This window comes from Dreissena polymorpha, chromosome 1 (assembly GCF_020536995.1).
Source record: "Dreissena polymorpha isolate Duluth1 chromosome 1, UMN_Dpol_1.0, whole genome shotgun sequence".
NCBI lineage: Eukaryota > Metazoa > Mollusca > Bivalvia > Myida > Dreissenidae > Dreissena > Dreissena polymorpha.
The window spans coordinates 88,917,001-89,061,179 of NC_068355.1; the positions used below are offsets into that span (position 1 = coordinate 88,917,001).

Below are 144,179 nucleotides of genomic sequence, written 5' to 3' on the forward strand. Positions count from 1 at the left end.
AGCTCAAACGCTTTCACTTTCCCTAGCTTTATTCATTTTAATGGGGGTTTAAATAACCATCATCGCAATACACTTTAACATTAAGAAGATATATTTCAATGTAAATACTATTTAACTATTCAGTGATTGGATGTAAATCAGATCATCAGTAGTGTTACTGTCTGAGGTACGATGAAGGCCGCGATTAAAATAAAAAATAAGCACAAACATACGTTGCTCTATAACACAATCGATGTACTATTTCTCAAACATTAAAATGTGTTCTGTTTTTTCTACATTCATTTAACGTTAATAGAAATGATATTATTAAGACGATGTTGGTTTTTATCTCATTTAAATGCAATATATACATTCAATAGCTTGAATTGATAAACGGAATTTGTATGTGTGCTTTTTAAACATTAGGTTTTGATATCGGTATGTAACAAACATTTCTAAAAACGAACTAAATACTGATGTCCCTGAATGCTTGAAACGAATTATTTATGCCAAAATCGATCGGAGTTGTATATTGCTTTAAGATCGCTTGGATTTTAACAACGTTGTTTCCTCTCATGTCTTTAATTATGCAAAGATTCTCTCGAGAATACCATCGGCTCTAGATAATTAAACGTGTAACCAGTTGTGTTAAGAACCGAATGTTCTGAATACTAATGTGGCCGCATCGAGATCGCGCTACCATTAAAAAGCGGTATATGTATACAAACACATATATTATAATTTATTACATTCACACTGGAACGATTTGATAATGTATCTTATAAATATAAGTGGAACTTTTTCGAATGTCGTTATCTTTATTTTTGTGTAATACAATTACATGCATAAATTCATTCGTACATACATTCGTGATGGGTCGTAAGGAGTAAATGTGTAGTTCAGATAGGTACTATAAGGTACGTGTAGAAAAAAAAGCTAAATTATCCCATTGGTTATGGGGCACAGATTTTAAATGTTACGAAACATGTAGTTTTAATGACAAAGATAAAGAATTAATTTCTCTTAAATACATATTAGGTTGTTCATATTTGAGATTCATATACACATATATACACAAAGCAGATAACACCAAGTAAACCATACATGGCATGTTATTTCAGTAAATGCTGCATGCAAGGTCATGAATATAATTATAAATATAGCTATGATATACAACAGTGGTAAGACTAAGTATTGACATTTTTGCAAGAAAATTTGTCTATTGTCAATCAAATTGTTTTGCAGATTTGCTTAAAAAATGAAGAATTCTGCCGGCGATTCATTTTTATTTTATAATAACATTAATTATGTTCAAATGCAGGATTTACTTGTCATATTTGCACTAATAAATATATAATCTGTAGAACTGTAAGTTGTTTTACAGAATAATCGTGTATTCCATTAAAACAATAAAATTCGTTTTCTACAATACGGAAAAGCAATTAATGTAAAATATATTGTCTACAATAGCATTAGTTATATTTCAATCCCATGTAGATATGCACATACTCGTTGATAGAATAGATCGTTGAAGCGATATAATTAATCCACTGATGCGCAATGCATGCACTATACTACAGCCGTATATATAATAGATATACCTGTGCCATCAACACGATCTTTCTTTACCAAGGTTATAATTAAATACAAGTTTTAAGGTACTGTAATAGATATTATTTCTTCTATCTCTATCTAAGTGTGCATTTGTAAGAAAAGACCTGGCTTTTGTGACACAAACATTCAGGAAGAATGAATTTGTAGGACAGATGGGTAGTTGTAATTCCAGAATTTTAAAAACAAATGAACTAACCGAAATTTAACAGGTATATTAATGATGGTCAATGTGTAATCTCATCTTAACAAAACAATATATGTTAGTGAATTGATCACTTTCATTTGTACGAATTGTATAGCCTTTTACCGTTTAAACAAGGTCAAATATCGAAATGAAATGAACATTTTTATTTAATACTGTTTCCATTTGGATTTTAATCTTCGTCCTCATTTTAAATGCTAAATACGTGAATATGCAATTGATTCTGGGAATATACGCATCCAAAATACTTTTAACCGCCATACAGGATTCAAATCATTCCATTATGTCAGCAAAACAAGTTATATCTTTTATGGAATAATACGCTTTGTATAGTGATTTCTTTTAATTGATGTATTTTGTATGCTTAAAAAGGTGGGGTTTTGTATAATTTATACAACGGAACATATGTACATAGAGTAAAAAACTAACTTCTGCTTTTTTGCATGTAGAAATGTCAAAGGATTGTTACAGTTATATAGTGATGAGGCTAGCTTATTCTTTCGCTCAACTGTAGATTTTTTTTTAATATTTCAAAAACTTTTTTAAACGATTCATTCTTCGAATTATAACAATATGGTTGCAACAGCTTGTGCCTTTATATAAACATGTAAACCAACCGATGTTATTTTACAATGTGTTATGATAAAATTAATGAATCACAAATATTGTTTTGATCGAACTGGATACTTTTTAATCGATAACCGTTCATATGTTTTTATCCAATCTTTCACTGATCACATAAAGCAATGTATAAAAGATTATTCGAAACGTTTTATATCAGATTAATAACAGCAAATCTATAAAAGTATGTTAAATATTGTATTCTACAAATAAAATATTGATTACCGAATCATTGTCTAAAATCATAATTTATATTTATTAAATTGCCATGGTGTACATTCATACATTTCACAAGTTATTTCTATATGCTTTAATTCTTATCAAGTACAATAAAAAGAATAGTTTGTGATATAATCTTGACTTAAAATCATTACAGATTTTTACCCTTCTGTTCAGACCCTTTATTTCTTTTATTTGGGGTACGATTTTCCTAATGCAAAGTTAATAAAAATTAAATAAAATAATTGATTTTTATTTTGAATGAAATAACGCAATGCATACGTAGAGTCTGAAATTTGCGTGAAATCGGTGCACACGAAGAATGTTGACTTGGGAGTTGTACATATACAACAACAAAAAAACTTAATTGGCATATATCGTAGTACAGTAAGTTTTTTAAAGCTAGAATGTATACTAAATGTAATTAAACGACTCCAAACTCAAATTTTTTCTTTCTTTTCTGTATACTGTAGAGTGATGCGTTGTCGTTTCATAAAGATGCAAACTCGTGTTTCTCCCCATCAATAAAATGATGTTAGCAGATTTGTAAATACGTATTCGTTATTTTCCAATATTGTCAGACGAATATTGCTTAAGAAAATTATATTTAGGAGTCAATATATTTAATTTTGTTTAAGAAAAATATGCGAAAATTATTTGAATACAATAATAAAGTTGTTCACTGTACATTTTTTATTATATTTTAATTACATTAAATTATTAATTAATTACATGTCGTATTGATCGAAACACAAAAGCTTCAACAATAAACAAAGCATGTAAATGAAATACATATTTACCTTTATGATTCACCGGTAAAAGAACAGGTACATCTACTCCACTGAAACCTGCACGAGTTTTAGGAGTCCAAGAATAGCGCACCAGATATTGGCATCGGAATGCGAGCTCGATAACAACTTGTTCTAGGGTTGGTTTCATTGCTTACCAAATATCTTCCCGCTTGCAAAACGGCAGAAAAATACCAATACATGATGTTTTGTTCACTTTGTGATAACTTCGCGAAGAAAATAGCCGTATTGAAAAACATATGCCGTAAAATAATACCAAGTGTTTTGTAGAAACAAAGTTTAGGTCTAATCGGTAATGTTGTTGCTGTTTTTATTTCAGCTAAGACTCAAACTGTTAAATATATGGTTTACAAAAAAACACCAACTTTGAAACTGGTTTTAAAGCCAATAATGATACAATTATTTTACTCGTTTATGGATCATGATTGGAAGGAACTGTTCTTAGTCTTTTAAATTATAATGATTATTCTTGGTTAATTTTGTTGATAGCATCTGCTAACTGGATACTTTTGTAAAATGACCAGAGTGCCATTAGGTTACCATAACTATAACTTGACTCCGAAATGGAAATACATTTATTCCATCCGTTATTCCTTTTTTGCTCCTGTGCGTTTGTCCGTTTTATTGGAAAAAAACACTAACCCAATACGTACAATTCGAAATTCGCATACCGCAGACAAGCCGATTGGGCTCATTATCTGTAACTGTCTGCTTTAACAAAAAAAAACTCGCTTAAAACCCTTCATTTGAACACCAAATTGTCTATAATTTTGTCTTAAGAATCATAATGTCAACTTATTATGATGGATAGCACCGCCAACTTTAATAGGACTTATGGAGACGAAGTGCAATTCCAACTAGTATTTTATTTTCCTTTAGTGTATTCATGTGTAGATGATATTAATTGCTCCTGACAAATCACGATATAGGCAGCGTGCTAGTATATAATTGTACAATATTATTTCCGCTCATATGATAACGAGCTATGGAATTCAATGTCTTTCTGAAGGGTGAGGCGTCAAGTTCTCTGGCATGGTACCAACAAGTAAATAGGCGACTGTCGAATACACAATAAATAATCATTCTCTACCAAATGTTCAATATCATTGCTACCACTGTTGCGTGACTGTGTTGTTATCTGTTTTTTTATTTAATCGTATATCTATAAACGAAGTAATGTTATTGAACCTTGGTTAATGGGACATAGCTGTGAACCGGAACCATTTTTTAGAACTTAGCCGAGATAACATCATCATCATCATCATCATCATCATCATCATCATCATCATCATCATTGTAAAATCAGCCATAATCGTCAGCATGACATTTCGTGGATTAAAAATACCACTTTTTTGCGGACACTTACATTTTTGGATTTCTGATTTTGAAAAAATAATTTGGTTCTGACAACTACAAAGTGTTTATGCTTTAAATTGTGGATCTGTGTAACCACAAATTCAACGAATATTTATTGCCTTCAAATACTAATAATTGTACAGAAATAACTTGTCTAGAAGTTCTTTCAAAAATGAGCACACATTGATGAAGTATTATTCAAAACAAATTGATAGAATCAAGTAGTCATAAGCGATGATTTTCTCAACAAAAGCGAATTGGAAATGACTCGTTAAATATTTATGTACGTAACAGGAATACTATGAACACAGTAACGCAATCAACAACTAGTTTAGAATCATTTATTCTTTGATTGTAACCGAATAATGGTATTATTTTATTACAGTTTGAAGTATATTTATGTAAATATGATTGCTGAAAAGGATCTGAAATAATGTACCTCATATTCTGTAATGCACAATGTAATTATTAAGCATCAAAATATAAATAAAATATACACTAAATATACATCATGTTATACATTTGTTTGAAATTGGTTTAGAGACAAAGTCTGACAACAGAAGAAACTAAACTATAAATTGCATTGGATAGACAACGTTTAACATATTGGGCACTGCTAAATGGACTAGCATTTTGCATGACAGGATTGCGGGAATGGATGGCATTTTGAAAGTGAGTTTAATGTGTGTTGATCAATTTATTTGCGCATTGATTATTAAAAAATGACGTTCTTTGAGAAACGGTCATATGTGCCCCCAAAGCGCGAACATACGGTATTCCACAGCGCGGACATATGTACTCCCTATGCGCGAACATATGGGCTCCAGCTGAACGAACATATGTGCTCCCACTGCGCGAACATATGGGCTCCCACTGCACAAACATATGTGCTCCCACTACGCGAACATATGAGCTCCCACTGCGCGAACATATGTGATCCCTATGCGCGAACATATGGGCTCCCAATGAACGAACATATGGGCTCCCACTACACGAACATATGTGCTCCCTATGCACGAACATATGGGCTCACACAGCAAGAACATATGTGCTCCCACTGCACGAACATATGTTCTCCCTATGCGCGAACATATGGGCTCCCACTGCACGAACATATTTCTCCCTATGCGCGAACATATAGGCTCCCACTTAGAGGTCCAGATAAGATGCGTATTTGCGTAAAATACGCATGAAAAAACAGAAAATACGCATGGCTTAAAATTTTGTTGAGTAAAAAAACTCCTGGCTAAATTCGGATTACGCATCGTATGCAATTTCAATGCGTATTAGCCGTTTATACATGAAAATAAGTTCATGTAATCATGACTGGTTCCCGTCATTGTGTCCACACCAGTAAAAACGTAGTGAAATCACCTTCTATGTACAGAATGTGGTTCCCGACCTGATTTACTCCTCAGTCAGAACGGTATCATTTCATTTTGGCCCACGATAAAGGCTGATGTTGACACACCGGACTCTCCGCTGCATTGTGGAGAATCGATATACGCTAATGGTGAAAACATTTGACATCACATTCGAAAAAAAAAAAACCGAATCGCCCAACTTCAAGCATGTAAGTTTTGCTATCAGTTCATCTCTTGTGTGGCCTTTTTTTCCTTCAATATAAAGAAGTGAAACTCCAGCTGCTGGAGCAGTATTGAATTTTCATTAAAAACAATTAGTTGGTCCTTTATTTAAGGCAAGTGACCAATTGCCCAAACAGTACAAAACATCACAATACAGCACAATACAAACCAACATAAACACAAAATATGAATAAAGCTGGGGTCACCGCCTTGGAACGGTCAATGCAAAGCATTGGGGGTTTAAACCTGGTTATAGAGCGCTCAACCTCACACTTAGGCCAGCAATATTCATAATACATTTAAGTGTAAATAAAATTTAACGTCATAGCATTGTAACTCAAATTAAACAATAATAAAAGGGAATTAAAACGCATTCAATTTAATTACTATTTAATTACTCAATTGCATTGAAGATACAAGAGTAACAGAATTACAACTTTTTGACGAACGATCAAATAAAACTATTAATAATTGTCAACTACATTCCTTCTTTATAGAAAAGATTTGAGAATATAGAATCATGGAGTTAATATCTCAGATAATCATCGCGCGAATACAGGAAGAAGCAGCAATAATGGGTGTAAAAATTCCATATAACATAGCTTGGTTGTTTATGTGACTGCTAAAAAAATAAAAATAATTAGATCAAACAAGAAACGCCTATCAGAGAGAAAATATAAATAAAATGGAACGTTATAAAGCACTGTTTAAATGGCAGCCGAAATAAACATATATAATAAACAAGTTTTACTGATACCAACCGCTTACCATTCAGATAACGTGACTAAGCACGTGTTTAAACTGTTACATATATTAAAATCCGATTTGCAATCAATGAATCCACTAGAATCATTATGTAATGAGAAAACTTGATGCTTGCTTGTTTTTCATATGACCGTCACGATCTGTGCCGCCCTGACCGGCAGTCCCTGTCCCGAAAGCGCTTTTCTTTTTGTGACATGTTCCGCAGCGTCTGCATGTGTTTGTGTTTTAATTTTAATGTCATGTAAATAAAACAAAAATTAATGGCGAGCCAGTTATAAATGGTCGATCTCTATTAAGTCGACATCGTCATTAGTAACACCAGAAAAAATTGTACGTCCTATTATTGACAGTTTATTAAATAAAACAAAAGTTATTGCTTTATTGTGTACACAACTGCTTGTAATAGCAAGTTAACACTACATGTACAATTTATTATTAATTCTGGTCCTTTGAACATAAATACTCCTTAAAATTATCGGATTTTGATTTTTACTCATCAATTAAAAAATTCATGAGTGAAATATCCCTCGGCTGAAAAAATTATCTGGAGCTCTGCTCCCACTGCACGAATATATGGGCTCCCACTGCACGAACATATGTTCTCCCTATGAGCGAACATATGGGCTCCAACTGCACGATCATATGTGCTCCCACTGCACGAACATATGTTCTCCCTATGTGCGAAATTATGGGCTCCAACTGCACGAACATATGTTCTCCCTATGCGCGAACATATGGGCTCCAACTGCACGAACATATGGGCTCCCACTGCACGAACATATGTTCTCCCTATGCGCGAACATATGGGCTCCCACTGCACGACCATATGTGCTCCCACTCCGCGAACATATGAGCTCCCACTGTGCAAACATAACCAAACACTTGTAAAAGTTCATACCGATAGAATTTAAATGGGACTTGTCCACAGTTTTTCCAAATGACTATTAAAAATGACGTTTGTTCAAAAAAAGAATGTAAGTATTTTATTATACCACAACCTGACAAAGAAAACAATTAAAGTGACCGGTTCATTTATGGATAATCAATATTCGAAATCGGTAAAGTTATCAAGCGTGCGAAATGCTTTTTCTGGATAATTTGAAAAAAAGTCTTCTTTGCATGTGTTATTCATCGAGAGCTGTATATGAACTATGAATTTTGTATTTTTACAAATTAAATAAACAGTCAGTGTATCGCAAATAATATGTACAAATAAACTTTAGTACTTCTTTATCCTGAATGACATACAAATATTGGTGTAGGAAACAAAGTCGGAATGTAAATACTTCACTGACTAAAATGACAGGAAGTCGTGCAGTACATGTATATTTTAATTGGCACAGTGATGTGACTTAAAGGGGCCTTTTCACAGATTTTGGCATATTTTGAAGTTTGTAATTACATGCTTTATATTGATAAATGTAAACATTGGATCTAAGAAGCTCCAGTAAAATATCAAGAATAACATTTTTAAAAAGAAAAAAAAAGTTTACCTCAGCAGGGCTCGAACCAGTGACCCTGGAGTCCTGGAGTAAAAACCGATTAGACCGCTGGCCATCCTGCCAAGTATGTCTGACAAACGTATTTTATACTTTATATTATACTTTATATAAGCAATCTTCGTAGTTTCACAAAATTAAACGACAACCACAGAACTGTTCAAATTATTCAATCGTTTCGCATTGCAACGCTTTATAATTTTCAGGTTTTTAAATCGCCAAAAGATGCATATAATGGATATATTAGAGCATGGTAAATATTCAGTTTTACTGTTTCGTCACAAATATCATAACTAAAACGAAAATTTGCGAATCTGAAACAACTTTTTTCAATTTTGTCAATTTGACAAAACGTGAAAAGGCCCCTTTAAATGGCGTAATTTAAGTGTGACCGGTTTCTGAGCCCAATACAGAGGTGAATGGACCGGGATGGGATAACAACTTCTCTACAACAGGCAAAGTGTCAATGTCGAGACAGTTTATTTCTAAACGGATTTTTAACAATAAGTAACTTTTATAACAATAGATTGTGAAGTTCATTTGTTCCGTTTATTGCTATCTGGAACAGATCCCATAATGTATGCTCCAGTTTATTTTCAGCTTTGAATGTTAACCAGCAGGCCCAGATTGGTATGCGTAAAATTGCACATACTGTAAACTGAGCAACTCTAGTCTGAAAGGGAAGCGGACAACGAGCGAGGCATGGTATTGTATTGCGCGTGGGGAAGTTAGAGTGTTAGGGTAGGGGTTAGGGTTAGGGGTCGGGTTTGGGTTAGGGTTAGTCTTAACCCTAACCCAACCCTTAACCATAACCCTAACCTAACCATAACCCAGTGTTATCTCCCTATATACCAGGCCACGCTCGTTGTCGTTGTCCCCTTCCCAGTCTGAAACGCTTCTGACAGCTGCGACTGGGGGTGGGGGTTAATCACGTGATAGTCAAGATGGCGACGTTCTTGTCGATGCACGCTTTTTCGCCGCTTCATACCTTTTATTACTTGTATTATTTTTAAATGCCGCTCACTTTCCAGCCATAACAGCGAGAAAGTTATAAGAGTTTATTTCGTATTAATATTCGCTCTATATCTCGACCTAACTCGCCGCGGAATGTCTTAGTGGGATGACCTAATCACAGCTCCACTAAGAAAATTCGCGGGGAGTAAAGTCGAGATATTAGGCAAATTGTAACACGCAATACACGCTAATAACCTTGTTTTGATATGGCTCTCAGCCTAGATGTGAGAGGATTATACTTGGGAATGCAGGGGCTACCGTTTTAAGTTAACAGTTGTTGTAGTCTAGCCGGTGTAATTTATACAACTCAAGGCGTATGTGGCTACATCTTTATTCAGTAATGTCTAAGCTACAAGTGTGCAACAAACTGTATAGCATATTCATATGTAAAGACAACACTTACGGATTAAGTTAAGTATAGTTAAGTATGATACCGTGATGTCCCTTTAACTATTCATTGGATTATGGAACAATAGTTAACCGCTGCGAGGAGTTTGATAGGTATAAGTCGATACAAAGGTGTAGTTCTCTATCTTTACGTTGTGTGATGTCACCAGCGCTTCGGACATGTTCAAATACTTTCATACCATGATCATGACACGAGAGAATTCATGAGACCCTGATATTTTGCCACAGTCGTAAGTTGTGTAAGCTTGCTTCAAAGTAATGCTGTTGGGGATGGGAACACTTGTTTGTCTGAAAAGCTTCTTGTATAATGTAAGGAGCAATTTATATTTATTAAGTAATCAGTAGTATTCTGGTATTGAGAAGTCGCAGAAGTCTTAGCCATGACTATAGTTTCTATGATTGTTACAAGCAGGAAACTCATTCAACCAATCTTATTTGTCCCCGAGAGTTTATGCAATTACTTGATTTGTTGAGAACAAGCTATCCAATCTACTAATTCTTTTGAAGAATGATTGAATCTCCTCGTTTACTGATCGCCAATATTACCATAATACTTGTAAAACTCTATTAGCATAAATTACTCCACTGAACAGGGTCCTGAATTAATGCCCAATTCCTTCTTGCGCATGTTTCGCAAGTATCATGACAATGTTAATGTAAGTGTATGTCATATCTTTGAATCAATTTAGCTCAATTTCTCTACGGAAACTAGTGTCTTCTTCATTAATTTTCCATATGAATGTCCAATTGTCTAGTAAGACTGCATTTATACGTGAATGCATATATTTGGTGCGATTAAAAGCGTGTTAACGGAAACACTGACTTCAATATATTTTGCTATGATATGTGTAATAGAATGGAAACGGTTTTACAAGAATACCAATTTTAATAATTCTGAATGTGGCCATATTAAATCAAAACAAAATTGGTTAAGGAAAAAGTTTTTTTCCGCTGAGTCTCATTACTTTGTTTGCATACATGCAACAGGTCCTTTATGTTGGCTATTTAATAAAAAATAATAATAATATTGTTAAAAATATAATAACATGAAAATAATATTCACGAATACATGTAGTATAACTTGACCATTGGACATGTATATGGACAATTAATATTTTCAAATACATCGACGATATTTATCTGGTAGTTTACATTACGCATAACGGCAACTTTCTGAGATGTATTTAGATTATCTCTAAAGTGTACTATATGGTAAAAGGTTTTAACCGATACTCGTTTTTCCATCATTTCATCGGGCATCAAAGTTATATAAGGTTTTTCTGATGGTATTTAAACCACTGAGTAATGATCATGAAATTAAATCGTCGATTGTCACTTATTGCTGTTTGCGATGCATTACAATGCTATGAGGTAAATGTTTATTTATACGTGCATTTTGTGTAAATTGATTTGCTTAAAGCAAAATTCTGTGCTCGGTTTCTTTGATAATTTTAAACCATCAAACCATATTTCCATGTGTAATTTTTGTTTCAGAATTATAGAGTTTATGCTGTTTAGGCTATTTGTACAAGAATAGCTGATGCTAACAAGAATGTATATCATGCTAATTTTAAGTAAAGATTATCCCTATATTTTAATGACAATTTTTGTTGGTGCTGACATCCTTACTGTCAGTCTTTTCCACATCTGTATGCATTTTCACTTATGTGTGTTTTACTCTTGTTCTTGCACAAAGTATTCACTATCTATAGTTTTTTTAATATGTTCAAGATTAATCCTAATCGAATGTGTGAATTTCGAAATGTCTGGACCTGCGTTATATGAGGTCCATGGTAGAAAGGTGTATTGTCCCGATCGAATTTCGAAATTACTGGGCCTGCATTAGGTGGGGGCATGGCGGAAAGGTGCGGGTAACAATTGGGGACCATAATGCGCTTGTACTTATAGCGGCGGACCACATTCTGAGCAGTACTGTTATTCTCCTCTTACGAGCCTGACAATGCTTTATCAAAACGGTTAACACTGGAAAGAAAAGTGCATTGCTATTTTAAATCAGTTAATTTACTTCTTACTTACCAGCTCTTTTAAGAAGAAAACTTTGATAGCTATTAAAAAGATCGGAATACATGGCATGTCCTGTGATCTTTATGGGGACGTTTCGTTTCCATGGGGTCAAACTATCCCCAATCAACTTACGTAAAACCAAGAGTATTTGAAAATTGCGACACACATTTTCTACTCCTGAGGCTAACTTAACTTAAATTAGATGTGACAAAACGCCGAGTAATACAGAATAGTGTACATATATGGAACGCATTTTAGTCCTAAGAATTTCATGTAAGAATATTTTACTTAAAAACCCTAATGTAACCTTATTACCCAGCAAACATTTTAAATCGGTCCGATATCGGCCCGATATTTATTTCAATATCGGCCCGACATCGGTAATTACATCGGCCCGACAACGGGAGTGCAACACGGCGCAATGTTGGCCCGACATCGGTATGTATATCGGCCCGACATCGGTAATTACATCGGCCCGAGATCGGGAGTGCAACACGGCTCGATGTTGGCCCGACATTGGTATGTATATCGGCCCGAGATCGGGAGTGCAACACGGCTCGATGTTGGCCCGACATTGGTATGTATATCGGCGATACCTTCTTGAGCCAGCATGGTGCCGACATACTTTTAACCATTCCTCAGTCCCTGTCTAGCCTCAATTGTTTTTAATTGTTGTTGGTAGTGTTAAGGGCCTAAAACAGTTTCTTAAATAAATGAAAGAACATTTTCTTCAGACAACATTTTATTTTTACATTCTTTTCAACCAAACTGGAACACAGTATTTGCTAATTATACGACTGTCTTGAAACTGAAAATATTAAACTGATTTATTACTAATTCCAACATTTTTATTCTAATGGTGTAAAATTAATTAATATATACATTGACTAACAACAAATGTAAAAGAGATTATTTAAACAGACTCTATAATTCTACAGGTACAGAAACTGAAAAAGTAACACATTGAAACAAAATTTTAAATGACCAAATGACTTGAGTTTTGTATTTTGGTAATAGAATATTCGGCAAATGAAAATAAAATAGAGAATTATGAAGAAAACCAACGTATCCAACACGCATATTGTATACATGGAAAATTACCAAACATGCATGTATAAATGGTTCATATCACCCATATTATCAAAACTGGTCTATATACCCTGGCAATTAATAAAATAACCCTTTCTTTAAACTGGATAGCGTACGATACCCATAAAATACTAACAATTCTGACTAGTTAGCAAAATACAACATAGTAGTCATACGATACACAAAAAATAGTAACAAGTAAGACTAGTCAGCAAAATACAACATAGTAGTCATAAGATACACACAAAATAGTAACAAATAAGACTAGTCAGCAAAATACAACAGTAGTCATACCATACACATAAAATAGTAACAAGTAAGACTAGTCAGCAAAGTACAACATAGTAGTCATACGATACACAAAACATAGTAACAAATAAGACTAGTCAGCAAAATACAACATAGTAGTCATACGATACACAATCAATAGTAACAAGTAAGACTAGTCAGCAAAATACAACAATGTAGTCATATGATACACAAAAAATAGTAACAAGACTAGTCAGCAAAATACAACATAGCAGTAATGCGATACACAAAAAATTGTAACAAGTAAATTCAGCAAATTGCTATCCAGCAAAAAAAACACAACATAGTAATGGCACAAAATGTAAATGTACAAGTGACTAGAAATCTCGCTTTAAGGTAATGGGCCATGTTCTCAATGGCATAACACATTTTTTTCCCCTAAATCTAGTCAAGCAATTCCTCATTGTTGAATAGTCTTAAATGGTTAATACTAGCTGTGAAATGTGGAATAAGACTTGTAGTTAATCAGTTGTACTTTTTCTGAACTGCAGGTAAATATATATATTGACACAACATTTCCCAATTTCATGGAATGGGGTCACATTCCCAAAATACTGAAAAAAAAAGCCATTAAGTCAGACCATTCCTTTAAAGAGAACTAATAATGCTATGCAGTATAAAGCAGCCAGTATTTGTTAATGAATACATTGCAGTAGGACAGAGCAATAGATTGCTGAATGATATATAATTGGGTAGTTTACTGGGACTTATTTACATAAAAATTATGGTTATAAATACCTTAAACTAACATATATTAAAATTATTTGTTGTTTTCGCCAGGAAATGATCACTTGAAAATAAAAATAATTGAGTTCTGTCACTTATCAAATTCAAAATGAATTGAGGGAATTGGTTTTTATAATTGAGTATTTTCAGAAATAAACACCTTGTATGTCCCCTGAACTTAGACATAAATTATGGGCATTTCTAGAAAGTTTTGAATAAAACATATTACGAGAAAATTGTCTTACATATTAATACAAACTACATGAAACTTGTTTTCTTCAAAAATGACAAATGAAAACAATTAGAACAAGAATATATTGAAAAGTTACGTTTACCTAAGTAACACACAGAGTTACAGCTATTTAGGTAATAAAGGCAAAAAAAAACAAAAAAAAATATACACTGCTTCCATCATTATGCATATTAGAAGAAAAGTTGTGTAAAATCATTAATTTCAAGTTCAAAGAGACCTTTACATCATAACAAATTGCAGCAGGAGACTAAATTAAAAGTTCAAACACAGACGAGTTAAAATTCATTGGGACGGTTCATCACTTTTTTTGGCTGTCCTCTTTTTTCTTCCACCGTCACGGTCAGAGGCTGTTCTAAACCATTCCCTGCACTCATGTTCAACTTCTTCAGCTGTGCATTTCAAGGACCGCATGACAGCTTCTGAAAATGGTAATGACATATTGGCTCATATTATTCTATATCCATTATATGTTCAAACAGGGTTGCAAGAATTAACGATACTGGGCAGTTTATAAACCAATATTATTTGTTAACCTTTTTTAAATTACAATATGAAGACTACTTTTGAAAAAGGAAAACAGCCAGATGTAATTCTGTATGTATATATATATTCACACATATGGCCAGTTACGGGGTCTCTGATTAAGAAATAGGTCATGGGGTTCCCACTTTAAATACATGTATCTCCATACCCTTTTTTACCCGATATAAACACGAATTAAGGCGTATAGGGGTACCTTATATAGTATTATATATACATACGTCATTTATTTCACGTCTCATACTAGGAAATATATAGCGACATTAATTGCGAGGTACATGAAATTTCAATTTCAGAAGTGATTGTGGTTTTCGATATAAGACCTTATTGTGACATTTGATTGCATTACCTCCCCTACACCCCCCTCATAGTAATTAAAGGTGCCTAGAACGCGGGGTTGTATACAGACCCCATTTTTTATATTGACCCCTTAAGTATAGTCTGAAAACTACCGAGACCGTGTAACTGGCACTATGACAATGTATTAGTTCTGTGACCTTATCTTTTTACACATACTATGACAACTTACTCTGCACAGCATCAGCCAATGGAAGTTTTCCAAATACTGCCTTTTTCTTCCTCCCATGCCAGCTGTACTGGTTGGCCACCTCATTTGACATGCAATGCTTCAGAATGCGCCGGCACACATCAGCGCGGTTTCGGCCACCCAATACAGACAAATGGCTTACTGCGCCGGCACACATCAGCGCGGTTTCGGCCACCCAATACAGACAAATGGCTTACCTGAAAAGAAACACAAAGCATCTGTACACAGCTCTCAGTTCATTAATTTATGTTGTATACTAAAAGAACAATAAGTAATTACCTAAGAAATAGCTGCCAAATGGCCTGTTGCATTGGGTGTATTGGAACATGATTCCTCAGCATTGTAAACATGATTTAAGTGTATAGACATTTTTTTTACCTGTCTGTATGAGTGCCAGTATGTTTTATCCCTTGATTTTGACATTGCTAATATAATACACGGAGTGTTCTCAGTTTCACCAAAATTTATTAGAAAGAATTTTATGGAACAACTTATAGCTGACTAGCTATTCATTCATGAAATTAAACAAACATTGAACAGTCGCGAAAACATGTGACATTTGATGACAGATAGCAATTTCAGAAAAACAGCACTCTAAAAATGGTCTGATCTTGTGAATAAACAAATAAAATTGTTTCAGAACAAAAATAAATAAAAAAGCCCAGGACAGAATAGTTCTACCTTGATAATTTCGAAATTGAGTCAATGCAGCTTTGTCGCGCGCCTATTTGTATGATCATACAGGACTGAATATATTTTAAAGTCAAATATTTCAAACGCATATTTACATAAAAAGTAATATGACAAATATATTTATTAAATGAAAGGTATTTTATAACATTATGTGATATAAATTTAGTTAACATACTTTATTTTGTTTACTTCCAAAGCCTGGGCAGATTCACTGCTCAAGAGCCAAGGGAAGCAACCTGTGTATTTCCTTTTAACAACGGTTACTCTTCCTGGACATGATAATATTGATTTTTTATCAAGTATCTTACACGGATTTTAAAAGAGACATAATAATTAAATTTAATAACAAGAAATTAAAAAGAAAATAATCAAAGTTACCTTTTCTCTTGAGTGTTAATTATGATATCGGGCCTATGTTGGGCCGATATCATACTTTGAACTGTTGAGTTATAAGTATTTTTATAACAACGGGCCGACATCGGGCCGACATTGTCCTATAAATATAAATTGTATAATATGCGACCTATCTTTCACGGTTTTTAAAAAAGACATAGACAATTAAATTTAACGCAACAAGAAATTAAAAAGAAAATAATATAAGTTACCTTTTCTCTTGAGTGTTAATTATGATATCGGGCCTATGTTGGGCCGATATCATACTTTTAACTGTGGAGTTATAAGTATTTTGATAACAACGGGCCGACATCGGGCCGACATTGTCCTATAAATATAAATTGAATAATATGCGACCTAATCAAACGTTATTAAACCAGATGGATTCACTAAAATGGAAAATTGCAAAAAGTTATCATCTCTTAACAAAATATTTTTTGTTTAACATAAATGTCGGTCCGATGTCGGCCCAACATCGGCAAACCTCTGCCGATATTCCATCATTTAGCCGATATCGGGCCGATATGGGCATGTTTGCTGGGTATATAGTTTTATGTTTGTATTTTTGACAATATAATGGAAATCATAACGTATCAATAACATAAAAAATATGCTCGAAATGTAGATAATTTTGCAATTCAGTCAGGATCGAACAATACCAGTCATTTTTTGCAAATAAATAGTTAGATTGCACACAAAATAAATATGTGAAACCTTATTGAAAACATATAACAATCAATTAACCCATTGCTGAATCTACAGCTGTATGTTACTTTTAATAATGTGTGTTTATTACTATGAACTATTTTTTATTCTTACAATTATTTGTGAAAAACATAAATAATTAATTATCTAGCTCCAGCTGACGAAACTCTTTCAAAATGTTTAGTAGACTGTCTCTGAAAAAGCATCTATGATTATGTTTAATGTAAGATTTTAAGGACAACAACTATCCTTTAATGTGTAAAACTTCACATTACTAAAAATACTATTCAAACTATATAAAATGTGTCGACAAGTATTTTAAATCCTATACAATTTCTAAAGTCTTAGATAAAAAAAGTACTAAGAAAGGTTAGGAATAATACACGATGGAGGATTTAAAATTTGTTTATATGCAAGTCCGTATTATTTTGTACGAAATGGAAGTTCTTATTTTTGGTTTTCAACCCCTAATGTCAAAAAAATAAAAATACAACTTTACAAATGAAATAGAATGGTTTATATTTTTAATAAACTATAATCACGTGTTATTATGTAATGGCGACCTAGATTTGATAAAACTATGCTCCGAACCAGTCACACGTCTGAATTGATACTATCTCTTGTACGTCGGTTACATTACATTACATTATATGAGAGCATGGAACAACAACTCTGCTTGGAGATTTGAGTTGATACTGTACATTTACCGATACAGCGTGTGACCGGTTAACGGTTTACAGTCAAAACGGCCCCAATTCAAAACGTCCCCTAGTCAAAACGACCCAAAAGTTGGTCAAAACGTCCCCATAAATAATCAAAACGGCCCCACTTTTGTCAAAACGACCTTAAGTCAGATTTTAAGTTGGTCAAAACGGCCCTACTCGAAAATCAGATTGGGTAGAGAAGAAAAAAAAAGGATATATTGAATGTAATTCTGTTATTTTCTCTATCTTAGAATGACATTGATGTATTGTTTTGTCAAATAAATTCGTTATTTCGTTAGTTAAATATGTAATTACAGCTTTAAAGGATTTAGTTTATATTACACACACACATACAAACATTAAATTCAAACATTGATTGCGTCGTGTTCTAGTATAATTCTTAATCTTTTAACTATCTTACAAATTACTGATTGCGTTGGTACTTACCGGTAATTGAAAATGCGCAAGTTAATTATGGTATATATGTGTCTTGGAGAAATTAGATTAATTGTAGTTATATTATAATTATATCACAGTTGTATCACAATCAAAAGGTATTTGATTACTTTTGATCACATTCGAAGTCGTTGTTGAAGTTAACTTTAAAGGAATGAAAGGAGCTTAAAGTGATATTATGGGCATCTAACAGTATATAGGTGTCTATCGCAACCGTTGTTTATTTTTTGTGTTTTCACTTCATATACACTTATATTTGTTAATGCAGCATCAACATACTAAAACAATCTCCCGGAAAGAGACAAATAATCCATTTGAATATCAACCGTACTTTCGTTATGACAACTGACGACAGAAATGATTCGATGTACGATGTGAGTCTAATGTAGTTTTCATGCAGATTCGTTCATACGATACAAAGGCAAAATTTTGTTTTACGGATCATTTCGGCTTATAGGACTGGGTGAGTCATGTATAATATCGAAAGTAATATATATTTTTTATAAACAACTGGTAGCAAGATGAGTTGTAGATAATTGGTCAGTTACGGTGTTACCACATTTTAACTAATTCTTTTAACCTGTTAATTCTTTTCTACGACATTCAGATTACAGATTTTAAATTGTAATAATGTCCAGAAATATCTGTATTAAACGTATTCTTGATGCGGCAATATGTATCTTGTCTTCACGAATTATTAATTTCACTGTATTGGAAAAGTAGCACCGGATACGGACTCAGCGAGACAACATCATATAGATTTAACTATCTTATTGTTTTATTTCGACGGAATTTAAGGTCTCCGTTGTGAGTTTTTGGACGTTTTCCAAAAAGGGTGCTTCATGAAAAGCATATTGATTATTTTTATTTTATTTTTTTTTACAAAATTTACAAACACTTTTAATCAAAACTATAAACTTTGTAGAAGCATCTCTACTTGATCTTCCAGTACCGAGGGACCATGTTGAGGATGTGGCAGATACCTTCACGCTGATTACTGGTGGCTCACAGAATGGTAAAGACCTCCTCGTGGACACCCATGGATATTCATATGTTGTAAAGTTATATGCCCGTAAAAAATTGATACAACTTATTTCCCGTTGATACAAAAATTTGGTAATTAACTAATTTATAACATTTATTGACTTTTGTTATAAAATGATCATTAGTTTATAATTTATATATTTATTATGAATTTATTTAGTAATTAGCAATAATGTATTTTAATTATCTGACTATACGGTTGTCAATTTTAACGTCTCTTTCACACTTGTGTCGGTACATTTCACGGGTAAAATATCTGTATGTAAGAGGTGTGAAAGGTGCTATATACCACGTACTTTAATTAATTGTCATTTATTATTCAATTAAAGTTAATTGGTATATTAATTAGTAAAACGTGTTAGTTTAATGTTTTGCACGTGTTAAAGGTGTTGTATAGTGCGCACCTTAATTAATTGGATAGCACGATTCAAATAAAGTTAATATATCTGGTATTTTACCAGTTAAACTTTTATTCTAATTATTACTTACTGCGATGTTTCTGACATACAGGAACGAAGGAATGCGACATCCAGATGGTGCTGTTCAGTGAGGAACAAGTCCCAAGTGTGTGGTGCCATGGTTATGGAAAAAAGAAGGAACTTACAACCCTTCAGCTCTTTGGTTTTCTTTATTGTAAATTATTATGTTTTACAACTATTGGAAACTAATTGATAAAAAGAGAATTAACTCATTCTGATAAACATCGAAATTACTCATATTCGTACCCATACATGTATTTCTTGTTAAGTATTATGTTTGATTATGTAACATGTATATCGTCAAAAAAAAAATATTGAACAAAGTTCTTTGTTTCACATTGGGCCCGTTTTGACCATCATTAAAACTGACTTTGGGGACGTTTTGACCAAAGCGGGGCCGTTTTGACTAGTTTTGACTAGGGTCGTTTTGACTTGGGGCCGTTTTGACTAGCTCCCGGCTAGACTCGGCACTCTTTAAAACGGAGGTTTTCGAAATGGCGAATGCATGGCTCGAGGTTTCTCAAGTGGAATCAGAAAATCGAAGAGAACTTGTATTAAATGGTCAGGAAATATCAAATCGACTCGAGGAAAGGGGTATCGATGAACGAATTTTTGAATTAACATTACTAAACTATCTTGAAATTTCAAGCACAAAACTGTCAATCGTCCCAGATGGAATTGGCAAACTTTCATCATTGACGAAGTTAGTGTTGTGCAATAACGCACTAGAAGAGCTCACGCCCGAAGTTGGAAAATTGACAAGTCTCAAGCTGCTTAATGTTTCCAACAACAAGCTGAAGTCCGTTCCTGTTGAGATTCAAAATCTTAATGAGCTGGACACGCTGAACTTAAGTATCAATCAACTGCAGGATATCCCCAACCTTTCTTCCCTTACTAACCTACATGTTATCAATATATCAAACAACCAGATAGAAAGTCTTCCAGATGGAATATTTGACTCCAGCCTGGTCCATCTGAGTCAGATCATTGCAAGTGATAACAATATATCATGTGTTGATTCAACTGTTGATGCCCTTCCACATCTAAATTTGCTTGATTTAACAAACAATAAACTCACTGAAGTTCCATCAACACTTAGCTTATGTCCCAAGCTCAAAGAATTAAAACTGATTGGCAATAAGTTCACAGATAGGCGCTTTGGTAAAATGGTACAAGAGTCTAAAACAAAGTCTGTTATAGAATACCTGCATAATATATGGAAAAAGGAAAGTAAAACATCTGATGGAAATAGCAAAGACAAGAAGAAACGTAAAAAGGGCAAGAAAACAGCAGTTGAGACAGAAGTCGTCAGAAATCAGTTGTCTGTTCTGCGCATTACCTCGGATTCAAATGTAGTCACAGTTACACCAGCAGTTCTTTCTGTTAGGCAGTACATCATATGCTGTATAGTGCGTCACCTTGATTTGAGCAGCAAATTCAAAAGTTTCATAACTTTGCAGGTATTATTGTTATTATTTATAATGAACAAAGTAGTGCATTGATTTGACTAATTTTAAGTTATCGACCAGGCCTCTTCTATGGATCTGCTAAAATGACCAATTCTCAAAGCATAATAGTTAAATATTCCCAATTTGAAAAACCTCCCAAATTGAAAAAAATATATATATAATTGTTTTCTTATAGTTTAAATTACTATAAAAAGTTGAATTAAATTAGTTTTTCAAAATCCTGAAATTGCATTTATGAAACACATTCCGATTAAAAGACACACCAAGGGAATTTTTAATATTCCACCATGCTTAAGCTATATATATCAGACACATCAAGTATTCATATGAACGTATACTTGCTGGAATAGCATTTTGTAATTATAAATATATTTGTTTGACTCACTTAAGTTAATTTATAATTGCATACTTGATGGAAAATTTTGTAAATTCTTAAATTTTAAGGATTTCTGTTTGAAATTACCATTCAAGATAGCAGATCAAGGTATTCAATATATTTTATAAGGAAAATATAGAACATTCAGGGCCCTCAATCTATCAGATCTGCCGCCGAATTTAGGTGGCATTCCCCCACCTGAAAAGTATATTTTTTTCCCTCAGAACTGATTTTTTCCCCCTCAGAAAATGAGAAAACAAAACAAAATCGCTGATTTATAGTTGAAAATTGACTCCAGTATATCACGCCTTTTTCACGGTTACAATTTTGTAGCATAATCCCAAAATAACTTGTTTTAAATTGAGAATTTGCTGAGATAAAATCAGTCAACCGCGATATATTGAAGTTGCAGTGTTTGAATACAAGTTTAAGACAAACTTTGCACGCAACTGGACACAGCGCTAGCTTGTTTTAGGAACAAAAAGGACATAATGTTGGACTTTTAAATAAGATAACTGTTAAATAGATTGAGTTAAAGTCCACCTTTCTGTCCTATAGACAGTCACATATATAGAAATATATGTTTATAACAGCTAAACACAGTTGCTGTTTCTCGTTATAGATATTCCCCCATTTACAAACAATTCCCCCTCCTAAGGGCTGCGGACCCCTTCCCCCAAAGTAGTGTGAGGGCGCTGACATTACTTTCCTATTTAATATAAAGCCAAAAGGTGCTAAAAGTATTCAAATATTTACATCAGTTTAATCTAAGTTACAGCAATTTAAGGGAACTACACTTTAAAAAGTTTTGCCAGATTAGCATTTGCAGTCCCGCACATGCTGTCAGGGATGATGCTTTCCGCTTTAATAGTTTTTTTCATTTTAAGCATGCCTTTTCTTACCCAACATCCAACTGTTTAGGCGGAAAGAGTTTTCCCTGAATAGCCTGTGCGGACTAAGACTTGAATTGGTTAATGGGGGACCGTTATCCAAGAATGTGACTTAAGGATAGAAAACACACAGTCACAATATTCTTATTATTTACACTCCTAAATAGAAGGAATTCAAAGTGTATGCAATTTAAAGTTTGAAAAAATAAATTTGCCTGTAACAAGGACATAACAAATCAGCCAAGCTGTCCTTCATTTTTTAACTATTTACAATTACTTTCAGACTAAACTACATGACACAATTTGCGAGAACCGTCAAGCTGGAACAGTGGCTACACATGACTTGAATAGTGTTCGGTTTCCCTTGACTTATGATGCACAATTTCCACAGCTACTTCAGGTATGTTATATCATAAACATGATGTCATTTTCTGTGATAATGTAATGAACCATTAATTAAAATTTCTTGATAAATGTTACAACGTTTTGTGTTTGACAGAATTGCTTAGAATGACAAGTTCGATCTACAAGTGCTTTAAGCTTACCGTAACAAAAGATAGTTGAATTACAGTTTTTTATACTGCAACTTAATATATTGCAGTCCAATGTATGCATAATCGCAATATATACCGGTACTGCTTTTGCTACAGCTCCCTAAAATCCGACGAGCATGATCACGAAATGACATGTTTTGATCAGAGAATTCTCTAACTTAAGCAAAAACCGCTTCTAGCTAGTATTAAAACCATGTATTTGGCTTCTTTAATACTATGGCATACAGTGAAATGTGAAAACAGTAGATGAGTGAAAACTTTGTTTGCACACAGCTGTTGTTTTTTTATGCCCCCGGATCGAATGATCGTGGGTACATGTATATTGTTTTTGGCCTGTATATCTGTGTGTCTGTCACTAAACTTTAACCGTGGTCATTACTTAAGCAATATTAAAGATAGCAACTTGATATTTGGCATGCATGCGTATCTCATGGAGCTGCCCATTTTGAGTGGTGAAAGGTCAAGGTCATCCTTCAAGGTCAAAGTTCAAATATATGGCTTCAGAGCGGCGCAAACGGGGGCATTGTGTTTCTGACAAATACATCTCTTGTTTACACTTAAGAAATCACCAATTAGTTTAACACCCTAAGTTATAGTAGCATTTAACTGGTATATACATCTTAAAATTTTGCTACTGGTCATCTTTGTACATGAAAAACATGGCAAATAACTTGCATAACTGTCACACGCAAACGTAAACAGTTCTGAATTACTGAGAAGACCAAGATAATAGACAAGATAAATGCTTTTCAGTCCCGAACATAATTTAACAAGCTAATGTGGAACAACACTTTCTGCCTGACCTGGATTTTCATTAAGGAGAGTCTACCTTTAAACGAACAAATTCATAAACGCTGGAAGTGTCATCCCCAATAAGACTTTACACAGTTGAGCCCAGTTAAGCCAGAACGAAGCTTCCATACTCTATCTCAGCTTCTGTGAACTGATATTTATGAATGCTTCACATAAACTGCCCATTATATTTCTGAATGCCCCACTGATAGATTTTATGATATTTATGAAGGCTCCACAGATAAAGCCAATAATATTTCTGAAAGCACTACAGTGCCAGTTGTGCATGTAATGCCAACTATATTTCTGAATTCTCCTCTGATAGCACAACTGGTATTTCTGAGTGCCTTACAGATAGTGCCAATGATATTTCTTAATTCTCCACAGATAGTGCCACTGTTCCAACAGAAAGAGGTCAGTGGAGAAAAATTGTTTGAAGATCTGCGATTGAAAGCTGAAGAATTGAGAAAAGAAAAGAAGAGAAACACATATTCTGGAATACACAAGTAAGTTAAACAAAATAATGTTTAGCTTAAAATTATTGTGGAAATCCGGCTTATGTTATCTACCTATTTTGGATGTGTTGCCTTCCCATTATAAAAGTAAGAGTCTCTTATGTTGAAATTTTTTAATAACAAGAGTCTCTTATGTTGACATTTTGACAATAGTTTGTTTACAATCTCTTTTTTCTCAAAACTGAGAATTTGGAGTTGGTGTGCACAAGTGATGTGGCACAAGTAATCTCAAATGAGATTTCATACACAAGGTGCAAAGGTGCTGGGTAAGGGTTATTCATGACTGAGTGTGTGGGCAAGTTCTCTAATTCAATGTCTCAACTGCAGCATATAAAGCAGATGCCTTGTATTTCAGATACTTGAAGTTGATTGAAGGAAAGACTCAGTACCCATGCGTTGTGGACAGAGATGGCAAGGTGATTTCATTCCCTCCCATCACCAACAGTGACAAAACCAAGGTACACTGACAGAAGCATGAAGCTGCCATTTCTCATTTCTGTATAAATTAATATATAGTTCAATATCTCTTTAACTTTTAATAATTTTTCTCCCACTGTCTGTTTCCATTGCTCCTTAAAGGAGCCTTTTCCAAAGAATTTGGCATGTTTTGAAGTTTGTCATTAAATGCTTTATATTGATAAATGTAAACATTGAATATAAAAAGCTCCATTAAACAATGAAGAATAAAATTAAAGAAAGAAAAAAAGGTAAAACTCAGCAGGGCTCGAACCACTGACCCCTGAAGTCCTGGAGTAAAATTGGAATTTTTGTATCAAAAAATAATTTTATGAATAATATACTTGCTTGACATACATTTTGGATACTTTCGGTTTATTTTCTACAACTCGCCCTCATTTTCTTTGGGTTAATTAAAATCAACCCAAATTCAGAAACCAGTCTACCGGAAGTCAGTAAACGGTGTTCATATAGAAATACTATCCTTCGTCAGTTCTTTTCGGCGATCAAGCGCCTTTCAGAACGGAGGGAATTGTGGTATGTCAAGCAAGTATATTATTCATAAAATTATTTTTTGATACAAAAATTCCAATTTCATTTCATCACTATACTTGCTTGACATACATTTTGGATATCTAAAGATTCCAACGCAATTTGAATGAAGGGTGGGATAAATATGAACTTAATAAGTTCTTACCACTGATTCCAGAAGTATCTTCAGGTCTTCATCGCCTTCCTCATTGTGCCTTCAGTTTAATTAAATTCATAACAACTATATGACTTCAAAATATAGTCCCTCAACATTTTCTGTTCGTTCCTAGAACATATTCTTATAGTAATGTGCAAAAACAATTCATATCCATAAATAGTTCTTTTCCCAACATGAACTCGCTCATATGTAAATCTCGAACTTTCTATTCAAGAAAATTAACATTTACACTCTTTAAATAGAAACGCGTAAAAGCGGACTCTTTTGTGCAATCGGCTGCTTTTATGATACTTTTCATAAAAAGTCCTTTGTACAATGCCCATGATGGGGCTACTGCTCTAGTTGAGTGTCCTTGACTCTGAACATCCATATTCTTACGTTTATAATGCAAATTTAATAGCCTTTACAATCCATCTGGAAATAGTTTGCGACGATACAGGTTTATGAGGTTTCACATAGGAAACAAATAATTTTAACTCTTCTGAATTATTTATGTGTCTAAATTGTTCAGTTCTTCTCAAATATATTGTGAGTGCACGCTTTGGGTCCAACAACTTTGATTCTGGAAATGCAGGAATAAAAATATTTGGACTAATATGACCAATTCGATCCTGCTTACTTAAACCCTTTCTTACAAAAGTTACACCCTTTTTTGTACACTAACATTTTCTTCTCCAAGTGTAAGAGACTGAAGAACACCACAGTGTCTAAAGGTGGTAATTGCTATTAGAAACACAGTCTTCCACATCACAAACTTCAGCGGTGCCTTGTTCATAGGTTCAAAGGGACACTCTTTTAAGACCTGAAAAACAATAAGTAAATTCCATTCAGGTACAATTTTATTTACTGGTGGTCTACTGTTAAAAACCCCTTTGAGCAGTCTAATAATAAATGGATGTTGACCCACTGGTATTTTATCTACAGGTGGTAAAGCAGAGGAAAGCATAGACCTATAGCCTGCAATAGTCCTGTATTGTAGACCTGAATGAAACAAATCTGTTAAAAACTGAGCTGTTTCATTCAAAGATATCTAAAAGGTATCAATTTCCCTTTCTGCACACCAGCTACAGAACTTCCTGAATTTAGCTGAGTAGTCTCTTTTAGTCCCTGACCTCCATGATTGTAACAATAATTTTCTTGTTTCTGAAGAAAACCCTTTTGTTGCAAACTGTTTGTTGATAATAGCCATGCAGTCAGGCTGAGATTTTTTACATTGGGATAAAGAATCCCTTCCTGTGATAATAGATTGTCCTGAACAGGAAGTGCTATTGGTTCTGCTATGAGAAGTTCCAGTAACTGAGAAAACCAAAACCTTCTTGGCCAATGTGGTGCGATTAGAATGATCTGACACTGACATTGTTTCATGTCTCTTGGTATCAGAGGAATTGGTGGAAAAGCGTATGCAAAGATTTGGTCCCATGTGACTGATGTGTCTGTTGCATACGCTTGTGGATGGTATGACCAACTGCAAAATAGTGATGTCTTTTTGTTTTGATTTGTCGCAAAGAGATCTATCAGAGGTTGTCCCTAAATTTTGAATATCCTCTCTGCTATCGCTGTATTCAATATCCACTCTGTTGGATAAAATATACTGCGACTCAATCGATCGGCTAGGTGACTGTTCTTTCCTGCAATGTGTACTGCCTTCAATTGTATATTGTTGGCAATTGCTAAGTTCCACAAATCCCATGACTGAGAACATAACTGAATTGACTTTGTTCCCCCCTGACGATTTATGTATTGTACTACAGTCTGACTGTCTGATCGAATCAAAACATACTGTTGTTTCAACTGGTGTAAAAAATGTTTGACCGTCTGAATTACTGACTGCATCTCCAAACAATTTATGTGCCACAGCCTCTGATCTTTTGTCCACTTGCCTTGAGCAATCTGATCGTTCAAATGTCCTCCCCATCCCTTCTGTGAAGCATCTGTTACAATTGTGACCTGTGTGCTAATAGGGATAAAGGATTTGCCTGCTAAAATTTTGGCTTCTGATGACCACCAGTTCATGTGACATGACACATTGTGATATAACGGAATCTGTTTGTCTAAACTGTCTTCTGAAGCTTTCCAATGCTTGAGAACATGCATTTGAATTGGTCTCATGAAATGTCGTGAATTCGGAACCAGTTGTAAACATGATGCAATCAAACCCAACAGATGTAAATAATCCTGAGCCATACTGTTCTGTGTTTTTAACTTCAGGATTGCTTGTTTGATAGCCATAACCCTGTTTTGTGTGGGATATACTAAACCCTTGTCGAGATGGAGAACAGACCCTATGTATTCTAGACATTGACTTGGGACAAGACTGAATTTTGACAGATTGACCATGAATCCTAGCTCTATTAATGTGGTCAGAATAAATGTTCGATCCACAATTAGCCCCTGAAACGTCTGATTGAGAGCTATCCAATCGTCTAGATATGTGGCAAGTCTTATTGACTGTTGTCTCAAATACGCAGCTATTACTTGAACTACTTTTGTAAAAACTCTTGGGGCTGATGTCACACCGAAGCAAAGAGCTTGAACTGATAAGCCTGGCCCTGAACACTGAACCTCAGATAACGGCGATGCTTCGGATGTATTGGAATGTGAAAATAAGCATCTCTTAGGTCTATTGAAATACCAAAGTCTCCTTTCTTTACAAGATTGAGTACTGTTGATAATGTGTCCATCTTGAAATGAACCTTCCGGAGATACTTGTTCAGAGGTTTTAAATTGATTGCTGGTCGATACCCCCCTGTTTTCTTTTTTACTAGAAACAGTGTACTGTAAAAACTGTTTAATTTTTGACTGGCAGGAACAGTCATAATCACATCTTTTTTTAATAAAATGTCTATCTCGTCTTGAAAACTTGAATTTTTTGCTGAGATCTTTGTCTCTTTTACACCTTGAAATTTTGGTTTCTCTAAAAACTCTAGTTTGTAGCCAGTTGAATTATTGACAGAACCCATTTGTCTTGAGTTACAAGTTTCCACTTTGTTAGAAAGTGTTTTAAGCGACAGGTATCTCCAGATTGTACAACATTATTCTTACCGAGTCACTTTCGAGCACTGAACCCATTGCCTTGCCCAGCTGGAACTGGTGTCTTTTTGAATGGTTCTCTGGCAGGTCCTCCTGTTCTAGGTCTGCCTTCAAATGGTCTTTGTTGAGTACCTGTTCTTCTTTCAGAACGAAAAGAACCTGCTAGAAATGCATCATATGTAGTATATCTGTCGAACCTAGTTCCTTCTGATCTAAATTTCTTTGAACTAGGTCATCCTTAAAAAATTGTTTGTTTGGCATAACCCGACCCAGGTAAATTTGGGTGGGTCGGTAGGAAGGGATTTTTTGTATGTATGTCAAGCAAGTATAGTGATGAAATGAAATGTGTCCCACTTAGACCACTCGGCCATCCTTCCAGATACACTGACAGGTGTATTCAATTCTTCATATAACCAATTCTCATAGTTTCACAAAATAAAACGACAACAACAGAACTCTCCAAATTATTAATTCATTTCGCGTTGCAAAGCTTTATAATTTTCGGGTTTTTAAATCGTCAAAAGATGCATATATTGGCTATTTTAGAGCATGGTAAATCTTCAGTATTACTGTTTCCTCACAAATATCATAACTGAATCTGAAACAGCTTTTTTCAATGTTTCCAAAAGAGGTGGTGATTTAGACATGTTTATAAATCCCAACCTGAGGACAGCTATTAGTCAAAGGTAATTGCAAAAGTGAAGGTTGTTATCAGGTGACCACTTTTTGGACGGTTTGTCAGTTGGTAGTATTGCTTTAACCCCACCCAGTGGTATGCAAACAGTGCAATGTAAACAATGACTCATTTACAGATAACTTTGTAAAATAACACAAATTATTTAAAGTGAATATGAATTTGAAAACGAAAATATTGTTGTTTACTCATGAGTTTGTATTACTTTAGTGGAAATGTATTTTTAAATTATCATCATCAGGTGTCATTGATGTCACGTCCGAAAAAGTATTTATTGGTCATTGCTTTTAAAAATCAAAAGAATGACATAACACTATCAAACCGTCACAATTTACAGGCTAAACTGGCATATGAGGAGAAATAATTTTATAAAATGTTTAATCCTGGAGGGACATAGCATAGTAAATTCAATAAGTAAATGTTAACATGTGGTTGATTTATGAAAGGTCTAACATAGTGTGAACAGCATGATTCAAAGAAAGAAATTAAGGGTATTTTTGAGTTTGGAAAAACTATTTACACATAAACATACATAATTGGGTTTTATTGATGTATTAAACACAGATTTATTAATATATTACAAAGTTTACCTTGCCTAAATGCCGTAAGTTTGTAACAAAAGTTTCACTTTGTGTTTTGTCACAATCGATGATTGCTTATCCTTTAATTGCCTGTTAATAACAATACTTGCTAGCTAATTGTTATTATTGTCACAGGCACATGCATTGACATTATGACCGCCTTTGAGACAACAACAGCTATTATTTGATCACATGAAGAGTTTTATTCGGATATTTTTATTCAACCTTGACCACATGATCAGAATTGTGAAAACAACTTATATATTTAACCAGGTTTTCTGAAGGAAAAAACTGGTTATTAGATTGGCGAATGCGGGCGGGCTGGCTGGCTGGCTGGCGGGCTGGCGGAACAAGCTTGTCCGGGCCATAACTTTGTCGCTCATTGTGAGATTTTAAAATCATTTGGCACATTTGTTAACCATCATTAGACGGTGTGTCGCGCGAAATAATTACGTCAATATCTCCAAGGTCAAGGTCACACTTTGAGTTCAAAGGTAAAAAATAGCCATAAATGAGCTTGTCTGGGCTATAACTATGTCATTCATTATGAGATTTTAAAATCATTTGGCACATTTTTTCACCATCATGGGACGGTGTGTCGCACGAAAGAATCATGTCAATATCTCCAATGTCAAGGTCGCCACGACTAAAAATAGATTTATTTTAAAACAAACTTACAAAGGGGGTTAATTTTGTTTGTTCATTTCAAAAGTTCAGTTTGAGTTGTCTCCCTTTATCAGATTTTTTTTTCACAATGAAAACCTGGTTTTGTGACAATTTTGTCCCTTGTTTATAACTTGTTCTATTATGCATTTAATAAATTGATTAAAGTCTTACAAGTGTACACATTGTGTTAATATTGATAATTAATTATTTCTTGTCTATGGGTCAAAAGCATTATGTTTTGATAATCTCGCATCAGCAATCTTAAACTCCATACAATTTTAGCACTAGCCATTTGTTTAATAAGGCACATGTCTGCTTGCGCAATAACCATTGGTTTTATATGGCACATGTCCGCCTGAGCATGTCAACACTGGGAAACAATTGGTTAAATTTGTCACTTGTCTGAGTTAAGGTTACATTGTTGCTTTGTTCAGATCTCGAAGACAACAACTGACATCCTGGTAGAGGTCACCTCCACTACCAGCCTGGACACCTGCAAGAAGATCCTGGAGGAGCTGCTGTACCGCATGCTGGACCTGGGACTGGGCAGGCCTGGGGGAGGGGTCGCCGCCGCCAGCAGTGGGTCTGATTCTGACTCTGCAGGGGCTGGAGAAGGTACACCAGCTGGGGCTGATACAGGAGGGCGTGAGTGTCTGGTGGTGGAGCAGGTGAAGATTATGGACAGCAATGGTGACTTGAAAGTGCTGTACCCGTCTAGGACTGACCTCAACTCAGACCTCATTGAGGTCATCAGGAACTATGAATGATTGCAGTAGTTGATGGTGAGGGAAATATTTTGATAGCTTCTTCAGGTTATTAATAAAATATTTGTATTTAGATTCTGTTATCAATAGTATCCTGTCAAACAGTGTAAAATATCCTTTTATTTATAACTCAAACTTACTAAAATGATAATGAGAAATCTAAAAAAACATTTGGACTTCTTGCAAGCAAGTATTATATTCTATAATGAGTACAGGTTGTTGTTTTGTTACTGTTAAAAAACATATATTAATTAATATTCATGAATATTAAATTCCATAATTCTATTTTCTTGTATGAGATTTCCTATTTATGATTACATGCAATTAAAGTGACATTAGACGCATCTAACAGTATATGCTATGTTTATAGGTGTCTTATCGCAACTGTTGTTTATTTGTGACATTTTCAATTCATATACATTTATATTTGTTAATGCAGCATCAACATACTAAAACAATTATATTCCGGAAAGAGAAAAATAATGCATTTGAATATCAACCGTAGTTTCGTTTGACAACTGACGACAAAAATTATTTGTTTTCCTGCATTAATATCTATTCATACGACACACAAACACTAACTCTGATCCTAATAAAAAGACAGTTCCGCTCAGCTTAGAGGACTGGGACAGTCATGTAAATATCGAATATAATATATAATTTTTATAAACAACTGGTAGGAAGATCAGTTGCAGATAATTGGTCAGTTACCACATTTAAACCAAACCTTTTGACCTGTAAATTCTTTTCAGCTCGATTCAACAGTGGACAAGGGACAAAATTGTCACAAAACCAGGTTTTCAATAAAAAAAAGTCTGATAAAGGGAGACAACTGCAACTCAAAATGTGCATTGCTACTGATTGTTCATCACAATTACCCCCCTTGTTTCAAAATCTATCTGTTTTTCGACCTCGTGACCTAGTTTCTGACCCGGCATGACCCATATTCGAACTTGACCTAGATATTGTCTAGATACAACTTCTGACCAAGTTTCGTAAAGATCGGATGAAAACTATTTGAATTAGAGAGCGGACAACATGCTCTATGTTTAAAACGCACTAAGTGACCCCGTGACATAGTTTTTAACCCGACATGACCCATATTCGAACTTGACCTAGATATTGTCTAGATACAACTTCTGACCAAGTTTCGTAAAGATCGGATGAAAACTATTTGAATTAGAGAGTGGACAAGCTTGTTTTGCCAGCCAGCCCGCCCGCATTCGCAAATCTAATAACCAGTTTTTTCCTTCGAAAAACCTGGTTAAAAATGCCCATAATTTCACTTAAATTGGATATCTTTTTTTTTCAGGTCTAAACCTGGTACATGCAATTTCAACAAGAAATGTGTTTGTCAGGAACACTATGTCCCATTCTGCGCCGCTTTGACTTTTTTTTTTTTTTTTTTGACCTTTGACCTTGAAGGATGACATTGAGATTGACCTTCCACCACTCAAAATGTGCAGCTCCCTGAGATACACATGCATGCCAAATATGAAGTTGCTATCTTCAATATTGCAAAAGTTATGGCAAATGTTAAAGTTTGACCAAACCAAAAGACCAATGTACAGACCAACAGACAGGGCAAAAACAATATGTCCCCCACTATAGTGGTGGGGGACATAAAAAGAAGCTATTGAACTGTAAATTAATACAGGGTCTTTTTTAGCCAATCACTCTGTTTTGATCCCAGGTAAACATGCACAAATGAACTCGTATTACTTTCTCAGGTTGCAAAATAATGTAACATGCATTTAAACATATGTTTTGCTTAATACATGTATAGTTGAGCCTCTCTATGAAAAATGGTTTAATGCTTGTGCATAGCGACCTCAGTATGAGCCTGTGCAGTCTGAACAGGCTAGGCAGGGACAGCATTTTCTGCTTTAATGGTATTGTTTGATTAAAGAAGTCTCTTTAGCGAAAATCCAGTTTAGGCTTATCTTGGAAAATACTGTTAAGCACATGCATAAAGCCCCATTTTCCACAAGACAAGGCGCATTTTTTTGACGTTAATTATGATGCTTAAAAAGGATTTCATATTAAGGGAAAACATGTTACTCTAAATGCAACATGGTCCCCTACTATTAGTGTAATAAATTAATTATGACATTAAAACAACTATTAAACCAAGTGAATGTAAATAAAGATTTATGTCAACATTATTTTCTCAATCTCAAACCATTATATGAATAAGAACGAAGAATTTTAAACAAATTAAATACATGTATCTTATAATTCATAATAACCAAGTTTATGCCGATTTACCCATCTTAACTCGCATGTTTTGACAAAACACAAATTGTGTTTTTGTTGGTATGAACAAATGTGCAGAGAAAATTCACAGTGGACATAAATTTTTATTCGACTTTTATATATGAAATATATATAGTGGAGCTATCATACGCACCCCGGCGTCGGCGTTCCCGTTAGCGGGCAAATGTTAAAGTTTGCGTACTTCCCCAAATATTTCCTATGTCCTTTGACATATTGCTTTAATATTTTGCATACTTCTATACCAACATGACCCCAATCTTTAAACAAGAGCAGACAACTGTATCAAGCATTTTGACAGAATTATTGTTGGAATATGCGTATTGATAAATCTATGTTAAAGTTTGCGTACCACCTCAAATATTTTCTATGTCCTTTGACATATTGCTTTCATATTTTGCATACTTCTTTACCAACATGATCCCAATTTATAAACAAAAGCAGACACCAGTACTGTATCAAGCATTTTGACAGAATTATGGCCCCTTTTATACTTAGATAATTTAACATTTTGCTTAAATTGCCATAACTTCTTTATTAATGATCACATTTGATTCACACTTTGACAAAACAACACTTATCTGACATACCACAATGCACTCCACCCAAACCATCCCCCTTGCCCCACTCCAGAATCACCCCCCCCCCCCCCCCAAAAAAGAAAAAAAAAATTCTTATTTTTGAAAGATCATCTATTAAATGACCACCCACCCACATTATACCCCCCTCCCCCCTCTCCATGATGGCTTACGTTATACCGTCATCAAGCACTCAAATAGTAGAGCGCGCTGTTCTCTGACAGCTCTTGTTTATTAATCAACTGGTTTTTTGTTGTGGAGATAATATGAAGATACTTTATTACTTATGCTATGTTCTTGTACATTCGTGCCCCTTAACTATGTATTTCGCGCATGCGCATACAATGACAAGTATTTTTAGCATTGTATAACTTTTATATCCTCAATAAAATACTATTTCAGTATCATACTTTGTTATTAAAAAATAATTATTTTTTGTGTTTATCTTTGATTCTGTCCAAGGTTGAAAACTCCTGTAGACAAATTTATTTCCATCCATATATTTTATTTTGACTAGAAATTCATTCCCATTGTAACTATGGAGTTTAATGTTTTGTTTCAACAAGTCTACTTTGCTTAAGATATCAATTAATCATTTACTGGCATACATGTAAGTATGCGCAGTTAATACTGGTTAACCTGCTATTCAAGAAACAGTTTGAGTTAAATGATAGTTGTGATGTGATTGAAATACTATTGCTTAACCCTTTGCATGCTGGGAAATTTGTCGTCTGCTAAAATGTTGTCTGCAGAATTTTTAAAATTAGCATTTTCTTCGATTTTTTTCAAAGAATACTATCATAATAGCAAACAGTTTGGATCCAGATGAGACGCAACGTTCTGTGGCGTCTCATCTGGATCCAAACTGTTTGCAAAGGCCTTTAAAATAAGGTTCCCGCACTGAAAGGGTTAAAATCCAATTTAAAAAATTTGGCCATTCATGGTGTATTCCCTTTGATTGTGATTAAGGGCTGCTAATTTCCATTATCTCTGACAGCATGGGTGTTCTCTTTGTTTGTTCAAGTACAGAAGTGTCTAAGAATTGATAACTTTCAAGCATGTCAAACTGATGTTGTTATCATTATGCATATTGATGTGCTCCCCAAAATTTTCTCTTGTCTGACAACATGGTTTATTTAAAGTGGCAACCCAATAAATAATGAAATAACTGTGTATTGACTTGTGATACGAATAAATGCAAATATTCGCATGCAATATTCAATTCAAAAGCATGTGAGCAATTTAGTGAGGGATAAAATGTCTCTGCATTTATAGAACAAGAGGCCCATGGGGGCCTGAATCACTCAACTGCTATAAACACTGTGCAAGTTTGGAAAGAATAAGATGGAAACTGTGTACTTAATCGCGCAAACAAGGAGAATTTTCTCAACTTCAAGGGGAGATTATTGTATATTTATTTCTCCGATACTGCTCATATTCAATAGGGTTCAAGTCCTCATTGATATAAAGATACTGTGCATATTTGGAAATAATTGGATGAAAACTGTGGAATTAAGTGCGTAAACAAGCGGGATTTCAAAATTTTCTCATATTCAAGGGGAAGTCATTCTGGACTTATTGCTTCGATACTGCTCTTTTTAAAAAAGGGTTTGAGTCCTCATTGATACAAAGACACTGTGCAAGTTTGCCAAGAATTGGATGAAAATTAGGGACTTTATCACACACAAAAAACTGAATTTTCATTTCTTTCTCAAATTCAAGGCTAGATAATTCTGGACTTATAACTATGATATTGCTCATTTTCAATAGGGTTTGACTCATCATTCAGATTAAGACACTGTGCAAGTTGGGAAATGATTGGATGAAAACTGTGGACTTTATTGCGTAAACAAGCCTTATTTCACAATTTTCTCAAATTCAAGGGGAGATAATTCTGGACTTTTTACTCTGATGTAACCGATTTTCAATAGGGTTCGAGTCCTCATTAATATAAAGACACTGAACAAGTTTAAAAAGAATCGGATGAAAACTGTTGATAAATCGATTGGATGAAAAATGTGGACTTTATTGCGTAAAAAAGCCTTATTTCACAATTTTCTCAAATTCAAGGGGAGATAATTCTGGAATTTTTACTCTGATGTTACCCATTTTCACTAGGGTTCGAGTCATTAATATAAAGACACTGAACAAGTTTGAAAACAATCGGATGAAAACTGTGGACTTTATCGCGTAAACAAGAAAAAGTCTAATGCACGCACTGACGGACGACCAGGGATCATATTTTTGTCGGTCCTAGACCGATTGAGGTCATGAAAGACCGATTGAAAATCACCAACAGTCGGTCTGATTCTGTTTGCTAAAATTCCCATGTCACGAAATCGATTACACAGTGCACACCCTAATTACATTCTCATCTCGATTAGGTATGATAAACCATTCGCTGCAGTCTCTAAACCGGTCAGGACCAGATTATTGCATGTCAGCCGACTAGTATCAGAATATGGCTCCAAGCAGCGAAGATTCGCGCGGCTGTGTATAAGTCACGCATGAATAACCCCGTGTCAATATTAATCGATAATTTCACTGTCTTATACCTAGCACAATCGGTCCGTAAGGTGTGCTCGTCCAGGATAAAATCGTTGACAGTTACTTCGGAGATACAAACCTCGATGTTATCCTCGTGGAAATTTTGCATTTCATGCATGATACACTAAACTGTCATATAAACAAAGAAGAAAATCGGATATTCTGCAATAATTGTGGGCGGACCTTATACACTGAAAGCACGCGCTCAGTAATTAAACAAACATGCATGATACAGTAAACTGTCATATAAACCAAGAAAAAAATCGGATATTCTGCAATAATTGTGGGCAGACCTTATACACTAAAAGCACGCACTGTAATTAAACAAAATATGCAGATACATTTTCCACCAGCGTAATAATTCGGCAAAAAATAAATAAAAGTCGCGGATCTGATCGACAGAACAGCCGAAAGTTATTTTTATGGGCCGAACTTCAAATAAAATAGTACACAAGAAAAATAATATACATTGTATAAATCTTCAGTAAAAATCGTGTTAGAATCGAAATAATTCGTGTTCTTTATTGTTTGTTGTTGAATAACCCACGACCGAAAGTTTAGATGCTTGGTTTCTAATCATTTAATCCCTACGCATCTTAACTATCGGCCGTGGGTTATTCGACTACAAACTATAACGTACATGAATTATATCTTAACTATTTGGTTTTGTTATTGTCAGTAACAAACCTATGCACAGACATTTGATTGGTTCAATGCATGTTTGTAAGCTATTATCGAGTTGACAACAATTTAAAACATCAGTATAGATTTACACAGACTAATAAAATTGACAACAATGAAAAACAGTCAGATAAAACAGCACACGAAACAACCAATGTCAATGAAATAGCAAATGATAAAACAAAATGAGAAAACTCGTATGTTCCGTTTAAAAATAATGCCTAAGGCAATTTAACTTGTACATTTATTATACCATCTTCATGAATAGCAAAATCAATGGTATATATTTTAACGTAATTTGTCATGATTTCGGATATAAATTTTCGAACACTTTTTCCCCATTTAAATCCGGACCGATTGATGTTGCGGGAAAATATGATCCCTGCGGACAACGTAGACCACGCCATGACATAAGCTCTTCAGGCCTTCGGCCAGTAGAGCTAAAAACAACATAGATTTCATTGATAGACTGGCTAACATCAAAATGTGATATGCAAACACTTGGGCATAAATTGTTATATAACATGCATGGAATAGTTTTTTGAGAACCTATTAATATTTTGTATCACACATGTTTGGCATTAGTTTTACTTTAAATGCACTTGAGCACCTCCGGAAACGCGATATGCTGTGAGAAGTTGGATATGCTAGGAGAAGTTGCCGATAGGTTTCGATGAATGTCGGTAGGTTAAGTAAATCCAGTTCTATAATTGTTAAAAGGCATTTTTGAATTAAAATATATTTTGGTATATGCAAAGGAGGTATTACCATGTATTTTAGAAAAATCCTGGTTATTATTATTCAGGATTTATTGAAATATCGCTATTTAAAGTCGAGGATGCTGGGATTTGTCCTATATTTAGCACTTTATTTACAAATTTCTTTAAAGGTATGCCAGTGAAAAAGTTTTTGCACAGACAAATATATTAACCAATGTCCCCAAGTAACATATCCGCCAGGGTAAATTCTTAATAAAATTTGTATTGGTGGAGAAATTCGACTTAACATTCAATCGGATGAAAACTGTTGGGAAATGATTGGATGAAAAATGTGGACTTTATTGCGTAAACAAGCCTTATTTCACAATTTTCTCAATTTCAAGGCGAGATAATTCTGGACTTTTTTCTCTGATGTAACCCATTTTCAATAAGGTTCGAGTCCTCATTAATATAAAGACACTGAACAAGTTTGAAAAGAATCGGATGAAAACTCTGGACTTTATCGCGTAAACAAGAAAAAGTCTAACGCACGCACACACTGACGGACGACGGAAACCACGTCATGACATAAGCTCTTCAGGCCTTTGGCCAGTAGAGCTAAAAACAACATAGCTTTCATTGCTAGACTGGCTAACATCAAAATGTGATATGCAAACACTTGGGCATAAATTGTTATATAACATGCATGGAATAGTTTTTTGAGAACCTATTAATATTTTGTATCACACATGTTTGGCATTAGTTTTACTTTAAATGCACTTGAGCACCTCCGGAAACGCCATATGCTGTGAGAAGTTGGATATGCTAGGAGAAGTTGCTGATAGATTTCGATGAATTTCGGTAGGTTAAGTAAATCCATTTCTATAATTGTTTAAAGGCATTTTTGAATTAAAATATATTTTGGTGTATGCAAAGGAGGTATTACCATGTATGTTAGAATAATCCTGGTTATTATTATTCAGAATTTATTGAAATATGGCTATTTAAAGTCGACGATGCTGGGATTTGTCCTATATTAAGCACTTTATTTACAAATTTCTTTAAAGGTATGCCAGTGAAAAAAAATTGCACAGACAATTATATTAACCAATGTCCCCAAGTATCATATCCGCCAGGGTAAATTCTAAATAAAATTTGTATTGGTGGAGAAATTCGACTTTACATTCAACATGTTGATGAAAAAATAATCTGACCCGGTGCAGTGCCAAAGATGTCAAGATATGACAGGAGTGCAGTTCATTTATATACTTAAAAGCTCGCTATATACCTCCTTTGCATATACCTGGATTTACTAACGGTGAGTCTTACCCTACCGAAATTCAGCAAAATATATTGAAACTTTTTTCAAGCACGTCCAACTTTTCACATCATAACGGATTTCCAGGGGTGAGGATCGTAAGTTAACAATTAATATTGTCAGGCAAGCTTAGTGTTCATAAATGTAGGTTTTATACTTTAATGACCTGATATAATTAATAAGAATTCACTCCAGTAGTAAAACTATTTAATGTAATAAAATGTAGCCTCACGACACAATGAAAACATAATGTAGCACACATAAAAATCTGAACACAACTTTAAACAAATCAAAATGGATTTAGGAGCATACATGTATATTTGTCAAAGGGAGAATTATATTTATTATAGGAACACATTCACATCTTTAGTATCAATACACATTTTAAATGCAGAACACAGTGACTTAGAAATTGTACAGGTTATTCAAGACATCGAACACTATTAAGTCTCGTAAATAGTAATGTTAATATTATAACTTAATATATAAAAGCATGCATGTTTGATAAATGAATGCATCAATATCATGTCATATTACCAGAAGTAAATTTTAGGTATGTAAAACAGAACATACTCAAAAGAGTATTGTTCATAATTCTATGAGACGACGCAAATTCACAATTGTCAATTTTGTTTACACCGGACTGCACTAGCTAATGTGCAACACAAGTATCGTTGAAAACGATGGATGCTCCCCTTGTTTGACCTTGAGAAAATCTATTATTAGCCTCGGTGACCTTGACCCCAGTGACCTCGAACCTCATCAAAAGGTAGAGGTCCATGCAAGGTACCTACATGCCAAATATGTAAAATATCGGTTGAAATATTGAAGGCGCTATGAGAAACTAATATAAGTGTGATGGAAAATCTATTATTAGCCTGGGTGAGCTTAACCCCAGTGACCTTATCAAAAGGTAGAGGTCCATGCAAGGAACCTACATACCAAATATGTAAGAGATCGGTAAGATATTGAAGGCGCTATGAGAAACTGTACAAAAAAGTGACGGAAGGAAGGAAGTACTGAAGGACAATATGGCAACTATATGCTCCCCAAAATATGCATTCAGGCCTTGTTTACCCATATCAAGGCTCAGTGACATTTTGCACATCACACCCAGGACATAATATACCCTATATCACACCCAGGACATAATATACCCTATATCACACCCAGGACATAATATACCCTATATAACACCCAGGACATAATATACCCTATATCTGGGTTCACTAAGCTTCAAATGCTGCCTTTCTAAACACAACACTCAGAATAATAACACTTATTGGCAACTTCCTGAGAAATGTTGCCCCAGTATTATGCTTATACATTAAGTATTATGCTTATACATTAAATGAGGTCAATTACTTAAAACAGACATGCAACACATATACTGTAAATTCATTTTTATTCGTGGGCCATTGATTTTTAATTATTTGTGGTTTAGCTGATCCACAGAGTCAACAAAAACACATGGGGAAAATCACAAATGCAAATTCCCATTTGTTTTTAAATTCTGAAATCAACAAATGTTCAGTCCACGAGTCTTTTTAAAACCACTAAATTCATCCCAAAGAATCTAACCGATGTTACAGTATATCAATGATTATCCATAATGTCAGTTGAGATATCACTGCAGCCCTCGGTTGAGCACAGATCCTTGGCCTTGCTGGGTGAGTTTGGCAGGTCATCCTTCACAGAGAGGTTCCACATAGAAAACTTTGGGTCGTCTGTGACCTCTGAAACGATGTCCAGAAAGTCGGGCAGCGCTATCTCATCAGACGACTTGGTTGTGTATGTCTCCAGCAAGATAAGACCCTGACATCTGCACAGCAAGATCAGGAATGTGTTAGGTACAGACAATTTATGCTTCATGGAGCTAAAACAAATTTCTTCTTCTCTTGTGTAATTTTTAAATGTTATTAATAAATATCAAGTATTCAATAATAATGTGGTCCGTATTGACTTTGAACAAAGGGATTAAAAGCCACAGAGTATAATATATAAATAAGAAAACTTACTTGCACATCCATGTTTCTTTTAAAAAGAATTAAATTATTTAGCTCCATTAATTACTCAAATCAAAATACAATGAACATGAACAATAATATATATATATTTTACTCCTCAATTTTAAATGAACTATTTCTTATTAATTTTTGAGTAGCAAATAAATATTTTAATCAGACAGTGAAAGCTTGTTTTTTGTTTTATATTGCTGTTAACCCCACAACAAAGTACAAATAGGAAATCAGCATTTACTAAGGCATTCATGCAAGGATGTAAAACATGAGGCCACATGTAGACATCCAAGCGAAAGTACTGGTTCCAGGATGCAGGATCATGTGACTTTGTTGGGATCCCAATTAAACGTTAATGGATGTAAACACAACAGTCAGTGGTGCTTTTTTTTTCAAATAACTTTTTAATGCAATTTTTCTAAGACTTTAAACCAGTGCATAAAAGACAGATTTGTATGCTGCTTATGGCAATCTACAATACATCGGAATTTACTTTATTTAATAAGCCTGTGTTCTTGTTAAAAAATTAGATCAATACTACACTGTTATGCTTCACGCAACATGAAATTTTGTCACCAATTTCTTCTTTAAGAAATTGGCAAAAACTGCAAGAATATCCGTCTTTTATGCATTTAAGATTTATGCAAATGTATTTCAATAACTTATCTAAGACTTACTTGTCTGATTGTAGCTCCATATAGACATCCATCTGATAGTACTGCTTCTATGTAAGACTTACTTGTCTGATTGTGGCTCCATATAGACATCCATCTGATATAGAACTGGTTCTATGTAAGACTTACTTGACTGATTGTGGCTCCATATAGACATCCATCTGATAGTACTGGTTCTGTCTAAGACTTACTTGTCTGATTGTGGCTCCATATAGACATCCATCTGATAGTACTGGTTCTGCCAGAGAAAGCACCGTCGCTGCTTTGTGACACTTTCATGCTGCTCATCACGCTGGTTCAACAAAAGCTGTAAACATTGATGAAATGATAATGTTATTATTTTTAACAACTAACAGGAGATGTGTTTGTCAGAAACACAATGCCCCCTATTGCGCCACTTTGAAATAATAATAAAAAAATACCTTTGACATTTGACCATGAAGGATGGCCTTGACCTTGAACTTCCACCACTCAAAATGTGCAGCTTCATGAGAAAACCACTTCGAAAAAAAAAAAAAAAAATTTTTTTTGACATTTGACCTTGAAGGATGACCTTGACTTTGAACTACTACCACTCAAAATGTGCAGCTTCATGAGAATGACGCTTTGATTTTTTAATATTTTTTATTACCTTTGACCTTGAAGGATGACCTTGACCTTCAACTTCCACCACTCAAAATGTGCAGCTTCATGAGATACACATGCATGCCAAATATCAAGCTGCTATCTTCAATATTAAAAAGTTATGGCCAATGTTAAAGTTTTCGGACGGACAGACGCCATATATTTGACATTTGACCTTGAAGGATGACCTTGACCTTCACCTTTCACCACTAAAAATGTTCAGCTCCATGAGATACACATGCATGCCAAATATCAAGTTGCTATCTTCAATAGTGAAAAAGTTATGGCCAATGTTAAAGTTTTTGGACGGACGGACAGACGCCATTTATTACACATTTGACCTTGAAGGATGACCTTCACGTTTCACCACTCAAAATGTGCAGCTTCATGAGATGCACATGCATGCCAAATATCAAGTTGCTATCTTCAATATTGAAAAAGTTATGGCCAATGTTTAAGTTTTCGGACGGACAGACACCATATTTTTGACCTTGAAGGATGACCTTGACCTTCACCGTTCACCACTCAAAATGTTCAGCTCCATGAGATACACATGCATGCCAAATATCAAGTTGCTATCTTCAATAGTGAAAAAGTTTTGGCCAATGTTAAAGTTTTTTTCGGACGGACAGACAGACTGACTGACATACTGACGGACAGTTCAACTGCTATATGCCACCCTACCAGGGGCATAAAAATATATACAATGTTGTTGTTTATAATTAGGTATAGTATCAACATTTCCATTTCTATTCTCAATATTTCTGTGAATGTTTAAACAATTGTAATTTGTAGCACAAATTTTAATAGCGCCGACCACATGATTTTTAAACTAAGCTAAATGGTTATGTTCTATATGCAAATACCTTTAAAAATGCTTTCTATATCTACATAATTTGCATCTCTGAATATCATCATCATGTGACTTAGGTAATAGACCATCTTAGACTAACTGTATCAGTACATATCTACCATTTAAGTCAAGAAACCTAGATTATTATAATGACAATAGTTTTGCTAGGAATCAAGAGGCAAATACACACCTAACTAAAGGGAAGATAACTTAATGCTAGACTTAAAGGGCAGACCAATGCATGCCTAACTAAAGGGGTAGAAAACTACATAGTAAACTTAAAGCAAAGACAACTAAATGCCAGACTAACAGGGCAGACAACTACATTCCAAGCTAAAAGGGCAGAATGCTACTAGCCAAATTTGAAGAGCAACAACTAATAGCCTTACTTAAAGGGCAGACATCTACAGGACAAACTTCAGTATTTGAGTATTGGAGTATTTTGAAGGCACCCAACCATACTCCAGGGTACTTCTGAGTATATTATCCGTACCGCAGGTAAATTTTTTTAAATAATTTGGGTACTTATGAGTAAAACCTGAGCGGACAAGGACCAATCGAGCATTACTTACCGTATAATCCTTGCTGTTGATGGCCATACGCAACTCGACGCTTTGTTTGTTGATCTCTGGTCGCCGTATTGTGTGGGTGTATGTCCAAGTACCTACATGTAGAACAAGATGCCCATGCCATCATACACTCCACAAGTCAACAGTAGTCAACCCATTTTATTTAAAATCAATCACAAACTATAAGCCCATCTAGAGCAAGTCACCATACTGACCAATATGTTGAGACACTGCATGCCATAAAGTTAACCAATGTGTAAAAATAATCATCAAAGTTGAAAAAGGCATAACTTAAGCAATAATTTTAGTAGGATGATACAATTGCACATGCACAATTTATGTCCCAACATACAATGTACAACTTCATACCATGAGAAACAAAGCGGAACTTCATATAATAATTCATTTACATGTGTTAATTTGTTAATGTTTTTACCACTTTTTACATGGTATCTGTTTACAGTAGTTGTTCGTTTCCTGCTTGGAATACCCATAAGTCCAAATGGTAAGTATGTTCAACTTGAAATTAACACTGTAGACAGTTTTGAAACAGGAAAGATGAATTTGTTGTGTCCCAAACTTTTATTTTAAGCATACCTCACCACCATGAAAGTGAAATGAATAAAAACAAGATGTGTTCGTGAAACACTAGGTTCCCCCCCATATTTGACCTTGGACCTTGAAGAATGACCTAGACCTTTCACCACTCAAAATGTGCAGCTTCATGAGATACACATGCATGCCAAATATCAAGTTGCTATCTTCAATATTGCAAAAGTTATGGCCAATGTTAAAGTTAAACGCAAACAAACCAACAGACAGGGCTAAAACAATATGTCCCCTAGTATAGACTGGGGGACATAACAAGAGCACTGCATAACGGGTGTCACGCTCGGCTGCGGATGCAGTTTTGAATAAATGAAAGCTTGTCAGAATAATTTTTTTTAGAGGTCACAGTGACCTTGACCTTTGACCTAGTGACCCAAAAATGGGTGTGGCATGTAGAACTCATCAAGGTGCAGCCAAATATGAAGTTTCAAAGTTGTAGGTTGAAGAACTTTGATTTGAGACCCAATGTTCAAAACCTTAACAAAATGTTAAGGTTTTAGCACGACGCGGACGTTGGACGACACGACGAGCTGGCTATGACAATACCTCGGGTTTTCTCCGAAAACAGCCAAGAAAACAGCTTAAAATTAGTATAGTAAAAAGTGGCAATTTAAATAAATAAAATACTGTAAATGATGCCTAAATACAATAACAATAATAGTAGCTTGCTTGCCTAAAAAAATAAGTATGACATGGGAATTAGTAAAATCAATAGCTTCAGAGAAATAAATTTTGTTTATGGATGGGTGCAAATCCCTTGAAGTATGGTAAAATCTTGACAAAGTAAGATATATTTAATCAAAATGTGTATTATTTTACCTCAGTAAGGTCCTAGCGACCTTGAGTTTTACATGTGAAACAAAGCCAGATAAAGAAGAACAATTGTATAAAGCTATCACCGAACTCCTTGATTCTAAGTGAAGTAATGGCTAAATTATGAATAAGTCGTTAAATTTGTAATCTTTGACCTCAATGTGTGACCTTAACTTTACCTCTAGGGTTATTGGGTCTTGCATGTGTCTCAACCCTATATATTTTAGAACCATGATGTATGGAAGAAGCCTAGCAAAGTAAAGCATATTTAATCAAAATGTGTAATATTTGACCTCAATGTTTGACCTTGAACTTGATCCTTGAGACTAACATGTGACACACAACAAGACAAAGGAGAACAATAATAGAATACTATTTCAGAAACCTGTGATGCTACATGTAAGTGAAGAAATTGATTCATTATTAAAACTTCATAAATGTGTGATCTTTGACCTTAACAAAGGACCTCGACCTTGCCTCTAGGGTTATAAGTCTTGCATGTGACTTGATTCAGGACAACTGTGGTTTCATTGCTGTAGCTAAATGTTATTGGAGAATTAGATAAAAACAGAATAAAAAACATATACAACAAGACTATTGTCAAGCAATATAAGTCCCCTACCGGCTCCACCATTGTCAGAAATTCCAGATTTTTTTTATATATTTGTTTCCATAGCAACCAACATTTTTTATTTAGGAACAAAATGAAATGACATGCATAATGTCCATATTGCCATCTATCCATGTTTCAAGTTTAATGAAAAAATATTATGAACTTTAAAAGTTATCGCAGGATCCAGAAAATCACCATTTTCAGCAGTATGTCTAGTCTATTTGTTGCCATAGCAACCAGAATTTTTTACGTCGGAACGAAATGAAATGACGTGCATAATGTCCATATTGCCATCTATCCATGTTTCAAGTTTCATGACAAAATATTAAGAACTTTAATATCGCAGGATCCAGAAAAACCACCATTTTCAGCAGTATTTCTAGTCTATTTGTTGCCATAGCAACCATAATTTGTGACGTAGGAACGAAATGAAATGACGTGCATAATGTCCATATTGCCATCTATCCGTGTTCCAAGTTTCATGAAAAATATTAAGAACTTTTAAAGTTATCGCAGGATCCAGAAAAGTGTGACGGACGGACGGAGACAAAACCATAGGTCCCCTCCGGTGAAACCAATAGGGGACTAAAAACATACCATATAAAAAGGGTATTTTAAGTTCAAAAGGACCGTAACACCTTTATTGAAAATGGTTTGCAACAGAATTTTATGTGCATCAACTTCATATCATCTTTTCCACAAATGCACATATACCAAGTTTCAATGAACTGGGCCAAAATAGTTTCGAGATAGGGCACCAGACAGACGAACAACCCCAAAACAATACCCCTCTTCCTATGGCAGGTATAAACTAGACATCATCTAGATACAACATCTGACCAAGTTTGGAAAAGATCGGATAAACAACTTGAATTAGAGAGCTTTATACTTAACTTAATACGGACCGACGACCGGCCGACAAGCTCACTCCTATACACCCTCTAAACTTCGTTTGTGGGGTATAATTAGTGTTAAAGGGACTGTCAACCACGACGACGAAGAAAAGAAAAGTTCTAAAATAGCGTATTTTTTTACAATTATTAGTTTATATTGATTAAAATATCACGACTGGTATATTACATTACTTGAAAAAAGTTGTTAAGTTTTCATATTTTCAGTATATTCGGTAATAAATTTTACTGGGTATGTCTACCAGGTAACTACCAGTTAACTATAAATAACCCCAGTAGATTGATCATCATCGTCACGTGGTAAACCCAGGAATGCAAATTGTGAATGCGTAGTGAACTGTATATATTTTATATACATGTATAAAATGATAAATCTACTTGCGTTATTTATAGTGTGTATATCGTTATGTCACATATTTTCGCGATGAACTTTTCAATTTCACATCACGAAATTTTATTACCGAATATACTGACAATATGAACTTTTTTCAAGTAATGTAATAAACCAGTCGTAAAATTTTAATCAATGCAAACTAATAATTGCAAAAAAATACGGTATTTTAGAACTTTTTTTTTTTGTGATTCGTGGTTGACAGTCCCTTTAAGCTATAAATAATGCCTAAAAAGGCTACAAAACATCTTTAGGAAAAATGGATGAAATCTATTGAGCCTAGAAAGTTTCTGCTCTAAAAAATAAAGTGGTCAAAAGATATAAGCAAACTTAAATACTATCTTTAATATAGGGGTATAAGTGATTGTGTGTGGGCACAGTGGATCTCCCTTACCTCCCTGCCCTCTCTTACGAAGCCTTGCCTGCATCTTTCGGCTTGGCGTCACAAGGTAATCATGGATAACTGTGAAATCTTGGAATGCAGGGAACTTCTGAAATCAGACACGAAAGGGAAACAATTAAACATCCATTTGGGTCTTGATAAAGGGGTTTAATGCATGTTCGTAAAGTATCCTCCCAGATTAGCCTGTGCAGTCTGCACAGGCTAATCAGGGCCACACATTCCGCCTTAAATAGATTTTTACTACGAAAAAACTTTCTTATAACAGAAAATATCATAAAAGTGTATAGTGTTGTCCCTGATAAGCCAGTGCAGACTGCAGTTGAGGAAAATTAACCTTTCAAGTTATTTTAACATTTGGCAGACAATGTGGCTTCTTAAGTATTCAACAGGTTTCCATTCAACCACATAAGGAAAACTGACAAATCTCAAATCTGTGTTGTTCAATGCACTGAAATCATTGTGAACTAGGTCAAAATATCATCAGAACAAAATGTTTGGAGCAAGTTTTGTAATGATAGACAAAAAATTTACTTCTTGAGTGTTTAAACGATTACACAACAACCATATAAGGAAAACTGCCCTGCCTCTCCAACAAACTGAAACCTATCTAACTTGAAATCATTAGAAAAAATATTTGTATTCTGGTTGGCCGATAAAAAGGCTACTACTCAATGTTTGTTTTTTACCACGATGACCCAGTTCTGAACTGGTATGGATACTTTCAAGACAAGTTTTTAGACCAAGTTTCATTGAAACTGGGAAATTAATCTTGAAAAGGTAAATGTTGATACACAACAGACTAAAACAACGGAATTAAGGCAATACCAAAATCTTAACATAATCAGATTGATCTCAGGCAAACTTTAAAAGATGTTTCAAACATGAGGTTAGATATATGTTGATGCAAGGTCACTCACGGATTCCTCTGGCATGCTGCGTACAAGGAACTTGCGTTTCCTTGTGTTGGAGTGCAGACGGTCCCCGGTGTCAATGCCAAGCCGCTTGCATACAACCTGCCAGGTAATAAATGACATACAATTTGCAAACAGGCAACATGGCAAGTGGGTTTGAATCAGGGATGGCAATACCATTTGAAAGTTCCATTGAATGAGGATTACTCTGAGATAACTGGTCTTAATGTATGTGCATAAAGTGTCCTCCAACATTAGGCTCTGCAGTCCTCCCTGGCTAATCAGGGATCACACTGTCCGCTTAATGGAATTTTTTATTTAAAGGAAGTCACTTTGAAACAAAAATCCAGTTAAGGCTGAAAGAGTCATCCCTGATAACACTGCAGACTGCACATTTGTGACCAAGATTTCAGCTTGAACCAGGTATTACTCAAGAAGGACATGAAAACCAAGTTTCATCAAGATTTTGACAACACTGTTGCCACTAGTGGCTACAATAGTTTTCTAAGAATGGACCTGCTGGCCTTGTATTTGCAGGCATGTGACCCAACTTTGTACCGTACAGACTGCACATGCTAATCACCAAAAGACTTTAAAAGCCCAGTTTTCCAACTAAGAACAAGGCTTTGACTTTGACTGCATTTGAAAACAACCAGTGTAACCCAACTTACGTTGATAAGTCGGATGATTTTCTCCTCAAAGTCTGTGCTGTTGTCAATTACATCATAGTATGGGTGCCCTACCCAGGCCTGTAATCAGTAATGAATGGGCTAACAACATGGGCCAACAAAATGGGCTAGCAACATGGGCCAACAAAATGGGATAACAACATGGGCAAACAAAATGGGATAACACAAATCTCAGCAACAAGGGACATAATTGTCACAAAACCAGGTTCTCAATTTGAACAAAAAAACACTTCAAAATGTGCATAGTTACGGATTGTTCCTAGTTACCCCCCTTGTGTCAAATTTAATCTATTTTTAGTCGTGGCGACCTTTATTTCGACCGAATCATAAACTCCCGACAATATATGCCAGGGCACTTGGTGACAATCATTTTGTGAAAGTTTTTTTATTTTTTATTTTTGTTAACCACATTTACATGTATATAGCGCCCTTTTCATACTCGAGATGTGCGTTCAAAGGCGCTTTACAGTTTTTTACCTGATCACTGGGTCATAAGTCGTCCGTTAACATCTTGGCGCAGTATGCAGCCACGGCACATTGGCTTATTTCCCTCACAAGTACCCATTAATACACCTAGGTGGAGAGGAGCAGTTGTGGGATAAATTTCTTGCTCAAGGAAATTCCAGCGGTCAGGGCGGGATTCGAACCCGGGACCTCTCGATCCCTAAGCCAGTGTCCTACCTTTAGACCACTGCTCCCACAAGTTGCATTGAAATCCGTTGAGAATTGAAGGAGTTGCGTAAGGAAGAATTGTTTCGCCCGCCCATCCGCCCGCCAACATTCACCAATCTAATAACCAGTTTTTTCCTTCGGAAAACTTGATTAACCAATTTTTTCCTTCGAAAAATCTTGTTCAAAATTATAACTTTACTCAGAAAAAATACATAAATGTGCTTTATGTATTGCATTTTGTCAATAGTTTACAAGACTATTGCAGTTGATTTTATGCTCTGTTAAGTTAACTACAAGGTTCTACAATTGGCAGATGCCATCATGACTTTCCTCCGTTGAAATATCTTGCATAACTATGAAATCTTGAAAACTGTCTACAAGACAGACAAATGCAAAATATAATTGTGTTTAGTAGTCATATCACCTCAAAGTGTTAAGAAATGAATGTTCAATGTGTTAAGAATACATACATGAAAACAGTAGCAGGTGTACCATCTACCTGTGCGGTAATTTTGTCAAGTGTTTTTGCAAAGTCGATGTCTTCATGCCGGGTCTTGTGCCCAGCACATGTGTAGAACTCCTCAGCCCCAAGCGCAGCGGACACCATGTGTATCACCTGGTTATACCGGTTGTCACGGATATCCACCTCGTTCCAATTGTTTTCTCTACGCATCTTCTCCCAGTCCCCAGGGTCTAAATCTGCATAAGACAAGAAGATATTTGTACAGCTCTCTCTAGGTCAGCATTTTGTTTCATTTTCGATATCACGCTTTCCATCTAGACTGGTTTTTTGTTTAGAAGAGACTCCATTTAAGCCAAAACTTCAATCAAAGCGCAAAGTACATGTATCTTCCCTGATTAGCCTGTGTGGACTGCACAGGCTAATTTTGCATGACACTATATGAGCATGCCAAATTTGCCTGTTTTACCAAATGAGGCTCATATATTTGAGATATTGAACAAATCAAGATTCAAGGTGAATTAGGCATACATGTATTATTGTGACATTATCTCGTATCATAGTTTATTCCTGTCTAGTACATCATATTTCCATACATGTTTCTAAAAAATAAGAAAAACAAAAGGTAATGACATGCAAATAAGGTTATAGGAAAGGTTAAAGTATTCAATGCAGAACCCAGACCTTATCCATACTACATGTAGATGAGTACCGGGGTATTATTCAATATACAATACAGAACTTAACATGTCCCTAACTAGGAGAGTTGTATTCAATACAGAACTTTACATGTCCCTAACTAGGGGAGTAGCATTCAATACAGAACTTTAGGGGAGTAGTATTCAATACAGAACTTTACATGTCCCTAACTAGGGGAGTAGTATTCAATACAGAACTTTACATGTCCCTAACTAGGGGATGTCCCTAACTAGGGGAGTAGTATTCAATACAGAACTTTACATGTCCCTAACTAGGGGAGTAGTATTCAATACAGAACTTTTTATGTCCCTAACAAGTTCAGTGGAATTCAATACAGAACTCAGAACCAACCCTAACCAAGAATTATTATACCTACAACAGAGAGCATATAAAAGTTACAATGGACTTACAGGTGCAATATATGTTGACCAGTACAAAGCAAAAATGAAAATGTTAAAACAAATCAGAGTTATTATTTAAATTGCATAATATAATCACTTCAGGAAATAAATGGAGAAATATTATATGAAAACTAGGTTAGCCTGTGCAGATTACATAGCCTAGTTAGGGACTGCCTATAATTGATTTTGGCTAAATATAGACCTCCTTTCAACAAAAAATACATCAAAAGCAGAAAGAGTCATCACAGACTAGCCTCAGCGGACAGCACAAGGTTAATCTGGGACTATTCTTTACACACATTGCATTTAGCCCAATTCTTGCAAAAAGAGCCATATGTTGTGTCTTGTTCTGATAAAACTGAGCATAATACATGTGCGTAAAGTGTCGTCCCAGATTAGCCTGTGCAGTCCGCACAGGCTAATCAGGGACGACACTTTCCGCCTAAACTTGATTTTCCGTAAGGAGGGACTTCCTTGAAACTCAAAATACCATTAAAGCGTTAAGTGTTGTCCCTGATTAGCCTGTGCGCACTGCACAGGCTTATCTGGTATGACACTTAACGCACATTCATTATGCCCAGTTTTCTCAGAACACGACTCTATTGATGATTGCTACTTACACGCTGAGCCATCCATAATGCCTCTGTCACAGATTACCAGACAGTTCTTCTGACACGAATGTGCAAGGTCAAAGTACGTGTTCTCAATTTGCATCATGCTCTTGATCAGGTTCTCTTGGAACTTGTAAGCTGTAAGAAGATAATTGATTAGAGATGCCTTCTGGAAAAACAGGGCTTAATGTATATTAAATGTTGTACCAGAATAGGCTCTGCAGTGTGCACAGGCTTATCTTAGACAACACTCTCCTCTTTTATGGAAGTTTTCATTTGAAGAAAGTCTCTTCTAAACAAAAATCCAGCCTAACAGGAAAGTGTTATTTCTCATTTGCCTGTGAGGACTGCACAGGCTGATCCAGCCTAACAGGAAAGTGTTATTTCTCATTTGCCTGTGAGGACTGCACAGGCTGATCTGGGAGGATACTTTACACATGCATTAAACCCCTTATTTCCAAAGACTGAACTCAGGTAGATTAGACTAATGTCAACCTAAACACTTTTTGTTACAAATGTTTTCTTTTATTCCTATTTTCGTATGCCAGTATTGTTTTGACAGTTACTTTTAAGTGTAATGAAATCTTTAAATAAAGCCTAAATCAAACTGTAATCTTATATAATCAAATTATGTTAGCATTGTTTAGGTCCTAGAAGAGGAGGGCCACATTACTTACAGCTCATGACAAGCTAAAGTTTTTAATTAAAAACAGCAAACAAGTCTATGATATTTACATTACATGTATATTTATTCACTCAACTTAAAATGTAACTTCATACATTGTCACCAATATGGCTTTAGACAACATGCGTCCAATCAATTGTTATCATTAATCAGTGGCATTTTTAAGTTGTTTTTTTTCAGGAGATATTTTTGATAACCTTTAACAGGGACCAATTCAAACAAATACTTGTTTGTATAGGCCCATGCAGTAAATTTGCAATCTTGATTTTCCAATTTAAGACGACAACGCCATCTTGGAAAACAAATTGCATACTCTTCAATATGGAAAGATACTTAGAATGTATATATTTATCTATGTGCTATGACAGAAGCACTATATTTGATTCAAGGTATGGAAAGTACATGTAGATCTAAAATGTAAGTTTGATCGGTACTATGAAAACTTGAAGAAATTTTATGTTTGTATATTTTATATCCAATTTTGTTCACATTATTGATGATTTGTCTCACACATTTTGTGTGCAACTTGAACAATTTGTTTTAAACAATTGTGAAAATAAGACAATTTTGCAGCCTCATCAGAATATAGATTTAATTAATATTACTGTAATGTACCAGGCTTTTTCCGCCCTATGCCACGGGTTCGAAATTCGGCCCCATTCCCAATGCAAATCTGGTTGTTTTTTTCCCAAGTGAAAAAAAAAATTCCCAATTCCAAAAATATATGAGTTAACCTGATCCAGTGTAGAAAATAGAAAGTATTGCATAATTAATAATTTGTTGCCTTGAATTTGTTTTAAAAAACTGTAAAATATGTTAATGATTATTTAAGACTTTCCTTATTTTCCTCAAAATCCGGCCCTTCGCGCGATTTTTTCACCTAAAAAAAGGTCAGGCCTTTTCTTCAAATATAGATTAAAAAACCTGCACTTATTACACATGTTCATAATATTTTGTAAAATTTTATTAATAAGTTATCAAAATAGTCGTTATTTACCAGTTAACGGCGTCTTTGAAATATAAGAAACACTTTTTTACATGTGATAATTTTTCCCAATTGAGCCAATTTTGCGATTATTTTTTTTCCCAAAATGGGGGTTTTCACGACGCAATATTCCCAAAATTCCAGTGTGGCGTTTTCCCAAAATGGAGCGGAAAAAGCCTGTGTACATGTATGAAGAATGTTTTGTTCTGAGTACCAACTTTGTATGTGTACACATCACAAAGAGCACAGTGGTGATCCAAAAGATTGGTAAAATGTTAAGCTAAACCTAGCTATACCATCCACTCCTAATGTCAGCTATCTCTAACAAAACACTCTTCAGTATGAAGTTACCACAACAATTGAATGTCAAACACCACAAACACAGCCCCTTAAAGCAACTGTTCGGGGAAATCCACTTATATAACAAAAGCAACTTTTTACTATTCCATAATTCAAAAAAAAAATCTTTTTGATATGAAAATTTACAATTGGAACAAATAAATTCACAAATATTGCCATTTAATGATCAATTCTGTGATACAAGTTATCAAAGAACAACAGTTACAGATGAAGGCTCTGTTGTTGAATGTGAATGCAAATCTTGTTACCGGGGTACCGGTAATACACATATTGGCATAAATTCACTCTGTGCCAATTGTGTTAAAATGTTTATATTGCACAACCAGGGATACTGATAGAAACTTACTTTTGACAGTTGGTGGCCAAGCTGAGCAACTATCTTTAGAGTTTAGTACTTTGGTTGGCTGGGAGAAGGATAAAACACAGAATCAAGTACATGTACACCTCATTATGTAATACTGAATTTTAAGAAAAGAAAATCAGACAACTATATAAAATTGCTGGCATGACTCAAGACCTATAGCCCTTAAATGATTCAAAATCTTTATTTTAAAATAAGCAAACCGGTCTTGCAAACCACTTATTTTTATTTGTGAAAAACTGTGTTTTTAATCATGTACAAATCTTACAATTCTGACAAAAAAACATGCTTTTTTCACAAATGACCAGAATAGGGAATATTGACAATTATTGATGAAAAAATCCTTGACAGTTAAAAAAAAGTTGTGAATAGGGAATTATTTTTTTTACCATTGGGAAAAATGGTCTCATTGGGAATGGTGTCGTTTTATGGTACCAACTTTATACAAAGGAAAAACGCTGTAAAATAGCATTTTTCTTTCTAAAAAAGACAATTCTCCTGAAACGAAAAAAAATCGATAAAAGCAGATATTGTTGTAACTAAAATGGACTGCACAGGCTAATCTGGGATGACATTAAACACACATACATTCAGCCCAGCTTTGCTATAACAAGGATTTAACAAATGAATAGAGAACACATGCAACCTTGTCTTATTTACCTTCATCTTTTGACAACTCTGTAAACTTTACACCCCCACTGAAAATAAACACAAAAGTTGCAATTGAACTAGGTTTTCATCAAAAACAGAGTTACAAACATACATGTAGTTACTCATCTGCAGATATCATGCAAGACTTGAATAAAGTCTATACTTGCAATCCATCTTTTAACTTAACCATAAAATCGTGTAATGACAGCAATAAATTGTATACATTGTTACAATACATTTTGAAACAAGATGTGTTTGTGAAACACAATGTCCCCCTATATGACGTTTGACCTGAAGGATGACATAGAGCTTCACCACTCAAAATGTGCAGCTCCATGAGATACACATGCATTTCAAATATAAAATTGCTAGCTTCAATATTGCAGAAGTGACATTACATGAGCAATTTTGACCCATATATTTGACCTTGACCTTTCACCACTCAAAATGTGCAGCTCCATGAGATACACATGCATGCCAAATATCAAGTTGCTATCTTCAATATTGCAAAAGTATTCATAAAATAAGCGACTTGGGCCACATATATTTGACCTCTGACCTTGAAGGATGACCTTGACCTTGACCTCTCACCACGCAAAATGTGCAGCTCCATGAGATACACATGCATGCCAAATATCAAGTTGCTATCTTCAATATTGCAAAAGTATTCATAAAATAAGCGATTTGGGCCACATATAATTGACCTCTGACCTTGAAGGATGACCTTGACCTTGACCTTTCACACTCAAAATGTGCAGCTCCATGAGATACACATGCATGCCAAATATCAAGTTGCTATCTTCAATATTGCAAAAGTATTCATAAAATGAGCGATTTTGGCCACATATATTTGACCTCTGACCTTGAAGGATGACCTTGACCTTGACCTTTCACCACTCAAAATGTGCAGCTCCATGAGATACACATGCATGCCAAATATCAAGTTGCTATATTCAATATAGCAAAAGTTATTGCAAAATGTTAAAGTTGGCGCAAACAGACCAACCAACCAACAGACCAACCAACAGACAGGGCAAAAACAGTATGTCCCCCACTACTATAGTGGGGGACATAAAAAGTAGAACAACAAAGCCATCAGGATCAACCATTAGGCCAAAAAAAATTATTAAAATGATTTTCGGATTTTTTTTCTAAAAGTGTCGGGTAGGAGGACAGGAAAAAAAAAAAGATGGGTTACCAAATATGCACTCATTTAAAAAATGTTATGGTATGAAGTTCTTTTTACTAAGCAACCACAGTGATTTTTTTCAAACATGTTGATGAGCAAAATGATCATAATCAGACTGTAGGCCTTGATGTGCAGTTTTTAAATTAGTTTGAATTTTAAAAATATCTTAACTAGTTCAAAAGTTTAATACTGACAAAATTGAAAAAAAAATGTTTCAGATATGCAAATTTTTGTTGTAGTTATGAATATGATATTTTTGAGGTAACAGTAATACTGAACATTTACCATCCTCAAAAATACCTATACATTATATGCATCTTTTGATGATTTAAAAACCTGAAAATTATAAAGTGTTGCAATGCAAAACCATTTAAAACTTTGGAGAAATTTGTTGTTGTCGTTATATTTTGTGATACTACGAAATTTGCTTATATATAGTATAAAATTCATCACTCATTGGATGAGCACGGATGGCCGAGTGGTCAAAGCGATAGATTTTTACTCCAGGGGCAGTGGTTCGAGCCCAGTTGAGGGTTACTTTTTTTTCTTTCTTTATTTTATTCTTCTTTTTTACAAGAGCTTTTTAGATCCAATGTTCACATTTATCATTATAAAGCATTAAATGATTTGTTCTTATCAGGTATTGTTCTTTTACAAGAAATGCTGCAACATTCTCAAAGCAAATTTCATGATGATTAGGCAAAAAAGGGGACTTCTTTATTCTTAACTAGGTTTCACAATACAGTGTCTGAATTGGGGAAATTTGAGGCAGTTTGATTTAAATTGGGAAATAAGTATTGTTGTTGTTTTGCTAAAAAATGCTGCAAAATTGAGAATAAATGTGTTTTCAGATTTATATTTACTAAGGTTGAACTTATATAGTTGGATGGGAGATGAACAAAATGTTATTAAAGATCTAAAAAAAAAATAATTGGGAAACCTGCAATTGGGAATGTGTAGGTCACATTTGGGAAAAATTAATACATGTACATGTATTCTTTTTACCATTGAAAATGAGGTCGAATACTGGATCAGATTATGAATGAAAAAAAACTGCAATTCATACATACACAAACAAGACCTGTGTACCTGAAACACAATGCCTGCTGCCGCGCTTTGCAATCCCAAGCAGCTATTTTAGAGAAAAATGTTAAGTTGCTCCATAACTCCATAACTTTGCAAAAAAATCAATAGGGCCACAATTAAAATATTGTTGGTTTGCCCTTTACCGACCCTAAATTTTACAGGTGGGTAGGTAGGTAGGAAAATTATTTTATTTTATTTGAGAAATTATATTTTTAATACACTAATAGTCTATGAATATTTAAAACACTTTTATTAAAGCACTGTTGCAGTGTACGAAGCCCTATGTAGCTTAACATTATCTTGTTTGCTGTTTCTTGCATATATTAATATCAAATGCATGCTTGTGTGTTATTTATTACATCAAATATTTGTTCATTATATGATTTTAATTGCTCAAATGCATTTGTAATTATTTAACAGCCAGACAGCTTTTATTTTTAACTTAAACCTTTCCCTTAAATTGGGCTTAATTAGCATGCAACAAGCATTGAAGGAGTGTAGAAAGACAGCCCAAAGCCTTAAATGGAAAAATTCAGACGTGGCGAAAGACCATCACATTTTACAGGCCAGACTTGCCTACCAGGAGAAACAATTCACAGGCCTGTTGAAGTTTTTACAGGCCTCAATTTTAAGTGTTTGACCGGTTAGTGCATAGTCTCAGCATGGAAAAGAAAATTCATAAAAGTGCAAACTGAACATTATTATAAAGCATTATTTCTTCTTGAATGCTCTGAGCTTTTATGAGTACATACGTACAGCTCAGAGGGTCAATAGCTGGGAGTTGTATTATTGCAACTAACATAAGCATGAAAACTTGATTTGGGGAAATAAATTCTGGATCTGGATAGGTACGTTGCAGGACCTTTCGGTGTAGGCGCAACGGGGGAGAGGGTGGTTAGTCCCACTGTAGGACAGTGGGTGTTAGTTTCAGTTTGTGGATATACTAACGCTTTAAACATATATACTTGAGTGTTGTCGATGTATTTAGCTAAGAGACATTAATAAATTAAATAAGTTTACCTTTACATATCCATTTCACTAACATGCCATTACAGTAAACTGTTCAGTGTGGCAAACATAATAAAGCAGAATATGCACATGAATCTGATTAAACACAGATCCACTTGCATAAATCATGTTTGTCTTTTATTTTGCATTTTCGACAAAAAAAATCCTGTAACTGTTAGATGTATTTTTCTTTGCGAGTAGACTGCATTCCAATTTTCAAACACTTCATCACTTGTTCTGTGACATTCAGTTCATACATTTGCAAAAAAAAGAGAGTTTTATTTGTATCTAAAACCTATGCTCAATCGTAGAATGACACGCTCTTTTCATTAATCGATACTTATTATATGATGTCCGTCGTAAATTCGATAGTTATTTGTTCTCGCTGAGCATCGTTATTTCTTTTAATTGTCGGCCATCTTGGATCACGTTAACAACATGTGTACAACGAACGTAAACTCGTATATGTCCGACTACTTTCGCGAACCAATGGTTAAGTATGATGTCGTTCGGCTATTTTCACGGAACACCGCTGATCGCGATGCTGGTTATAGACGCTTGCATTACTGTCTATTCTGGGGCGTTTGAAATTCCAACCATCGGAGCGACCTAGATCGGTCAGGGGCGATAATAATAGACAGGGATATAAATACGCGCATGAATAAATATTGCTTTCGGCTCTTTTGTCATCGTCGAAAAAAACGAAAATAAAAAAAATAAGTTTTCAGAAATCGCAATAAAATTTTTTGGGTCGGGGGGTAAAAAGTGGGTCGGTCGGTAAAGGGCAAACAAACTCAATTTTAATTTAGGCCTAGTCCGGAACAAAACTCACACTTCATCTGTAGGTCATGTAGCTAGACACACATACCAAAAATCAGCTCCATATCTGACAGAACTGCGAAAACAAATCCCGATAACAGTTATTTAGAGAAAATTTCTAAGCACAAGGCCCATTACTTCACCAAAGATCAATGGACTGAAAGACCGACAAACCGACTAAACAGCAATCACAATGACCCCTTACAAACCTCATTTGCGGAGGTAATATATAATAAAATATAATAAGAAATTCTGACAGTTAAAATCCAATATTCTACTCAACTAAATAAATATGAAGACCAACATGTTTTTCTCTTCAACAATAAACCGTGATTGAATAAAAAAATGTACAACCATTTACATTTGTCTGCATAAATTTGTGTTCTTTTCAAAACAAGACTTTTTCATTGATAAATAAATATGTGGATTTCTGATTTTGGAAAACAAGGAATTTGTATCAGTAATTGTCCAATGTGTTTGTGTTGAAATAATTTGTATCAGCCATTGCCCAATGTGTTTCAGTCATTATCGTCCAATGTGTTTGTGTTGAAATAATTTATATCAGTCATTATTGTCAAATTTGTTTGTGTTGAAATAATTTGTATCAGTCATTGTCCAATGTGTTTCAGTCATTATTGTCCAATGTGTTTGTGTTAAAATAATTTGTATCTGTCATTATTGTCAAATGTGTTTGTGTTGAAATAGTTTGTATCAGTAATTGTCCAATGTGTTTGTGTTGAAATCATTTGTATCCGTCATTATCGTCCAATGTGTTTGTGTTGATTAATTTATCAGGTAAGCCCACAAAATCAACGCAAACAAGTGTCATACTAATATTAATGATTTGTGTAGCATAACAACACTAATTTTGGACAGAGATGTAAGGCCAAGCTTGCCGACCTCATGAGGACCAGTGCTGTCTCCTGTGCCCTGTACACCTTCCAACCAAGCGTCTCAAAGAATGTGCACAGCCTTGTCTGACCCGTCGTCTTGCCTCCACATGGCCCTGCAGAACATCAATGACCATCAATGAAAATCAATACTTCAGATGTGTGTCCAAATAGTTGATATTATTATGTCATCAAAGTCCTTAAAGAAAATATTTCAATTAAATTTCAAAATTGATTATTCTTTTATCTTAGAGAAAACATTTTCAAAACTGCTATTCTTGATTTTAACTAAAATATTTTCAAGGAAATATGCATGTTGCCAATGACCATGTTTTTGTGGACTTGCAACTTTTGTGTTTTAGACAGTTTGTGCTTTAGACAGGTAAACATTTATAAGTTTGTGTGTTCCCAAGCCGCTTCGCAGAGGTCATAAAATTGTGCACCTTTGAACAATAGACAGCGCATTGCAACTATCAGCATTGACCCTTTGGGTTATAAAGCTGAGAGTTAAATTATTGCAATTACATTAAGCGGTTGCCTAACATTTAACCCCAACGATAAGACTATTGATTAAATTATTTGGAATATGTCAGATAATATTTCTTATTTCCAAGGACTTGCAATAATCCAACTCTCAGCTGTATTGGCCCTCCGGATCGCTGCACGTATGAACTCCTAAAAGCTTAAAGCATTCAATAACATCTACCCCAAGGACTAGCTGAAATAATTCGCGTTCAGAATAAATCCAAGAGTCTGCCAAAGCAAAAATCATCAAAAGACTCTATGGCGGCAATTTATATTGACTATCCCAAGGACATGGTCATCATCTTTTACTAGTTTTAGTTGTATAAACAAAGACTCACCTCCTGTTAGTACGACCTTGTAAACTTTGTTTTTATTGTCACCGATGTCCTGCGACATTCTAAATTTTCGTTTTACAGCCGCAGTACGAAATGTCACGGTAACAGTACAACGTGGTTTACACAACACATGGCGAAGCTGCAACCATGCCAAATTCATTAATTTGACCTTATTTCTAACACTCTCTACAAAAACTCTTCGCGTCGGTAACCTCCCCTGCAATGTAGATTTCATTTAAAACGGCCCACAGATAGGCCTAAACGGTCACTCTCCTGTAAGGTTTCAATTTAAATGATAATATAGAACGAAAACCCTAATGGGAGCCTGATAAACGGTATCAAAACTCGTTAAAATCGTCATAAGTCGTTAAACGGCCAAAAAAAGGTCAAAAGGGCCATACAATTTTCGGATATTGAATGAATGGTTACACTTGGTTAAAAGCCTTGCAAACAGTACGGCTCCCATGTCTCTGATCGTGCCATTCTTTAGAACTGAATGCCTTAGACTTTCCTTCTTCCCCTCTGCTATACGTTTGTGGACCTAGCACATTGTCACTGTTTACAGATTGGAGGTCTACCAAGGGGCTTACAGAAATACTAAACACACTGAACAATCAACATGTGAAAATAGCCAACATTGACCAGTCGCTATGTGCGAAAAAATCCCTTAGTGGGACCCGTACATTTTCGAAAGAAGTTGGACGTTAAAACGATCACACATATGGATTAAACGGCCACAAATATGGTTCTAACAGCAACACATACAGTTTGGTTAAACTTTCACCACTGGTAAAATGGCCGACAAAAGTAGTCTTTACAGAGGGATTTAATGATTTAGAGGGACTTTAATTATGTTTACATGTTTGTTTTTTTTAAATATGGAATTCTGTAGGTTGTCTTAACTTGACAGATTTAAAGAGTTTTTATAACAAAAGAATCAGTGAGCTCACGTATTACACCATTAATAAAATAAGTGATTTTATATGAATAACATCATAAAAAATTAGTGAGCTGAAGTATAATAGCATTAAAGAAAAAAAAGTGAGCTGAAGTATAATAGCATTAAAAAACTAGTGAGCTGAAGTATAATAGCATTAAAGAAAAAAACTAATGAGCTGAAGTATAATAGCATTAAAGAAAAAAACTAGTGAGCTGAAGTATAATAGCATTAAAAAATTTAGTGAGCTGAAGTATAATAGCATTAACAAATTTAGTGAGCTGAAGTATAATAGCTTTAACAAATTTAGTGAGCTTAAGTATAATAGCATTAACATAATGAGTTAGTTCAAATATAATAAAACATAATATTGCATTCAATTATAACAGGATTAAAAATATTCATAATCTTAAGTAGATCTAAAAAGTTTGGGACTCGATCTGGGATCGCTCGGGTAAAAAGTTGGGTTATTTAATTATTTCACAGTTGTTAGTGTTTTATAATTTCCTTAGTTTCAACGAAGATAGTTCTCAAACTCCTGCACACGAAATTTGTATTGAAAGTCGCTGTCAGTTTTAAATATTATTTGTTCATTGTTACAAGTTTTGTGTTTGCCTTTTTTTGTGTAAAATATTCTTTTATTGTTGGAATCTTAAAATAAACTAACTGCTGAACAAATTAAGCTCTTTTATTTAATTTAAATGAACTTAAGATGTATTTAAACAATCTAAAAGTAATATCTACAAATAAGGCCTCAATTATACACACTTGCGGCCATCGATCAATTTGTCACAAAAGAAGAAAGAACCAATGATCGAATTATAACGTCTTTGATAACTTCTGTGTTATCATTTATTCAGACAAAAATAAAATAACATGACATCACAATTATTTAAAATAAATACATGAGCTTTAAAATTTAGCGGTTATAATTTAGACCGTGCACTTGATATGTCAGCATTTGTATTAACGTTGGTACACTAGTGTCTACACCGTTTTAGTATATCATTAATGTCGAGCGCGTGCTCAATAAAACATAAAATATGATAGCAAACGTAATGCTTTATACGAAATATACCGGTAACACACTTTGATCCTAGCACACAGATACTTTTCAATGTTGTAAATGATATCATGGGACAGAACCCTTTAGTTCAATGTAGTTAATCAATGCGACAGTACAGTGCCAACTCTTATCGTGTAAATGCTCGTTGAAATCATCACCGTTACAGTGTAATATAGAACCGAAAGTCGTGGTAAATGGTGGGGCTCCCACCTATATAGCAACAAAAAACACGTAAAGCGTACTGCTGTCATTTTTTAACATCGACCGGAATTGTTAGGTCAAAATATGTGTTTCAATAGAGATTCCCTCTACTCATAGGCGGGTACAACACACGGGCGCGCAGCGACGCAGCCGACAGGAATCTGGATATCCCGCTCACAGCTGTCCTCATCGCCGACGCAATCATGAATCCTCACATGCTGCAGCGTGTATACTTCCTCGCACTGAATAATGGAATTCGGTATTTGTACCGTACTTGACTCACACTTAACGATTCTCAACCTGCTAGGAACGTACGTTCTGTCAACCACTGTTTCGTATTTCCATGGACACAAGGCACGCGTTCGCAAACCTCTGCATTCACTGCTACGCTTCGTCCGACCCTTGGCATCAACATGCAGATGTGTTCCTCTGTTAACATCGTAAAGTCCAGTTGATAGCTCGAAGCGATCGTGAAACATTGAGGATAGCACACGTGATGAGTTGATTCTCGTTGTGTTTTTATTGTTGCGTTCTTGTGTTGCCCACTCTGTACTACCATGTGGAAAACCGGAAACCACGCAAGCCAGAAGCACTGCGGACAGCAGTGTATTCGTTCGATAACACTGAAACAATACAATAAATAATACTTATCAGAACAAGTAACAGATAAATAGTAAATGCACAGTTCATAAAGTCGTTAAATAAAAATATGATCATAATACGTTTAATAATTAAAATAAACAGGCCGTTACGTTGCATACATTTTTTATCAACAACGCTACAATATATATATATATAGTATTGTTTGTTAATGCGTATCACGGTAAATACACATTCATGACAGGAATGAAACAACAACACATTATAACTTATTGTGCATTATTTTTGTTTTCATAGTACATGCGTCTAAATCTATTTAAGTTTAATGTTATACAGATATGCAGGTTATTATAGGATGAATATCCCCTTTAAAATTTCATATAATTAATAAACTACCATTTTCAAAGCAATTCTTGTTGAAGTATGATTATGGTGACAAGGTTTGATCTTTATATAGGTATACTATGGTAAAGTTAAACGTGACAGACCAATGATTTTAAAATACCAATTGCATAGGTTCGATATTAAACAACATCCGTTTTGTGTCAACATGTCTGCCTCTAAAACACGGAATTCCCCGTAAACTAGATTTGTTCTAAATATGATGACATGTGGTGTTGTAATAATAGTGTCGTACTATTTTAATGCGGTATTGCAAGATAATGTTAACTGATAATGTATGCAAATTTAATCGCTCTCTGAGTTTTTGCAAGTCCTTTTCCGAATACACTGTGCATCAAGCTGTGCAAATGTTGACCTTTAGATCCGCTTCACATCAGTCGTTTTGTTGAATTATGACGGATTGTTGAATAAATGCTATCTCAGAGTATTTCAGGTCAAGTGTAAAGATAGTCTGAAGAGCAAGACCTGATAGCCAACGCTGTGTCCGACACTTTTGATTCGTTGAGACAGCTCCACAACCACGGTCAACTTCCCTTTTAATCTCTGTCAGCAGCTCAAATGTCCCGGACCAATGAATGAAACAATAGTTAGTATTTTTGCATCGACACACAGTGCTCTTCATTATTGTTAAAAACGACGCATTCGTTCGTGGAATAATCGTGGAAGTGAATAGTTTACCTTAAGAGCAAAGAGCAAGTTCGTTGAATGGTCATTCTGATATCAAATATTTACATTTAATCACATTAGACTGTCAATAATCGATTATCAGAATACGCGATCAAGAAGTATTGAAGGACTTCCGTTTAGTTCACTTATTTGATGGATATTGAAATTGGCATTCTCTCTACGTCAGAAGATGACACATGTATTGAGATGATAAGCAGATATTTTTATTGTCACACCGTCCTGTTTGGGCAACGCTGAAGTTGCAAAAGTAAAACATAGACCACTACTCGAATTAAGCCGTTTTCTTATGTTTTAGTTAATTTTAATCAAGCATTTTCAGTTATATTAAAATCGAAGTTTATGTGTCAATGATAGGTTTTCTTAACGAATAAAAATATTATCCTCTTAGTCTTTAAGCATTCAACTTTTATGTTGGCGTAATTTGATTATAGAGTTTCCAAATACGATTACAGATTTAAACGCATTCGTTTTGTATAAAGGTTATCAAAACAACTAGTTAAATATTTATAGCATAAGTGAAAAAATGACTTTGATATTTAATCTGGCATCAGCCATAAAAGAAATGTTGAATCGGTTATACATATTCAAAAAAGCGAAATGATTTTCTTTAATATTCGTTTCCAAAAATAAGCTTCGAAATAAGTTTCTATAATAGCGTTGCTGCTTTTTATGACAAAGTCATGCATTACTTTGTGAACGTGAATAACCAATATTAGGGTTTCTTATTTATGGGCTCCATAATCTAATTATTCGGCCAATATATATTATTTTATTCTAAAACAATCAATTTAATATAAATTTTCATGCCTTTGTCTATTTAATGCCATCCTTGTTTGGTTTTGCTACGAACAATACATATTTAGGGTTTTGCTATTTCAAAAAATTCAGACAAACTTAAATGAGATTTTATGTTATTTTGCTTGCAATTTAAGATAATAAATATCTTAAGTTGATGTAGTCGTATATGATACGACATGTCGCATATTCGAACCACTTTACAACCTTCAAGATGAAGGTCATAGCTAAACATTAAATGTGAATATACATCGATATATTTTAAGTGTCATTTCAAGCATCGTTTAACATCTGAGTTCACGCGGTATATGAGGATTTTAATCACGATGAAAATATATTTGATTAAATCAATGAGACAGCATTGTAATGTTTTTATTCAATATATTTAATTGTAAAACATTATTGTTTTTCACAAATAATACTGCACACATTATTGCAATTGTCTTTGTTGTGATTTTTCTGGTGATGTTATTGTTGCATAACTTTTGTTACTAACATGATTTTCACATTTTTTAAATAAAGCTACACATAGCTTTGTTACTGTGTTTTTGCTCTATGGTTCAGAAACATAAATACGTACCATATTTATCTTACATACCCAGTGGTCATTTATAAAGTAGATGCAGAGAACCCATACATTCAGTTTAGAAGATGGGTTGTTAAGATGAATATAGCTTTAAGACGTTGTAGAGTTTAGCTTTCATAAGTATACTTTTAAATATAAAACATCAAACTTGTGTTGTTATAAAATCATTTGTCTCTATACATTTGTATTACAATTAAATCTCTACACATGGATCAAGAAACGGTATTACATGGTATCAAAATAAAATTGATTATGGAAAATTATTACTATTGTGATATTTAATGCTGGACATTTATAATCATGGAGCTTGCTGGCATTTCAACTATATTTTTGGTGACTGGTGAGAAAGGCAGAGACACACTTGTAACTTGGCAAAGTGAGTAAATAAGACATTTAGAAATGTTGAAATTTTTCACAGTTGTCCTCTCATATACAATCAAAAACCAAATCAATATTGAGCTTTTTAGAGTTTGATTGTCAAATAGGACAGAACGAAGGTTTATGAATCCATCAGCTTGTTACTAGGCTTCGTTTAATTGGATCAGAGATTTAATTGTCTTTGGTATGAATTTTTCGACGATCAGGGACAAAATGCTAAACAAACGTACACCGCTTTCACTAGAAAAAACCTTGCAAATAGCTTAGTCGAACGAGCACATTCAAGAGCACTTAAAGTCGATATAATTTAAGACATCAAATGACGTCGCGTCATTCTCGAAACCAGGGCGTAAGAAGAAGTACATAGGGAGGCTATTAGCGCTACCGCATAGTGACCGTGGCATTACGCATCATAGCCGCAAACCATGCAACACCCGCGGATTTTCAAACGCACACTTTGGGAAAACATAACTGCTCACACTCTTACAAACTACGCAAGCGTACCATTTGTTACACCCTTATCGGGCAATTAAATTGGACACAATTGCCTATTACCCTACGCCGTTCAGTACAGGGTTTGGACGATCAAGGTACTTACGTTTACCATTTGGTCTGAGTTACATTTAATGCATTTTTTTTATTTCCGTTGACGAGATATTTGGGGCTCTTAAATGGGTATTATTTTTTGTTGACGATATTCGATTTGGAAAAATGCAAAGATTGAGCATTATAGTAATCTAATTGCTGTGCTTGAAAACGGGGTACGTTTCTATCATGATAAACGTCTGATTGACGTGAAAGAAGTGCCATTGTTCGGTCATGTCAGTACAGACAATGACTTTGAAGATCAGAACAATTACGCCTTTGATGTATCAAAAATCCAAGACAGAACTAGAAACAATTCTCCTCGGTGGGAATAACCTTCCCAAATGTAAAACTCGTTGTCTACAATGCGAGCATATTACATTGTATTTGCTTTATTAAAAAAAACGGATTGGGGTTTCGATCAGCTACACAATGACGCTTTTAGTATCAAAATGAAATACGAAGCAACGCAGAAGTCAGGTACGTTGACAATAAGAAACAGGCTACACTTGAATGCGATTTAGGAACAGAGGGTGTTGATGCAACCACTTTTGTAAGACGGCAAACCTAAGACCTCCGCAAGCTAGACAATAACCCCTATACAGAGCTTATATGCAAGCATTGAATGTACGATATTGGAATGGGCAACAGTGTTAAGCCGAAAAAGGTTTAATCAGAATGTAGATTGGCACGCGGTAATAGTTCACTCGTAAGCAAATTGTAGCCATCATGAAAAACGCTGTCTTCAGTACCACCACGTTTGCTGAGAATGTTACACATGATAAACATACGCCAATTGGGTCAAATGTAGGCTTGGAAACAAATCCCCATCAGCGACCTACTTTCTTAACAACCAATGCGTCATACGCTGATGAATATTATGGGTTTTACTTACAACTTCGCACAGACTGAAGAAGTTTAGACTTTACACAAATCCTGACTAACAAATGCAAACTCGAAAAAAAAACTATGGAGACGAATTGACCAGTTTCACAATACTACCACTGCTGCAATTTTTAAATATCACGTGACGCGTCGAATTTTAGAACGGGCTGAACGTGCATCTTTGTTTGGTGGAGAATATCGATGATTATATACCAGTTCTTTGGGATTATTTATATTTGGAATATTGATGCGCACTGACCTCGTTTCCAATAACGTAAAACCTATGCATACAGACATGTGTTTAGTCAATATATTGATAAGTAATATAAACATTCTTATACCTCAATAATAATTCAGCGACATAATAGTTAGTACCATTTGCGTACATTTATATATATTTTATTTCATCTTCATAAAAATACGAGTTACCCATTAACATCAGAGTAAAGGTGGTCTAGAGATTAAACATCGATAATTGCAGATAACAAAGATAAAAATACGCCGTATAATAAAATACATAGTATTATATAAGTATAATTCTCAAAGGTATGGGTGTTTCGGCGTTTTTCTTGAAAAGTTTTCATGGACGAGCGAAAGTGTAAGAGGTGTGTTGAATCAACCATAAGATAAAGCACTATAAAAGGCGAAGTACATGACACTATTTTAATTTGATTTTAATTTTCTTTTAAGTTGAATATTTTTTTTCTTTAACAGTGAATATTTAAGCAATCATATATAAAGTGAAAAAATAACCATGTGTAAACTGAGCTGTTTATGTTCGTATATTGATATCTCTTGACACTTGATTGTGAATGATACATTTCTGTCATTTATATAAACAACCTCTATTGTTTGAATTTTTCTGAAACATTATCTAACTCCCTGTGGTCAGCGAAAAAACTTCTTTAAATTATGTTGTTCCGTACACAATAACGCATATTACTACGTAATGACGGAGTTTTATTTTACTGGGACCTGCTAAATACTTTAAATGCTAAGTATCAAATTAAAAAAAAATGTGTAGGTATTAAGCACTTTATTGGGTTTCTGGACATTCGTTCCCATGGAAAATCGCTACGCAAATTTTGACAAGGCGAACATTCGTTCCAACGTTGTTTTGACTACCCGGTCATTCGTTCCTGCGTTATTTTGACAACCCGGACAGACCAGATATTCGTTCGTATAAAATAAATTTGGACGAAATGTGATACAAATATCCAGGATAGCAAAAATGAAAGAACCAATACCCGGGCTGTCTAAAAACGTAGGAACGAATATCATCTTGTGTCAAATTTAGGGTAGGAACGATTGTCTGTTGGAACGAATGGCCGACATTTAAATTATTATTATGATTACCAGTAAACTGGTTAATATATATACAGTATTCAGTTTCTGACAATCTGTTGGGACAAATTACTTTAATTAAATTTGTGTATTTGGCGTCAAATAAGTCCTACGAATGACTAAGCAATACACCACGAGAAGACATGGGGTATCAAAAATTGTCTTAAATGACCGGACATCTTGCACATGTGGTTAATGACACCCTGTTGTTATTTAGTATTTTTCGGCACAGAGAAAACGAGATAATGAGTTTGTGCTAAACAAAGGCGCAATACAACCACAGATCTATCAATAGACAAGATTATTGATAGATATTTGATAAACAGCGCGAACAAATGCTCAAACGAAGAGTTATGTGTGCAAACAATTAAATAAAAGCAAGTACATACATCAAAAACATTAATCTAATGCCTTAACACTTAAAATGGGAAGTGTATATTACAACTAAATCTGGAAATGTCTTGTATTTATAATATCATAACGTCGCCGAATGTTCAAAAGAGTGCAGGGTTGAAATAAGATGGAGCTTTGCGTGGCACTATTAGAAATGGCTACGCGTTCTGCCTCGTTCTGCAATTCTGCGAGTCACGTGACTTCGCGCTCTTATCGATTTTGGCTTATTGTGAAAAAAATGGGCGGAAACAAAGAATGACTGTCAAAACTCCATAATTGGATTTTTCAATAACAAATATTAGTGGCTAACAGGCAATTATGTGATAAATCGGGGGCAAATAATTTTGATTCAAAAGCAGTCACGTGCAGAAAAAGGCAAAAGCAGTTACTGTTGTCATTTATAGCTGTAGACAAAAGAGTCCGCATGGCAAAATACTTATCGCCTACAATGGTAAGGGAAATTATAGATAATGCACTGAGTTGTAAGAAAATATCAATAAGACTATGTCAATTTGTCCACAGCGGCCATATTTCATCATGATGAGAAAGATAATCTTTTTATAATCGACTCTTACAGAGGCATTTTGAGATAGACTGGCTACCGACCGCACATTCGCAAACTATCATTCTGAAACTGCGTACACATTTTGCCAAGTTGGTGTATCAGATGTATTCTTCAGAGATAAAGGATGTAAATATACATCACAAGCATTGTATGACTTTGTTAAAAATTGGAATTATAAATGCAAACCCTTTCTCTCACTAGAGCATAATCAAATGATTTGGCTGAATGTATTGTCAAAACAGCCAAACGCATTTTAATCAAGGAAAAAAATCCAAGTCTGATCTCTATATTGCAAGTATGGGGTTCATAAATACTCCATTGTAATATATAAGATTATCGCCTGCACAATTGTTGCAAGGTCGACTCACACAATCTGTCATTACTTTTAAAAGAGAAGAACTGATACTAAAGGTAATAAACCCGTGGATTTAATAAGCAAAATTAACATTGCGAAATTTAAGCAAAATCAGTCATCAAGACAGAAAACATCTGTCAAATAATCACAATACAAACACATATGCTAATTCTTTCCTTTCCATGCGAACAAAAATTCATAAATTCGGGCATCTCAACAAGATCTGAAAGGCTTGTCAAACAAAACAAGTGTATTCCTGAGATAAATGAGTTCCATAATGTGCTGTAAATAACAATGCGATGTGAGTGTAACATTTATTTGTGTCAAGCTAAACTATAACGGTAGTGCATTGAATGACTTGAAACAGGATATACCTAATGGGTTGCACTGCTGATAAAGTAGATTGCTTTCAATATGCAATGTTGCTGCTGATTTCAATGAATTCACGTCGAGAATGTGTGATTGTTTTTTGTTGTGAAATATGTTTTTTTATTGATGACAATTAGTCATATTGTTATGCCTCGATACATGTGTTATCATTAATGGAATTTGTTTATTACATATATTTTATACTGATATATTATATATGTGCCCAAACATTGCTTGCATATTGAAAATGTATACCTTATAAAATATGAAGATGTACATTAAACATTCATATAGATTATAGCTAATTTATATACCCATCACGAATGGTTATTCATAAAATAGATGTTTACATCCCACTCATTAAGTTTATTATATGTATCTTTTACAGTAATATGATTATTAGTTGTTGAAGGGGTGAGCTTTCATTATAAGAATACTTTTAAATAATCAACATCGTACTTCTGGTGTTATTAAGTCATAATACTATACACTTTGCAGTACAAACTTGGATACGAAAATACAACGATAAAAAAGAACAGTGCTTTTGTTATTAAGGGGAGAGCAAGCAGATAGTACATTACATAGTGCGGCATCGTTGATTGAAGATATGATTCTATTTGAAGTTAGCCTGTGCTTCGTTGTCAATATGGGATATTAATAGAGGTATTCTTACTATCGTGAAGTATAAGATATCTTATTTTAGAAATAACACTCTGTGACACAAAAAATAGTACTATAAAGTAACAAACTTAGTAAGAAATGCTCAAAACATCTAAAGAAAAATATGAAGGTTTTCTTCCAATAATTATAAAAATTCAAATACTTTAATTAACATAGTAGTAGCTGCAACAACATATGCATGTGAATATAGCAGCTGAGTATTTATGTAGTATCGAAAATTTGAAATCATAAATGAGCTGTCCACAAATCACAAACATAAGCAGGAGAAAAGTTCTTATGAACCCACTCTAAGCTTTTATTTAAGGTAAGTGATCAAAATACTATGCAAAACAGGACGAAACATAAATCACGACGTTTCATAAAATGATTTAAGCTTTTGTCATCGCCATACAACGGTAAATACGAAGAAATGGCAAGATCTTTCTTAACAAGCTTAGAAAGATCTCACCTGCGATGCGGCTTTAATTCCTGGATGACGACTGCTTTAATTCCTGGATGACGACTGCTTTAATTCCTGGATGACGACTGCTTTAATTCCTGGATGACGACTGCTTTATTATTCTATTTTATTATTTTATGCACATCTTTTTACTTCGTTGATTTGGGCCTTCATTAAGTACTTTAACTGCATAGAAACCATCAATTGTAAGAGTTAACGCGTTCGTCTAACTGCATTTAACAATACTTTTATATAGTGGACCCTTTTGTGTTACTGAAATATTAGTCACGCCTGTTACTAAAATACAATAAAATATTTCAACGGTATTTCATTTCAAAGTCTAAAAATAAAAGTTTAAATCTGTTTACCGCCTTTTTAACATTATTTAAATATTTAACTATTCACGTAAGCGAATTATGTTAAAACAAAACAACGTTATTCCAAATAGATAATGCAATATACCATAAAAAGTGTATGTACATGTAATTTTTGTAATCATACTAAATTTAAGGTAACTGATGGTTTAGTGTAGCCCAAAGAGGGTGTGTGGGCGGTTGAACAACATTTCTCTGATGCTTTACTGTATACTGAAAAAACGTGTATGCACGAGCCGTTGTTAGCTTAATGAACGCATATAATGAAGAAATCCGACCAATGCCAGAAAGGATAAATCCGTTTAGAACCATACATTTTTTTCTCAGTTGGATGCAGCTATTTGTATGCGAGGACGAACGTTTGATAAGCTAGATAAATGCGCGATAACGCTGGCATGTCCTATTTTATACAGATAATGTTTTGTACGTTAGTTCACAGTTGTATTTACCACCGAATACGGTGGAGAGAGATGTTAGAGCTGCTGAACTAGCCTAAAAAAATGGATTATAAATTCCTTGGTGCATCCGGGGTCCGGGTTTCTAACTTGTGCCTCGGTACGATGACCTTTGGACAAAATACGGTAGGGTTCAATTACTACTGTGCTACAACAATAAACATTCAAAATGCAAAAAAACATTATGTATTTTGTTCAACTTTTCACTGAAATTAATTTAAGTATTAATAAGTGTATATTATTGTCAATATTTATAATTTATAAAATATAGGAACTAAAACTTCAGCAAACTATCAGGAGAGAATTTGTCTCACTTCTTCAATGAAAGACTAGCTGCCAATTTCGTATACTTTAATTTTCAAAACATATAACCCAAAACTACACATCTTTTACTGTTTTAAGTCAACAACTTTAATGTGTATCAATAACAAAACCTTCGTAACTTATTGAAATGTACAAGAGTTTTCATTTCAACACAAGTGTCGTTTTCTGTGATGTTCTAGTTTTTAAACTATTATGTAGATAGTGGGTCTCAAACATTTTGCAAAGCCACGTAGGAACCGCAGCCCATGTAGTGAATTAATACAGTGTTGGTGTAATACGACTGCAGACCAGAGCTGTCGCCATTCGAAAGCAAAATATAGCTTTCGATCTCCTTGTGCACGTTGCTATATACATGGGTCAAGAAAATAAAAAGATACGGACATGGGTATTTTATAAAGAAGCGATTGAATGTTATATGCATCAATGCATAACTTTTGGTGTACGGAATAAATACTTGTTCTAATTGATTGGATAGCGACAGCTGTGGTTTAATGAAAACACAGCAATAAATGAACATATTTATCGTACGGGTAACAGCTCAAATCAAAAATAAAAATATACAATAGACCCCGAAAAGCAGCAATATATTGAATATATATCCAAGCGTATGTATTCTTCTTCTCCTTCTTTTTATTATTATTGCCGAGACCATTGTTTCCGTTTCAATGATGTTTCCAGTACCATGCCCTTCCCACTCAAGCGGATGAAGCCCTCGCGTTCCAGATCATGGACAGATACGCGCAGCTTGGTGGTAACTTCCTGGATACTGCCAACGTGTATGGCCAAGGTGCATCCGAGAAAATCGTAGGAAAATGGCTTTCGGGGTAATTGTAACTGTGTCGTTTGACTAACATAATCCAGGTTTCATTTCTTTGTATAAGTGATTATAAAATCATATCCAACGTAAACATATTAGTTGTGTTCTTCAGACAGGTGCGCAAACGGTTTGTCGTAGCAACAAAAGTTAGGGGCCAGATCGACAAGAGCCACGAGAATGGCGTGGGTCTCAGCAGACGACACATCGTCGAGAGCTGCGAGGAAAGTCTTGAACGCCTGCAGACACACTACATAGACCTCTACCAGGTTAGTCGTACTATATAGCCTATTCAGACAAACACAGAAAGCTCCAACATGTTAGAAAAAACTTTCGGGACCTCATCCATACTTCTTTAAAGGTTGCCGTGGCGTAGTGGACATTGGATCCGCCTAGCGACCGGGTGGTTACGGTTTTGATCTTCCCTGTGAATGCCTGTTTAAGATCTCCCCAAAAGAAATCAAATACTGAGTCTTCTTTGGAAACAGACTTGGCCTCGATGCAATCGAGCTAAACTAAATAAGTTTACAAATAATCTTCCTGATAAGACTTACTTCAAAGACCTCACCAAGGTCAGACTAAGTACATAGAATTTCGCCAAGTGCAACAATTTACATAGGCATCTACTGAGTAAGCCACGCCACTACATATACCTATACACGGTCAGCCACACTATACTTTAAAATACACAGAAACCTAACAAGTTGGACATTCCAAATAGACCTCCGCCAGGACAAACAAACTGTATAGACCTTTCAAATCAGAAACTATAACTAAACCTCTTCAAAGTCAGATGCAATACAAAGGCCTCCTCCAGCCACACCATACACGGGTTTACTCTACCCGATCACACACACTTAATGAAACTCTAGCATGACAGATACACTAAAAGACCTTCACTGGGTCGATGGCATTCTAATGATATCTATCAAACTACCATGTCTGATACACTGTTTTGATATCTACAATGACAGACATACTGAAGTAACCTTTACCCGGTCAGACAAATAAAAGCCACACTACGTTGACCTCCAGCAGATCGGAAACACCAAATAGACCTATACCAGGTCACAAATACTACACAAATCCCTATCAGGATATCACTACAAAGACCGCTACCATGTCACAAATACGACACAAATCCATATCAGAATAGACACACTACAAAAACCGCTACCAGGTCACAAATACTACACAGATCCCTATCTGGATAGAAACAGTACATAAACCGCTACCATGTCACAAATACTACACAGATCCTTTCAGGATAGAACCACTACAAATACCGCTACCATGTCAAAAATACGACACAGATCTCTACCAAGACAGATATGCTACAAGGACCGCTACCAGGTCACAAATACTACAAAGATCTCTACCATGATAGACACACTACATAGACCGCTACCAGGTCACAAATACTACACAGATCCCTATCAGAATAGAAACACTACACAGACCGCTACCATGACAAAAATACGACACAGAATTCTACCAAGACAGATATGCTACAAAGACCGCTACCAGGTCACAAATACTACACAGATCTCTACCAAGATAGACACACTACATAGACCGCTATCAGGTCACAAATACTACACAGATCTCTATCAAAATAGACACACTACATAGACCGCTACCAGGTCACAAATACTACACAGATCCCTATCAGGATAGAAACACTACATAGACCGCTACCATGTAAAAAATACGATACAGATCTCTATCAGAATAGACATGCTACATAGACCGCTACCAGGTCACAAATACAACAAAGATCTCTACCAAGATAGACACACTACATAGACGGCTACCAGGTCACAAATACTACACAGATCTCTATCAGAATTGACACACTACAAAGACCGCTGCCAGGTCACAAATACTACACAGATCCCTATCAGAATAGACACACTACATAGACCGCTACCAGGTCACAAATACTACACATACCTCAATCAAGAAAGACATGCTACGAAGACCGCTACCAGGTCACAAATACTACACAGGTCCCCTATCAGGATAGAAACACTACATAGACCGCTACCAGGTCACAAATACTACACAGATCCTTATCAGGATAGACACACTACATAGACCGCTACCATGTCACAAATACTACACAGATCCCTATCAGAATAGACATGCTTCATAGACCGCTACCAGGTCACAAATTCTACACAGTACGCTATCAGGATAGACACACTACATAGACCGCTACCAGGTCACAAATACTACACAGATCCCTATCAGGATAGAAACACTACATAGACCGCTACCATGTAAAAATTACGACTCAGATCTCTATAAAAATAGACACACGACAAAGACCGCTACCAGGTCACAAATACTACAAAGATCCCTATCAGGATAGAAACACTACATAGACCGCTACCAGGTCACAAATACTACACAGATCTCTACCAAGATAGGCACACTACATAGACCGCTACCAGGTCACAAATACTACACAGATCTCTATCAGAATAGACATGCTACATAGACCGCTAGCAGGTCACAAATACTACACAGATCCTATCAGGATAGAAACACTACATAGACCGCTACCATGCCACAAATACTACACATACCTCAATCAAGAAAGACATGCTACAAAGACCGCTACCAGGTCACAAATACTACACTGATCCCTATCAGGATAGAAACACTACATAGACCGCTACCATGTCACAAAAACTACACAGATCTCTACCAAGATAGACACACTACATAGACCGCTACCATGTTACAAATACTACACAGATCCCTATCAGAATAGACATGCTACATAGACCGCTTCTAGGTCACAACTACTACACAGTACGCTATCAGGATAGACACACTACATAGACCGCTACCAGGTCACAAATACTACACAGATCCTTATCAGGATAGACACACTACATAGACCGCTAGCAGGTCACAAATACTACACAGACCCCTATCAGGATAGAAACACTACATAGACCGCTACCATGTCACAAATACTACTCGAACCTCTATCAAGATATAAGCACTACATCGACCGTTACCAAGTCACAAATACTACACAGACCGCTATCAGGATGGACACATTACAAAGACCGCTACCATGTCACAATTACTACAGAGATCTCTATCAAGATAGAAACACTATATAAACCGTTACCATGTCACAACTACAACACATACCCCTATCAGGATAAGAACACTATTTATACCGCTACCATGTCACAACTACTAAGCAGATCGCAATCAGGATAGACACATTACAAAGACCGCTACCATGTCACAACTACTACAGAGACCTCTATCAAGATGGAAACACTACATAGACCTCTACCATGTCACAACTAATACACATACCTCTATAAAACACTATATAGACCGCTACCATGTCAATTTCATTGCGTTGACGTCTATCAGTTCAGGGATAGCTGTTTTTGCGTCACATTGTTGTACATTAGTCCATCGCCCTTGATAATTGCAAATGATGTTTTCGGTCTCGAATTTTTTAATTTTATAAAAAATGATACTTTATTCGGCGAAATAATCCGATTCCAATGCGAATGATATGACGGTATGGTTAGATTGCAACTTTCCATTTTACAAGTTTGTTTGTTCATCTAAGTTTGTAGAGCTTGCAGTTTAAGAACGTTCACAAAATATTTAACATTACGCGAACATGTTATCTTTTATTATATAACAAATAAATTGTTTTTACATGGCATTTAAATATTTAATTATGGTCAAGGTTAGTTGAAATTGTTTCCAAACCTATATTATAAACATGAAACAATAAACAATTTAAGTAAATGTAAATACAATCGAAAATATTAAAAGTCCACAAGGTACATTTTTCAGCATGTTTGTTTACGCTACCTCTGCCTTCCGTGTTTATTTGCAGTCTCATATCTGGGACAACGCGACACCTATTGAAGAGACGCTGAGGACGTTTGATGACCTGATTCGTTGTGGAAAGATACGTTACTATGGAGCCAGTAATGTCTGTGGGTGGCAAATGCAGAAGATCGTGGATAGGATTGACAGCATGGGTCTCAACAAATGTGTATCTTTACAGGTAGTTTACCGCATGGGTCTTAACAAATGTGTATCTTTACACGTATTTTACCACATGGGTCTTAACAAATGTGTATCTTTACAGGTATTTTACAGCGTGGGTATCAACAAATGTGTATCTTTACATGTATTTTACAGCATGGGTCTCAACAAATGTGTATCGTTACAGGTATTTTACTTTCAAAGGATAGCTATTTCATGCCAAATGTTTTTTAAACAATATTAGTATTTCTGAAACAGATTTAAAGTTGACACAAATTATATCCATTTCAGCAACAGTATAATCTTCTGTGTCGACAATCTGAATTTGAAGAGTTCATGGTGTGCGAGAACGAGGGTATTGGCATCTTACCATGGTCGCCGCTCAAAGGGTATGACAAAGTGGGCTTGATATCCCTTACTCGTGTTTTATGAGCTAGTGAAACTCTTTTCATCTAAACGTACCATCGTCTGTCCAAAATGAATGCTATTGCTTTCGTGGTTGTTGCAGGGGTGTTTTATCTGGGAAGTTCAAGAGAGAGGAAACCCCAGACCCTACAAGCAGTCGGATCGGTTTCATTCACACGGACGAGGGAAAGGCTATGCAAGCTATGCCAGCTTGGAGCAAGTTACGAGATGATGATGGATTCTGGAACCTTATGGACGTCATGAAGAAGGCAGCAGATAATCATGGTAATATATATTTGGTTGACTGTGAAATGAGTTATGTTTGAAAGTGTTTAACATACATAAGCTTATTTGCTAGGCACGTAGACCTTCCAAACTCACACTGACTCATGGTGTATGTTGTATAAGTCTCGCTTAATCAACTTATCTGTATTCAACACTAACCATAGTATTCACTGTTCGCCTAATTGTATGAAGATTCATATATTCTACCACGAACCTTATTGATATTTCAGGTAAAACTGTTGCACAAGTGGCGCTGCGATGGTTGCTACAGAAACCACAAGTGTCATCTGTTATTATCGGCGCCACATCTGTCCGTCAGCTCGAGGATAACATGGGAGCGAGTGCGGGTTGGAGTCTCACACAGGAAGAGGTGACCATATTAATTGAAACTAACTCTTGCTCGCACACTCACTCATTCCTTAACTCACTCACTCACTTAAGTATTGAATCATTTATTTATGTTAGTTTAACGACTCGGTTGTTGGTTTGCAGATGAGCCAACTTGACAAAAGCAGTCCCCGAGTGAACCTGTATCCACATGAAGTGACCTGGAGAATGAATGCCAACAGATACAATGAGTTCAACCGATCAAATAGGCTAAACTAATGTGGTGGCAGATATGAATACACCTCAAGCTCTTCACATTGTTTCTATATTGACATGTATCATTGTTTAAGACATATTTATTTTAAAACCAACGAAGTAGCATGTGATGATGTTCTATATCTTGTCTGTCTACCATATAACAAATACAGCTTGCTGCTTTTAGATTTCAAAACTGATTTTTGAATGCTTATTCCATTAAACAACTAGTCAGTATGTCATGTCCTCAACGTCTAATCAAAAATGTTCTTTTTTTAATCAGCTAAATTGTCTTCGTTGCTCTCTTCAATGCTTTTATAATATATAGACTGTTTAGTGCGAACAAAGAACACTTATATCATAAACAGAAGACACAATAAAACGGGCACAGAGTAATTACAACAAGAGCTGTCAGAGGACAGCGCGCTCGACTAATTGAGTGCTTGACAGTATAACGTAAGCCATCATGGGGTAATTGTTCAAATTATTCAATAAGGTCAAGGTAATAGTTAGGTATATTTTCCACAATGTATTGAACATTTGTAAAGACATAAAACAAAGTAATAACATTTTATTTCAAGTTTGATAGCAACAGCTTGGGTTGGAAGTTTGGACGGTCCTTCAAAAAATAAAGTAAATAAATATTTGTTGTTGTTTTTTAAACCATGTTTGAAAGAAATACAAAAAAATGGGTTGGGTGGGGGGTTGAGAGGGCGGGGGGTGGGGGGGGGTTAATGTGGGGTGTAGTCATTTATTAGGCGATCTTTCAAAAATTATAAAAAGGAAAAAAAACTAATTTTTCGTTTGGGGGTAGGGCGGGGGGGTTGAAAGGGGGTTTAATGTGGGGTGTGGTCATTTATTAGATGATCTTTCAAAAATAAAAAAAGGAAAAATAAAATTGGGGGAGGGGGAGGGGGGCAGGGATTCTCGGTTGGGGCGTGGGGTATTGTTTGGATGGAATGCATTGTGGTATTCGGGTAAGTTTGTTTTGTCAAAGTATTAATAAAATCTTATCATAAATAAAGAAGTTATGGCAATTTAACTAAAATTTACTCTTCACCTTGAGAGTCAAGGTCATTCAAAGGTCAAGGTCAAATTGAACTTGGCAGGTACAGTACCCTCATGATAGTAAGCAAATATTTGAAAGCAATAGCTTTGATACTTTAGAAGTCAAGTGGATCTAAACACAAAATTTAACAAAATATTCAGTTACTAATACAAAAAAAGGCCATAATTGTTACAAAATGCTTGATACAGTTGTCTGCTCTTCTTTATAGATTGGGGTCATGTTGGTTAAGAAGTTTGCAAAATATGAAAGCATTATGTCAAGGGACATTGACAATATTTGAGGTGGTACGCAAACTTTAACATAGATTTATCAATAATATGCGTATTCTAAATGGAAAAAGGCCATAATTCTTACAAAATGCTTGATACAGTTGTCTGCTCTTGTTTATAGAATGCGGTCGTGTTGGTAAAGAAGTTTGAAATAAATGAAAGCAATATGTCAAGGGACATTTATAATATTTGAGGTGGTACGCAAACTTTAATATAGATTTATCAATAATATGCATATTCTAAGTGAAAAAGGGCCATAATTCTTACAAAATGCTTGAAACAGTTGTCTGCTCTTGTTTATAGATTGAGGTCATGTTGGTTAAGAAGTATGCAAAATATTAAAGCAATATGTCAAGGGACATGTTTGGGTTAGTACGAACACTTAAACATTTGCACGCTCATGCTAACGCTAACTCTGACGCTAACGCCGACGCCGGGGTGAGTAGGATAGCTCCACTATATATATTTCATATATCGACTCATTGGTGCAAAAAGGTACCATGTGATATTGAAATTAGAAGGCACATGGTGATAGATTGGATGGAAATGGCGATTCGAGTTTTTTCGAAACTTGTGTTGAGTATCCGCGATATGAAAGTCTCTGTTATTTGTTTACATATTAAACATATTTCAAATCGTCACGCAATACTAGGAATTGCATTTCAATAACATGTTAAAAATATTTGTTTCTTAAAAACGATAAAGCATATTATGTTTATTCCTGAACTTAGCCTGAAGTTAACCAACAACTGAGAAGAAGTTCGAACAAGTTGTGCTACTTGTACGAATATAGTGCTGTTCTTTATTAATTATTCTTGTAATAAATTTAATAGTCAAAAATATAATACTGCCAACCAGCGATATATGTTTCATGAAATGGAACTTCTTGGTTATCACAACTATATCTTAATAAATAAGTAATGCCTCAAGACTCCCTCAATACCTAATATACCTGTAAGTATGTTTTTCCTTTTCTTGTTAGGGGTCTTCAAAACGTTGTTGTTACGTAAATGGTTAGACATTTTGAGACCTGTTTAATTATATATTTCGTATCTTTTGAAATGTATCACGCATGAGATTATTAATATTCATTGCAATATATTACACGTTTATATTTCTTATAACTCCGTTTTGAGTTCAACTAAAATCATGATGCCAGTTTTGGGAACTTTCAATTAAGTGTTTCGTTAGGCAGATATAACGTACACAGAAAAGCCCGGTGAACGCTATAAAGATACGGGTCGTCTAGCTTCTGTGGGAGATCGGGCTAAAATACGAGGGTCGTGTGATTAGATTCATGGAAATTTAGCCATATCCTTTGATTCTAAAAGGGAAGCGTTTATCCCATAAAGTCAGCATGAGCACAGCCTTTTAAAACCGCCTGCAATAGCCTGACCCTCCCCCTTTCCAAAACACCACTGCCTGAAAGCATTTGTTTGGTATGATTAATATGTTAGATTTAGAGGAAAATCATAAAGTGTATGTATCAAAAGCGACAAAGCAGTAGATAGTGCTCACTTAAGTTTGACACATTTAGAAAAAGGGCAATACCTACAAAATTCTTGTATGAATAGTTAAGGCTTTTGTACAAGGAGCCTCCTTTTAATAAAACATATGTTCCTATGCAGTTCAATGACTCTGTCAGACGGAAAGTATGATTCCATTATCAACCCTCTTACATTTTCTGATGCTGGCATACAATAACAAGATTTTTGATGTAGTCAACAACCACGTTTGCGTAAATTTCATATGTTTTTTGAACAAATGTCATTAAAAGTATTTACAAACAGAACTGAAATATTAAAAAGATATCATTGAAAAAAACATGAGAAAATTGATGTATTTTAAGTATGTTTATAAATATGACTAGACTTTGTTTCGAACCCTGGAGATCTTATAAATAAAGCGGGCGCGCTACCACTTTGCCATGCAGACTATTGAATTCGAACGGTCATTGAACGCTATGTCGGTTACAAACGTATTTTTAAATGTCGATGAAAAGCTTTACACACTTTTTATTATTTTCCCGACTTCGATTTTATTATAATCAATCAACAAACATGTTTTTTATATTCTGAGCCCGTGTTATGTCACTTGTTTTAATGTGATGTAAGTATTATGGTTTTATTCATACGAGTATGAAAGGGGTTCTATATTGCGTTCAATGACACCATACAAGCGGTGTTAGCAATTTAAAATCGAAGCGCTGAAGGCACTGAAGGTGTTCGCTGTTGTATAATCGTAGACGCAACTCATTTTTCAAAATTATGTCATAGCTTTTTATATCGCATTAATAAAGCAGATAATTAAAGCTTCATTTTGGGAAAACAGGGCTTAATGCATATGCATTTATTTACATTCCAGTACCAAAGACTGTCTTTAAACGAAAAAACATCATAAAATTAGAATGTGTCGTCCTTGATTAGCTTGTGCGCATTGCACAGGCTAATCATTGTACACAGGCTAATCTTATTTGACATGCATTAAGCCCCGTTTTCTCTGAAAGCAGCCAATATGTACAGATTTCAATGATAAACACTAGACTGGCCAATGTAGTATTACAAGCTGTTAAACACTATTGATTAAATACACTCTGCAGTAGTAGAGCAGACGCTTCTAGCATTCGTCATCTGCATAATATTACTGCAGGTAGTGAAGACAGGTAGTGGTTATCGTTCCTAGCTTAGCAAACAGCAGACTGGCTTGCAGTTACCGTTCCTAGCGTGGTTAAAAGTAAACTGGCTTGCAAAACTGCGTCTCTACATTAGTGTGAGCTCACACTTACAAAACTAAAAAAAGTAAAGCTATGATAAACTTATCACTTAATACAGATAGTATTGCTTTATTCATATAAATAAAGCCATTAAAATGCCGTGCACAGAATGACACGTTTCTACTAACTCGTTTATATAAGCCCTATAAACATAACGTAATGAGGCCATACAGTAGTAAACCGGGGTTATAGTGGGGATATAGTTGATGCTAGACATTTATAACTGTTTATGAAAGTAAACATTACTCGACATGTCAGTATAACGGAACACGCCTAATAACGGACGGTTGCCATTCCAATATCAAATTAATGGTACAGAACGAACAAAAAAATTGGATGATCTGATTTAAGTGTGTATCTACTTACAGTTTTGTAAGTTGTGAGGCATGCTTAAGTTGATATTTACACAAGCGATAACACGCGAATGTCCTTCGTAATACTGACAGTATGTTCTAGATTAGTTCACATTTTATCAATCGGTTGATAAATCCCAAGTAAGGTGGAAGTCAGTATAAGACAGTTCAACTAGCCTCAAGAATGGATTATAAATTCCTTGGTGCTTCCGGGGTCCGGGTTTCAAATATATGCTTGGGCACGATGACTTTTGGACAAAACACGGTAGGTGAAACTACATGTATGCTACTTATATATGATGCATCTATATACGTCTAAGTTCTTATTGAATGCTCTGCGCTTTAGTGAGCACAGGTGTTTGGCACGTGGCCACCTCATTAAAACGCTATCAATATGTCATAAAACTACAGTTTTCATCACTTCGACAACAAAGTTGTTTCTGATGTATTATTGGCGTCGCCCTGGAGGGCGGCGACTAGTATGTAATTCTTTTTTTTTTCGCTTATGGGAGGAGAAGTTATTTTACGGATCAATGTATATATTTTTGTTTTTAGAATATCTTGCATAGTGGTGATTTTTTTTCTAAATTAGTGTAAATAAGTACTGCATTTGTGCCTATTACATTTATTACAGCATTTATTGCCAATAATGCAAAGCTAATTGTTTTAATTAATAACTGATCCACAACTGATCACTGGGGAAAGATCACAGGGACTTGGCAAATACGCAAAACTTTCTGGTTTTGTATAAAAACAAATGATGTTTTGTATAAAAACAAAACATAATCAAAATATATTTATTTTGTGGTTTTTCTAATTTGCTTATTTAGTGAAGAACCAATGTCGTGCGATATTTGACGACCTATCGCGTAAGCAAGTTTATTGGAAGGCGTAGCGGTACGAAAACGTACAATGTATTAGTTTATTGATAGACATAAAATAACGATCGCTATACACATCTTCACCAAATAGCAGTACATAAGTGAATATCAGCCGGAATAGCTCAGTTTGGAGACCGTTAGACTGAAGTTGTTTGCGCAACAGTCATCTAAAGGCCCCCCCCCCCGGTTCAATCCCGGGTTCCGGCACGAACGGAACAGTTCGGTGGCTGACAATTTTTTCAGTCAGGTTAATAAATATAATAAAGCTTTATTTTATGTAGACATTTTAAAATCCATTTTACTACAATCGGACTATTTTATAAAATTAATGGATGCAACGTGGTGAAAACGTTAATTAAAATTTCTTGCATCACTTAAATATCTTATAAAAATACACGTGTTTTTATATTAACAAATAAATGCAAACAACACATCTATTACCCATGTATTTTTATGGTTGTCTATCATAGGCCTATCCCTACCACATATAGAGCGCGAAGCGCGACACGTATTGTTGATTGTAACAATGAGTTGCGATAAAGGAAGCAGCCGCTTATCAAGGAGGAGCTGTGTCCCAGCAACCAGTTTCCCTAAAGTCAAGCACTCCTCGGAGTTTTTTTTAAAGAACCACATATAGAGCGCCAAGCGCGACACGTATTACTATCCAGGTGGTATGGGCCCTTTAGCATTATCCGACCATAACGTCCATAGTTATCTTCCTTAGAAGTTGAGAAATTTTGAAATCCTTGTTCGAAGTCCAAAATTTTCATCCGATTGTTCCCAAACTTTCACAGGTTTTTTTTATAAATGAGGACCCAACCCAAACTCTATACGAGCAATATCGGACCATAAGTCCAGAATTATGTCTCTTTGAATTTAAAAATAAAAGTGAAAAACTGCTTGGTTAGGTGATTATGTCAACATTTTTCATCAGATTCTTTCCAAACTTACAGTGTCTTCATATCAATGAGCATTTTTACCTCATTCAAAATGAAAATGAAACATCGGGACTATAAGTCCAGATTTTTTTCCTATTAAATTTGACAAAATTAAGAATTTCCACTTTTTTAAAAGATTTCACAACCTTCGTCTGAATATTTCCAAACTTGTTAAGTGTTTTTATATCAGTATTACTCGAACCCTATTGAAAATGATGAATATCAGAGCAATATATCTATTATGATCTTTTACTGAATTTCAAAGTATTGTGAAATGCAGCTTCTTTATACAATTTACAGTTTTCATTCATTTTTTTCGAAACTTTTACAGTGTTTTCATATCAATGAGTACTCAACCCCTATCGTAAATGAGCAACGTAAGAATAAGTTCAGAATCATCTCCCATTGAAGTTGAGAAAAATATGAAATTACGCTTACAAGATGAAGCAGATTTTTTTAAACCTACACAGTTCTGTTCCATTAATGAAAACTGCACACGGATACCAGTAAAAAAAGGGAAACCAATGTAAATAAAATGAAATATGAAATATTTGGGGGGTTACAACAAAAATCATAGATAATGGTTATTTGGAGGTTATAACACAACATCATAAATAATGGTTATTTGGGGGTTATAACACAAAATAATAGATAATGGTTATACCAGTATCTTTTTCTATTTTGTTTAAAATAATCGGCCAATATATTAATATTTACAGCAGAAAAAAAAATCGTTCCATGTAACTTCATTGAGTGCCTTTTACACTGAAATTCCCGACGCCCTTTGGTGCTTTGCATCAATACTTATCTTGTATATGAACTAAAATATATTAGTACAGACTGAAGCATGTATGTGCTAGAATTTTAATTAATTGCTGGATGTTATTTTAGTACACACTTGCATTGGACATTTATCACTTTCATGCACAGCGAACCTTTTAATGCACGTTAATAACACACCAAGTGTGCCAAATTTTGTCATTGTGTACACACCGGTCTTACTGACATGTGTACTAACGCGAAAGGAATCACTTCTTTTACGACTGAAAAGTAAGGCGAAAGTAGGTCAGGTAATCGTGCTTCTGATAATCGCTATCAGTCTTAAAGGAGATTCAAAATCACATTTAAACATAATTAAATAACATTTCTTTATACAACATTCCGTTTTAAACACACAATAAAAAACGATTTTCTTTCATTATTAACATTTTCATTCCTACGCAGAACTACTTTGGCGGAAGCATAATTCCCCAAACCAGGGGAATGTGATGCGTCTAGTATAGAGGTGACAATAACGTAGTGACGTCACCATCTATGTATAGAATGAAATTTCGTCGCTCTCGGACACATACTCGGACACATAAGTGCGTTATACGGCTCCCATGATAGGGTAAAGGCGCCACAACGGGCCGTATAGCGAACCTTATAACGCTATTTCACCGGAAACGATGGCACCGAGACGAGCGGTCGAACTTGGCGCATGCGTGGCCCACTAAGACACACAAGTCTTCCACGTTTCGTCGCTCTCGAACTCATATTCGGACACATAAGTGTGTTATAAGGCTCCCATTATAGGGCAACGGAGCTTGGTGAACAAGACCATCATCATAATGCTAATCTGCCATGCCAATATGGCGTTTTTGAAGGATTCTAAAATGGAATCTGAAAAAAAAACATGTATGCATTAAGTGTTATCCTGAAATTTAAAAAGACTAATGAAATTTGTAACATGGATATACCTAGTGTGCTTTTTGCATAAACACCAGTGTCGGAAAGTGGGGTTACTGTGTTCACAAGTTATCAAATTCGGGGTTACTTTTCGAATTTTGATGCATATATTATTGCCTGTTGAAAGCATCCTTGATCCCTGTGTTCATGCAAGGTAAGCTATGATGGTTCTTGAGTCCACCTGTCCATTAAAACTGCTCAGAAAACTGTATATATGACCTTTAAACGCACATACAATGAACCGTGTCGATCGTAAACAATCATACTCTTGCGTATAAAGTCTTCAATAAAAAAAAATATATTGATAATGCATCAACAGGACTTATACCGAGGTTAAGTGGATATCAGTAGATCATCCCGCGAGTAAGGATAATGTCGACTAACTATGGTAAATGTAAAACCTTTCAAAAGTTCGGACGAAATCATCGAAAATTCATCGGCTGGCCATCATTTTGAATACCAGTTAATGTTTTATTCACTTACGCATCACCGATTACTTGTGTACAATCTACCCCCAGGTTGTTTAATATATATACTAAGCAAAACTTCCAAGCGTTCACTTTACAAAATTGATTTCGTGGTACCAATTAAGTGTACGTGTTAAACATGCTTTGCGTTACTCAGCAATCTGTCGAATCTGAGTGTTCAACATGATTTAGTTTCGATAGGCGCAGTCAAGCGGAACAACTCGATTTCTATTATTTGGAAACCGGAAGTTCGGACGAAAACATCGAAAAATCATCAACTGGCTATCATTTTGAATACCAGTTAATGTTTTATTCTCTTACGCCACACCGGTTACTTGTGTACAATCTCCCCCCAGGTTGTTAAATATATATACTAAGCAAACCTTCCAAGCGTTCACTTTACAAAATTGATTTCGTGGTACCAATTAAGTGTACGTGTTAAACATGCTTTGCGTTACTCAGCAATCTGTCGAATCTGAGTGTTTAACATGATTAAGTTTCGATAGGCGCAGTCAAGCGGAACAACTCGATATCGTTTATTTGGAAACCGGAAGCACATGCACTTCGTGATTTGTATTGGCATGCATGTAAGTCATGCACGCTTTGTTTGAGGAATATGTTTATTAATATTTAATTAAAACATTACAAGAATACGGAAATATAAATGTGGTCTGACTGTCGCAATGCTCTTTGCTCGCACTTCTGATAGTGATTTGTGATCAACACCGTTATCAAAGATGAATGTTTTGCAGTAAATAAAATTCTTATTCAAATGCTTTCATCAAGTGTTTATGAGCCTCGTTGTGGGCTTAATGCATATGCGTAAAGTGTTATCCCATATCAGCCTGTGCGGATGCGAAAGAGAAGACACTTATCCGCCTCAACTAGATGTTCGTGTAGAAGAGACTCCATGTAAACAAAATATTCCAAAAAGAGGGAAAGTGCCGTCCCTGAAAAGCCTTACACTTTACGCACATGCATTAGGCCAGCCTTACACTTTACGCACATGCATTAGGCCAGCCTTACACTTTACGCACATGCATTAGGCCAGCCTTACACTTTACGCACATGCATTAGGCCAGCCTTACACTTTACGCACATGCATTAGGCCTTACACTTTACGCACATGCATTAGGCCTTACACTTTACGCACATGCATTAGGCTTTACACTTTACGCACATGAATTAGGCCTTACACTTTACGCACATGCATTAGGCCTTACACTTTACGCACATGCATTAGGCCTTACACTTTACGCACATGCATTAGGCCGTACACTTTACGCACATGCATTAGGCCAGCTTTATATCAGAGAGGCTCATATAAACGAGGGTGACAAAGTGACAGCTAACTGCCTATTGTCGGAGCCATTTTTCTTAGATTAAGATATTTATTCTACTATTTTACCTTGATATATAATAACTATACTATTTTAGGAAATTTGCACAATGCGACTTCTGTGAATGGAATTCCTTGTGACTGTGACAATACAATTCGTTACGCTTGATTGACTCGATCAATTTACTGTTTTTTTAGCTTGTATAAAATTGGTTTTATTAAATGAACACAATACATTTACATAAACTTAATTTATTTAGCATATTTTGCAAAATATCAAATGGACGGTAATAGTTTTTTTTTCAGTGTTTGCGACTCATGTAGAGGCATGTGTTCATGTCCATACAAGTCTTCTAAGAGATTATTGCATTTGTCATCGTATAAGTTGAAAGACTTATTAAACTTTAGATTTTAGAAAATAACGACATTTATTTAAAGAATGTAAATTCCTACGTGCCATTCTAACGTTATAAAGTATAGTATAAAAAAGATAGCCATAGTTTCCTTGTTGTTAAATTTCAATTATATGTTTCCAGTTCGCTGCAATCCCCACTCAAGCGGATGAAGACATCGCGTTCCAGATCATGGACAGATACGCGCAGCTTGGTGGTAACTTCCTGGATACTGCCAACGTGTATGGCCAAGGTGCATCCGAGAAAATCGTAGGAAAATGGCTTTCAGGGTAATAATATTTATTTCAATAAAAGAAAATAAACATAGTTCGCATGATGCATGTTAAGTTCCTAGTGAAAGTGATTTTAACACACAATGCAAAGTTTCAGTGTTTTTTCATTAGACAGGTGCGTAAACGGTTTGTCTTAGCAACAAAAGTCCGGATGCAGATGGACAAGACCAACGAGAACGGTATCGGTCTTAGCAGACGACATATCGTAGAGAGCTGCGAGGAAAGTCTAGAGCGGCTGCAGACACACTACATAGACCTCTACCAGGTCAGAGCATGGCGTGGCTGCCAAATTACATATATATTTCCAAAATGAAAATGCTGATAGCAAAGTAATGCAAATGTAGCTCTTATTTTTAAAAACTATAATTAAAACATTGTGGGGAAAGACGAAATGCAAGAAAATAATGAAAAGTATGCTCAATATTAAAAAAAAACACACGAAAGTTTGCTTGCTTCTGGGTGTGAATTATTTGATCTGTAATGCGAAAACACCACACATTATTATTCACCGCCGCCAGCGTCCGTTAAAATGTGTATATTTTTACTTAACAAGAAATGCTATTCACTGTATAACCCAGAAATATAAAGACCATCTATATAGTGCGATGGGAACTTTATAAAGTTTACATGCATGATATCGAAAGCTCGGCAAGGAGAAGAGATGATGTAAAAAGCAAAACAGAACTGCGATGCTTACTTCAATACTAAGAAACAAGTGATAATTTTATATTGCATATTGTAAATATTGCACTCTTTTAACATTTAACTAGATGATGCTAGAAAATAATAAAGCAACCATTTAACGATAGCAGTAAATGTGAACTTAATATACACAGCAGTCTCATTTGATAGCAGTAAATGTGAACTTAATATACACAGCAGTCTCATTTGATATCAGTAAATGTGAACTTAATATACACAGCGGTCTCATTTGATAGCAGTAAATGTGAACTTAATATACACAGCAGTCTCATTTGATAGCAGTAAATGTGAACTTAATATACACAGCAGTCTCATTTGATAGCAGTAAATGTGAACTTAATATACACAGCAGTCTCATTTGATAGCAGTAAATGTGAACTTAATATACACAGCAGTCTCATTTGATAGCAGTAAATGTAAACTTAATATACACAGCAGTCTCATTTGATAGCAGTAAATGTGAACTTTTAATATACACAGCAGTCTCATTTGCAAACAATAAACGTTCGCAAGCTAATAATTTTAGCGTGTTTGTTCGCGTAACCTTGGATGTTCGTGTTTGTTCGCGTAACCTTGGATGTTCGTGTTTGTTTGCAGTCTCATATCTGGGACAACGCGACACCTATCGAAGAGACGCTGAGGACGTTTGATGACCTGATTCGTTGTGGAAAGATACGTTACTATGGAGCCAGTAACGTCTGTGGGTGGCAAATGCAGAAGATCGTGGATAGGATTGACAGCATGGGTCTCAACAAATGTGTATCTTTACAGGTAGTTTACCGCATGGGTCTTAACAAATGTGTATGTTTACCTGTATTTTATAATAGATAACAAATCTGCTTTAATAAGTTTGTCGAAAAGTATACCAAATATTATAGCATATAATTATGCAGAAAACATGAAATAATATAACACTAAGTATAATTTAATTTCAGCAACAGTACAGTCTTCTGTGTCGTCAGTCTGAATTTGAAGAGTTCATGGTGTGTGAGAACGAGGGCATTGGCATCTTACCATGGTCACCTCTTAAAGGGTATGATTACAACAGGGACAACCGTTATTCTTCTATTTGAAAATAATAACTATTATTATAACATACATATGAACATATGACATGAGTTGGCCCTGATATAATGATCGTTATTGCGTGGCTGTTGCAGAGGCGTTTTGTCTGGGAAGTTCAAGAGAGATGAGAATCTTGACCCTACAAGCAGTCGGATCGGGTTCATATCCACGGACGAGGGAAAGGCAATGCAGTCGGCGCCGGCCTGGAGCAAGTACCGGGACAATGATGGGTTCTGGAACCTTATGGACGCCATGAAGACAGTAGCAGATAATCATGGTATTACATTATCTATCACGGTATTACGTGGTCTATCACGGTATTACGTGGTCTATCACGGTATTACGTGGTCTATCACGGTATTACGTGGTCTATCACGGTAATACATGGTCTATCGCGGTAATACATGGTCTATCACAGTAATACATGGTGTATCACGGTAATACATGGTATATAACGGTATATAAAAAATTACATGCTCTAAGTTATGTGACATTTATTGACAGATCATAAAATCAGATGCTAAATTTATCTCACTATTCGTGTAACATGCGTATCATAACAAAACAAAAATAAACAATACTATATAGTTATAACAAAGGAACTGCGTTGGCACCGTACATAACAGAAGGGTTGAGCATTGCTTCTCGAATTACTTCTCGTAAAGAGAATTACTGTAGCACTATTTATTATTCCTTGTCGTGAAAAAATTTAAGTTTAGGTGAAAATGCTTACATGTATTCAATGAGATGAAATGTATAGTCATTAACAATGCGATATATAATATAATTATTGAACATGTCGAACAAAAAGTATATAATTCAGTTTACGTCTTTCTGGAAATGACATGAACGTATCATCTTTAATAATAAAAGGAGTATCCGGTACATGTTTTACCCACATGCATTACTGGTCATATGAATGTGGGTCTTTATATAAATGTTTTTGCACTTTCTAATTCAAATTGCCCCATGGTCACACATTTTGTTTTCTTGTTTTGACATCCAAAAACCTACCGGCCCGGTTAGCGGAAATGAACAAACAAATCAAATTCATGTGGCCTTTGTATCTCACCGTCCTTAAGGTAAAACGGTTGCACAAGTGGCGTTACGGTGGGTGCTACAAAAGCCACAAGTGTCATCGGTTATCATCGGAGCGACATCTGTCCGCCAACTCGAGGATAACTGCGGGGCGAGCACGGGATGGAGTCTGACGCAGGAAGAGGTGAAGCATTTATGTTGAGAAATTACATAAGTTGGTCTTCTTTTGGAATTTTAGCAGATATCATTATCATCATAATTAAATCGAGCTCGTACATCATTAATTAATCTATATTATCTAACTTTAACTAATAATTTTTTGATCGATTTTTGGCAGATGAAGAAACTTGACGAAAGCAGTCCCCGAGTGAACCTGTATCCGTATGAAATGATCTGGCGAATGAACGGCGCGAGATACAATGACTTCAATCGTTCGATTCTATTCAACTAATGTGGCGGCCAGGATCAACCACTTACTGACGCGCTATTGTCACAAATGCTTTGTACTATATAAAAAATTTAAAATATAATATTTTATCGTGATACATATGTATTGCGATTAAGCATGAAAGGACGTCTGTTTGCTTGTCCTTTCATGACGAAGAATAAAAGTAACATTTTGGATTCCCACATTTTTATTTTTGAATTCTAATTCGATTCGTCAATTGCATTTTACCATAGGCCACAAATGAAAACAAATGTATAACGATGACGAGCCATAAAGTGCTTTAACATTATGTGGCTTGAACAGTATTTGTCTTAAGTGTAGTGTGGCTTTAATAGTATTGACATTAAATGTCTTAAATATTAGGGGCGTTAATAGTATGTGGCTTAAATACTATCAAGATAATTTGTCTAAAATCTTATGCGGGTTAAATTGTATGTGGCTTAAATAGCATATCGCTTCAACGTTATATGCCTTATAGATTATGAGACTTTAATTTGTAATTATGTGGATTAAATAGTACGTGGCTTTAATATTATTTTGCTTTAATATTATTTTACTTAAATATTATGTGGCTTAAATATTATGTTGCTTAAATAATATGTGTCTTAAATAGTATTTGGCTTAAATAGTATGTGGCTTAAATAGTATGTGGCTTAAATAATATTTTGCTTAAATTTTATATTGCTTAACTATTATTTTGCTTAAATATTATTTTACTTAAATAGTATGTAGCTTACATATTACGTAGCTTACATATTATGTGGCTTAAATAGTATGTGGCTTAAATTGTATTCAGCTTAAATATTATGCGCCTGAAATATTATATCTAAATATTATGTAAAATAAATTGTGTGCGGCTTAATTAGTATTAATTATGTGCCTTACATTTTATTGAGAAGTATTAAGCTGCTTAAATATGTGGCTTAAATATTATGTGGCTCATATATTCAGCAGCTGAAATAGTATAAGGTTTAAATATTTATCGGTTCTATATAATGTGCCTAAAATATCACGCAGCTCAAATTTTAAGCGGCTCGATTATTACGACACTAAAATATCAAACGGCTAAAATATGAAGTCGCTCGAATATTATGTGACTTAAACATAAAGCGGTTTGAATATTATATGGCTCGTTAGACTTGAATATCAGTAAAGTAAGGATTATCAATTCACTCAGAGGAGGCGCGGTGAAAAAATGTTACATATGCAACAAATGCGACACCCGCGCAGTAAATTGTTTGCCATAAATTGAAAGGAAATAATAAGAACGCAGTTCAAATCGAAGACATTGAGTATAGAATTAACAAAAATAGTACCATTTACACCACATCGAATAAGTTTTAAATTAAAGGGATCTTTTCACGCTTTGGTAAATTGACAAAATTGAAAAAAGTTGTTTCAGATTCGCAAATTTTCGTTTTAGTTATGATATTTGTGAGGAAACAGTTATACTGAACATTTACCATGCTCTAATATAGCCATTATATGCATCTTTTAACGATTTTAAAACCTAAAAATTATAAAGCGTTGCAACGCGAAACGATTGAATAATTTGGAGAGTTCTGTTTTTGTCGTTAAATTTTGTGCAACTACGAAGATTGCTTATATAACGTATAAAATACGTCAAGGGTGTGTAATCGGCGAAATAGCTCAGTAGGCCAGAGCGTTTTTACTTCAGGATTCTGGCAGGACTCCAGCGGTCACTGGTTCGAAACCTGCTCCGGGCAATGATCTTTTCCTTTTTTTAATTTTATTCTTGATTTTTTACTGCAGCTTTTACGATCCAATGTTTACATTTATCAATATAAAGCATTTAATGAATAAGTTAAAAAATGCCAAAATCTGTGAAAAGGCCCCTTTAAGGTATTCAACGCGTTTAGGAGCCTGAAAATCTCTTGGTCGAATATCCAGATAAGATCCAGTTTTACAATTAAGCATTCAAAGCTAGTGGTCGTAAAAACGGTCAATCACACATGAGTATTTATAGTGATAAATATTACACAGTTTCTTGGAATATTAAAGGAAACTTATCGTCAACAATGGAGTACTTACAATGTGTGTACTTAAAATCATATTTAAGCGTCATCACGTTTTAATTCAGCGAAATTCTCCAGTTGAATGCATAAAAAAAGAAACCTACGGCGAATGGTTGTGCCAATCATAAACATTTTAAATTTCTGATCAATGATGAATTAAAACCGAAACGTAACGTGTGATACCAGAATTTATATTTGATACATTTTATTTTGAAATTTTCCTATATTTGGATCGGTCCGTATTTTGTCACAAGAACTCGGGGAAGCTGCTTATTGAATGTTATAGGTTGTCGATGAAAACAATCAGTGAAAACTGCTGAACGGCCAAGATTCATGACGAAAAGACAAACATAATGTATAGTGTTCTCAAACTCTTTCTTTAATTTTACCTTAAGACAGTTTTTGAACCGAAGTAACCAACTTTCGCACTCGGCCCAGATATAACTTGGACAAATATTCTGACCACGTTACAATGAAGAATTGGTCCATAAATAACATAGACCAGGAAAACGCTCAAAGGGTGATAGCCAGAACTCACCTTGAGCACCTTTTGTTAGGGGCGGGGGGGACTTTTAAAAAGGCATACAAACACGATTCTCCATATCATATCGCAAATGTTACACGTTAAGAGGGGGATTTCAATAAGTACCAAGTCACTGATGTAAGTGACATGTGAACTCTGGCGGAATAAGCGATTAATTTAACCTTGTTAAATGAGTCGCATAAGTTGCGTTGTTTAAAGTAACAATGGAATGTCTTTGTAAAGCGTCAGTCCGTCGACTTTAAAGGGGCATATGGACTTGCTTCAAGATCCCAAGTGTGCTCGTTGGGCCACTGACGCCACATCTCTCAGTCAACTCGATAATAACATAGGTACGTTATTCCTACGCAGAAAATGTTAAACAAATAAAGAGCACAGTTTGTTAACAGCAAACGCTTTTGAAAACAGACCTATGATACGACATGTCTAATCTAATTGGTGTGTTGTCAACTTGACTAACAGTATTGTATTTCAGATGCGACAACTTGTCAGGGGCAGTCCTCGAGTGGCATTGTTTCTGTATGATTTATCATGAAACAAAACAACAGACGCAGTATCTTCAATATGTCATATTACATGATTATATGGGATCATTTTATATCTATGACTATTAAAACGTTATACATGTATTTATTAATAATACACCTTAAACTGTTAGTCGTTACATGTCTAGGTGTACCCAGATACACGAAACACATTTGTGTCATCTTCTTCATCTAAAATTCGAACAAGTATCGACTTCGGTAATTATTTATTGTTTGTAATGATTACAAGGGTGCAGGATCAACGGGGTTTTCATGAGTTTACACACGGGCTGGACATAATGTAAACACACCGTTAAGAACTTTATGTTTGCACATATCTCAAGTTATTGAAATACATTTGCAAAAAAATATTACTTCATAGACAGTTTTCCTTGCAGTTTGTGCCTCTATCTTAAGATTTAAAAATTATCCTTTAATACATCTGAAATCGGTGCCAAAATTTCGAGTTTCTGCATAACCGTGTAGATAAAGGTTATACACAGGGAATTTTTTCCCAAGAACATAGGATTATTAAATAAAGTAATTCAGATGTATTTCACATTGCCGTAAGAAGCATAAAAGCACTAGTTGAAAATTCTTATGAAAAATTGTTTAAAAACGTCATTTAAACAAGAGGGCCATGATGGCCCTGTATCGTTCCACTGTTTTTTATGTGAAAAAAAAACGTGCAGTGCGCATGGGTTGAAATGTACTCAAGCATGTGACTTTCTCTTTCTATCCCTCGTCCCACTGGGCGCTTAAAGTTAGAAGGGTGAGCATTTTTATATATGGAAAACGTTACGGTGTTAACTAAACAGACTAAAAAGCCCGGGAATTGTCGCACAGGTCCTTTGCTTATAACGTAGGTACATTTATCTCTCCAAAAGATATTGTCGTTTTGTCTAGATCACATATTTTTAGATGCTGAAGATCAAATCTACGCATGTTCTACAAGATTAATTAAAGTTCCTTCATTCAATTATGAATCTTTTTCAAAAATTCCAAAAAGTGTTTGTAGGTTTCAAAGTTTCTGTTACTTATATAGTTCATGACATATGCAAAATACCTTATTACGTAGATCACCTGAACTTTACTTCATTCTTGAGGCATTAGTGAGTGTAGCAGGATTGTTAACGTGGCGAAGAAATTGTTTATTGTACAAAAAAGATATTTGCCTGAGGAAACATAAAGTTACGAGTTTTTCAGGTTCATGAGGTGCCGAAAGGCATTAGGAATTATAACTTTGTAGAGGTTGTTTGTTAAACAAATTAAATGTTTATGAGACAAAATATTAAATTATAATTCATCAAGATGTTGCGATCATGGCAACACTACTTGCATATGGCGTGAGGTTTAAAGAGATATCATGACAAACAATTAGCTTGACCTAACTTTCCTTTGCTTTTTCCATCTGACGTTCCAATAGACCAAAACTCCTTTTGAATAAGAGTTTGTTTTCGTTTTGAAAACAGGACTTCCGGTTTCAAAAAGGAGAAATTGCTCATGATGATCACAATGATTTCTACCCCACCCAGCCAATTCATAAATAGTCCTTTACAATCTTAGTTCTCGTCTGCAATCTCTTTCAATTTGGGGCAGTCCAAAATGTGTCGTTTGGTAAAGGGTTAACATTTAGGGATAGTTTACATGTTGGTCTACCTTTCACGCTCGACATGTATGCATTTATCTCTTATTATTAAAAAGTGGTTCCAAGTGTATTTTGATAAACTTTTAGTTTGAGAAGAAAATAGTTTATTCATCCCATAATGAATAAATAGCAAAAACGCATAAACATGCAAAGTTCAACGACTTCCTGTGGCCATGTTTTTTGACTAATCAAATTTTCTTAACAACTTTTGAATGGGAGCCTTCAAGGGATAAAATTGGCCCCAGGGGCATAATTTGAACAAACTTGGTAGATAACTATAAGATGTCACAACATACCAAATTTGGTAGCCCTAGGCCCAATGGTTATGGACAGGAAGATTTTTAAAGTTTGCACAAAAGAGGCTTTATATAAGCATATGTTCAGTTTTGTGACCCCCGGGGCAGGGTCAAATTTGAGCCCAGGGGAATAATTTGAACAAATTTGGTAGAGGACTATGAGATGTCACTACATACCAAATTAAGTAGCCCTAGGCTCTATAATTATGAACAAGAAGATTTTTAAAGTTTGCACAAAATAGGCCATATTTAAGCATATGTTCATTTTTGTGACCCCCCCCCCCCGGGCAGGGTCAAATTTGACCCCATGGGCATAATTTGAAAAAACTTGGTAGACAACTTTAAGATTTGAATACATACCAAATGAGTTAGAAATAGGCCCAATGGTTATGGACAAAAAGATTTTTGTTATGGACAAAAAGATTTTTAAAGTTTGCACAAAATAGGCCCTATATAACATTATGTTCACTTTTATGACCCCTGGGGAAGGGTCAAATTTTATTCCAGGGGCTTAATTTGAACAAACTTGGTAGAGGACTATTAGATGTCACAACATACCAAATTTGGTAGCCCTATGCCATACGGTTATGGACAAGAAGATTTTTAAAGTTTGCACAAAATAGGCCTTATTTAAGCGTATGTTCATTTTTGTGACCCCGGGGCAGGGTCAAATTTGACCCCAGAGGCATAATTTGAACAAACTATGTAGAGAACTATTAGATGTCACTACATATCAAATTTGGTATCCGTAGGAAAAATGTTCATTTTTGTGACCCCTGGGGCAGGGTCAAATTTGACCCCAGGGGCATAATTTGTTCAAACAAAGTAGAGAACTATTAAATGTCACTACATACCAAATGTGGTAGCACTAGGCCCAATGGTTATGGACAAAAGATTTTTAATGTTTGCACAAAATAGGCTTTATATGAGCATATGTTCAATTTATTGACCCCGGGGCGGGGTCAATTTTGACCCCATGGGCATTATTTGAACAAATTTGAAAGAGGTTCACCCCAGGAACATTTGTGAAAAGTTTTATCAGAATTGAAGTTGTAGCTAAGGAGAAAAAGATGTTTAAAGAAAGTTAATGCACGCACGGACGACGGACACAAGACCATAACATAAGCCAGAGGCCAGCAGAGCTAAAAAAAAGCACCACTTACAGGTGTGCTTACATCCATTAAAGTTCAATTGTGAACCACACAAAGTCACCTGATTCTGCACCCTCATTACCTTTTGATATAACTTAATAACATGAATGTGATAAATAAATTAATATAAACAACTTTGCGTTTTGCAACAAAGTTAAATATTCAAATATCACAGAATGTATATGCAAAAACACACAACACTATCAATCTTACAAGATATGAACATCAAATTGCGACCCCCCCCCCCCCCCCAAAAAAAAAACACAAAAACATTGCAAAAATGAGGTAGGATATGATAAACCTTTACACACCGTTAGAGAAGATGAATCTGACATTATAAGAGCCAATGGGCAAATGGGGCTTAATGCATGTGCGCAAAAGTGGTCCCAAATTAACAATTACACTTTGCACAAGCTAACCAGGAAAACACTTTCTGTCGTATTTGGATTTTTGTTGAGAAGACACTTTCTTTAAAAGAAGATACTTTCTTTAAACATAAATTACATAAAAGCAGAAAGTGTCACCCTTAATATGACTGTGCCGACTTCACAGGCTTATCTTGGATGACGCTTGAAACACATGCATTAAGCCCATGTTTCAGCACAAGGGTATTTCAAACATGTGCAGTAAAACAGAAATGGCTTGTCCGTCAAAAAAGCATCAAAATATAGATATTGTACCATTAGTTAGGCTAAAAAATCTGATAGACAAACATAATGGAAGAGTTAGATAAACTAATAATGGTCAAATTAAAATCGAACGTGTGACCCAACCTGATATTTGATTAACAAAGTCCCCAAAATAATAGTATGCAAACTAACAGTTTTATCCCATTTGAAGAAGATCAACAAACTGGAATAGTATACCGGTAGTTTGTTTGTTGTGGTTCGCAAACGTTACTTCATAGACACAATGTTTTTGTTAAGGTCTGTGATATAAATGCACACTGCATCCATCTCAAACAAACGTCTTAATCGCTCTTCTTATTATAAAAGTGGCCATCAACAAGACAGGAGAAACTGGTTCTTGTCTTGAAATTGAAGCACTATCTTTGAGCGATATCTGAATATAGCATATACCACGTACATGGTTATAGATACTTTGTCACAGTCAATTTTGGTAAGACGTCGCCACATTTTGATTGAACTTTAACAGTAGCAAGCTTGTCTGCCCGAGTCTCACCAATGTTCACAATTGCAATTGGTTTACATTGATCACTGGCAGCAACAGCAAACCTGTAACCGGAATAGACCTGCAAGAAAATAAACATGGCATGAATGAACAACATGACAAAATGGACATACTCACCTGAGAAGAACTTATGCTTAAAGATATTTAAACGTTATGTCACTACTACTCATAACTCATTAATATTAGGGCACAGGAATAAAATAAAATGTAGGTTTTTTACAGCTTATAATTAACCCTTTGCATGCTGGGAAATTTGTCGTCTGCTAAAATGGTGTCTGCTAAATTTTTAAAATTAGCATTTTCTTCGATTTTTTTCAAAGAATACTATCAGAATAGAAAACAGTTTGGATCCTGATTAGACGCCACGTTCTGTGGCGTCTCATCTGGATCCAAACTGTTTGCAAAGGCTTTTAAAATTTGTTTCCAGCGCTTTAAGGGTTAACCTACCACTTGATTCCGATATAATTCTTCCTGGAATGTTATACAGTATATTTGTAATTGAAATCTTGTTCTGCCTTATAGATAATTATTTGAACAAATCAAAGCATTTAGTTAGTTATTTACTTATGGATTGTTTTTAGAAAACTTTAAACATTTAAACATGAGCTCCAGATAAGGATTTAGTCTAAAGGGTATTTTACCCCCTGATATTTGTGTAAAAGAGTATTCTACTCCTTTGTTTCAGCCATAAAGGGTGTTTAGCAATATTGAGGGGTATTTTCAATTTCTATAGAAAACTGACATAGTACATGGCGTGTTTCTTTGAATATTAATATAAATGCAAACAGAATTAATTTTTATTCTGTTATGAACAGACTTTTTTTTTAAATATTCAACTTACATGTGTTGTATCCCTGTCTTGATTGGGTTTTTCTTGCAAATAGTATTCATGTAGTACACCACAAACATCATTTCCCAATTAAACTAAGTTATGGCAATGCTTGTGCAATTGAAAATAAAGTCACACTGCCTGTGGTCTATGTAAGTTAATTATAAACTTCTTCAATAATGAGATTGCTTAAAATTATTTTAACAATTCTAGAAGCATTTATCAAAAGATTTATCTCTATTGGCATATTGCAATGTATAGTAATTTCCTGCAGAAGCCGCTGTTCGCTTGAAACGTCCCTTTTTTAAACCTAGAACATGATGGGCCGCCGTTTTGATTTCATGGTTATTTTTACTGCCTTACTTTTTATTAAAAGGTGAATATACACTAAACACTAAACTGGATTAATTGTTTAACCGGTTACACACTTTTATCGATCAAAAATACATACCAAGATTTGTATTGCGTAATGTTTTGTACTAGGCCGATTTTTAAAGCGTTTTCTTAATTTTTCAATGCGTTAATACGCAGATACACATCTTATCTGGAGCTCTGACTGTCTGTAAACTACCTGTAACGAAGTGCCAGCCAACAGTAGACTGTCGCTCTCCCGTAACTTCTCATGAACAAACTCGACCACTGACTTGGCAACATTGTCTCCAAAAAATACAATTTGTGGCTTCAGTCGCCCACCACACCCTGGGCAAGGTGGGACCTGGAAAGTCAAATACCATCTCGTTGAATTGCCATTATCAATAAAACAATTCAAAGACACGTAAAACAGAAGATATAAATGCAGTCGTTTGTGTCGAACATACACTTTATCATGTCAAACATACCATTCACCAACTTTTGCCTAGGAGATGTAACTTGGTTAAATGAAACCAAAAAAAAGTATGTCAAAATACTTTCACAAATTTTCTATTTGCAGGCAGTACAAAAACTATAGAATCCATCAGCAGTAATTCCTAGTTGTTGAACATTTGTTAGACATTAAAATGTACCCTTAAATGAAAAGCTTAACATTGTTGGCTTTAAATTGAATGATAAAAGTGAAAACATGGTTGGTTGAGTAAATGTATTGTTTTGTTAAAACATAACTGCCCCAAAAGGTCATGTGCATGCACTGAATATAGGATCATAATAGCAAAAGCCTGCAAGTTCAGCATTGGTTAATTTTATATGAGACTTGCTCACTAGTACATGAATATTCTTAATTCTATATACTGGTAGGTAGATTTGTAATAATTTTTTTGGTATCAAGTTAAAATACAAGACAACAGGTTTGCTTGGTAAAAACAGATAATTTCAATGACAAAGCAGAGTCAATGAATCAGAAATGTTTGGAAAATTTCATTCACCTGAAATCCCCTTATTTGCTCATCTGTGAGCTGTACATCAGCGTCAGGTGCCATTTCATGTGACGTTGCTGACCAGTGTCGGTTGTGGGCAGCTATCAGGTCCTGCATCTCACAACGGCTCAGGCAATAATCACAGTCCAAACACATCACTCTGGGAAAAGAACAATTTAATATGAACACAGTCCAAACACATCACTATGGGAATGGGAACAGTTCAATATATTCAAAGGCCAAACACATCTCACTGGGAATGGGAACAGTTTAATATAAACACAGTCCAAACAAATCACTCTGGGAACGGGAACAGTTCAATATAATCAAAGGCCAAACACATCTTACTGGGAATGGGAACAGATTAATATGAAAACAGTCCAAACATATCACACTGGGAATGGGAACAGTTCAATATAATCAAAGGCCAAACACATCTCACTGGGAATGGGAACAGTTTAATATAAACACAGTCCAAACAAATCACCCTGGGAACGGGAACAGTTTAATATAATCACAGTCCAAACAAATCACTCTGGGAACAGGAACAGTTTAATAATAATCACAGTTTTAACACATCTCTCTGGGAACGGGAACAGTTTAATACAAGCACAGTCCAAACATATCACACTGGGAATGGGAACAGTTCAATATGAACACAGACCAAACACATCACTCTGGGATTAACAGTTTAATATGGTCACAGTCCAAACACATCACTCTGCGAATGGGAACAGTTCAATATGATCACAGCCCAAACACATCACAATGGGAAAGGGAACAGTTTAATATGAACACAGTCCAAACACATCACTCTGGGAAAGGAAAGAGTTTAATATGATCCCAGTCCGAACAAATCACTCTGGGAATGGGAACAATTTAATATGATCAAAGTCTAAACATATCACTCTGGGAATGGGAACAGTTCAATATGATCCCAGGTTAAACTTATCACCATGGCTATGGGAACAATTTAGTATGATCAAAGTCCAAACATATCACTTTGGAAAAGACAACAGTTTAATACATTGTATGATCCCAGTCCAAACACATTACTCTGGGAAAGGTAACAGTTTAATATAGTAAATTTCCACACATATCACTCTGGGAATGGGGACACTTAAATATAAGTGTCCATACATATTACTCTGGGAATGGGGACACTTAAATGTAAGTGTCCACACATATTACTCTGGGAATGAAAACAGTTTTATATGATAAGTGTCCACACATATCCCTTTGTGAATGGAAACAGTTTTATATAATCGCAGTTTAAATATATCACTCTGGAAATGAAAACAATTTAATATGATAAGTGTCCACACATATCACTCTGGAATGGGAACAGTTTAATATGATCAAAGTCCAAACACATCACACTGGGAATGGGAACAGTTTTATATGATAAGTATCCACACATTCCACTCAGGAAATTGGAACAGTTTAATAAGATAAGTGTCAACACATGTCACTCTGGGAATGGAAACAGATTAATATGATCACAGTATAAACGTATCACTCTGGGAAAGGGAACAGTTTAATATGAAAACAGACCAAACTCATCTGGGATTAACAGTTTAATATGAACACAGTCTAAACATATCACACTGGGATTGGGAACAGTTTAACATGAACACAGTCCAAACACATCACTCTGGTAATGGGAACAAATTAATATGAAAACTGTCCAAACACATCACTCTGGGACAGGGAACAATTTAATGATCACATTCCAAACATATCACATTGGGATTGGGAACAGTTTAAAATGATCTCAGTCCAAACACATCACTCTGATAATGGGAACAGTTTAATATGAACACAATCCAAACATATCACTCTGGGAAAGGGAACAGTTTAACAGTCCAAACTCATCACTCTGGGATTAACAGTTTAATATGATCACAGTCCAAACATATAACACTGGGAATGAGAACAGTTCAATATGAACACAGTCCAAACACATCACTCTGGGAATGGGAACAGTTAAACATGAACACATTTCAAACTTATCACTCGATGAAAGAAAACAGTTTAATATGACACTTTTCCACACATATCACTCTGGGAATGGGGTTATTTTAATATCAGTGTCCAAACATATCACTATTGGAATGGGGAAACTTTCATATATAAGTGTCATGGAGACACTTCCATATAAGTGTCCAAACATATCACTCTGGGAATGGGGATACATTTGAATATAAGTGTTCAAACATATAACTCTGGGAATGGGGATACTTAAATATACATGTAAGTGTCCAAACATATCACTCTGGGAATGAGGACACTTTAATATAAGTGTCCAAACATTTCACTCTGGGAATGGGAATACTTTATTTTAAGTTTCCACACATATCACTCTCAGAATGGAAACAGTTTTATATGTTCGCAGTCCAAACATATCATTCCAGAATTGGGAAAGGTAAAATATGATAAGTGTCCACACACATCACTCTGGGAACAGTTTAATATATTCAGTGCTCACACATATCACTCTGGAAATGGAACCAGTTCAATATGATCAAAGTCCAAAATCATCACTCTGGAAATAGGACAGTTTAATATGATACGTTAGATGCTTCCAAACAATAACCAGACACCTGCCCACTGCCTGCTATGAAGTGAACCCATACCTATGAGCACTACCATGTAGTTCAATCACCCGCTAACAGACACCTGCCCACTGCCTGTTATGAAGTGAACCCATACCTATGAGCACTACCATGTAGTTCAATCACTCGTTATCAGACACCTGCCCACTGCCTGTTATGAAGTGAACCCATACCTATGAGCACTACCATGTAGTTCAATCACCCGCTAACAGACACCTGCCCACTGCCTGTTATGAAGTGAACCCATACCTTTGAGCACTACCATGTAGTTCAATCACCCGCTAACAGACACCTGCCCACTGCCTGTTATGAAGTGAACCCATACCTATGAGCACTACCATGTAGTTCAATCACCCGCTAACAGACACCTGCCCACTGCCTGTTATGAAGTGAACCCATACCTATGAGCACTACCATATAGTTCAATCATCCGCTTACAGACACCTGCCCACTGCCTGTTATGAAGTGAACCCATACCTATGAGAACTACCATGTAGTTCAATCACCTGCTAACAGACACCTGCCCACTGCCTGTTATGAAGTGAATCCATACCTATGAGCACTACCCTGTAGTTAAGTGATCTGCCCACTGCCTGCTACGAAGTGAACCCATACATATGAGCACTACCCTGTAGTTAAGTGATCTGCCCACTGCCTGCCATGAAGTGAACCCATACCAATGAGCACTACCATGTAGTTCAATCACCTGCTAACAGACACCTGCTCACTGCCTGCTATGAAGTGAACCCATACCTATGAGCACTACCCTGAAGTTAAGTGATCTGTCCACTGCCTGCTATGAAGTGAACCCATATCTATAAGCACTACCCTGTAGTTAAGTGATCTGCCCACTGCCTGCTATGAAGTGAACCCATACCTATGCGCACTACCCTGTAGTTAAGTGATCCGCTCACTGCCTGCTATGAAGTGAACCCATACCTATGAGCACTACCCTGTAGTTAAGTGATCCGCCCACTGCCTGCTATGAAGTGAACCCATATCTATGAGCACTACCCTGAAGTTAAGTGATCTGCCCACTGCCTGCTATGAAGTGAACCCATATCTATGAGCACTACCCTGTAGTTAAGTGATCTGCCCACTGCCTGCCATGAAGTGAACCCATATCTATGAGCACTACCCTGTAGTTAAGTGATCTGCCCACTGCCTGGTATGAAGTGAACCCATATCTATGAGCACTACCCTGTAGTTAAGTGATCTGCCCACTGCCTGCTATGAAGTTAACCCATACCAATGAGCACTACCATATAGTTAAGTGATCTGCTCACTGCCTGCTATGAAGTGAACCCATATCTATGAGCACTACCCTATAGTTAAGTGATCTGCACACTGCCTGCTATGAAGTGAACCCATACCTATGAGCACTACCCTATATGTAAGTGATCCGCTCACTGCCTGCTATGAAGAGAACCCATACCTATGAGCACTACCCTATATGTAAGTGATCCGCTCACTGCCTGCTATGAAGTGAACCCATACCTATGAGCACTACCCTGTAGTTAGGTGATACGCTCACTGCCTGCTACGAAGTTAACCAATATCTATGAGCACTACCCTATAGTTAAGTGATCTGCTCACTGCCTGCTATGAAGTGAACCCATATCTATGAGCACTACCCTATAGTTAAGTGATCTGCCCACTGCCTGCTATGAAGTGAACGGATATCTATGACACTACCCTGAAGTTAAGTGATCTGCCCACTGCCTGCTACGAAGTGAACCCATACCTATGAATACTACCCTGAAGTTAAGTGATCTGCCCACTGCCTGCTATGAAGTGAACCCATACCTATGAGCACTACCATGTAGTTAAAACACCCGCCAACAGACACCTGCCCACTGCCTGCTACGAAGTGAACCCATATCTATGAGCACTACCCTGTAGTTAAGTGATCTGCCCACTGCCTGCTACGAAGTGAACCCATACCTATGAGCACTACCATGTAGTTCAATCACCCGCCAACAGACACCTGCCCACTGCCTGTTATGAAGTGAACCCATACCTATGAGCACTACCATGAAGTTCCGTGATCCGCCCACTGCCTGCCTTGAAGTGCAAAGCGTCCACATTCTGAGTTACCAGCCAGTGAAGGCGGCCTGTTTTCTCCCAGTCAGCCAGGGTCTTGTGAGATCTATTAGGAAGGAAGAAACCAAACATTGGCCAGCCAACATAGTTCCTAGCCCAGTACCTGAAAAAAAAACATCAGAAATCAAGACATTCAGCAAATTTTAATTCCCTTCATCACACTATCAGGATAAGCACAAAATGATATATTATTGCAACAACTAAAAATATCCAATAAATTATGTTTCATGATACAAAAATTATGGTTCAGGTAGGAAAGTTTTGATATCTTTTTGTATAATTGTTTTTGTAGGGGTAAAATGCCGACCTTTTAGCTTGAACTATGACCTTAACCTTGGGCAGGCATGATTGACTCACGCCTTATGCACATTGTCTCATACCCTTTACATTTGATGAAAGTTTTATGAAAAGCATCAAAGTATATAAAAGATACTTATGGTGCAGACACAACAATACTGACTTAAACATTACAGCTTGAAGCATAATTTTGACCTTCAGCTCAATTGATTGATTCATACCTTTAGCCCATTATTTCAATTTACTCGACATTTGATTCAAAAATCATAAAGTTATCATGGGGAAAATCAAATCTTTACCATCAATAAGACAGAGATTATGAGCCACCATGACTAAATGATGTCTTCTGCACATGATCTCAATGCGCTTCCAATTTTAGGTACATGTCAGTATCATGTAAAATCTGACAATGGGTTAAAAAATATATATGGAGCGAACATTAAAGTTTTACTGACAGACTGTCATACATACTGATGGATGGATGGACATCTATTCCTGTTACTACCACCCCAATTTGCAGCAGAGGAAATGAGAATTAGTTTAAGTTAAACATTGAAGCTTTACAGCCATCAGAACAGAAACCATACCTCTGTCTGATTTTTGGGTCTTTAACAAAGTCCTGGTATTGGACTGGACGATTGGGGCTGCGTGCATACAGTCCCACCCCTTCAGATCGGTAATCTGGGATGCCACTCTCTGTGGAAACACCTGCACCTAAAGCAAGCATATTACAGTGAATACAATCGAGCCTTGAATTGGAAAAACAAGGCTTTATTCATGTGCATAAAGAGTTGTGCCACACGCTCATCAGGGTCAACACTTTCCGCCTTAATTGGATTTTGACTAATTAGAGACTTTTTTTGTAATCCCATAGAAATGGAAATTCTTGTCTCTTATAAGTCTGTGCAGACAGCATAGGCTAATGCTTATAGTGACCACAATTAAAAAACATCCATTTAGCCAAGTTGTCCAAAAATGCGGCTCAAATTATACAGAATTTATAAAAATTGGGATTACATGTTAAACTGCCTAGAAGACAGAGCTGAAATAAATAAAGTATTAAAAGAGAAAACAAGAAATCACCTTCTGGATTCAAAACCTAAGCATTCCTAATGAAATGCTGATGAGGAACTAAATACCATAAACAAATTGTGGGATGCCAAAGCTTTAGCTGAGAGAGAACATTTGCCACTTTCACTGAAAAAATGCCTTCCTTTTATACCATGACAGGGGTGTCAATTTGCAGAAATCTAAAATCCTGAAAATCATCCTAGAATTAGGGGGCCAGAGTCTAAAGAGTTTTAATGATTCATTAAATTATGTTTCCTTTGTAAACAATATGCCACAGGTAAATAACTTGTGTTTAAGAGTGACATTTTGTGACAAGAATGCTTAAAATAACCAAAACAATCCTCTGATTTATATCAATATCAAAAGTTTTCCTTGAGGGCTTAAATCCTGAATTCAGGAATAATCCTGAAAATTGACACCTCTGCATGAGTTCAAAGTTTTGCATCACTAACAAAATTACCAGTGTACATATGTATATTGTGGTGTAATGCTCAGAACAAAAACTTGATACAAAAAACTTTATCAAACCGGAAGCAAAGCTTGAGGTTTTAATAGATGATTCGATCTGTTGCATGACAGTTTAGAAGATATTCAGATAGTTGATGTATCAAGTATTAAGACTCCATAAAAAGTATTTGTCGTGCACAGGATTCTGGAGGTAGTCAATGGATCATGATTGATTTAGAATTTTAGAAAATCAATTCTAAGCATATTTTCAATTTGAGAAATATAAGCGTTTTCAATTGCAAAAACTTTAACATTTCTTGAACCATATGACTATGAGTGGGTGAAACTTGGAATATTGTAATTATTCTGCAAAGCACATGAGATCATGTAAGTTATTTTAATTTGTGTCTGCATAATAGGGATACATGTATATGTATGATTGTTTTGTGTTTATGTACGCCATAAAACATTGTATGTGACCAAGCCTAGAGCTGGCCAAAAATTACTTTGAGCCAGCCAGTTTTCTTTTTTTGCTGTGTGAAAACTGGTTATCAAATACTAATATATACTATCCACTTATATATATACATGTATTTCTTTTAATGACAATATGTGCATACCACATATCATAATATAACATACAGTTTTTGATATAGGAAATAAAGATTTTTGTACTTGTCACAGTTCAAACATCATTTATTTTTAAAAAGTACACATAAAACAGATGTCCATCGTCCCAAATTTGAAATGAGGTCGCCGCCTTGGTGTAATGGACAAGATGTTTACTTGCAACCGGATGGTCACTGGTTTGATCCCCACTTGGGAGCGTTCTTTAGATTTCCTCCAAAGACACCAAGTACTGGTTCAAAGTCCAAGAAACCGACTCCAGGGTGTTTCAATGAGCCTGAGGCTTTCCATGCAATCGAGCTAAAATAAATAGGTTTCAAACTAAATTTGAAATGAAAGCCCTGCAGCATGTAGTATGGTGTACCTGTAGTCACAGGTGTTGAGCACGTGGCCAATTCACTGAAACACTATCAATATGTTATAAAACAACATTTTTCATCACTTTGACAAAAAAATTACATAATATCATATATGCTATATAAGAAAAATTTATTAGGTCAATGTTGTTTTATGACATATTGATAGTGTTTCAGTGCATTGGCCTCGGGCCCAACACCTGTGCCTGTCATTGCCATAATTGCACTCTCAAATTTATAACCCAAAGGTTTGCTGAGAGTTGCAAATCGCTGTCTATTGTCCTATGGTTCAATATTTGATCACCGCTGCAAGGGCAACACTGAAACTGCAAAAACTTATAAACTTTTACCGGCAGGGCCCTCGTTTGGCCGTTTTTGGGGCCGAAATTCGACCTGTTTTCCACTTATATAGTATACTTTTTTCCCCAATTTTTCAGCTAAATATTCCCTCCACTAAAAAAAAAATTTTTTTTTTTAAATGTATACCTATGTTGCCAGCTGGTATCGTGCTATTAACCTTTAATTAAATGTATATTTACGTAAATTACATTAAAATATATAGCGATTTTAAGTGTTGAATGGTTTGTGAAAAGATCTTAAATTCCCGTTTTCGACCAAAATAACGAAATTCCCTCCTCTAAGGGCCCCGGCCCCAATCCCCCAAAGTGTAACAAGGGCCCTGAGGCCCCTGACTGGTCTAAAAGCACAAACTCATACAAATGGTACCATTAAAGCAAGAAATAATTGCTTTTTAGTTACTTTCTTATTCTTTGGTACACTCTATCCACCATATTGGAAAACATTTTTATATTGCAGACTAAAAATGTCACTATTAGTTAGGTCACAGTACACCAATCTTTTGCACATCGTGATGTTGTTTCAACCTAAATTGATACAGTGTCGAACATTGAATATTTACGCTTTTCCATATTTAAAAATGTCAACAAGTATAGTGTGTAGAAACATTGTAGTGTTTTTAAGTTTGCATGCAAAGGAGAACGTGAGTAGGCTGCCATTCAGCTCATTTAAATGTACTTCTGTATTTTTAAAGTTTTTTCAGTTTCCTTAATTGGTAATGAACGACGTCTGTTTAGTGATGCACACGGAATCTGTGCGCAGAACTGTGATTGTGTTTATAAAGGGGTGCATATAAACTTGGAATCCGTTTATATGGACTAGCTAGGTGTACCTGTTAACACAAGCAGTTTTCTGCTGTGGCTGATGAAATCTTGAAGCCTCTGAAGCTCGCCAGCCTGGGGTGGCTTACACTTTGGCACAAACATTTGACAGACTACGCGTCTCAACCACTTACATTAATGAGATTTAGAATTATAAGGGTATGTTTATTATGGCAATAAATACATTACAAATTCAAGTTCAAATTTACGTAATCGAGTTGTTGTTTGTAATATTTACGCTTTAATATTATTTTAAACACCGTGCTATAACAACGGTTACAATTAACTAATCTCGTAAAAAGGCTGCAGTCCAGTAACTAGGAGAGTCGGCAACCTCAAGATTGGGGAGCAAGGCCTTTGTCTGTCGGATTTAGTATTTTAGTTTTTTACTTTATGACCGTCTTCATTTTATAGGGGCGACACATCTTAAAGTGGGAACAGATATCTGCGACACATCCGAACAATTCTGACATTCATTTGTAGCAGGTAGATATTGTGTCCAAAGCGAAAGCCCTTGATAAGGTGCAAGATAGGTTCGCCCGAAAATTTAAGAAAGTTGCAACTAAAATTGTTCATTCTGTTCATTCATATTCAAAGACAATTACAGAATTGATAAAGATTACTTGATAACATGGTTGTTCGAGTAATTAAATATGATGATTACTTCTGAAGTTGCAGGCCCTCTGGCGTAAAGTCGTAGAGGGCGTAAAGTTTTTTTTTCTATTCGCACGTTTGTTCTTCTCCTTTCTATGTCCATCATTCCTACCGCATAACTGGGTCGGGCGAATTTTTAAAGAACGTAAGATACCTTGCATTGTCCGCCCCAATGCATTGACTCCAATTTTGTTCATTTTTGTGTTTGTTGAGCATGTGCTTGTCTACTACACTCATTTTTACCTAATTATTCGACATTCGGCTACTTGCAATTTATAAACGACTGCATTGTGTTTCTCTCCTGACGGTTAAGTATGTGTATATTAAATGAAACGGTGTAAACACAGTCGAAACCCGATGGCTCGAACTCGCTTGGCTCGAATTTCCGATTAGCTCGAATTCCACCGATTTTTAATTCTATATATTCATATATTTATTCCATATATTTCTTTCGGATGGCTACCTACCTATTAACGGCAACTTAAGGATTTTGCGTGCCTTTTTTAACCAGAAGACATCGGACAGGATTTTTCTAGAAAACATTTGTTTTTGCAATTGTTGCGAAGAACAGGAGGTATCAGAAATAAGCAAAGGGGTTATAGAGTACATGTCTTTATTTGTCAATCCCTTCGTTGCTCGTCGTTCGTTTACCTAAACTCGGTATAACTTGAAATACGTCTCCTACATACATTTCATTTTAAGTCGTGCCTTAAATCTTGAAAACAGTTCTGACTGCTTTTGACAAAATCAGCAGGAGTCAATATATCCGCAGACAATTAAAGGTACTGTGTCAATAACTCATGTGTGTACTTCTAAGTTCCTTTGCGATAAAGGCTGCAATGTGTCAGTATCCGGAGTGTGATCCACCACCCATGTGTGATTAAGTTACTAGATACGAAAATTATGAATAATTTTCAATATGTTTGAATGCACTAAATTCAAGAATGATTGCATTGTGGTAAAACAAAACTTACATGCGCCAGGAAAGCGAACCCAGGTGGCACATATATAGTGAGCAACGAGCACCGGTATACTTAACACTTTGCTGGCCGGATAACCGGGGTCATATAGTAAGGGAGATTTATTATTGCAAATCCTCTTTGAAACACAAACATTTACACAAAACAAGAAAAGAACTAAAAGTGTTTGTATGGTACATTCTAAAATAGCCGGAATTAATGTGGTGGACCAAATGAAGAATTGTTTCAAATGATACACGCATTTACAGCATATGTGTACTTAAAAAAAAACGCATTATATCAGTAAATCATTTTATAGAACATTTGTTTGGCAAATAACATATGTAAATGCTATTGATGAATACAGATACTTATTTACTGATTCATTCATTTATTTATTTATTCGAACGTCTGTGGCAGAATCGCATTAATATGTGGATCATGACGATATCAGGAAATTGAAGTTAAACTCAAACACACTGGCATAGAATTTACACTTTTCGAGTATAATAAACCATCGATCTAGTGTGAGCAATATCTGGACTGTAGATCGGTGAATAACCCAGTTCATCGCGGGCTTTTTTGTCTACAAAGATGAAGGAAGTTTTTGAAAAGTGAACGCTTTTGACACATACTGGGTAATTGAAGTTTCCAAATAAACGCAAAACACGCAGAATAATAAACATAACGTAAAATACTAAAAGTGCTAACCAATAGGGCAACACCGAGCGCGATAGCCTGAAACCAGACGCCTTCAAAAATGGTTCTTGAAATTCATATGTGCTCACAACAGGCGTGTCATCTGCAATGTAATAAACATTCTTAGATGTCTCCTTGCCACAAAGTTCAAACTCCACAAAACTGCTCCCGGGATTTGCCGTGAACCGCTCTGACAGGCGATTCAACCATTTATAACACTGACGCTTGTCAATGTCATCTTCACTCTTGTGAGCCTTTAAGTTCTTTATAGTTTCCCTGTACAGTTTCTGCTCGGCGCATACGAACGCCCACGCAACATTGCCTACGTAAGCTTGCTGCTGTCTGACCTTCCACGTACTGACGCGCTGTAAGACGCCGCCATTCCTCCGCGCCATCTCCTGGCCAAACGTCACAAACACACGGTCCAACTCCCCATACATCACTGTCGGCCGGAGAATCAATGTCTTAAAACTTTCGCCTAAAGATAAAACGTTTTGTTATTTAGATATGATACATTGACAATAAATAGAATCAAAGCTTGATAACATAGATTTAGCACCATCTATAAATGTGAAGAAAGATGGAATGTAAACTCCAGTTTAAACAGCAAGAGAATTGTCATATTATTACTACATGGGCACATTGTCAATTATTTTAGGCAACTGACAAAAAAGCTCAGTTCATGGCAAAAGCTCGTGGTAGTACTCTGGAATTCTATATTGCATGTCTCTTCACATTAGTCCATCTAAACGAGATCATAAACAATGCCGTAAACTATATTTTAAAGCGCCTTTTTAAAGTTTCGAAAATTTATAATACATGTAGCTAGAAGCCAATAGAATCACGCTCGTAAATAAGCGCAAACTTAACTAAACAAAATACAGCAAACAGTCTGATAAATATGCATAATCGAAAATATTGTATGAGCTCATAACTATCATAGTAATGTATGTAATTTATCAGTCTAATTTTAATAGGCACCACTCTTTAATCAAATTGTGCTACACATTCGATCATATGATGCGAGATGTAATGTCCATACGGTACCGTTAGCAGCTTGCACGAATCTTTCTCCGATCAACTTCGATGTTGCATACGGCTCATACATCCGACGCGAAGGCAACGAACAGGTCTCGTCAATGCCTTCCGTGATCGCGTTGTCGTAACCAATGGCAACCGACATGGAGCTGCAGTATATCAGCCTCTGGACACCGTTTGTTTTCAGAGCTGTCAACACCAGCTTCAGCGTACCTTCAATGAATTAAACTTAAATAATATAAAGATGCAATAATCTATACATACCTTTATTTTAATACAAACAATTCACTGCCGTTTATCACTGGCGCCACAACTTTTTTGAGGTCATAAATGAAAGAGCCAATTACCGGTATACTATGTTTATAAATGCATCTCCAAAAAGAGAGGATGTAAGTGATTTTACGGGTAGCTTTACTTACGGCAGGAAAATTGTGTAAACATACAACAAGAAAAGAAGTCTGATATATCTGATTAAACGATGATACCTAAGACGTTGACGTCGAGAATACGACTACGGTTTGGAAACATGGATGCGTCCGGGACGCCAGCTATATGGATGACACTGTGGACGCCTCGACACGCCTCGTCTAACACGCTCAAGTCAGTTATGCTTCCCACGATGGATCGAAGTGGCTTTGTATGTACATAATCTTTAAGACAGAAAAACAACATTGTAATGCTATAGTCGTCCTCAGTGTTTTTACTCAAGTAAGATCAAACAATTATTATAAACACTCATCCATTCATTTGGTCAGCGTAAAATGTTAATTCGAAATCGAATGGTGTAAATAAAAATGTATAAATGCTTATACATGTATTTCATACATTTTCACAAGGATTGATAATGCTGATGAACACACATGTTTCTATTCCTCGACTACTAATCAGTTCTCCAGCTGGTATTTGAGAGAGAAGGTTGGGGGCTATTTTGTCAAAATTTAAGGGCACTTTCAACGCACAGTTTTTTTGTCAAAAGGGCACTTTCGAGCGCGCGGGTATATCTGAAATGCTCCCTGTTGCATATTATTATTTATGTTATTAATAATTGTAAGAATATATTATTCCCATTATTATTAAACCATGCAAATAACATGTCTACAATGAGAAATAAATTAATTACAAAGTAATAAGATATTTATAAAGCATATGTCAAAAGGACAGGGCGGGGCCTCGGAATGACAGGGCGGGGCTTCGGAAGGGCAGGGCGGAGCGCCCTTACATTAATGCCTAGCTAGAGCACTGGTCACTAATCCTCCACATCGTCAACACAATCTCAACCTCGACCACTCACCCTCTACTTCGATCACTAACCCCAACCTAGACTAATCACCACAATCTCAACTTCTCACCTCAAATTCGAATACTTATTCTCACCGCCACTAATCATCCCAACCGCGACTTCTCACCACAATCTCGACTTCTCACCTCAAATTCGACTACCTATCAATTTTCCTCGCCACTAATCATCCCAACGCGACTTCTCGCCACAATCTCCACTATTTACCTCGAACATTTATTGCTCATTATCAATATTGACAACTCACCCATTAACACCGGATACTCAAATACAACCTTTACTACTTACCCCAAACTTCGGCTACTCACCTGAACATCTTTTACTAACCATCAACATCAACTACTCACCCTCAACCTAGACATCTCACCCTTAACATCGACTACTCACCATCAACATCGACTACTCACTATCAACATCGACTACTCACCATCAACATCGACTACTCACCCTCAACCTAGACAAATCACACAATCTCGACTACTTATACACAACATCGACTACCCAAACACAATATCGACTTCACACACAACATCGACTTCAAACACAACATCGACTACTCACACACAATCTCTACTTCACACACAATCTCTACTTCACACACAATCTCAACTCCTCACACACAATATCGAAAACTCGCCCTCCGTCTAGACCACCTACCATTAACACCGACAACTCACCCCAATTCCGACTACCTACCCTAAGTATCGGTTACCCGCCCTAAACATCGACTTACCACTACCACTCGCCCTTAATATTGAATTTTCATACACACACACACTTCATTATTCACCCTCAATCTCGACTACTTACATCATACCTCGACTTTCCACCCTCAGTTTCGACTACTCACCCTGAATTTCGACTACTTACCCTGAATGTCGACTATTTACCATGAATCTCGACTACTCACCCTGAATTTCGACTACTCACCCTGAATCTCGACTACTCATCCTGAATCTCGACTTCTAACCCTGAATCTCAACTACTCACCCTGAATCTCGACTACTCATCCTGAATCTCGACTTCTCATCCTGAATCTCGACTACTCATCCTGAATCTCGACTTCTCATCCTGAATCTCGACTTCTCACCCTGAATCTCGACTTCTCACCCTGAATCTCGACTACTCATCCTGAATCTCGACTACTCATCCTGAATCTCGACTTCTCACTCTGAATCTCGACTACTCATCCTGAATCTCGACTTCTCATCCTGAATCTCGACTTCTCATCCTGAATCTCGACTTCTCACCCTGAATCTCGACTACTCATCCTGAATCTCGACTACTCATCCTGAATCTCAACTTCTCACCCTGAATCTCGACTACTCATCCTGAATCTCGACTTCTCGTCCTGAATCTCAACTTCTCACCCTGAATCTCGACTTCTCACCCAGAATCTCGACTACTCCGCACTCGAATACTTACATTGAATTTCGATTACTCACACACAACCACGACAACTCACACACAATCTCGAATATTCAACGATAATCTCGACCACACACACATAATTTCGACTACTCACCCTGAATATCGACTACTCAGTAATAATCTCAACTACAGCCTCAATCTCGACTTCTCGCCCTCAGCCGAATACTCACCCTAAAACTCGAATACTCAACTTAAACCTTAACTTCTCACCTCCAACATCAACTGCTAACCCTCAAGCTCGACTTCTCATTCGTAACATCAACTGCTCACCCTCAAGCTCGATTTCTCATCCGCAACATCAACTACTCACCCTCAAGCTCGACTTCTCATCCGTAACATCGACTGCTCACCCTCAAGCTCGACTTCTCATCCGTAACATCGACTGCTCACACTCAAGCTCGACTTCTGATCCGTAACATCAACTGCTCACGCTCAAGCTCGACTTCTCATCCGTAACATCGACTGCTCACCCTCAAGCTCGACTTCTCATCCGTAACATCGACTTCTCACCCTCAAGCTCGACTTCTCATCCGTAACATCGACTGCTCACCCTCAAGCTCGACTTCTCATCCGTAACATCAGCTGCTCACCCTCAAGCTCGACTTCTCATCCGTAACATCGACTGCTCACCCTCAAGCTCGACTTCTCAACCGTAACATCGACTACTCAACCTCAAGCTCGACTTCTCATCCGTAACATCGACTACTCAACCTCAAGCTCGACTTCTCATCCGTAACATCAACTGCTCACCCTCAAGCTCGACTTCTCACCACAACCTCGACTTATCACCCAAACCTTGGCTACTCATCCTCAACCTCCACTACTAACCACAGCCGCTATTACTCACCACAAATCTCGAACTCTCGCCTCTGAACATCGACTACTGACAACCAACTTCGATAACCAAACCCTCACCCTCGAATACTCAGCCCAAAATGGATACATTAGTTTAATTTGAAAAAAAGATGAACAATTAACAACTCAGCGCGTACTCACCTAGTTTGTTGACAAACGGGACGACGTCAAGCACCCTCACCTCTGTCACGTGGTCTGCGCGTGCCTGCAGGAGCCCAACAACGTGCTGACCTAGAAACCCGGCACCCCCTGTTATCAGGACGACACACCCTCGACCACGTGACCGACTCATCCTGGACACAAATTTATCACTGAACGTTTCGTTAATTAAATAATTGTATTCGCACGCTTGGTTTCATCAAAAGTAGTACTTATGTGTTGCTGTTTGTTTTTGTTTTTCTAAATTTATTTAAAAGATATGTTGTGGCACACACGAGCCTTTTTCTTATGAAAACCGAATATGATCAATTCATGTGTACTTTTTACAGAATATGTTCTCTTGCATAAAAGCAATGTATGCCATGTTTAGTATTTTTAAAACACATACTTATTCCTATGTTTCTCTGTTTGTTGTACAGTCTGCATTTGTTATTGTAAATAGTTGCATGAATGTAAATGTGTGCCCCCCCCCCCCCCCCGCCCCTGACATTGCCCTGACACAGGCTGTAATTCAATTTCTAATAAAGACAAATAGTAGATATTTAAATATTACTAAGTTTCCGTACAGGAATCGGGTACTTCATATATATTTACCATACGATGTCTAAAAATTCCTTTAAACGTGTACGAATAAATCTGACACAATATACCCGGTATGTTAACAATTGGACCGTGTGCAGTAATATATAGTGACGATAATATACCTCACGACTATCTGATATAAGAGATTCATAGCACGATAATAAATGGCGACCTATAGCTAACACAGGGATCGTTAGGTAAAAAATACTCTATTATACTATATACATATATATATGTAGTATAATAGAATATTTTTACTTAAGGGTCCCTATGATAGCTAAGGTAAAACAATTGTATTGATAGGCGTGATCCACGGAATGCAACGTAAGCGATCAAACACGACAGAAATGAGTTTATATTTATTCCCGTTCTTAAAAATCACTAAGACAACTAGCCATAAGAATATCCACTTACCTCAATTTAACCCATTTACCTTTGTTATCATATGCATATGTTTACATCAACGAGTTAATGTGAAATCCTTGTGTATACACACTAAATGAAATGTATTGTTAGATATCGGATAACCTAGTTCCCGACTTAATCTTTAAAGCCACACACTTTGCCTCTGACCTTGAAATGAAATACATGTTAATCGATACATATAGATACAATTTGAAAGTGTGCAAAATTGTTATAAATCTTAAGCCTATTTAGCAAGTAATTTATTATTTTTCAAACGGTACGGCGTTTAAAACCGGATGTAGGTTTTCTATACGTATACGTCCATTTCGACAAACGCGATCATTTTCAGTTTTTAAAGCAAAAAGACGGATTTCTACCTTGCAACGACCAGATATATTCTAATCGGCATAGATAAAATTAAATCTATAGCCTAGTTAGCAAGTAATTTATTATTTTTCAAACGGTACCGCTTTTAAAACCGAAAGTAGGATTTCTAGACGTATACGTCCATTTGACAAACATGATTATTAGGGATGGCAACGAATATCCGAATATCCGAATATTCGGTCACGGACCGAATATTCGGATACTGTCTTTCGAATCGAATATTCGGAAGCAAAAAAAATCAAAAAAAATCGAGTAATTTCAAAGACTTTGTATTCGTGAAATTTGCTTCAAACATTGTAAAAAAAGTTGTTCCGCGTGTCATAATGTTTATTCCGATAGGCGCGATAATGCGTCGCTATGGTGATGACAGTATACCGGTCGTAAATCCCGCTAATTGCCTAACAAAGACAGTCACTTTGTGTCAAAATTATGATAGGTGCAAATCGCGTCGGCAATCAAAACACCGACCTGTACTTGATCCAATGACTCGAATTACGTTTAAAATTATCAAAGATTAAACGAGTAAAGGAAAAGCCAACTTGGTGTAAAAACAAGTATGGCAATTAAAACACCGACCCGTCTTGGTCTAATAACTCGAATTACATTTAAAATGATCACAGATTAAATGAATAAAAGAAGAGCCGACTTGGTGTGAAAAACAAAAAAGATCGTATGGTTATAATCACGCTGTCGAATAAAAAAGCTTTTAGAAAATATTTACTCAACCTCGAATAAGTATTTGCGTATCGTATGGTCCAAACTTTAATTAATTACTCAATATTCAATTAGGTATTATACTTAAATAAATCGTTTTTGGTATTTCGCCCTCTTTTAATTGAAAATATATTAATTGCTACACGCATAAAGTAAATCTCTGTCCACGCAAAATGCCACCTACGCCTTCCACTGCTTTGAAGTATTTCACGAGATCATCCGATAAGAAGTCGCCGATACGAGTGACTTTTAAACGTGGAAACTTTAAAAGACTGACTTTTTAGTCTGTTAAACAGGTTCAATTTGTGTTGTGGCTATGTAAATTATTCGTTCGAGTTCAGCTTAAATTATATTTAGATCTAACTGTTTTGTCATGTAATTATTTTGTCGTCATGTAAATATTATGTTTCTCGTTCTATTGTTTATGTACAATATTAAAAGTTTAAAAAAAGTTTTTTTTCATTCAATTTTAAGGAATACGGACAAAACCCCTCCCGGATGAAAACCCTCCCGTCATTTTCATAGGGGGCGGACGAAAACCCTCCCATGAATAAACATGGGCGGACAAAAACCCTCCCATTAAAAAAAACGGGGGAGGACAAAAACCCTCCCATGAAAAAACGGGGGCGGACAAAGGCCAACCCGTAAAAGAAATTTAACACTGACAAATGTAATTGTTTCACTTAGTGTTGCATTCATTAATCCGACAAAATTACCCATTGTGTGTTTTGTGTATTGTGTTTTCAGGGGTGTGAAATTGAAAGAAAATGTGTATCCATTAACTGTAAATATACCGCTAATGTGCATATATATCCGATAATCCAATATAATAACAACATCAATTTAAACATAAAATGAGGTCATTCATAGACAAGTGAATTGAATTTTAGATTGGATGCAATACGATATAGTGCAACGTTTAATCGTGTCATACGCTCATTCATGCAAAAAAGTGCTTTCCGGGAAGTTTCTGAAACCTTTGCGAAAATGAAAGTATAAATCGGTTACAACTAACTATTCGTTAGCATGTAACTAATTTGTCTTAATAACTTATTTAATTTATCTTTGACTGTAACGTTTTCAATTGCATTTTTGCAGACAATATATAAAGCATACTGTTTTGTCAAATATGTCAACGATTCGGTTATTTAGGCCCACTAATCAGCTAATCATAACAATGAACTAGTTAATGGCATACAATAATATATATCAAAATAGCAAATTGTGAATCTGCAACTGCGGACAAAAACCCTCCCGTGAAAGCAATTAAACACCGACAAATGTAATTGCTTCACACATTGTTGCATTCATTAATCCGCAAAATTTACTCAAAATAACAAACTGTGAATCTTCAACCACTTTTAGTTTTTAATAAGTTTAATCACAGAATCAATATAAAGCAATTAAACGCCGACAAATGTATTTGCTTCACACATAATTGACGTCAAATGGGTGTAAAATAACAGCATTTCAATTCGGTATTAGTCAATATATAGTGTAATGTAACCTACTGAAGTGAAGTCACTATTACAAAAAATAAATATTTCGGATAACCGACAACAAAATACAAATGTCGGAAACGACATTCGGAAACGACCGATTTCGGATTAAAAATTCGTAAATAATCGTTGGTACTTGAATTCGTGGCTCAGATTACACGGGATGGTTTTTGTCCGGTCCCGTTTTTTCATGGGAGGGTTTTTGTCCTTCCCCGTTTATTCATGGGATGGTTTTCGTCCGGCCCCTATAAAACTGACGGGAGGGTTTTAATCCGGGAGGGTTTTTGTCCGGCATTCCAATTTTAACAATAAAAAGTAATCAACAAAATCAGCTCCGAATTAGCGACGGCAACACTGTGTCAATATTTAGTCACTTCCGGTGAACTTCCGGTAAAAACGAAAGTAAAATTTATGGAGTAATGGTACGGTAAACAAATTTGATTTATTTTCCAACAGATGTTGACCGAATATCCGAATATTCGTTCGGAAGGGTGACCGAATATTCGAATACCAAAATCGGTATTCGTTGCCATCCCTAATGATTATGTTTAAGTTTTAAAGCGTAAAAAGGCGGAATTAAACATTATAACCACCAGATATATTCTAATTGGCATAGATAAAAGATGTTTCTTATTTATACTCCAATTTACTATGCCAAATAAGTTGTGTGGCTTTAAATATTGCTTAATCTTTGGCACAGACGTAAGGAGGATGATTTCGGGACATTAAACCTATATTTAATAGGACCCTAAGGGCTAATCTGGAACGAAATTTTAGCCCAGCTGACATAGAACGCAGCTCGATTGATGATACGCTACTTCTTATTATGTATAAACATAACCCTTGTACAAATTTTACGCGCGCACACACGCACCCGCACGCGCGCACGCACGCACACACACACACACAACTGTAATATGCTTACTATATAATAAGTGAAAACGAAGAAGTTACCACTGAAAAGTCTATTCGGTCCATAGAAACACGTCTAGATGAGATTAGCTTTAAACTGTCCACAGTTTTGACAAAAGATGACACTTCCGTTATTCGAACAGTAATCAGGGAGACCATTGATGAACTCAAAGACAAGTTATTGAGCTCCGTCATCAAACGATTAGAAATAATCGAATCAAGCGTCTTCGACCAATCAAAGGAAATTGACACTTTACATGTTCAAATCAACAATAAGAATAAAGAAATAGAAGAGCTTAAAACAAAACTAAACAAATCAGAAATGCACAGTGCAGAAAGTTTAAATGAGCTCGAACAATACAGCCGCAGAAATAACTTGCGCATCACCGGTCTCCAAGGCGACACAGAGTTCCAATCGTCCATATCGGTTACAGAACAGGTGTCGTCCCTTTTAAATACCAAGCTTGGACTGAAGGTTCAGAAGGAAGACATAGATGTCGCTCATAGGTTAGGGAAATTTAACCGAGTTAAGGCCAGACCAGTGATCGTTTGTAAGGCGCCAAACGAAGGCTGACGTTATGCGAAACGCTAAACTGCTCAAAGGGTCAGGTGTTTTCCTAAATGAGGACCTTACAAAATTAAACACGGAAGTCCTAGCGTCCGTAAGGCTGAAAGACCCCGAGAACGTAGAGCGTGCCTGGTCTTTCGAATGGAAGCTCTATGCACGTTTTAAAGGCAAAGACCGCTCAGACATAATTGACTACGAACACTTTCAAACGTGGCTCAACAAACCATGGCCGCAGACAGTCGTTTCACAGTCGTATGCCAGCCGGGCCTCAGCTAACACAAATCGACGCCGTTATTAAAGTTAATCAGACGTGACATACTCTAAATTAATTCAGCTATAATAGGTGTTCCAACCAGTTTTTTTAACATAACCTTGTGAGTAGACCCCATATATAATTTTTTTCGTTTGTGGTATCAGACTCGATCGCATATTACCCCACACAATTCTAAATTAGTACTTATGTTTCTGCATCGTGTACATGCTTGTTTGTATATTTATTTATATATAACTATGCATCTGTATGTATTTGTGCGTGTGTTGATAGATGTGTACAGATGTTGTCTTTTGTACATCGTATACGCATAGTGCATATAAAGTTATATATGTATATATATATATGTGTGTGTGGGTGTGTGTGTGTGTGTGTGTGTGTGTATGGGTGGGTATATATGTATGTGTGTATATGTTTATGCTAATAATAAATGGATTTCTAACCTATATCAAAATGTGTATGCATATAAACATTACTCATTTCTTCATTCACATGTTCATATATATATATATATATATATATATATATATATATATATATATATATATATATATATATATATATATATATATATATATATATATATATATATATATATATATATATATATATGAATAATGATGTATAAAGGGAATGTATACGTGTATAAATATAAGTTATGATAATATATGTATATGAATATGCGTGTTTATATGTGTATTTGGGAATATATACATGTGTAAATATAAATAATGATAATAAATATAAAGTGTAAAAATATATGCGTATAAATATGAATAAAGAAAACAATTGGATTTCTAACTTATATCAAGATGCGTATTCATATAAACAATACTCATCTATTCATTTATCTATTCAGATGTGTATAAATATAAATAATGATAATAAATATAAAACTTAAAAACATCTGTGTATAAATATAAATAATGATAACAACTAGATTTCTAACTTTTATCAAGATGTGTATACATATAAACAATACTGATTCCTTCACTCATCTATTAAGATGAAATGATTTTTAAAAAATGTTAAGAAATCAAATATAAACCTTTGCCTGCAAGATAACAATCATGTATCTGTCTTTGCAAATATGTAGCTTACTCATTTAGGGTTATACTATACTTAAATAATTTTGACAACATCTTAGACTCAGATGGGTATACATACAAATAATGATAATCCTTTATGCTAATGCTTTTCTAGAATGTATACCAAATTGCATAGATAACCAAATGTATTAATTCTTTGTACAACGAATGCGAACCAAATTGTATAGATAACTAATGCTGTAGTTTCTTTTTTCCGCATTTTTTTCTTCGGGTTGTGTTATGCTAACAATAATAATAATATTATGCTAGTGCTTTTCGAGAATTGTTACAGATTTTGTACACCGAACCAATATAGAAGTTCTTTTTTCCAATATTGTGAACCAAACTGTACAGATAATTTAATATAGTAGGTTTTTTTTACAATTATGCATACCACATTATATAAAAAATTAAATATTTGTATTTGCCCTTTTCCTCAAATATAGCAATTGGAAAGCTCATTAAAATACCTAACCATGCTTGTTATTATGAATATTCGTTTTTCAATTTGTACAGATAACCTTATGTAGTATTTCTTTTTTGCAATTTTCTGAGCCAAATTGTATAGAGGACTAAATATTTGTAGATGCTTTTTTTCCTCAATGTTTTTCTTCTTCAAAGAAGGAAGCAAATATAGGAATCAAAAAGCCCATTAGAGTAACTTATCATGTTTGTTATAATAAATACTCGTTTTTCAATTTTACTACTGAAAACATTGCTTCTGCTTCCCTTTTGTTTTCGCTGGAAGCATTTAATACTACTAACCATGTATAGGATACTCGCTACTAATAGCCTCTAAAAAATAATGTTCATAACATTATTCCGATTTTAAAAACCTAAATATCCGAACGTAATGCTCCTCTTCTCATCCGTCTTTTTTTACAGTCAAATAATATTAAACGTAGAAAATTATTTCATATACGGTTATTCATATTAATATATATAAATATTGTGTTTTTTCCTGAGTAAAAAGACATTATGTAGGGAGAATGTTTTTAATTCATGCATACTCATGTATATACAAACCTTATTTTAACTGGACCACTTCACACGCGTTTTTTTCCCTACGTGTTTGTTATTTAATTAAAATATTTTGTTGTTTTTTTTCCAGCGTACGAAAGTGCGCACTTGTGCATGTCTCTATTGGGACAAGTCTTGTTTTGTTTGTTGCCTTTTTCCCTATTTTTTCATTATATCTATGTATTTCTTCATTTCTATGGATGTTCTATTTTTTATATCCTCAGTATTCTTTTTTTTCTTTATCTTATGTGTAGACATTTTCTTCTGTGGAATTATCATGTATTCTGTTTTTCCTTTTTGTTTTCTTTTTTTGTTTGTATTAATGGACATATTATGTCTTATAATAGAAAACAACTGGTCATTTTTCGTAATAGAAACCAACTGGACAAGCACACACAAATTATCATCTACATCACCCTCCATCTCTTTAAATGGTTAAAATATGTACTTTAAATGTAAAAGGGCTCAACAATAAAGACAAACGCATAAAAATCTTCAAATGGTTAGACGAACAAAAATATAATGTATGCTTATTACAAGAAAGTCACTTGATACACACTTTAGCACAAACCTTAAAAGATGAATGGGACGGGGACATCTACCTCAGTGGACAATATACTTATAAACAAGGCATTGCCTTTCTGATAAAAAGTAACATAGAGATAACAGTTGATAATTTTAACGAAATAATAATTGGCAGACTAGCAAGTATAGATATCAAAATACATGAAACACAACTAACAGTAATCAACGTTTACGGTCCTAACATAGATGATTCCACATTTTACGAAACATTACAATCCTTTATAATTAATAACCAAGATAAAAATATTATAATCGGTGGTGATTTCAATACTGTCCTGAACCCGTTATTAGATAAAAAGAATGGAAACCTTTATACTCATCCTAAAAATAGAAACATTTTAAATAACATAATTGAAAACTACAATATAATAGATATCTGGCGTACAGTATACATAAACGAAAGCAAATTCACCTGACACTCAAACACAAAACCAACAATATTTTGTAGATAAGACTATATTTTAATATCTGAATCTCTTTGCAACATTATCGACACATGTAACATTAAACAAGGATTTATGACTGACCACTCTCTAGTTGAACTTAAACTGCACAATATACAATCTGAAAGAGACCCAGGATACTTTAAAATTAACAACAGCATCTTATTGGATACACAATATCAAACACAAATAAAACAGGAAATATTAAATAAAGTTCAAAATAATAAAGATGCCAACCCAAACACCTTATTGGAAGTAATTAAAGGAAATATACGTAACACAGCAATTAGATACACATCATTTAAACAAAAAGAAACACACAAACTTGAAACTGAAACCATCAAAACCATTGAAACACTTGAAAAACAATTGCATCAAACAAACACAAAAGATACCACCGACATTGAAAATGAAATAACATTAAAAAAACAAATATTAGATGGAATCTAGCATACACATCTCAATGGAATAATACTAATAGCACGTGCACAGCATGTTGAACACAGTGAAAAAAATACAAAATACTTCAAAAATATTGAAAAACGTAGAAGTGAACAAAAGACTATACACAAATTAGTAGTCAATGGCAAAGATATAACAAACATAACTCAAATACTAGAAGAACAACGTTTATTTTTCGAAACCCTCTATAAAAGAAAAAATGTTGAAAATAACACCCTTTTTAAAAATACACATCACGCATTAAACCAAGAGGAAAAACAACTGTGCGACGGCTTGCTTAATGAATACGAATGTGGATTAGCCCTAAAAGAAATGCAAAATAACAAAAGCCCAGGATCTGATGGCATCACAATCGAATTTTATAAAATATTCTGGAATGATATAAAAAAACACATCTAATTAATTCACTTAACTATTCATTTAAAAACAAAAACTTAACTACGCTACAAAAAAAGGTATTATATCACTTATCCAAAACCTGGAAAAAACTTAGAATCCATATCAAACTGGCGCCCGATTAGTTTACTAATCAATGATTATAAAATTGCAACTAAAAGTATAGCAAACAGAATAGAAAAAATATTACCATCAATCATTTCAAAATCTCAATCTGGTTTCATAAAAGGACGTTACATTGGTGAAAACGTTCGTCTTATCCAAGAATGCATAAACTATTTCAACAATTCAAACAATCCTAGTCTAATATTCTTTGCAGACTTTGAAAAGGCATTCGATTCGCTTGATCATTCATTTATGTTCTCTTGCTTAGATAATATGAACTTTGGTGAAAGTCTCATTCAATGGGTCAAACTATTCTATACCGATATTAACAGTATAATCATTAACAATGGCTTCTTTTTAAACAGTTTTTACATCGAACGAGGGGTTCGACAAGGATGTCCACTCTCATCATCGCTATTTATTATTTGCATCGAGTATCTATCACATCCCATCCAATCAAATAAACACATAAAAGGCATATCACTAGAACCTGATGAAGATATAAAACAGTCCCTATTTGCTGACGATGCAACTTATTTTTTAAACGACAATTACGATTCTTTCCATAACCTAATAGAGTCACTAACCCTTTACGGAATGACATCGGGTCTTAAACTAAACAAAAGTAAATGTTCTGTGCTACGAGTAGGTAAATTAAAACAAAGTAATGTCCTATATAAAAAAGAAATGAAATTTAATTGGACATCCGATGAAGCCACAACGTTAGGAATTACTTTCACAAATAATGAAAAGGATACAGTTCTCAAAAACATACTACCTAAATTACAGAATTTTAAAAACTGCTTAAAATCATGGCATCACCGTTAACTTACACTAATCGGAAAAAACACAATATTGAAAACGTTTGCACTTCCTAAATTAATTTATGTATTAACAGTTCTCCCAAGTCCACCAAATGATGTTATTAACGATATAAAATCAGCAATATTTAATTTCATTTGGGACGGTAAGCCTGATAAAATAAAACGAACTCAGTTAATTCAATCTGTAGAAAATGGAGGTATCCAATTAGCGAACATTTACTCATTCTTGAATGCAATCAAATGCAGCTGGGTTAAAAGATACCTAGATAATACCAATACGAGTAAATGGAAATCATTCTACCAGAAAATCCTAAAAAAATATGGTGACTCCTTACTCTTTGAATGTAACATCAGCAATACTATCTTACATGAAATTGCAAACGAAAACACATTTCAGTCTGATGTTCTCACCCGATGTCCAATTGGACTTTGTGAAGTACCTCATCGAAATCAGCATGGAGTGATGTCACTCATAACCTAGAAACCCAAACCAGCAGTAAAACTATTTTATGGAACAATAAAGACATAACTTCAAACAATAAGACGTTTTTCTATAAAGATTGGTTTGAACGAAGCATTAAATATGTCGACCAATTATATGACTACAGAATTAAGGATTTCTACTCTTTTGATGATATATGCTACATATACGGAATACCTTCAAATAATTTTCTGAAGTACTACACACTAATCAAAAGCATACCCATACATATTAAATCTGAAATCAATACAAATAATACACCATTTACTCAAACAACATTCGCAGAAAACATACTTGGAAGAAAAAACAAAACGAATAAAATATTTTACACACTACAAATTAAAAACCCTACAGAAAACTCCAAAACCCAAAATAAATGGCAAGTCCTTTTCGAGAACATGAACTTAATTGGAAACACATATTTGCCATGCCATATAAAGCAACTATTGAAAGCACACTGAGAAATTTTCAATATAAATACATCCATAGAATTATAGCTACAAATAAATATCTGTTTAAATGCAAATTATCTAACTCAAATCTGTGTGACTTCTGCGGTGAAAACATCGAAACATTTTATGTATTATATTGAATAAAAAAAGAACAAAAAATAATAATAATAATAAGTGAAATAAACTTTTAAGTTTTGTTCTATCTGTTCTTTATATATAATACTATTTGCATTTAGATCCTTAGCTTGCACTTGCACAAGCCTTGATTAATTTTATAGCCTCACGATTTCATTTGACGATCTGTAAAATATTGCGAGTAACATTTCTAGCAATCAAGTTCATAGTTTTGGTCTCAAATGTCCAAGTTTAAATGACCTCTGACCAGCATATAAGTATTGATATCGATAATTTTAAAACTATTGATAGCTGTTTGTCTTTCTACTGCAATATCTTTTCAACAAAACATTTAACAAGTCGAATGCTGTTTGCGCCTATTATCGCTGGATAAGAACAGTTAAATTTCGTATCCAAAGTATTCAAATCTCTGAATAGTCTGATAAATGAAAGCAGATTCGAGTAATGTAAATGACAATTCGTCATTTCAGTGCTTTATTATTGATCATAACAGGGCAGACATTTACACACCCACTAATCTATCGGCAAGACCGTTAGACTCACCTACCCCCCGTTTTGTTCATAACATTGGCGATCATTTTCTAGGCGACTGAGCATGGAAATTATACCCACAACATCTGTGCGAGTTTATGCCCCTGATTTGACCTCGGTTCTAAACGGTCCTGATCTGTTGTTATGAAATTGAAGATCTTCAATACCTTGTCCAATCTTCGAAGGAAGAAAAGAATATGAACACAACATGTTTGATGTCAAATACTTCTAAATCTGATTCATTTTATCGCTAAATCTGATACAAATATATAGTAATAATCAAACTCCAAAACATTACCAGGATAGAAATTCCTATTTAACCGTGCTAGCCTTTCATTAAAAACAAGCGGATATTTGCATATACAATGCAGACGAAAGATATAACACAACATCAATTACAAAAACGATAAAAGTTGGGTCACCGCGTTGGATCAAGTCCTGACTCAACAGTAGACATCTCATTTGTTAATAAAATGTATTCTTTAAAATGTCATATGTATTAAAATGATTATCTAAAACTAATTTTAGATTATGGAAGTGTTATACTGTAGAAAATGACTGAGAAGAAATACTTGTCTCCCTTATTAGGACACTAAAGTGATCATGTCATTATGGTTTATGACTTGCATTTCTCCGAAACCAAAGAAGTCGAAATTTGGGTTTGAACCAAACTATTTCGGCATCTTTTGACAAAATTCCATTTTTAATCGTAACTTGCAACAAAGTTTCAATACGACAAGCCAATATAGTAATTGTTCCGTCATACCTCCATTGGTATCTACCCCAGTTAAAGACACTTACACATTCGTCGTCCCGAGGACGAAATGCGGAGATGGGATACCACTTTGATTTTACGGTGTAGCTTTCGATGTTTTATCAAAATGTGTATCCAAACTCTTTATCAATCTAAAATGGATCCGTTCAACCTTTTTACTACCTTGGTAAAAACATCATTGATGCGACACAGAATGTAAACAATAACATGATAATAAAATTAATCCAATTACATGTATTGTAATGTATTGCCTAAGTACCCGTAACAAACAACATGTTGATCTATCAACTATTACATTGTAATAATTTAAAAGTAGTAAAGATATGATCGTAAATGCATACACTGACTAATGATCAAATTGTATCTACATAAAAGCCTGATGTGCCAAAAACAATGAACATGTCTGGGCGGACCAAAAACAAGTGAAAAGATCGAGCGTTTATTCAAAATGCCTTACACATGACACGTACACAATAACATACAAAAGGTTGTCTTTTACCGAATAATATGGCGAACAATTAAATGATATACATATGTATATTTTGCAGCGGCAATTAAGCCTCGGTAGTGTTATATACAAGTTTAAATGGAATAAGAGCTTCGATCAAGTGAAATCCGGTTCTTTTTTATGTGAACATACTATCTGTATGTGTTTCTCAGTACATTACTGATTCACAAACGGAAACATGTTCCGATCAACATCTTTTATTGCGGCGTTTTGCACTATGAATACGGGGATTAACCATAGCATTTGCTCAAACAATAAAGTATGTCACAGTAGGTAAAACATTGTTTTACAAGTGAGTTATATAGAGTTCGGAAGCAGAGTTCCCAGATTTGTACGGATCATCATTGTTAGAGCTGTCTATCTTTTTGATTCTACACTGTATGTTATGAACCGTAGAGAAACCATCTCCAGATTCGTTGTATGTTATCGCATATTTGTCCGCAGTTGGCCGATTGCAAGACGCATCTTCTTCATTAGTTTTAATACTTTGTTTCTCCACATGTTCTGCTAAGTCTTGACTTCGTCGCATCTCATTGTGATCAGGCAATACTTTATAACTTGGTGACCCGGATACCGTATTCTATAAGTAAACACAAAACACAGGTACACTCATCTATGTATTTAACTTATTTTAAGATTTCTGTTAAACAAAAAGTCACATTCACGCACAATTCGCAATGGTGGGCTATACCTTCTCCGTCTTTATCGAGTTCATGATAAGAGTCATGAACTGTTCTTGGGCCGCCATGGACTTTTTAAGCAACAGTTTGGTGTCTTTACATGATGCTTCCAGCAAATCCTGCGAATAAGTACATTCACTACGTTTAGTATATGTATTTGCATTCGATGAAGATATCATCGAAAAGATCAGTTTTAGGGTATGAACTGTTGTCTAGGCCGCTACCTTAAAACTATTGCCAGGTTATTTTAGAATAAGAGAAGCCATGTTTTCGATACACGTTAATCTTTCACTTTACACATATATTCATAAAAGCATATATATGTAACATCGCTTCAATAAAGAAGGTATACGCACCAGTCTGTTTTCTATGTGAAATTTCAACCCCTCCAGGCACAGTTGTATGTCTGACGTATTGTGTACCGAACCTCTACGGAATGGATGCACGTCGATCGGTAGGTCAAGACGAGGGGGTATGCTGTATTTCCGCGGAGACATTGTAGGTGTGTTCCTAAATACAAAAAAACAGCGACTATTTGAATAGGTATCTTATCTTAATAAGTATACGACGATTTTATTATGTTTATAAGATTGTTGTTTGCTGTATTGTACCCTAATACGTACTGGAATTTATTTCAATTTAGCAACAGAGTCAAAACTGTGCGGCTATGCTGGCATTACCGATCACAGGAGTCCACTGGCATGGCACAAGGAATGCTGTTCCTAGCATACGACCTCTTAGGATGATTGAACTGTGTAGAAGGAGCACGAGGAATCTCTTCGTCACTTTCGCTGCTGTAATTGTAAATTTATTAAGCATACAGTTAAAGAATTTATGTCGCACCATATTTACTCGTTTTTTTCTGATAGTTGTACACTTTTTTCGCCAAAAATAAATTTGTTGTAAACGAAATTCTACCATAAATTAAGTATGAATACAATAAGTGTTTTACCTTGATGTATCGTCAGTGTCCTGTGTTAGAATTATACTCGGGGCAGAACTGACTGGGGAAGATTTCTTGCTAAAATCGCGATTGGTTTTACTATTAAATGATAAATTTCGAGAGTTTGTGATGTTTGACAGACTCCTTTTTTCCTGAGAAAAACTATTTGCTAGAGGACCGGTGTAGTCTTCGGCCGAATTGGTCATCGGGTTCGAATGCCTTTCTTTCTCTATTGCTTCATTATCATTGTCATCCGTCTCTACAGAGCTATAGCCACTTCTGCGCCGTGTCTTATTGAATATGGATAGCACCAAATCTGCGATTTTAGGGCTGCACGGAGGTTTTGATTTTGTAACATCATTTTGCTCTCGGTCCTGTTCAATATCTAAAGGTCCCGCCGGTTTTTGACCTCTGTTTAAATTGTCAACGCCTCTGTTGGACGTTTCTCCGTAGAACGCGTTTTTAATGGAAGAGTGGTATGCCCATTTCCCATTTTGAGTGTAATGTGAAGCCTTTGAGAAACACCTGCTTTTAAGACTAAAGAATTTTCTTACTCCTGGAGGCATTTTTTTTAACTTATTCAAATACTTTCTGGACGACATGTCCGTTTTACTGTGGATTTTATTTGTTGTTCCATTCACTTGAACCAAGTCTGGCGATCCTGGGGCGCTCCGAGCTTGTTGGCGGTGTTTTTCAGTTTCTTTCAAACGCCTATGTCCATATTCGCGGATTATTACCTACAAAGAAGAATGGTGATATACGGTACGTATTAAAAAACGAGAAATTGTTTTGTATTTGATCACTGCAGAATAATAATAGCTGTAGTTTTTAGTTTTAATGAAATATGACAATTCTACACGCAGTACTATGTAATGTCACAATACACTCTGTGGTACCTCTGCGTCTGGGTGTTCCTTAAGTGCGCCCAGAACGTCTTCCCTTGACAGCACAAACAGCTCGGAGTAACCCACAGACCTCACATCTGCAGTGCGTCTGAAATAGGGGATGTAAAGTAAACAAATATGCATATGCTATAAATGACTATTTCCGATTGAAGGTGTGGGTATACTTTTTCTTAAATACAAAATGCATTGGATACAAACAGTGCTGGTAAAATTACAGTGTTATCTAATCACCTGTTTACTCCATCGTTTAGGTTTAATATTCCTATTTCTCCAAAGAAGTCCCCTGAGCTCATCTGCGTCAAAACTGTGCCTTTATCCCTGTAATGTATTAAGTTTAGCATAGTCTCTTGCATGTCGCGACACTAAAATAGAGTGTGAAAGTGCTTTGTAATAGCGCTATCATGTCTCTATAATATCGCACAACAAGGTATGATTGCGTTTTGCAGTTTATTTAAATGGAAAAGTAAATTGTTTAGCGGAAATTCGTTCGTATAATAATGCATGAGTCAAAAATGTCATAAACGATTGTAAAACCCGTTGAAGTGCGGATTGTATTCGTAGAAAGCTATAAACAATTTAAGACAATGCAAGTAACATTATTTTGTTTAAGTATGTTTGACAACTGAATGTCAAACTTTCGAGACGTTTAATATATAAGCCACGCTCTGTGAAAACTGGACTTAATGCACCTGCGTTAATTATCGTCACAGAATGGACTGCGCAGTCATCATATGAATAGCAGGAACAACACTTTCCGCTTTTATGATACTTTTCGTTTAATGGAAGTGTCTTTTTTTACCGACAATCAAGTTTATGTGCAAGGTGTCGTTCCCGACTAGCTTGATCGGACGGAACAGGATACTCATGAAGACCTTTAACAAACATACATTAAGCTCCATTTTCTGAGAGTGTTGCTTATTGCCCATTTCGCAGCATGCCAACCAATTAGTTAATACCCCATTATTTCCACGACGCCGTCTACGATAATAAACATCTCTCTCGCCACTTCACCCCGCCTGCATATCAAGTCCTCGGGTGTGAAAATGTAAGCTTTCATCTTCAACATCAGGTCGTGTAGGAATTCTGGTTTACACTTTTGAAATATCGTCACCTTAAATACCAAATTAGAATGAACGTTTTATTTGGGTACATTACAATTACCGTACGGCCTGGTATTGTAAATCGTTTCCCCGTCCATTACAAAGACTATATATGTGATATATATATATAGTATTGCACCATACCATTAACTTCATAGGCGAATATGCAAATAGAATAAGTATTTTGTCATGTTATATTTAATTATATATGATATTTTATTCTCTATAAAATGGGTAATGATAAAAACGTTGTATGCTCTCTTATTAACGATCTGCATTCTGGGCATCAGTTTAAGCATGTACATTTATTGAGTGAATTTATGTTTCAATAAACATATGTTTATACGGGAACCAAGGATAACATAAAGAGCATAACAAATCATATGGCACGGTGAATCTACCTTTCTCAACGTTCCGAGGTTCACATGTAATGCTAATTCTGTCTTCAACTTGTCAGGAAGGAGGCCCAGGGAGTTGATGTCATGGCAATTCAAACGTCCTCTGTAACCAACCATGAGACGAGTACTGTTATGCTTAGTGTTTTTGTTGTGGTTTTGGGGGTTAAATCATAACATTCACATGTTAGTCTGATCGCTCTCAAGTAGGTCACGCGAGTTGTGTATCGTGTTATTTCTTAAAAGTTGACCCAGTATTTGTAAAAATATTGCAAGACATGTACATTTCCAGAAAGGAAATTCATTTATGCGTTGAATAAGACAGAGATTGTGAAAATCGCTGCAAAATTGATGAAGTAATGGCTTTTCAAAGCGATGCACTCTGTTTTCGGGTGATTTCGAGTTGAATACCTTGTTATATATATATTCGATAGTGAATTTTTGCCCCCAGAAAAGTTGATTGTTCGTTATAATTTGATTATTTATCATTCAAAATGATGTTTTCACTAATTAATATCATAGCCACACGCTAACCACCTGTGGGTGTAATAATAGTGAAGTTATGTTATTATTAACTCATTCTCAAAACGACAACGCTTTGTCCGACCGATCAAATTTGTGACCATGATCCAAATATAACGTTAAAATGCAATTAACAAACTAAAGATTCAAATATGATATATTACAATTGTAAGTAAATACAATATAGAAGAACTCGTAGGGCACGAAGTTCGGATTGCTCCACGCTTTTGTGTCGGTCTTCGAGACTTTGAGCCATAATAATACTACTACTAATAATAATTATAACTTTATTTCATGAAGATAACACATTAATAAATAACATTTCTTTTTTACAATGTGGTCTTCAAAAACACGTAGATGTAAATATACAACTTAACTATGTCTAGCATACTGCAATCAGCCTTAAAATAATCACAAAAGCAACAATATAAAAAATAATGCAAAACAAATAAAAAATAAGAAAAATAATATAATAAAAGAAGAAGAATAAGAGAAGAATAATAACAAGAAGAAGAAGAAGAAGCAATAGAAGAAAGAAGAAGAAAAGAAGAAAAAAGAAGAAGAATAAGAAAAAAGTAAGAAGAATAAGATAATAAAATAAATAATAAGAATAAATTAGAATAATAATAAAAAAATAATGAATATTATAATAATAATAATATTATTAGTATATATTATAATTATTATATTATCATTATTATTATTATTATTATTATTATTATTATATTAATTATTATTATTAGTATTATTATTATTATTATATATTAAATAATAATAATAATAATTATAATAATAATAATGATGGTTATTTCATTTTTTATCACAACAATCACAAAGCATAAAGAGGAACAACAAAAAATACCCCAAAACGGTATTTTAATAGATACATATCAAAACAAGTGTTGCGTTTGTAGCAAATGATTTTTTAAGTGCCGTTTAAAGGAAATAATTGTAGGTGCTTGTCTTATTGCTTGTCTTATATTATTTGGAATAAAGTTCCATATATTGCTCGCACAATAGGCAAAAGTACGCTTTCCGTTATTGGTTTTAAATGCGACAGATGATAAATCGTTGTGGGTGGTGGACCTAAGAGAGTATGTATTGTTATTCGATACAAAAATAACTTTATCAAAATAAGGAGGCATTGAGCCATCTAGAACTGTGTACACTATAGTCCCAACAAGAAATGTACACTTATTTTCAAATGACAACCAGCCCAGTTTATTGAAAATTGGAATTGAAGGAGAGGAAGTCATCGGAAGTCTATTTATTAAGTAAAGTACGTTGGGAATTAAATAATACGACTGTATCATATACGTAACATACTTTGAACTAAAAAGAATTCACTTATTATTTTAAAAATAAAATCTTGAATCTAGCACTTTTAAAGATCTTTAAGCGAGACGGATTGAACATTGTGAGTGTATTCTCTCGCAGTCTCTTTTTACTCATGACACAAAATCGTTTGGCATACAAATGCCCTGATATGGCGCATGTACAGATATAATTTGTTAGTCTGATTAGATACATCGCGAGGGAATTGATATCGAAGGACGGGTTCGCTTTCGGTAAAACGTTACATTGTCTGCATCCACTGTTTGAAGGGATTTTCTTAGGAGATTTCTGTTTTCACTGAAGAAGTCCGATATTTGGAATTAAAATGATGTCTTGTCATGCTAAGCTATATTGTAAAATATGTCTCTTGATAATACTTTCTCATTACGGTACAACATCACACTGTTGACGACACGGTTTGTAGTGACGTCAGCTGTGTGACATTGTCACGTGCAGACAGAAGATATGTATGAGTCGCGCTTTGGAAAAAAATGCATTTATGCTTTTGCATTCCCCAAACTAGCCTGTGAAGTCAATATTGACTCATAAGGGACGACTCTTTTCGCTGAAATGGCATTTTCTGTTTAAAGAAAGTCTCTTCTTAGCGAAAAGTCAAGTTTATGCGGAAAGTGCCGTTTCGGACTGCACAGGCTAATCTGGGACGACACTGTACGCTCATGTTTTAATACCATCATGGCTTTTGGTACAAGAAATCCGAATCGGAGACATTTACACACACACCCCCCCTCCAAACAGGGCTTTGAATTAGTGACCTAGCGAATTGGGGTCATCTATTGTCAATGGTCAATGCACATTTGAAGTATTAAGCCAGTTGGTCAATTGTTTGTACGAGTTATTGATCGGAAACGAATTTCATACTAATTGTTACATTGACCTTTAAACTAGTGACCCAACTTAAATAGGGTCATTTACTGTCCAAGGTCAATGTATATGGGAAGTATAAAGCCAATCGGTCGATTGGTTGACGAGTTATTGATAGGAAACGGTTGTCACAGTTATTTTGACAGTTACCTTGACCTTTGATAAAGTGACCCTTCCTTTAATATAGGTCATATAATACCCAAGGTGATCGCACATTTTCAAAATCAAACCAACCGGTCATTTCGTTTACAAGTTATTGATTGGAAACGATTCTCATGGCAATGGCATAGACATACGACCTAGTGACCCAAATTTCAATAGGATGCATTAACTGTCCAAGGAAAATGCATATGGGAAGTAATCTGTCAATCGTTCAATTAGTTGACGAGTTATTGATCGGAAACGCTTTTCACACGTATTGTGACAGTGACATTGACTTTTGACTTAGTTACCCCAAAGTCGATAGGGTTCATCTACTACCCAAAGCCAATCGTCGAATCTTTAATGGAATATTGATCGGAAACGATGTTCACACTCATTGGGACAGTAACCTTGACCTTTGACCTCGTGACCACAATCTAAATGGGGGTCATCTACTTTCAAAGACCAATGCACGTGTGAAGTATCAAGCAAATCGGTCAATTCGTTGACGAGTTATTGATCACAAAAGATGTTCATACTTATTGTGACAGTTACCTTTACCTTTGTCCAAGTGGCCCCAATTTCAATAGGAGTCATATACTGTCCAAGGTCAGTGCATAAATGAAGTATCAGAAAAATAGATCAATTTGTTGACGAGTTATTGATCGGAAACGAACTGGTCTACCGACAGACCGACCAACAGTCCGACCGACCGTCCGACCGACAGTCCGACCGACAGTCCGACCGATCGACATCCAGCAAAACAATATACCCCCGATGTTTCGAAGGGGAGCATAAACACGCAGTTTGAATGCTTTTTACCTAGTCCAGACATAGTCGTACCACCTCTGTACGCGTTTTTGAAGGTCGGACGGCACATTGTGCATCTGCATGTAAAACTTTGCGCCATCCTAAAAATCATTTTGCATACAAATTAAATGAAATTTGATAAAATAAAATAATATCCGTTTATAAACAAAAAAGAACAGAAAAAGTGAATGCCCACTACTACAACAAACTCATTTCTATTACATAAATAAATGAATGTGTGTTATAGAAAAAGGCTTGAAATGGCATTGCAAATGTTAGCATTCTGCAATCAAAAGTTCATCACCATTACGTACCAAAAGTCGTTCGAACTCTTGGCGACTGGCATTTCTGTTTGTGATTACGCTCCCTACTTGGCCTGTAAGATATGTGTAAGTATACAAATATGCAGATAATGATTTAAATCAGTGGATTGTGTTCTACATAAAATGAAATTTTAATAAATTAATGTATCACACTTAGCACAAGCTATTTCAAAATTCAGAATAGGAAGAAACTGTAATTGTGTTGTTATTATAAATCATAAAGCAAATTGCGATGACACTATTTTTTTATATAAACAGGCCCAAATTGTTTTGCCGTTAGCGTTTATTTTCATTCTGTTCTTTTCCAAATTTTCAATTTTTAATATCTATAGGATCTGGCAAGAGTTGTCATATCATACCATATTTTATTTACCGAGTTCAGGAATTTTGTTAGTAAGCGAGCCTTTGGCGAGCTTACTAACGAATTTCCTGGACGAGTTTAATAAAATATGGTATGAAATGACTACGAGTGTCAGATCTTTTTATGTCCCCCACCCACTAGAGTGGGGGACATATTGTTTTTGCCCTGTCTGTCTGTTGGTCTGTTGGTCTGTTTGCTCCAACTTTTACATTTGCAATAACTTTTTCAATATATAAGATAGTAACTTGATGTATGGTATGCAAGTGTATCTCATGGAGCTGCACATTTTGAGTGGTGAAAGGTCAAGGTCAAGGTCATCCTTCAAGGTCAGAGGTCAAATATATGTGGACAAAATCGCTCATTTTATGAATACTTTTGCAATATTGAAGATAGCAACTTGATATTAGACATGCATGTGTATCTCATGGAGCCGCACATTTTGAGTGGTGAAAGGTCAAGGTCATCCTTCAAGGTCAAAGGTAAAAAAAAATAATTCAAAGCGGCGCAAAAGGGGACATAGTGTTTCTGAAAAACACATTTCTTGTTATCACATGCTTTTAAATGAGCAAATTAAATAAATATTTAAATAAATATTTAAGCAAACATAATGATTAATCCCGAATGTTGTTTACATTTCGTGACGTCATTTGACGTTGCAACGTCATTTCAGCGAAAAAACAAAATGCGATTGGTCAATCAAACGAAAATAAGCCAATGAAAACGCTTAAAAAGTACACATGTGTAAGATTAAAGTATTCGTAATGGTTATATTACATGGGAAACATGGTATGGCATGTGATAATTTTTATTTATTTATATATTTATTTATATATTTTTTTCTTTCTTTCTGTCTTTCTTTCTTTCTTTCTTTCTTTAGTTAGTTAGTTAGTTAGTTAGTTAGTTAGTTAGTTAGTTAGTTAGTTAGTTAGTTAGTTAGTTAGTTAGTTAGTTAGTTAGTTAGTTAGTTAGTTAGTTAGTTAGTTAGTTAAGTTAGTTAGTTAGTTAGTTAGTTAGTTAGTTAGTTAGTTAGTTAGTTAGTTAGTTAGTTAGTTAGTTAGTTAGTTAGTTAGTTAGTTAGTTAGTTAGTTAGTTAGTTAGTTAGTTAGTTAGTTGGATTTCGGAAAATAACAGAATGAATCCAAACGGAAAAACAATTTGGCCATGTTCATATACAAAATTTGTCTTCGCCATTTGCTTTTTAATTTATTATAACTACATATTTAAACATTAAGTGATGGACTTACCAACAATTGTAGCAAAAATGAACACTCCGATCAAGTAACTCACGATAACAAAGGTGTATCTGAAAACAAAAGTCAAAAGAATGAATTATTTGACTTAAGTTAATAACTGACGAAAGTCACATGCACCAATAAAAATACAAATTATGAGGCGAATAATCCATAATTGCACCATGCTATTACATTTTGAAATACATTCATCTACTCAAATGAATAGCAGTTTCCTCTTTGAGTTAACTTTGTTTTGTCATATTTCTTTTAACTTTTCACACAATTAGACAAAAATACACCCATGTAAAGGATCAACGTGCATGTAAGTGACTCATATTTACCGTAATCACATCAGCAACCGTATAGCAATAATATGTTTAACGAAATAAAAAATGTATTGATTTAGACATAAGATCTTCTGAATTGATTCACAAGATGATTCACAACTGAATCTTACAAAATAATGTCACTTTACGTCAACATAATTATCTTGTGTGGGCATTTAAATACAACGCTACATGTCTATATATCTCACAGACATGAAACATATACGGAATAATGTTGAGACTTGAGGCTGACGTCAGGAGGGTCTCTCCAAATTTTATGTTAACTTTGGCTTTTTAACACGGCTTTGAGAGTTTTTCAAAACATTACAAAATGGCGTGCTTCAAGTTCGAAATAATGAGTGCAATAGAAACCACTAAATCTGAATTGAGTTGAAGATTTCAAAACTAAACTTTAAAATATTATAAGATATGCCTCAAATTACATGTGTCCCTTATATTATTCAAAGTTGAATTACAAACTAAGTTTAGAGCAGATAATTCCGCACAAAACTGCACATAGTAAAGGAACTGAATCGGCGGATTAACGGAGCGAAATTTCGCTACTGTTTCGTAACGCTACACGTAGATATTCTTTACAGCGTTGCGATTGTTTTCGTTAAAAACGGAAATATGGCAATCGCTTAAATTATGTTTAAAAACAGTGCAAAAAAAGATGATCGAGATTCAATGCGTAAGAATTTTCTAAAAAAATGGTCTTAGGTTCGAGCCCAAGTCGAAGGAATAATTCATGTTTTTTCCTTGTATCTGGACCGAGTATACTACTCATGTGCGATAAAGTTAAAAACATCAATGGTTGAAATAAGGTTGAAAACAAATGACACGTCATTTTAAAAGACTACACGTCTGTCCGAGCCGAAACGACTTGCGTGTCATATTTATGCGCGTTTTCGGTTGTTGTTGTTTTATTCTTTGGAACAGTGTCTTCTTATTTGTTATTTCTTATTCCTGATAGAAAAGTCGCGTTACGTGAAACCGCACGGTTGATGTCTTATTGACATTTCGATTACAGATGTTCACCAACGTTATTTGTGACATAGTCTTCTCACATAAAGAATGGGATAGTCGAAATGCGTTTTTCAGTTTCAACGATGGGATATGGTATCTCCAACTGTTGTGTATACATTTCATCCAAGATAAGCCTGTGCTTTCCGCATTGACATTAGACTATCAAACAAATATATTCATAAAGCGAAAATTCTTAACCCTCATTCGCCTATGCGGACTGCACAGGCTAATCGTGGACGACACTTGACCCCACGTGCATTTAGCCCTATTCTCCCAGAACGAGGAGCATATGTCAGCTTTAACAGTGTTCGACTTTAGATTATAATCATCATAAACTCGCTTAAACAAAATTACCTGTAAATTGTTGATTGAAATTATTATCTTGTATACTTAATACATTCTATCCTACTGATGACAGTAGCGTATGTAACTGCATTACAATATCTCATTTACAAAGTAACGAGAACATAATGGGCTGCGAGTCGGTTTCTGGAGAGCAAATAGCAAAGAATTCACAAATTTCCATACAAATGCATTTCGATTGACATGTAATTATTTCGACACTAGGGATTTGCACTTGGAGTATTTGATACTAAAAAGCTATTTCCATTAAAATTACGCCCTTCAAAGTTACCACAAAAAAGCAGTAGTCTACAAATGTCTTCAAACAATGAAACTCTAAAATCCACATTTTTAATTGAAGTCTTATTGACAAATTTTCAAAATAAAATGCGATGAAATCGGTAAATATTTATAGCATTAAATTTATTTCATGTTAAAGAAATCTGCGAGCACATTCGTTTAATTTTGCAGAGCTTCGCACACATATTAGTGTGTAATTGTCATACAAGTAATCATGGAATTTATCGATGATTGACCATTTAACCCATGTATGCCTAGCGTCTAGAAAAAAGGACTTGGCAAACAGCGTAGACCCAGATGAGACGCCGCATGAT

The 144,179-nt window shown here is 35.2% G+C and overlaps 8 protein-coding genes and 1 long non-coding RNA gene across 15 annotated transcripts in view; 3 read left to right on the top strand and 6 right to left on the bottom strand.

The window, feature by feature from the left end:
- Positions 1 to 3,518, bottom strand: part of LOC127839638 (uncharacterized) — a 6,145-nt gene extending 2,627 nt beyond the window's left edge. The window contains exon 1 of the mRNA XM_052368026.1: positions 3,436 to 3,518. The gene's annotated coding sequence lies outside the window, so the exon portion shown is untranslated. The remainder of the gene's footprint in view (positions 1 to 3,435) is intronic.
- Positions 3,519 to 12,411: 8,893 nt separating this feature from the next.
- LOC127839649 (uncharacterized) lies at positions 12,412 to 16,322 on the bottom strand. The gene is made up of 3 exons (XR_008030362.1): positions 16,243 to 16,322; positions 15,544 to 15,758; positions 12,412 to 14,893 (listed from the first exon to the last, which is right to left on the bottom strand). It is a non-coding gene; the product is annotated as an uncharacterized LOC127839649 (long non-coding RNA).
- Positions 16,323 to 20,491: 4,169 nt separating this feature from the next.
- Positions 20,492 to 35,552, top strand: LOC127839656 (leucine-rich repeat-containing protein 47-like). The gene is made up of 5 exons (XM_052368041.1): positions 20,492 to 21,495; positions 23,054 to 23,170; positions 24,504 to 24,622; positions 24,987 to 25,089; positions 31,202 to 35,552. Exons 1-5 carry the CDS (start codon positions 20,530 to 20,532, stop codon positions 31,532 to 31,534), a joined length of 1,638 nt encoding a protein of 545 aa, XP_052224001.1. The 5' UTR covers positions 20,492 to 20,529; the 3' UTR covers positions 31,535 to 35,552.
- A 4,265-nt stretch (positions 35,553 to 39,817) lies between these two features.
- LOC127839666 (TRPL translocation defect protein 14-like) lies at positions 39,818 to 61,674 on the bottom strand. Of its 2 annotated transcripts, XR_008030363.1 has the most exons (12): positions 61,446 to 61,674; positions 60,593 to 60,698; positions 55,600 to 55,637; positions 52,558 to 52,686; positions 50,877 to 51,076; positions 49,688 to 49,765; positions 49,023 to 49,118; positions 48,097 to 48,193; positions 44,369 to 44,460; positions 42,511 to 42,626; positions 40,562 to 41,449; positions 39,818 to 40,417 (listed from the first exon to the last, which is right to left on the bottom strand). XR_008030363.1 is itself a non-coding variant. In XM_052368051.1 (11 exons), the coding sequence occupies exons 1-11, from the start codon at positions 61,600 to 61,602 to the stop codon at positions 41,224 to 41,226; spliced, it is 1,335 nt and encodes a 444-aa protein (XP_052224011.1). In that variant the 5' UTR covers positions 61,603 to 61,674; the 3' UTR covers positions 39,818 to 41,223. The 2 variants fall into 2 exon arrangements, 1 of the variants encoding a protein (XP_052224011.1); XM_052368051.1 differs by having other exon boundaries at positions 39,818 to 41,449.
- An 11,842-nt stretch (positions 61,675 to 73,516) lies between these two features.
- On the top strand, positions 73,517 to 80,636 carry LOC127839689 (1-deoxyxylulose-5-phosphate synthase YajO-like). Its single transcript, XM_052368076.1, has 8 exons — positions 73,517 to 73,665; positions 74,542 to 74,687; positions 74,793 to 74,946; positions 78,564 to 78,737; positions 79,010 to 79,107; positions 79,227 to 79,408; positions 79,639 to 79,778; positions 79,901 to 80,636. Exons 1-8 carry the CDS (start codon positions 73,585 to 73,587, stop codon positions 80,012 to 80,014), a joined length of 1,089 nt encoding a protein of 362 aa, XP_052224036.1. The 5' UTR covers positions 73,517 to 73,584; the 3' UTR covers positions 80,015 to 80,636.
- A 3,915-nt stretch (positions 80,637 to 84,551) lies between these two features.
- Positions 84,552 to 94,607, top strand: LOC127839678 (uncharacterized oxidoreductase YrpG-like). The gene is made up of 8 exons (XM_052368065.1): positions 84,552 to 84,719; positions 90,344 to 90,489; positions 90,604 to 90,757; positions 91,792 to 91,965; positions 92,130 to 92,227; positions 92,355 to 92,536; positions 93,342 to 93,481; positions 93,635 to 94,607. Exons 1-8 carry the CDS (start codon positions 84,639 to 84,641, stop codon positions 93,746 to 93,748), a joined length of 1,089 nt encoding a protein of 362 aa, XP_052224025.1. The 5' UTR covers positions 84,552 to 84,638; the 3' UTR covers positions 93,749 to 94,607.
- A 2,268-nt stretch (positions 94,608 to 96,875) lies between these two features.
- Positions 96,876 to 112,274, bottom strand: LOC127839700 (NAD-dependent protein lipoamidase sirtuin-4, mitochondrial-like). Its single transcript, XM_052368087.1, has 6 exons — positions 112,019 to 112,274; positions 108,916 to 109,042; positions 107,949 to 108,134; positions 103,323 to 103,473; positions 102,533 to 102,676; positions 96,876 to 101,193 (listed from the first exon to the last, which is right to left on the bottom strand). The coding sequence occupies exons 1-6, from the start codon at positions 112,110 to 112,112 to the stop codon at positions 101,032 to 101,034; spliced, it is 864 nt and encodes a 287-aa protein (XP_052224047.1). The 5' UTR covers positions 112,113 to 112,274; the 3' UTR covers positions 96,876 to 101,031.
- Positions 112,275 to 113,257: 983 nt separating this feature from the next.
- Positions 113,258 to 120,262, bottom strand: LOC127839711 (3 beta-hydroxysteroid dehydrogenase/Delta 5-->4-isomerase type 2-like). 5 transcript variants are annotated; one of them, XM_052368126.1, is made up of 6 exons: positions 119,488 to 119,540; positions 119,082 to 119,233; positions 115,843 to 116,007; positions 115,367 to 115,570; positions 114,332 to 114,797; positions 113,258 to 114,206 (listed from the first exon to the last, which is right to left on the bottom strand). In XM_052368126.1, coding segments are annotated over exons 1-6 (1,026 nt in total). In that variant the 5' UTR covers positions 119,526 to 119,540; the 3' UTR covers positions 113,258 to 114,205. The 5 variants fall into 5 exon arrangements, with proteins under 5 accessions (XP_052224086.1, XP_052224066.1, XP_052224073.1 ...); XM_052368106.1 differs by lacking the exon at positions 119,488 to 119,540 and adding an exon at positions 120,096 to 120,262 and having other exon boundaries at positions 113,258 to 114,797; XM_052368113.1 differs by lacking the exon at positions 119,488 to 119,540 and adding an exon at positions 119,694 to 119,828 and having other exon boundaries at positions 113,258 to 114,797.
- An 11,897-nt stretch (positions 120,263 to 132,159) lies between these two features.
- LOC127839745 (cyclic nucleotide-gated channel rod photoreceptor subunit alpha-like) overlaps positions 132,160 to 144,179 on the bottom strand; it is a 17,976-nt gene continuing 5,956 nt past the window's right edge. For both annotated transcript variants that reach the window (XM_052368141.1, XM_052368135.1), the window contains 12 exons: positions 141,884 to 141,942; positions 140,270 to 140,331; positions 139,968 to 140,056; positions 136,272 to 136,371; positions 135,727 to 135,881; positions 135,002 to 135,088; positions 134,762 to 134,858; positions 133,875 to 134,602; positions 133,603 to 133,716; positions 133,279 to 133,432; positions 132,934 to 133,041; positions 132,160 to 132,822 (listed from right to left, as the gene is read on the bottom strand). In XM_052368141.1, the coding sequence (XP_052224101.1) occupies positions 132,529 to 132,822; positions 132,934 to 133,041; positions 133,279 to 133,432; positions 133,603 to 133,716; positions 133,875 to 134,602; positions 134,762 to 134,858; positions 135,002 to 135,088; positions 135,727 to 135,881; positions 136,272 to 136,371; positions 139,968 to 140,056; positions 140,270 to 140,331; positions 141,884 to 141,942 (2,047 nt within the window). In that variant the 3' untranslated portion in view covers positions 132,160 to 132,528. The remainder of the gene's footprint in view (positions 132,823 to 132,933; positions 133,042 to 133,278; positions 133,433 to 133,602; positions 133,717 to 133,874; positions 134,603 to 134,761; positions 134,859 to 135,001; positions 135,089 to 135,726; positions 135,882 to 136,271; positions 136,372 to 139,967; positions 140,057 to 140,269; positions 140,332 to 141,883; positions 141,943 to 144,179) is intronic.

Coding starts and splice junctions, on each gene's coding strand:
- LOC127839656 (XM_052368041.1), top strand. CDS start 20,530: ATGGCGAATGCATGGCTCGAGGTTTCTCAAGTGGAATCAGAAAATCGA. Junction 21,496..23,053: donor AAAGTTTCATAACTTTGCAG/GTATTATTGTTA, acceptor AATTACTTTCAG/ACTAAACTACATGACACAAT. Junction 23,171..24,503: donor AATTTCCACAGCTACTTCAG/GTATGTTATATC, acceptor AATTCTCCACAG/ATAGTGCCACTGTTCCAACA.
- LOC127839666 (XM_052368051.1), bottom strand. CDS start 61,602: ATGAATTTGGCATGGTTGCAGCTTCGCCATGTGTTGTGTAAACCACGT. Junction 52,687..55,599: donor AGAGTTGTCAAAAGATGAAG/GTAAATAAGACA, acceptor ATCTTCTTACAG/CTTACAAGTTCCAAGAGAAC. Junction 41,450..42,510: donor ATGGAGCCACAATCAGACAA/GTAAGTCTTAGA, acceptor CTTGCTGTGCAG/ATGTCAGGGTCTTATCTTGC.
- LOC127839689 (XM_052368076.1), top strand. CDS start 73,585: ATGGATTATAAATTCCTTGGTGCATCCGGGGTCCGGGTTTCTAACTTG. Junction 73,666..74,541: donor TGACCTTTGGACAAAATACG/GTAGGGTTCAAT, acceptor TGATGTTTCCAG/TACCATGCCCTTCCCACTCA. Junction 74,947..78,563: donor ACTACATAGACCTCTACCAG/GTTAGTCGTACT, acceptor GTTTATTTGCAG/TCTCATATCTGGGACAACGC.
- LOC127839678 (XM_052368065.1), top strand. CDS start 84,639: ATGGATTATAAATTCCTTGGTGCTTCCGGGGTCCGGGTTTCAAATATA. Junction 90,490..90,603: donor GTAGGAAAATGGCTTTCAGG/GTAATAATATTT, acceptor TTTTTTCATTAG/ACAGGTGCGTAAACGGTTTG. Junction 92,537..93,341: donor GACAGTAGCAGATAATCATG/GTATTACATTAT, acceptor ACCGTCCTTAAG/GTAAAACGGTTGCACAAGTG.
- LOC127839700 (XM_052368087.1), bottom strand. CDS start 112,112: ATGTTTGTGCCAAAGTGTAAGCCACCCCAGGCTGGCGAGCTTCAGAGG. Junction 103,474..107,948: donor CTTCATGGTAGTGCTCATAG/GTATGGGTTCAC, acceptor TTCTTTTCCCAG/AGTGATGTGTTTGGACTGTG. Junction 102,677..103,322: donor AGCAAATAAGGGGATTTCAG/GTGAATGAAATT, acceptor TTGACTTTCCAG/GTCCCACCTTGCCCAGGGTG.
- LOC127839711 (XM_052368098.1), bottom strand. CDS start 119,525: ATGCAGACTGTACAACAAACAGAGAAACATAGGAATAA. Junction 116,008..119,081: donor CCCGTTTGTCAACAAACTAG/GTGAGTACGCGC, acceptor TCTGTCTTAAAG/ATTATGTACATACAAAGCCA. Junction 114,798..115,366: donor ATTCGTGCAAGCTGCTAACG/GTACCGTATGGA, acceptor TTTTATCTTTAG/GCGAAAGTTTTAAGACATTG.